Here is a 144,179-nt window from a genome sequence, read left to right on the forward strand (position 1 = left end):
ATGCAGCCTTGGATCTCTGTTTTTGCTTCTTTTAAATTTTGTTTTAACTGTTTTATTCTGTTTTTATTTTCATTTTATCTTGCACACCGCTCCGAAATGTTTCAATGGGGAGCGGTATATAAATATTCTAAATAATAATAATAATAATAATAATAATAATAATAATAATAATGTGACTAATACACACAGCTGTCTATAAGCCCGCGGGGAAAGACTATGAAGTCACCTAGCTGCATTGCTGACTGGAGCACTTAAAATGCCGGAACCTACTCAAGAAAAGCAGGGGGCTTTTGCGTCCTCTCCCTACTCTGACAGGGATCCGTCTCTTACAAGCTGCCACTCAAAAAGCAAAAGCCCCGGCTGGGGAAGCGCCACGCTTCTACCCGATAGGAAGAGGGAGGGGGGATTGTGATGTCACTGGCCACGCCCGACTCCCAGACTTGACTGCCTGCTTCCTTTTCCCGTCATGCCAAGCGTGACCTAGTGACCCGGAAGTTTTTCATCGCCGTCGCCGGTCACTTCTCCGAAAAGCTTGGGGGGTTCCGAGCACTTGAGGGGGCGGATAATGGGGGTTCCGGCCTTCTTTCGGTGGTTGAGCCGCAAATACCCGTCTATCATCGTGCACTGCACCGAAGAGAAGGTAAGAGCGAGGCCGCTGGGGCTGAGCCAGCTGGGCGTAGCGAAGGCCGTGGTTCTGCGTAGCGACCACGTTAATTAAGGCCGAGCTGAGGAAGGAGGCGGGCGGGCAGTCTCTTAGGGCGGGATACCGCTCTCGCGAGGTTTCGCATCGGTAAACCCCTGGAATGGCTCTCTTCTCTCTCTCCCCCCCCCCCCCCGGCCTTCTTTTCCTCCTCCACGTGCGGCTGTAAACAGACTCGCTGCTCGATCCCAAAGCCCGTCGTTTTCATGGTTTGCAACAGAGGCGCTGCAAAACTATTGGTTCTTTAATGCGCGGGGTATTGTACCCATGTACTAGTTGCCAACTATTTTCTTGAAGCAATAATGCTGCCATTTATATAGTGAGTCACATGTATGCTATCTTATTCTAGTTCTGGCCCCATCTTGCAATTCGGAGGTGATAGTGGTTCGTTTAAGGACACTTAACAAATTCATGGCAGAGATGAGATTTGAACCGGTTACTTCCACATTTCTAGCTAGTCTCTTTAGCTCCTAATTACAGGAAGTACTAAAACAAAGGACAGTACTTGCTCATAAGGAAACCATACTTGCCCATAGGGATCCATTGCAAAGCACTTGCCCATAGGGATCCATAGGACAGAAATCTCCATAGAGAAACCATACTTGCCCATAGGGATCCATTGCAAAGCACTTGACCACAGAGAAACCATACTTGCCCATTGGGATCCATTGCAAAGCACTTGCCCATAGGGAAACAGAGGACAGAATTTGACCATAGAGATACCATACTTGCCCATAGGGATCCATTGCAAAGCACTTGACCACAGAGAAACCATACTTGCCCATTGGGATCCATTGCAAAGCACTTGCCCATAGGGAAACAGAGGACAGAATTTGACCATAGAGATACCATACTTGCCCATAGGGATCCATTGCAAAGCGCTTGCCCATAGGGATCCATAGGAAAGAATTGTCCATAGAGAGACCATACTTGCCCATAGGGATCCATTGCAAAGCACTTGACCATAGAGAAACCATACTTGCCCATTGGGATCCATTCCAAAGCACTTGCCCATAGGGATCCGTAGGAAAGAATTGTCCATAGAGAGACCATACTTGCCCATAGGGATCCATTGCAAAGCGCTTGCCCATAGGGATCCATAGGAGAGAATTGTCCATAAACCATACTTACCCATAAGGATCCATTGCAAAGTGCTTTGCACTTTGGCAGAGTAAATGAACAGAAGTTTGCAAAGAGCCTTTAGTAATATATAACAGGGGTTTTAGATAGTGATTCTTGATGTGGAAAGAGTGGTGTTACACATATGCAAGAATGAGCCTATTTTCATTTGTGAAACCTTTGAGAGTGTGGTCCGGTGCATCCTTACTTAGAAGTATGGCATTGTTCTTGATAATAATAATAATAATAATAATAATAATAAAAAAAAATACTAATAATGAACTTGGTGGGCCTGCCAAACAATAATATTTTTTAAATTGAGAGAATGTCAATCCAGTGTGGCCTGAGAAACTCATCTTCCTTCAAGAGCCATGGAATTCACTACCCTCCAAACACATTATTATGAGGGTTATTATGTGTGTGTTACATGTGGCTGCTACAAGGATAAAGCTAGAGCTAAAAGGATAGCACTGGGGTTAGCAACACAATGCCCATGGTGACCAAAGTGCACCTGATGCCCACTGGGGTCCCTTGCTCCTTCCAATTGTTACAAAAATTATGTTAAAAAAAACCTTGGGCTGGAAAGCAGCAGACCTCCAGCTGTGCTCTATCCCCAGCATGCCTCTGAGTTCCCCAGAGCGTTCCTCAGAAAGGAAAGAAAGAGGTCTGAGCAGCTTGAGGCCCAAGCTCTGCTGCTTCCCAGTCACCTGCCCAAACTCTGTTGTAAGAGGGAAAAGAAAAAGCTGCTGCCTGATAAACTTGGGGAACTGTGGAGGGCAGTGAGGAACAAGGGTGGGGGAAAGCCAGGGAGGCCTTTGGGGTGGGGGTGAGTGAGTGTTGTTGTGATGAGGTGATCCAGAAAGAGAGAGAGAGAGAGAGTTAACATGTTTTGCAGGTAGGGGAGTGATCCAGAGAGAGACTTTTTTTGTGCACAGGTGTTCCACAGAGAAAGAGAATGTGGGTTTTGGGGAGTGGTGATCAAGAGAGAATGTGTTTGTTTGTGGGGAGGTTCTTCAGAGAGAAAGCACTGGGACAATTCAGAGGGAAAGGAAGAATGTGTGCATGTTTGGGGGATGTGATCCAGAGTGAAATGAATTACTGGGGCGAGTAGTTTGTATGTGCTACGAAGTGTGAGTGTGAGAGAACTGTAGGTTCAAAGAAGAGGGGTTTGTGTTTTGGAGCTCAGATCCCACCTGTTACATTTATTTATTTATTTATTTATTTATTACATTTTTATACCGCCCAATAGCCGAAGCTCTCTGGGCAGTTCACAAAAATTAAAACCGTAGTAAAGCAACCAACAGGTTAAAAGCACAAATACAAAATACAGTATAAAAAGCACAACCAGGATAAAAACCACGCAACAAAATTGATATAAAATTAAAATACAAAGTTAAAACAGCAAAGTTCAAATTCAAGTTAAAATTAAGTGTTAAAATACCGAGAGAATAAAAAGGTCTTCAGCTGGCGACGAAAGCAGTACAGTGTAGGCGCCAGGCGGACCTCTCTGGGGAGCTCATTCCACAGCCAGGGTGCCACAGCGGAGAAAGCCCTCCTCCTAGTAGCCACCTGCCTCACTTCCTTTGGCAGGGTCTCACGGAGAAGGGCCCCTGTAGATGATCTTAAGGTCCGGGCAGGTACATATGGGAGGAGGCGTTGCTTCGGGCCCAGACCTGGACTGGCAGCCAATGAAGTTGTAAAAGGACTGGCGTAATGTGATCTCGCCGGCCAGTCCCTGTTAGTAAACGGGCTGCCCTGTTTTGTACCAGCTGAAGCTTCCGGACCGTTTTCAAAGGCAGCCCCACGTATCGCAGTAATCCAAACGAGAGGTTATCAGAGCATGGATAACTGTAGCTAGGCTATCTCTGTCCAGATAAGGGCGTAGTTGGTATATCAACCTAAGCCGATAAAAGGTGCTCTTTGCCACTGAGTTCACCTGTGCCTCAAGTGACAGTTCTGGATCCAAGAGCACCCCCAAACTACGGACCCGATCCTTTAGGGAGAATGCAAACCCGTCCAAGACAGGGCAAACATTACCTCGCCGGACAGATGAACCACCCGCTAACAGTACCTCCTTCTTGTCTGGATTGAGTCTCAGTTTGTTAGCCCTCATCCATCCATTACCGTGCCCAGGCACTGGTTCAGAACAGCCACTGCCTCACCTGGGTTTGATGAAAAGGAAAGGTAGAGCTGGGTATCATCCGCATATTGATGACACCTCAGTCCACATCTCCGGATAACCTCCCCCAGCGGCTTCATGTATATGTTAAACAGCATAGGGGATAAGATAGAGCCCTGTGGAACCCCATGGCTTAGGAGCCACGGCACAGAGCAATAATCCCCCAGCACCACCTTCTGGAATCGGCCATCCAAGTAGGAGCAGAACCACTGCAACGCAGTACCTCCAACTCCCAGCTCAGACAACCTATCCAGAAGGATACCATGGTCGATGGTATCGAAGGCCGCTGAGAGGTCTAGGAGAACCAACAGGGTCGCACTCCCCCTGTCTCTCTCCCGACAGAGGTCATCCCACAGGGCGACCAAGGCAGTTTCCGTTCCAAAACCAGGCCTGAAACCCGATTGAAATGGATCTAGATAATCCGTTTCATTCAAGAGTGCCTGGAGTTGTCCTACAACCACCCGCTCAAGCACCTTGCCCAGGAAAGGGATATTAGCCACCGGCCTGTAGTTGTTTACATCCTCTGGGTCCAGATTAGGCTTCTTCAGGAGTGGTCTAATTGCCGCCTCTTTTAAAGAGGCCGGCACCACTCCCTCTCTCAAGGAGGCATTTACAACCTCCTGGACCCAGCCGGCGATCCCCTCCTTATTTGATGTAATGAGCCACGAGGGTCAAGGGTCAAGCACACAGGTGGTTGACCGGACTTGGCCAAGCACCTTGTCCACATCCTCAGACCTCAATAACTGAAACTCATCCAATAAAACTGAACCGGACGGCGCTCTGAATGCCTCTGCTAGTGGAGCTGCATTAAGTGTGTCCAATTCATGACGAATCTGAGCGACTTTATCTTTAGTGCTGTGCAAACTCGTCACAGCGTGCTACCGAGGGTTCAACTATCTCACGCCCTGGCCCAGAGTGTAACAGGCCGCGAACCACTTGGAAAAGCTCTGCCGGACGACACTGAGAAGATGCAATGCTGGTGGAAAAGAACTGTCTCTTTGCCACCCTCACCGCCGCAGAATAGGCTCGATAGTGAGCTCTAACCCGTGCTTGATCAGACCCAGCACGAGTTTTCCTCCACCTGCGTTCTAGCCGTCTCCCCTCTTGCTTCATTGCCCTCAGCTCAGGTGTATACCAAGGAACTGACCGGGCTCTGCTCAGAGGGAGAGGACGCTTGGGCGCGATCGTGTCAGCCGCCCGAGTCATCTCTGCATTCCACAGAGCGACCTGGGCTTCGACAGGAGCACCGGCCATATCAGCAGGAAAATCCCCCAGAGCCCTCTGGAATCCATCGGAGTCCATTAGCCTCCGGGGGCGGACCATTTTAATAGGCCCCCCACCCTTGCAGAGGGGAAAGGCTGCCGAGAGTCTAAACCTCAATAGGAAGTGATCCGACCATGACAAGGGGGTAGATGTTAGTTCCCCCACTTTCAGATCACCATCCTCCTGTCCAGTCGAGAAAACCAGATCAAGCGTGTGGCCTTGTGTTCAGGTTCTTGAGCAAGTTACTTGTCTTTTATCATTATCAGTTTGCTTGTCTGGTAACTGACCACACCCACCCTGGCAGCTATTTTGTAAATGGACACCGCTCCAGGTCATCCATTTTCTGACGGTGCCCTCATATGACACTTTCTCAAAATTCCAAATGTGCCCAAAGTAGAGATGTGAAGGCCCAGAAAAAGCCTGGGAAATTTGGCAGATGGGGGTTCCAAGGACTTTTTTGTATTTCTGAAAAATTGGAACAATCTCAGATTTTGTTATTTTATTTTATTGAAATGATTAATAAAATGTTTATGACAAGGTATTTATGTGTTGCTCTTGGTTTTTAATAATCATTTTTGAGTGATTTCTAGGAAGACCATTATGTAAGTCTAGAGTTGTAAACTTTCTGGAAGTTTTGAAGTCATGGGGTTAACTATATTTTTAATCCTCTCTGTAAGATTTCTGTCAGAGTTATTTCTTCTATTCCTTATTAAAATTATTAATCTAATGTATCTTTTACTTATAGACCTTTATTTACAAATGCTCCAAGTCATGCTCAGTTTCTCAATATATAGCTAGAGTTACAATATAATAACTGAAGAAAATATGTATTGACTTTTGTTCTGTAGAGGTCTGCATTTCTGGGCTTGTTCTGGTTAGTTGCTGTATTTTGGGGGGGGATCAATTTCCTTAGAAGGAAAAAAACTGTTCAGCCAACATTCAAATATGCTGTTGTCTTTAAATTTATTTATTTTTATTTTATTTTATTTATTACACTTCTATACCGCCCAATAGCTGGAACTCTTTGGGCGGTTCACAAAAATTAAAAAAAAAACCACAAATAGGGTTAGACAGGGTTCAGATGTCATGATAACCCATGATGGGTTAAATATTTAGCCCATCATGGGTTATCGTAGGAAGTGCCATGCTGGATCAGACCAAGGGTCCATCTAGTCCAGCACTCTGTTGACATAGTGGCCAACCAGCTGTCAACCAAGGATCAAAAAAGCAGGACATGGTGCAAGAGCACCCTCCCACCCATGTTCCCCAGCAACTGCTGCACACAGGCGTACTTCCTCAGATACTGGAGGTAGCACATAAGCATCAGGGCTAGTAGCTCTTATCTATTAGGAGTTGTTTTTAACCCACAATAGCTTATTTGGCCAAAATAACCCCTTATGATAACCCACAGTCTGCAGAGTGGGTTATTTAAGCCATCATGGATTATCATGTTGTGTGGCCATTACAATGGGTTATTTTGGTTGTCTACAGAGTTGTTTGGCAAGAGTGGTCAAAACCATTGCAGCAGCTCTCCTCCAGCCAGCAGGTATCTGTTTCCATCAGCTGCCTGGCAACTGATTGCACTCCCAGCCTGACCCCACCCTAATCCTTCCCCTTTGCAATACATTCTGCAACCTCCCCAAGTGGTAAACACCATTTCTTTTGGGTGATGGCAGCTGCATAGGGATGACATTTTGCCTTGTGTGCATCATGCCAGAGGATGCTATATATGAAGTTCTGCCCCACTCCTGCAAACCTCCATGGAGTTTGAACCCACTTTTGGCAAAAAGGTGCTTTCACTTGTGGCTTTGTCAATGCCTTGGGGTTTCAATGGGACTTGTGTGCATCCCTGCTAGAGGAGGCTGTGTATGAACTTCTGATCCTGATCCTGCAAACTTCCAAGGGTTTATTTGTGCTACACCCTTTTTGGTGCACCCAGGGGTTTTGCTCCTTTGTAGCCGCTCAGGGTTTTGATGGTGCATTGGGTGCCTCTTGACAAGGGGAGGCTGTGTATGACGTTTGGTTCTGATCTGCAGACTTCCAAGGGTTTATCTGCACTACCCGCTTTTTGGTGCACCTGGGTTTTTTGCTCCTTTGTGTATAATTGTGCAGCGTTGGAAGGGACCTATAAGGCCATTGAGTCCAACCCCCTTCGTAATGCAGGAATCCACCTCAAAGCATACCCGACAGATGGTTGTCCAGCTGCTTCTTGGATCTAGTGTGGGAGAGCCCACAACCTCCTTAGGTAACTGGTTCCATTGTCGTACTGCTCTAACGATCAGGAAGGTTTACCTGATGTCCAGCCGGAATCTGGCTTCCTGTAACTTGAGCCCATTATTCCGTGTCAAGCCTGCATGGTTCCAGCACTTTAGAGCCACCATCCCCTTGTTGGGGTGATGCTGGAAATACTGAATTAAGCCCTTGTATTTATTTATTTATTTATTTATTTATTACATTTTTATACCGCCCAATAGCCGAAGCTCTCTGGGCGGTTCACAAAAATTAAAGCCGTAATAAAACAACCAACAGGTTACTTTACCTCACACGTCTCCCCTCTCACTGGGATATTGTGGAAGGTTAAAACAGGTTGCTGCGATGTTGCCAGTGGGTAAAACAGCGCCACTGCTGGGGTGGGAGGACTGCAGCAGGACAGGGGGGCAAGGGGATGATTCAGATTACGCGCAGAAGTTTAATAAGCTGCGCACATAGCTTATTCGCATGATGGTGTGTGTGTGTGGGGGATAACAGTAGCTTATTTTCAAAATAAGCTAGTGTGAACAGTTTATTAATCCATCATGGCCTAAAAGTGTCATCCAAACGTGGCCTTAATGTGGCTCCGACGTTACGTTCAAACAAATTAAAATCATTACATGGAAATTATTTTAATAGATATAATTGAAAATGTTTTGTAGACATGAAAACCAACATCGTTTAAATCTTAAGGAAAACAATTAAGGCACTGAAACTTCTTAACATACTAATTTAAGCATGCACAAAGGACTGTGCCTTTATATTTATTGGATTGAATCCAAAGATTCTGTTCAATTTACAGAATGACCGTTTCCACGTATTATATATGCATGTAAGCTTCATAGGTATAGTTGCCCTAAGAAATTTCCCAAATTGCTAATTTGAAGCTGTCCCATTTTACCGGTATTGCGTTCATGTTACTAATTACTTTTATGAAATGATGTGTGAAGGTACAAGATCATCTTCTTGTACCTTTACTTAGAGTGAATCAGGAATGGGGGAGGACTTCTACTTTTCTAAAACAAGCATTTAAAATAACAATCTTAATTAAAGAAATTAAAAGAGTGTTTAATATATAGTTAAAATCAGATAATGCTTTTGAAGGATATATCATGGCTTTAATTGTGGCGCTTCCATGCATTGTTGGAAGTAATATAGTGGTTCAAAGGAGGAACAATGAGCCTTGACATTTTCAGTTAAAATCTCTTCTCAGCTATGAATTTACCAAAGCTGTTATTTCCCAGACTTAGGGATCAATCCTATGCATGTTTAGACAGTAAAACGTCATATGATTCTTAGCATTACTCAACCAACCATTCTGGTTGGAAAATACAGGACGTTTTTACTTTCTAAACATGCATAGGATTGCACCCATAATTACTGATATCCACACTTAAAATGCTATGAAGACAACAATACTTGTATACCTTACGATATTGAGAACGTATGTGAGGTATGCTGAGGCCTTAAGAAAAGTGCTGCTGTTGTTTTAGTGTATTCCAAGATAAGAATTCTTTTGTGAGTGATACATCAATGGAGCATTATTGGTTGCAGCACCACACCTACTTATTTGGGAGTAGGTCCCAATGCTTTCTGTTGTACTTACTCCAACAAATGCATATAGGATTGCAGTCCTTAAGAGATTAAAGGCTTCCTATCTGTTTAAAAGTTTCAGGCCTTGTTTCAAAACTCAGTTATAGTGTTGTGGCTTTTTGTCGTCACCTTAGCTCTATATCTTTGTTTCTGCATATTTTAAAGTATTTATTTTCAGGAACAATTTTTCATGCTTTTGGAAGTCTTCCAGTTTTCTGAATTGATGGAGTGCTCTCCACAGGGACAGATACCCCTCTTGTTTCTTAGTGGTCCTGTTTTGGCTCCAGTCTTAATTGGAAGTCAGCCCCCTGAGTTCACTGTTGGAGGGAACAATTGGGATCAATAACAGCATATTATGACTCTCTTCTATGGAACCTGGTACCATTCCCTCTCTAAGAGGCACTTATCCCTCCTGGACCCACTGGACATACCATTCCTGCTAAATGTAATAAGCCATTATTTGATCTGCATTAACTGCAGAATACAGATTGTCATGAAACTGGCAGATCAGCATGGCAGATTTTTGTCCTCAAAGTGCCTCGCAAGGATGTCACAGCAGCCTACCAAGGTTCCCCTCCATACCTCTCCCTGGGCCACATTGCAAAGGCCTCAAACCACTCAGAAAAGCTCTGCTGAATAACACTAAGAGGATGTAATAGTCAAGGAGAAAAATTGTTTCTTTGCTACCATCACATCCACAGAGTAGGCTGAATGATGAACTCTTACTTGTGTTCACTCAATCTCATCACAAATCTTTGTCCATCTGTATCCTATCTGTCTCTCAGAGATGTTGTCCTTGGCAGGAGCAATCCGAGGTGCTTGCTTGTCCAGACAGTAAGAAACATGATTAGGATTTTAGAAATACTTGTTCATGCCTCTGCAGGGCAGACTCTTTTATGCATTTAGGAATGTGAACTATTTCCCCCAATTGTGTTGTATTATTTCTGTGCTTTGTTTAAAATCTGTCACGCTATGGGTATTAAATATATATTTCTAAATTAGAATGTAGATATATTGCATTGTATGTTGTTGACCATCTTGCATAAATAGTCATAGAAAGAAAAGGCAAGTTTCTAGCTTTTACGGGTGCAGTGGAAAATCTGTTGTAGTTTTGCTAAAGGTACTGGAGCCAGAATAAGGGAGAAACTATTCCAGTGGACAAGTGGTGAGATGTCTTATTCCTTTGCATAAATCATAGTCTTCCTTTTCCATTTCCTTTCCATTTCTGACTGATTTCCTTTAAAGTTGTTAGTTTTTCTTTTAGATTGGAATATGATTTTTATTTTATTTGTGGCATTGGTATATATAATTGAATATAATAAAATTTCTCAGCAGTTCACAATAGTAAAATACAATATTAAAAAGGAAAAACGAAAAGGAACCTCTCGTGCAAGCTCTTGAGTCATTGCTGTCTCCTAGAGGGACGCCTGCTTTCGCTGACGTTTTCTTGGCAGACTTTGTAGCGGGGTGGTTTGCCATGGCCTTCCCCAGTCGCAGTTACCTTTCCCCCAGCTAGCTGGGTACTCATTTTACCGACCTCGGAAGGCTGGAAGGCTGAGTCTACCTGAGCCAGCTGCCTGAGAACCAGCTTCCACTGGGATCAAACTCAGGCCATGGGGAGAGTTTCGGCTGCAGTAACTGCCACTTACCACTCTGCACCACACGAGGCTCTTACAATATTAAAAACACAGCATAAAAACACTGTAGTAAGATACAGCATTAAAAGAGGCCCATCATCTGGATACTTCGTGGTGACATTCTGTTCATTTTGAAATGACCAGCAAGGCCTCCTCTGCTGATCTTAGAGGGAAGGCGGTTTGCTGTGATGCCAACATCTAAGAGTCATATGTTTGTCATTCATTGTTTGCAGCCTAAAGAATGTAATGGTATAAAAATTCCAGTTGACACCAGCAAGCCGAATCCCAATGAAGTTGAATTTGATAACCTGTATTTGGATATGAATGGCATCATCCATCCTTGTACACATCCTGAGGACAAGTGAGTGGCTGTTGTAATAAAATAGGTAGAATGTCTTAGGCCTTGTTTGGAATATTAACACAATGCCTTACATTTGCAGGCCAGCTCCCAAAAATGAAGATGAAATGATGGTAGCCATTTTTGAGTATATTGACAGGCTGTTCAACATTGTCAGGCCTAGACGGCTTCTCTACATGGCAATAGATGGAGTGGTGAGTCTGAAATGTTCACTACCAATGTGATAGGCAGGTCAGTGTCACTCCATTCAGAGTCAAGCAATTTAGAGATAGCAACTTTCAACAACCATTTTTGGAGGACCATTAGGGGCTTCCAAGGAAAAGGAAGTCATCGATCTCACCCAAGAAATGGAGTGTACATTCAGGTCAAGTTCAGAAATATTTGAGAAAACTATACTAACACTTCATTTTGGGTGTGTTATCTGGCTGGTGCCACTGGTCTAGCACATGTGGCAAAAAAATTATGCACAGCTGCACTATCATGAAAGCATATTGAATTGTCATACGGTTTCTCATGGTGTAGGAGGGGAAACGAATAGCAACTCCAGTGTTACTTCCTTGCAGTCACAACAACAATACGTTTATTGCTCAATCTACAGATCATTGCAACACATACAAACATGACATTTTGCTATTCTACATATGATAAAAATTACATATGGTTAAAAATTACAGAGCTATCAAATACGTAACATGCATTACTGAAAGGATAGTAAGATGGGAGCACAGCGGACATACAGAAACCTTTAATTGCTTCTCAATGACATTTCATTTACATCTCTGAATCTTTATAACAACACACACCAATAGTATTCTAAAACTTTGCTCTACATCTATTAGCTTTCACTGCAAATATTGCAACTCTTTGTACCCTTTGCAGTCATCAGCAGAAAAAAACTTTCTCAGTAGCATACATTTAGTAAATAAATTTCCAAGTTAAGTTTTAATACAAATATGAAAACTACATTTATGAAAACTAAGTTTACAGAAAACAAACATTAGTCCTATTTTTGACACGTGTAGGCTCCCCGTGCAAAAATGAACCAGCAAAGATCCAGAAGATTCAGAGCATCAAAGGAAGGAGTGGAGACCGTAGAAGAGAAGCAGAGAATAAGACAAGAGATCTTGGGAAAAGGTATATAAATTCTCTAAATATCCAATATTCTTCAATAAGCGGCGAACTGAAGAAGGGTTGTATCTTGTGAAATACAGGTTGTCCTTGACAGAAGAGAAATGAAAATGGTGATAGCAAATGTCTAGCCCTGGAGAGAAGGCTAATGTGCACTTATTTAATTTTGTATGAGTGATACAATGCTTTATCAGGATTGTGTGTATTCTGTGACTCTTTGGGAGTGTAGAAAAGCTGCACAATGTGGTATTGAATACAGAATTTTTTGACAAAGGAAATTTCTAGTGTGTGAAATTATAAAAATATGCTTAGAAGTACATGATCAATGAATGCATTGTAAAAGCGGAAGAGTTGCTGAATAATTTTTTTAGTGGTGAAGTGCGCTGTAAAGCATCTTGCCTCTGTGAGTGACTACCAGAACATAATAAAAGGTCATGCAAATTTGAATGACTTTGTTACTAATCACTCATCATTTATACTTAAAATATTATAGCTGCAATCCTTTGCCATTCTACCTGGGAGTGAGTTCCAGTTAATAGTAGCCTCCCGTACAATCCGCCCCGCACACTCAGGTCCTCTGGGAAGAATTTACTCCAGCCAACAAAAACAAGGCTGACAACTGTTACCCAGAGGACCTTTTCTTCTGCCGCTCCCAGTTTGTGGAATGGCTTGCTGGGAGAGATTCGTCAACTTAACAGTCTTCCAGAATTTAAGAAAGCCGTAAAGACTGATCTCTTCCGGCAGGCCTACCCAGCTGAATTTTAAGATGCCTTTTTTAATGGTGTGCTGCTTTTAATGATGCACTGGTTTTAATGTTTGAATTAGTTTTATGTATTTTATGTTGTTTTTAATTGTGTTGTACCCCGCCCCGATCCAGAGGGAGAGGCGGGTAACAAATTATGATGATGATGATGATGATGATGATGATGATGATGATGTGGGACTTACCTCCGTATAAACATGCATATGATTGTGCTGGTAGTTACTTTCTTTAGTTAAAACTAGCTGTGATTCCCATAATAGAGCTCTTGAAAAATAAAATGTTATGAGTTTAAAATAACTGTGGTTGACAATGTCTATTTCTCCTCCCACCCTGCAATTATCTTTGTAAAATTAGTTTTCAATTCCATTCTGTATCTTTTTAAAGGTGGCTTTCTTCCTCCAGAAGAAATAAAAGAAAGATTTGACAGCAATTGTATTACTCCAGTAAGTACTCTTACACTTAACCTCAGAGGCCATAGCTAGACCTAAGGTTTATCCCTGGATCATCCAGGGGTCAAACCTGTTCATCTAGGTGACACACAGGGGATCCAGTGCTCAGGCAGGGGCAAACCCGGGATGATCCCAGGATAAACCTTAGGTCTAGCTGTGGCCTTAGTTAACACAATTCTTGACTAATTCCTGACTGGCCACAGGTTTCTTCCCTCCTCCTGGTTTCAGAACAGCTGTGTGGGCAGATAGGATCCAGCAGCACTTCTCTGTACAAAGACTATTTGCTGGTACTCACAGGTGGAGAAGGTGCCTTCTCTTCTGCAAGTGCTGCTGCCAAACAGTGCTCCGCTGTGGTAAGGGCTAGGAGAAACTGAAAGGAGCATCTCATAGTGCAGCATGGTGGCAGCTGCTGCTGTGCAGCACAACAATGACCCAAGTGAGAGCTGGTAGCAAGGCAGAACAGAAACAGTAAGAAAAGAAAGACACAGGGTGCTTCCTCCAGCCTTCTGTGATCATAGAATCATAGAATAGCAGAGTTGGAAGGGGCCTACAAAGCCATCGAGTCCAACCCCCTGCTCAATGCAGGAATCCACCCTAAAGCATCCCTGACAGATGGTTGTCCAGCTGCCTCTTGAATGCCTCTAGTGTGGGAGAGCCCACAACCTCCCTAGGTAGCTGATTCCACTGTCGCACTGCTCTAACAGTCAGGAAGTTTTTCCTGATGTCCAGCCGGAATCTGGCTTCCTTTAACTTGAGCCCGTTATTCCGTGTCCTGCACTCTGGGAGGATCGAGAAGAGATCCTGGCCCTCCTCTGTGTGACATCATCACGAGAGCTCTTCTCATGTGTACTCTTTCTGCCTTACTGGGCATTGCATAAGAACAGCAGGAAAAGGAAAAGGCATGCACAGGACAACAGTGCTGTGAGCCAAAGGGTTCCCAACCAGAACAATCAGGATTTGGGGCCAGGAGGTTGGAGAAAAGACAACGCTTATTTCCAAAACAAGACGTGCTGGATCTCAAGCTTATCTTGGAATCTAGCTGTTTGCCCTCAAAACCCATTTCCTCAGATATGTAAGGCTCTTGAGGTTACTTGGTGGTAAGGAAGTAAACATTATTGTCATCTTTTCTTCTAATAGTAAACTCAGGTGGTCATCTGTTTAGAAGCAAAATGCCCACCTCCCCAATAAGGTGATAGTTTCTACATGCTTGGGGGAAGGGTGACTCCCTAAAAGCCTAAAGAGCTCTGTGGATTTCCAGGACATTTGAATGATTGGGAGCATATATAGAGAAAAAAAATCTGGAGTAGCCTACTCCAACCTGGTGCCCTCTGAACATTTTGGACAGCAGCTCCTGTAATTGGCCATGCTAGCTGGGAATTATGGGAGTTGTAGTCCAACACATTTGGAGGGCATCAGGTTGGAGAAGGCTGTTCTAGAGTAACTCATCTCACTGTCTGAAGAATGACCTTCCCTGATACCATTTTTTGGGGTCGGGGGATGTGCTGCTGCATGGAATGTTGAATATGTGTCTTGGGAAGGAGAAAAAGTATTATCCTGCTTTAGCCTGTAACAGCTTATAGGACTATAGAGCTAAGCAGGGGGGTGGGGGGAGGAGAGATGTGTGTCATCCACTTTAAAAATCATGTCATTTCTAGGGGGAGATGTTTCTCACCATCACTATGTAGCTGAAAAATGTTCAGGTCCAGGGACCAAATCAGCCTTTCTGGGGTCCCAATCCAGCCCTCCAGAGTTCCCCAGATGGTTACACCTCTTTTCCCAAACCACCAGTCGTTGGGTGGTGTCCCAGCTTTTGTTCAGTTTCCCCCTCATTCTAAAACATTGAAAAACCTCTCCTAAGGCTTAGTTACTGCAGTAAGAATTTTAAGCTACAATATACTGGTTTTTTCTCTGCGTGAGTTGCGCCCTTTTGCCCACCCCCTTTGCCCCACTCACTGTTGGAATGCTGTCCCCAAGAGTTCTAAAACTGAATTCGGCCCTTGGGCTTGAAAGAGGTTCCTCACTACTGCCATAAACAGAAGGTCTCAGTGAAGATGGGAGTTTATGCTTTTTCTAATTCAGGTTTCATTTCATGTTTTTATTTATTTTGTTGAGTTTTTAAACATTCTCTCTCAGCCTTAGTTTTCCTCACTACCTGAAAAATGGTAGCGTTGGTGGCCTGCTCATGACTAGGATTTAAGATGCTTCTCTGAATGCATTTTGGGGTTTCATCTGTATTAATTCATCCTTGTATTTGTACCTATATAGACAGACCATCCAGTATATGGTTCATGGGGTGCATTAGTTAATTATAATTGGCTCTGTCCCCCACAATGTCATTTTGTGATAGGTTCCATCCCTTTCACCCACTCAACTGTGGTTTTCATGACTGGCTTCAACTGCTGAGTCTTTGTACTTAGCTTTAAAAAAACACGATTCAAATCTATAATCTGACCACTTCAATCTAAATTATTTGTTTGTTCTTTAGGGAACGGAGTTTATGGACAATCTTGCTAAATGTCTTCGCTATTATGTTGCTGATCGTTTAAACAATGATCCAGGATGGAAAAATTTGACGGTAAGTATCCTTCTCATTATCTCCGTATAAATTCTTGTCCATACCTCCATCATGTACTTTTTAATGTAGAAGATAGGTTTTAATTGAAGATGGAGTAACTACGTATTAGGAACTTCAAAAGTGTTCACCTGAATTACCTCATTTGTGGCAATTTGGCTAACCTGTGAAGAAAATGAATGTTTAGGTCAGGGTTAGGCAATCTTTTGGGGAAAGATGTTGAGAAACTGTCCTGGGCACCGCGACAAAATGGCTGCTTTGGGAGATGTGGCTAGTCACGCAAGGAAAGAAACCTGCCTAAAACACCAAGTACAAGGCAGAGGTGGGAGCTGAGCCTCAACACAAGATAGAACTCCCTTGAAACCAGTTTTCAGCACCATCAGAAAACTATTTCACAGGAGGGAAACTCTTGTTCTCTCCCCGTCTCCCAACCAACTCCTCCTCCATCCCCCGTTCTTTTTCTTTCTCACTCTGGATCACCATTCATATACTCTCTCTTACCCCAGCTCATCACCCATAGACACACTCACAGAAGCATCCCATGTATCCGTCATGCATTTAAGTCAGCTAAATGATCTCATAATTTTCAATTGATCCCTAATTTAACAAATATGGACTGGGATCTTAGGCATCCGTACATACTTTAAGCTTGCACGAAGCCGGTGGAATTTTTATCCCCCTCCCCCGCCAAATGTCATTCACTTTGAAACACCCTCAATTTCTAAAGCAGTTTTCCATATGGTGTGGTGTGGCAAGAGGAGCTGAAACTGTGTGCCAGGACACATCAGTGTGCCCTAATATTTAAAAATTAAGCAATCCTGTTGGATGTTATCTACCATTTGCCTCCTTAGAGCAGGGAGACCCAGTGTGCTGTTGCCCCTCCCCCAAATATATGACATCATCTCAAAGAAGGATTCAGTCGTGCAGCCTGCTCTATGGGTGACAAGTATAGGGAAATCCCAGAAGCATCACCTAAGAAAGGTCTCATTCCTGACTGGATGAACAAAGGAGAAGGCAGGAGGCATTAATTACTGCGCTGTGTCACAGTGGCAAGGATGATTCAGTGGAAGAGGGGATGATGTATATCTTTGTGAGCATAAGAGCAAAGTGTACATGCAGTTTTAAGCCAGAAAAAAATGTTGCCCTGGGTAGTGCAATATTTCCTAAATTTTTGATAAGTAAATATTAATTAGTAGTAACTTTCATGGTGTGAGTGTTTCAGCCTATGTTGCATATTGCCTCATTTTGTTGTTAGGTTATTTTATCTGATGCGAGTGCTCCTGGTGAAGGTGAACACAAAATCATGGATTACATACGAAGGCAAAGAGGTAAAAAAAAATACGATTTCTAAGGTAGAAGATGTATCTTGTTGTTTATTCGTTCAGTCGCTTCCGACTCTTCGTGACTTCATGGACCAGCCCACGCCAGAGCTTTCTGTCGGCCGTCGCCACCCCCAGCTCCCCCAAGGTCGAGTCCGTCACCTCCAGAATATCATCCATCCATCTTGCCCTTGGTCAGCCCCTCTTCCTTTTGCCTTCCACTTTCCCTAGCATCAGCCTCTTTTCCAGGGTATCCTGTCTTCTCATTATGTGAGAAGATGTATCTGCTACTGTTAATTGCTTGGGGCAGTTTAATACAAATAAATATTCTTTGGGGTATATTTATTTTTCTACAGAAGTACATAATCGAAACAGGCATAAAAACGTTAACAGAGCAGTAAATTTAAGATAAACACTCTAACGGTTTTAGTACATATATAGTTTAAACAAAGATGTGTAATCAAACCTAAACCTTTATAAAATTAAAACTAGAGCAGTTCAGCTAGGTCTATGAACCAACTTGCAATGACAGTTACCTGTAAAGCCAAATAATAAACTTAATTTAAGAACATTCATTTCCCCAATTCTTCCTTTTGGTGGAGGACTGCATATGAAATCCTAGAGCATTTTACCTCATTTATGAAATTCCTCAACTCCCATTGCTATAGCTGTATGTATTAGGATTAAAAAGAAGCAAAGTAAGAAAAGAATTCTGGGGAGCCTGACAAATCTTAAGTGCAGTTCAAGCTGACTGAGGAAGATTATTATTATTATTATTATTATTATTATTATTATTATTATTATTATTATTATTATTTATATAGCACCATCAATGTACATGGTGCTGTACAGAGTATGAAGTTGCTTCTACTTCTGAATGTTGGAGGGTTGGGTCCAGGTATTCCTTCCACAAAGGGCTTCTAGAGGAGCTTCCTCCATTTACAGAAGGGATGGAGATCCAGTGAAGGCTTCTAATAGAGGAACTGGGGAAGCAACTTTCACCAATTTCCCCCCTGCAGCCACCTCCCAATTGTTGTGGAGGGTCCCCCATCTCTCTAAAGCAGCTTTTCGGGGAGTGGCATTTGGACTGGGGAATTAGTGAAAATTACCTCTCTTCCCCACCCACTTCCTCCAGGGGGAATATCCTGTGAATGGACTTCCACTCATGGGAACTCTGGAATCAAGCCAATATCTATTTTCCCGATTACTAGAGTATAATTAGTATCAAATAAAGCACTTGCATTAGCTAAAAGTTTTTAACTACATAACTTGTTCTTTTCCAAGGACTTATACACTATAAATATTGTTCTTTAATACTGAGACCTTTCCATATGATTTGAAACACCTTCATTAACGAGTTAACAACAATGGTAATAATTATGTTTGTTTGGGTCGCCAATATAACTTGGTAATTTCATATTGCCAAATCCTGCATCGGTTGATATACTTGCAGGAACATACATACAGAAGTTAAGTACCAGAAAGAGGGGACCAACTTCAACAATACATAATTCCTTCTGACTGCTGATTATTAATTTAAAAAAACCTTTGTAGCTGGGTTGCTGTAAATAAAAGATCCACTGCTTCAGGGGTAAAACCTAATGAAACATTGTGTTTGTCTCCCCGAAAAGAGCCATTGTTCTCTTGCTTTTTGTGTCTTAAGGAATTAAAATATTCTTTCTTCTGAATTATTATTCTGAGCTTTAATGATGATCCAGTTGTTTAGCTTCCTACTGTTATCAGAACACTTCCTGTGATGATTAAATTCAACCTAAATTCTGCTACTGTAAGTGGTGATCAATCTGTTCTGGAGAGGTTCAGTCCCCAAAAAACAAGAGAGCCTCTTTCAGCCTGAGGGCCAAATTCAGTTTTGGAGAAGCTCTTGAGACATTCTGGCAAAAATGGTGGTACCAAAAAAAGAAAAAATGGCAGTGTATTTTAGCTTAAATTTCTTACTGCCAGAAACTAATCCTTAGTAGAGGCATTTCAACCTTGTTGGGTCTTGTTATTTATTGTTTTACTCTGTACAGCACCATGTACATTGATGGTGCTATATAAATAAATAATAATAATAATAAGGGAAAAACTGCACAAAAGCTGGGAAAACACCAAAAAATCGGTGGCTGGGGGAAAGGGGGGTGGGAACAGGGGAAGGGGCTTGGCCACCAGGGAAGCTCCAGAGGACCAGATTGGGACCCCAGGAGGGTAAAATCAATCCCCAGGCCTGAAGTTCCCCACCCCTGCCTTAAAGGATCAGGTTCACAGTGTCGAGATGCTTTTTGATCCAGCAGTGTCATTAGAGGCCCAGACGACCTCTGGCTCAGAGCACCTTTTACCAGCTTTGGCTATTCTGCAAATTGAAGCCTTATCTGCATGTTTATACCTGTCAACAATTACCCATGGCCTGTTGACTTCCTCTTTATATTATTGTAAATATGATGTTCATGGAGCTGCATTTGAAAATGGTTCAGAAATTCCAGTTCGTCTAAAAAAAGAATAGCAAAACTACTAATTGGGCAGTTTGGTCATATTACACCAGTGCTTTCTTTATCACCTTTCTTACTACCTGACAACCTATATAAATATCTTGTGCCATCTTATTCAATATTAGGGATCCATAATAAATCTAATATAGTTAATACATTTATTTTCTTCTGATTTAGCTCAACCGAACCATGATCCAAACACTCACCACTGTTTATGTGGCGCTGATGGTAAGTTCCTCTCTTTAGTTTTCCTACATTAATAATAGTACTGTCTGTTAAGTAAGGAATGATGTGTTTGGCCCAAGAGCATAATGTGTGTACTATTATGCTTTGAGTACATCACATTTATAAAAATGGTCATGCCATCTGGGGCCTAGCAATATATTTAGAAAGTTACTAAAGGTTACTGGAAAGCATACTGTGTTTGGTTTTGCTTTTTTCTATACTGCTAGTTGGCATCCTATACCTAGTTTGTTCAAGTCAGAATCCTAAGAATGGATAACTATGACCTGGTGGCTGACTAAATCTGTTCAGACTGTGTTTCAGGGGTTGTTAGCCATTTTTCGTTCGATCATCCTCTCATTGATAGAATTGTGTTTGGTTTTTTTACTAGAATTTTGTTTTACTTGTGCTAATTCACATTTGCACTAATGTGCAAATGTGCTAATCCTCATTAGTTAATGGGAATTAGTGCTAATGTGCATTAACCAATTCAGATTTTTTTTGTTCATTCAAATGTTATTTAGAGCCATTTATAGCCAGTCCATTAGTTAATTAGTAGTTAACTAATTAAGTTAACTATTTCAGTAAGTATATCTTCTGTTGTTGTTGTTCTATGTAATCAATGATAGAGTTCCTTTTTGCTACTTTCTGTGACAGGGACTGTTCTGAAGCTTTTTCCCCCTGAGAATCGGTACTGTGGAGAGACCTTGAAGAGAGTTTAATCTCACAGTATGTTCAGATAAATGCTGGACGCCTAGTTCATTTATTCACTTTCCCCAACAGGGTTGGCTGAACCCAAGGCACATTCCTGCTCTCTGGGTACAATCTTATTGTGAGAGCAATTAACAACTGTTCACATCCTATTCTTATCTTTTATTCTATAATTTGCAGTGTTACCATTTATAATTAAGTTTATAATTTTAATCCTATTTTCAATCTTCACTGGTATCTAAACTTAATTAACTGCAATTGGACTGAATTGTGGTAATGGCAACTGGTCTCAGATAGGCTTTTATACTTCTAAAAAAAGAGATCCTTTCTTAATGGTTTGGAATGACACTAATTTCGTTGAATTTAGGTCCCATTGAAATCAGTGGGACAAATTAGTCATGCTTTAAATCCCATTGAAATTAAGTGCATTTAATTTAGATGCAACTTAAGTGCATCTAATTTAGTCCGGATATAAACCGATTTATTCAGTCATTATAAAAGCAACATTATTTATCTAGGCTTTGTATTAAATCCTCATACATATTGACTTAAGTCAGATGACCTGCCAAATCACAGTGTGGGGGTTTGTGAACGAGACATATTCCTTCCCCCACCCTTTCTTTGCACATGTTTCCCTCCATTTTCTATTTAGCACTAACCATATTTTACCAATTTTGATTTCCTGGAAAACTGTGCACACGATGGTGGTGAAGTCCATGATGAACAAGTCCATAGCTTCTTCCCAGTCCTCTAGAGATTTGGAGGATCATCTGGAGTGAGCCATTGTTCAAAAGAAATATTAATATTTCAGTTTTGCTTCATTTCTTTTATAGCTGATCTCATTATGCTTGGATTAGCTACACATGAACCAAATTTTACTATAATCAGAGAAGAATTTAAGCCTAATAAACCTAAGCCGTGTGGTCTTTGCAACCAGTTTGGACATGAAGTTAAAGATTGTCAAGGTCTGCCAAAAGAAAAGCAGGGGGAGGTAGGTTGACAGTTTACTTGCATCAGAGCTAGTGTGGCACACAAAGAATAAAGTAACATGTTAGGTTGTCGGGGAGCCCTTTTCAGATCTTTCCTTAGCCGTTAAGCTTATTATGCAACCTTAGGTAAATCATTCTCTCTCTCAGCCTAACCTACTTCATAAGGGTGGCAGCAAGGAGTTATTGAAACCCCATTATGAACTATTTAAAAGGGAAGGAACACAAACAGTATTCATCAGGCTGGTTCACACACAACACTTAAGCCAGGGTTTGTTTAGCTTAAATGTGGTTTTGAATGTCTGAAACTACACAAGGGAACAAATCACGGTTTATTTTTTGACAACAGCCTCCAATTTGAAGCCATGGTTTGATGTTCGTTTACAAATCCTGGCTTGCTATAACTGCATTGTTATGTCTAAACCCAGAATCCCGGCTTATTCCTGGTTTGTTTCTGTGCCTGACCCAACCAAGCCTCTTGTTAATCGATAGAGGTACAAGGCAAAAACAGCTTAAAAAAAAGATCTGATCTCAGGCTAAACTGCTCTCACTTGTTTTCCCCTGCAAACTCCTCGTCTCATTCTCCGTGGCAACAGTCTCCTTTCCATGCTGAACTCCTCCCCACGAGTTCCACCCATGCCAGAATGCCTATGCTTTTTGCTGCTTCTTTGTGTGGCCAGAAAAACTTGAAGGACCTATGTATACTTGAGTAATTTCTTCCAAGGATTAAGCAGAATTTAATTTAAGCAGAATATCCCGACTATTCTGCCCACATAGTATAAAATGATAAAATCTCAAAGGGAACAAACCCCTGATAGAAATGATTGAGTTCTGACTTTTTTTTTTACTAGTTAAATGTTTTCCTAACTGTATTGCTGGGTAAGTCTCCATCACTTGGCTAGTATCAATTTATTACAGCCTTGAGCAGACAATGACCTGAGGGGAGCTATTATGCCTGACAGTGATGTCAGTGGGCAAGGCTTCATCAGGCCAGGAAAGCCCACATACACTAAAGCCACCCCAGCCAATGTGCCAGCTGGAGGAGCTTGTTGCCTTGGTCAGGATCCAGCGTTTACAGCTTTGCCCACTTGCATCAAAGCCACGTGTCTGGCCAAAACACTAACTGGAGGAGCGCCAGCTAGTGATGGAGTAATGTCAGAGGGTGTGGCTCCATCCATTGACATCACTCAGCCCGTGAAGGGTTTAGGTGGGAATTCATCCAGCATGGATTCCCAAGGCCTAGCAAATTACGAGACTTTAGTTTGGGGGAGCTGAATTATTTCAGCATAATATCAAATGCATATAAACTCGGTGGAGTCAACAATGGAAAGGATATGACCAATCAGAGTTAACACTGCCAAATTGGATATGTACCTTGATTAAAGCTACAAGCCTAAATATATTTACCTGGTAGTAAGCCCCATTGAACACATTGGGACTTACTTCCGGGTAAACATGCATAGGATTGCGCTGTAAAATTCATACACTTAAATTTCTAATTGAAACTGTAATCCTAAACACATGTACTAGAGAGTAAGCCCTGGTGAATTTAGGGGGATTTACTTCTGTGCTGTGGGAGAAGCTACTTTAAAGTTAATAGAAGTTTGCATTATACTTGCATTAATAGAAGTATAGCTTCCAAATCACGTGAGGTACTGGTTCCTCTCTATTCGGCCCTGGTTAGGCCTCATCTAGAGAATTGCGTCCAGTTCTGGGCTCCACAATTCAAGAAGGACGCAGACAAGCTGGAGCGTGTTCAGAGGAGGGCAACCAGGATGATCAGGGGTCTGGAAACAAAGCCCTATGAAGAGAGACTTAAAGAACTGGGCATGTTTAGTGTAGAGAAGAGAAGATTGAGGGGAGACATGAGAGCACTCTTCAAATACTTAAAAGGTTGTCACACAGAGGAGGGCCAGGATCTCTTCTCGATCCTCCCAGAGTGCAGGACACGGAATAATGGGCTCAAGATAAAGGAAGCCAGATTCCAGCTGGACATCAGGAAAAACTTCCTGACTGTTAGAGCAGTACGACAGTGGAATCAGTTACCTAGGGAGATTGTGGGCTCTCCCACACTAGAGGCCTTCAAGAGGCAGCTGGACAAAGCATCTGTCAGGGATGCTTTAGGGTGGATTCCTGCATTGAGCAGGGGGTTGGACTCGATGGCCTTGTAGGCCCCTTCCAACTCTGCTATTCTATGATTCTATGAAAGTCATTCATTCATTTGATTTCATTTATTAGATGTGTGTGTCAACTTGCCACTACCAAGGAAGTTTTGAAGTGATTTACACAAAAGAAAAATACAGGGGGGTGGGGGACACTCACACCCTGTAAAGCGTATGTGTAAATACTCTGTCATTTTTTCGTCTTGACAGCACGATCAATTTGCAGATTGTCCTCCTGGGATGGAACAAGAATTTATCTTTATTCGCTTATGTGTTTTGAGAGAAGTAAGTGATACTGATTGAATTTAGGCTACAATACTGTGCAATGGATCCCAAGACCTGTTACACCAGGGGGGCAGAAACGTCTGGCCCTCCAGGGGCCTTAATCCTACCCTCCAGGGTTCCCAAGAAGCCCTGGTCTCTTCCCCCCCACCCAACTATTGTTTGGTGGTTTCCCAGCTTTTGTGTAGTTCCCCCCTCCCCATTCTAAAAGGCAGTGAAAGCTTTAAACTAAAATATTCTGGCAGTTTGGGTATTTTCTGGCCCTGTCCTTTTCACCTCAGCTCTGTCTCCTTTTGCCTTGATCCCTCCCAAGACTGGAACGTGTCCCCCGAGAGTTTCTCTGAAATGGAATTTGGCCCCTGGGCTGAAAGAAATTCTGCCCAGCTGCATTACATGCAGTAGGACTCTCCCCCCCCCCCACCAAAGAAATATGCACAAAGATCAGGCTGTGCATTATAGAGCACCCAACAAACATAGTTGGCATGGCAACCAAGAATATTTTGTTTTTGTTGATAACCAGCATTTAAGCAGGTAGCATTGGCTGTAAGACAGACTGCTGCCACATCCGCTTATATTTAATCCTACACTCTCCACTCCCTCCTCATTCCTCTGACTGAGCAGCATTTTCAAATATCCATTTTACTTCTCTTAGTTTAGTTCCTGGTACCATTTATGCATTTGCCCCCTGTTTCTCCAGAGAGTCCTTGTCTGCGGAATTCCAAAATGTATATTAATGTAACACCTTTGTTAGGCTAACCAAATGATCATTTTAAAAAGTGCAGGCTTTTGAGATCTCCGGATCTCTTCACTGGGCAAGATGTTACAAAAAGCAGGTGCCGTGCAGAAGAAAACTGCCTTGATTGTGAAATCACAGTTTTTCAGTATGTTCAGAGTCCCAAGATTGTGGGACGGGTCTGCAGACATTCCACTTTGGCTCTGGCAGGTCATGTGATGGTTACTGGCCTGCAGCGTCCTCCACCTCCAGCCCCCATTGGAGGGGAAAGTTAAAACCACAGAAATTTGATGAATTTACTTGTGAGCGGAGGTGCTGCAGGGAAGGAAGAAAAATCTGGAGTGGACTTCTTTTGAGGGAAGGAAAATCATGTTCATAGCCATTTTAGCCCTTGTGTTGAAAATGCATGCTTTCTGAGCAAATGTGTTCTAGTGCAAATGAAGCCCTTTGTCAGGTAGGGTGCAAAGGACAGTTTGCTCAAGGCAAGTGAATTACAGAGTTGGGGAAGAGAAATATTTTAATTGTGCAGAGCTACTGAATAGGAATTTAGAAAACAAGCACTTAATTTTGAGATAAGGGAGTCTGTGTATAGTATACTTTCGAGAGATGGGGACACTATTTAATTTCCAGAAAAAGACTTGCAGGGATGTTTATAGGGACCAGTGCCATCTCTACTCTTAGCTTTCCTCCTTAATTTGGGGGAGGAGATAGACTGCACTTGCTTGGTGGAAAGGAAAGGCATTCTCCACAAGCTTTGACTATATTCCCATTAGCTAGTAGAAATATTTTTGGCTACCAAGCCCTAATTTAACATCTCTCTCTTTAAAATATTTCTAGTATTTGGAAAAAGAACTAACGATGGCCAGTTTGCCTTTCCCTTTCGATGTCGAAAGAAGTGTTGATGACTGGGTTTTCATGTGTTTCTTTGTGGGAAATGACTTTCTGCCTCATTTACCCTCGTTAGAGATCAGGTAAGAAAAGAGCATTACGGACAGAAATACTTAAGTGTTGTGGTGAACGCAAAAATAGCTGTACTGTAAGTGTTACTTATTGAAGTTTACAAACTAAAAGTTGGCCAAATCTGAAGAGCATTTTTAGAAGTGCCAAAGAGGTTAGGTGTGCGTAGTGCAATTTTACATTGTTTTGAAATTTCCTTCTGCTTTAAACGAAGTTTGCTATTGGCATAGAAGGGGCTGCTTGGGTATATAAAGTATTCATTATTCAGTAATTTGCATCCTGACCATAATGGTGTTATTGTTGTTTTTGGCTGTTCAAATCAGTGAACTGTATAATTGATTACTCAGGAGTCAGGTGTAAGATTTTATAAATGCATGAGTTCATATGTCTAATTATTTTGTGTTGCTTATATTTATGCTGCGCATAACCACCTGTCTTCTTGAGCTCTGATTGCTGCCTGCCACAGATCACCCCTAATTTAGGATTTTTCTAGTTGCCAGTATCTAATTGCTCAACTATTTTTGTGGTTGGAGGGTGGTGTGGCAGTTGGCAAGGTCAGCACCAGTTCACAGATTAGTAGTTAAATGCTGGTTCAGTCTTTTGAGTAGCTAATATTCCTAGAAATGGACTAAATTATTTTATTTATTCTCCTACTGCAGAGAGGGAGCAATTGACCGTCTAGTGAACATTTATAAAAACGTCGTGCACAAAACTGGAGTAAGTGATATCACACCCACCCCTTAAATAACATCTTGTGGAAGTTTAAGAGGAAGAAAGATTATTACTGTTTTACTTTACAATTTCCAGGGGTACCTTACAGAAAATGGCTACGTCAACTTGCAAAGAGTGCAGATGATCATGTTAGCTGTTGGAGAAGTTGAAGATAGCATTTTTAAGAAGCGAAAAGATGATGAGGTAAAAAAATCTTCCAATATCTTCAATAATAACTTAATAACAAATGAAAACAGAGGGTGTGGTTTAATATTGTTTTTGGTATAACGGGCTCAAGTTAAAGGAAGCCAGATTCCAGCTGGACATCAGGAAAAACTTCCTGACTGTTAGAGCAGTGCGACAATGGAATCAGTTACCTAGGGAGGTTGTGGGCTCTCCCACACTAGAGGCCTTCAAGAGGCAGCTGGACAACCATCTGCCAGGGATGTTTTAGGGTGGATTCCTGCATTGAGCAGGGGGTTGGACTCGATGGCCTTGTAGGCCCCTTCCAACTCTGCTATTCTATGATTCTGTTTGTTACTCCAGTGTGCAATAAATAAAATGCATTTTAAATCGGAGTCCTTAGAAGTGGTTTGCCTCTATAAGCTGCCAATGAATGTGCATTGTGTTTGACTTTGTGTTTGTTCTTTATTTGTGTTGCTGCTGGTTTAATGTTTTTAAGTGAATTGTGAATTGTTCTGTTTTTTGGCAGAAGAAAATGTTCATGTAGCAATGTTGATATTTTTTATTTATTTATTTATTTATTTATTACATTTTTATACCGCCCAATAGCCGAAGCTCTCTGGGCGGTTCACAAAAATTGCTATTTTTTCCTTTTGGGGGGTGGGGGGATGCTGTATCAGGATAGCAAACCAGGACCTTTATTTATCAAGTAAAGGTACTGTTTTGCAACCCCTGTGTAGGGATTAGCACCAACAAAAATCAAAGTGTGCAAATCTTTGAGTTGACCAGAACACATCTTTAGGATCAATGTTAAGCCAAAAAAAATACAAGGTGTTGAAAGCTTGTACACTACTTTGTGGTGGTGGTGGTGGTGATGGTGATACAGTGTGTGTGTGTTTGTGTTTGTGTATGTTTAAGCTTCTCTTAGGACTGTGTTCTGGGAAAGAACCCAGAAATGTATAAATAAATGCTATTGAACATTATTGTTTGTGTATCATTTTAATAGGATTCCATTTAATTCAGAACAGCACTATTCTTTGAGCATTAAGTGGGTAGTTCTGCAAAATGTGTTATGGCAAATATGAGTGAAGTCTGTTTTGGCATTTTATTTTCTCAGTACAGGCCAGTAAATGTTTCTGTTCATATTTTCCATATATTTTATATGGCACACTGTTTTTCTAATATCTCCGTTCTTTATGGTAGGAAAATTTCAAAAGAAGACAGAAGGAAAAAAAGAAAAGAATGAAGGTAAATATAAAGCTTCCTGTTCTATTTTACTTGCAGCAACATCCCGATTTAAGACAAGTATGGTGTGTGGGCTAGAGACAGGCCTAATGTAAATTATGTAAGCTGCCTTGGGGATTCTTCTGGATCAAAAGGAAGGATAGAAATAAAATAAAAATGTTGTAACTGTTTTTCTAGACTGGGATGCAAAGAGCTGCTGCAGTTACTCTGGTACTTGCTTAGTGGGATTTCTCTGTCTCCCTCCTGCCCAGAGCATATGAGTTTTGGAAGCCTCTGAGCTTGAAGGCGTCTGTCTAATGGGCAGCAGTCTCACAGGGCTGCACCCTTAATATCATTAATAATAATCCCATTTTTTCATTATTTTAATTTAGATTATTCACAGCCACTTATATTAATGAATTGTTTCATAGCAGTTCTAGGTGGGGTTGGGGGTAGTAGAGCTCTCTAGCAGTTCGATTCAGTGCCTCCCCCCTTCATCGGTTACAGTGGAAGGTTAAATACCTACAGTAGCAGCATGCTGGTCTGGATATGGAGCATAATCTGGGGCCATGTCAGGGAAGCAAGGAGGATTTGGATCCAGCAGATCCAAGGCCATGCCTGACATCCTCTGCCCAGAATTCCCCAATTCATCCTCTACCACTAGTCAGAAGTTCGGAACACTGCCAGTGATTCTGCTGTGCCTGTGGAGATTTCTGTAGGTCACCATGGACCTCTGACAGGGCCGTCGCCCCATCCTGCATTCACTCAGACAGCCAAGCGTTCAAGATTCTTCTGTTAATAGGTCAGATGAAATATGCTAGTGTAAATACTGTATGTACTTTCAACAAACAGTACAATCTTACACGTGTTTGTTTGGAAATTAGTCCCACTTACTGCATGTAGGACTGAAGCCTGAACAGGGTAATTTACACATTACAGAAGTCCACTTTTTATATGGTGCTTGCTCTGGTAATTGGTGATGAACATTTCTGCTAATATATGTTTGCTCACTTTAGAGGGAACAACATTCTATGGCTGGAGGGCAGTTTACCCCACAACCTTTGGGGAGGGGAAATAGATCAAGCCATCAGCCAATCAGTAATCCAAGGCATACGGCCTTTGAAATGAGAATGCAGGACAGACAAAATACAGTAAGTAATTGTTCTAAACTTTGTTACTAGAGTAGAAAAAGTAATAAATGTGCAGGTTTGTGGACTTGTTTTGGCTTACTAACGGCTCAATTTTGTTCCTGCAAGTCTGTCACTTTAGGTACAACTTGACTGAAGTTCTTTTAAACAGCTACTTAAGTTTTAAGTGGTCACATGACTGAGCAGTTGACTGTCTACTTACAGTTCACCAGTTTTCACAACTGAGATCCCCAGGGAACCAAATATGAGCACCATGATTTTGGTTTCTGTTTTTCAGTTTTCCTTTGTGAATATGTGTGGTTTTAAAGTGCCAAAAACATAATTTATTTTCGTTCTTATCCCATCCTTCCTCAGGGAACCCGAAGTGGTGTATATGGTCTTCTCTTCCTTGCCCAACTCTAATTTTATCCTTACTTCCTTAGCCCGAAGAGTTGAACTCTGGAATCAGCTTGGCTTCGCATGTTCCCACCCCTGATCTCTCCATGGGGAAAAGTAATTGATTAAGTTAATGAGGGAGGGGGTGGAGATCGAAACACTCTTCACCATTTCACCTGAGGGTTCAGTCCCCAGGGTCAGAAGTAATGAAATTCAATTTTTACAACTATCTGAAGCAAAATCAGCTGTGGTATGGGGAAGGCTTTTATTTTTGAATTTGTTGTGTATTGTGTCTGTCTTGAACTTGCCACCCTGACTAGATTTCTTATTTTTGAGTATGTTCAAGAAAAATGTGCAGTACAATATTGTCAGTTTCAAATAGCTACTGCAGAACCTATGATGAACTCTGTCTGGAAAAGACTCACTTCTCAAAGGACTTTTTTTAATTCCCAGGGCTTCCTCCCCATTTTCTAAATCTGTCATGAGTGGGGTCTGATAAAGGGTTGTTTTTGTTTTGGGTTAGGGTTAGGGTTTCGGTTTCTCTTCCCTCCGAGATGTTTCTGGTAGGGCTATGCAAGCCTCTGGATTCGAATTTGGAAATCTTAATCCTGGTGGCCATTTTAGGATGGATCCACCATTTTAAAGCATAGCCCAAGGGACCCCAGTATGTCAGAAAGATCCTACAACTCTCAGGATGCACTCCCTGGGAGGGAGGGAGGGAGGGAGGGAGGGAGGGAGGGAGGATCCTACTGGAGGCCCTTGACGGGATGTCCTCGCTGCTGCTGACATTGCCCAGCTGCGCAGTGATTGCTGGCGGCCCACATACTTCCAGGGACGTGCACATCCCTGGATGGGGTGTGGTGATTGCGGGCCACCCATGTGCTTCCAGGGATGTGCACACCTCTGGATGGGGTGCACATGGTGATTGCCATTCAGCTGGGCAATGGCAACGGCGAGGACATGATTGCAGGGAGTGCATCCTGGGAGTTGTAGGATCTTTCCGACATATTGGAGCCCCTTTAAAATGGTAGATCTGTCCTAAAATGGCCACCGGGATTCAGATTTCCATTCTGAATCCTGAGGCTCTCACAGCCCTAGTTTCTGGCAGCTTAAATGTATGAGTAAGAAGCGAGAGACGGGCTCTGGTGCTACTGAAACAGTTAAAATTCTTTAATAATTCTTGTTTGTATATAAAATGCTTAACGTTTCGGATTTGATCATCCTTCCTCAGGAGCTACAATAAATGAGATTTGTACAGTTAAAAGAATTAGAATTAAAAATACAAACAGACATGGAGAACAACACCCTTAGCTTAAATGTATGCATTTTGTTGGCAAGTTAAGTTGTACGTCTTTACCAGGCCTTGGAAGTGGATGAAGGATATGAGATCATGTTATTTCCCCCCTGAAATTAAATTAGTGTTTTGAATTACAGTGTGCATTCAGTCTTTGATGGTGGCTTTAACTTGTTTTATGTTGTTTTATTAATATGTATGTACCCTTCAGACCATAAGATGAAGGGTGTGCTACTCATTTAACTAATAAATAAAAGTCATTTTATTATAGCAGTTGGAGGGTTGGAACTTTCTTTGTTTTTTTGCTTTCTTGAAAATAAAACTTTATTACTTAGAAAATATTTTCACCTTTAGTATGTTTGTGAAAATCAGTATTTATTAGTAAAAAGTCATGTTAATTGGTAGACTATATAGCATGTGTTTCTTCCATTAGAATTGTGGATGATTTAGAAAGTAGACTTTGCAAAGCCCAAAATAGTATGCCATAATATATAGGTCATCAAGAAAAAGTTGTTTTCAAATAATGATCTCTGAAATTATGTCTATATTTGACAATTTTGAATAATGCAGCTTAACCACTTTGGGGCTACACGTTAACCCAGGTTTTGCCTCTGTGATTGACCACGTTACTCTGTGATGTGTGAACCTGTTCACCATGGGTTAAATATAGGTTAAACGTCCCTCAGTTAGCCTAAGAACTAATTGTAAATTAACAATTAGTTTAACCCACAATAAACCCATTGTGTCTGGGTTTGTACATCATGGAATAACCTCTGATCAGAGGTTGCAAATTGAAAATGGCAGCAACATGCATTGGGCATGCACTGAGGCAAATCTGGGTTAATTAACCCACGATTTTGCCACCATTACATGCGAACCAGGTCAGTGTGTGTTCCTTCTTCATGATCTCTGTATCACACACGTGGGTTCTGTACCTCTGCAGATCTACATTCGGGAACATCCTAGAGCTGAGAAAAGTTTTGGTGTGAAGTCACCCCAGTGCACATGTGCACGTCAAACTTTATGCTTTTCATAGGTCCACAACATCAATATGTACTGAATAAGATGGTAACATATAAAGCAATGCTTAGATATATTTATTTTGGCAGGGGGTAGGATTTCTAGCAAGATATCTTCCCCCTTTGCTTGAACATCAGAACCCTTACCGTAACACAACCTGCTTTTAAAAGTCCCCTTCAGTTTCAAAAGTGCTTTATTACATGACTTGAAAGGCTAGTTAGTGTTTGAGAAACACTAACCCAAAGCTAGTTTGCACATAGTTGTTTTTTTAAAAAAAATCCCAGCCTCGGTCGGTACCTAAGTAAAATAGATGGATATGTTTCTCAGTTTTTTATGACAAATCCATTAATTTTAATTGTATAAGTGTAATGAGACCTTTCCCCTAACTCTCTGTACAACAACTACATCCCTAGACTCCTTCAGCTTCTCCTAATACCAGCTTCACATCTGATGGTACGCCATCCCCAACAGGAGGAATTAAACGAAAAGCAGAGGACAGTGACAGTGAACCTGAGCCTGAAGATAATATCAGGTGACATGTTTGGTACTTTGTTAGCACATTGTCAAAAGGGATGTCGCCTCATTAATACTATTTACCCCATATCTGCAGTACTTTCTAATGCTTTTCCATGATCTTTTTATCCACCAATAATTAATGTGGAGGGTTGGGATACTCAGTAAATTCCAGTGAGATATGTAGGCTATAGCTGTTAAATTTAAGTGCCTCCATTAGTATGCATGCAGGTTTTCGTCCTGAAAGCTGCTACTCCCTTTGAGACTCAGCACCAGATTGGCTAGAGGTTCAATATTCAGCTCAGCTTCTGTGAGCAGAATGTCGTTGTTCTACAACATAAATGAAACTGTTTAACTCTTAAAGCTCTGTAACCAAATCCCTTTACTTCAGCTCATTTTGGTGAGGGCCCTTTGGTTACTGGTGAGGAATGTGCTTTGCATGACAAGTTCCCTGTCTCAATTCCCAGCATCTCTAGTGGAAAGACCTACGGTTGTTGCCAATCAGGGGAGACAATATTGGGCTAAGTTGACTAGTGGTCTGACTGTACATAAATTCACTTCATAAGTTCATATATGTTGTTGTTTAAAATGGATACTGTTTTATACTGTTGTTTTTATATTTTTGTTGGTTTAAAATTTTTGTATACTTTTAATTTTTAACTTTCTGTTTTTAACTTTCTGTAAACTGCCCAGAGAGCTTTGGCTATGGGGCGGTATATAAATTTAATAAATAATAAATAATGTAAATAATGAATAATAATATATTCTTTCTTGCACTATAAATATGTTTGGCATAATGGCTTGGATCCAAATTGGCATGAGGTTTTTTCTGTTCATTCCAGGGTGCTTTTCTGCTCCCCATGTCCAGCAGCTGCCCCCCTGAACATTCGTTCCCATAGATTGCAGGATGCGTCAGACTAGCTTTCTCCATGGAGTGGGGGGAGCTGTAATTTGTTGGAGGAACATGGGGAAGGGGGGGGGTTGGTCCAAGCCAGGGTGTATTTTGTTATACATACAATAAAGAAATACAATATCAGTGCCACATGCAAAACTTGGCCTTTCACTGCTTCTTCCAGAAAGCGTACCATTGCACTACATCAGTGATTCCCAAAGGGCGGTGGGATTGCATAGGGGGGCGTTAAGAGGCAAAGGGGCGGCAGGGGGGTGCTCGAGGTGGTATTTTCCGAGAAGCGCCTCTCCAGAAGGTCTTAAGCCTATGCGGCAGAGTCTTGCTATTTACTGTTTTACTCTGTACAGCACCATGTACATTGATGGTGCTATATAAATAAATAAATAAATAAATAAATAATAATAATAATAATAATAATAATAACCCGGGTATATTTTTATGGGAGTAGGTAGTTTGGTCCCAAGCCATATAGGGGAAGAATCCACACGTGTATTCATACCGTTTAAGAAGAGTCCTTTTAACGGTGAATTGAAATGTTTCAAAAGTACCAAAATGCTAATGAAGAGACATACCCTGCTTGGTGTGCCCCGCCACGCCGTCTGCAAAACAGAGGCGCTCGCTCTCTTTTCCCTCCCTCCCTTGGCAAGCCTGTGGCAGGTGCTTCCCATTTAAAGGGGCTACGCGCAGGGGGCACTGGGCATGAGTTTGTGGAACAAAGGGGGCGGTTACCTGAAAAAGTTTGGGAACCACTGCACTACATACAATAAATCTGTGAGCTCATCTACACCAAGCAGGGTATTCCACTCTGAAAGTGGTGTGGAAGCAGTATATACTGTAAAAGGCAGGAGCCACACTACTGCTTTATGGTGATATTGAATTGCACAGACAACTGTTGGGGCCCATGACACATACCATATACCACTTTCATACCATTTTCATGGCGTTATATCCTGCTTGGTGTAGATGTGTCCTGGGCCCCAACAGTTGTCAGTGCACTTCAGTACCACTATAAAGCAGTAGTGCAGATCCTGCAGTGCACTTCAATACCGTTATAAAGCAGTGGGGCGGCTCCTGCCTTTTATATACTGCTTTCATAGTGGAATATCCTGCTTGGTGTAGATGAGCCCTGTGAGTTAGCTTAGGCTGGGAGATAATGAGTCCCCCCCTCTCTCATACATACACACACACACAAGCTTCACAGCTGAGCAAGGATCCAAAAAAACACTTCAGTGCATGCCTCAGGGGAGGACCGATTTCTCTTCTGGCTGAAAGGGGAATTTGCTTCCGCATCGAATGTTGCCCTAGAAAGGTCCTCAGTCCTACCGAACCTCTAGGAGAGGCTTGTTAGATAGGGGGTAACGTGTCACAGTAGGAAGAAAAGGTCTGAAAGGTCTCTGTATATGCAGAGAACACTGTTTGAAGCTTCTTGGAGTCCAGCCAATGTCATTATCCACAACTATCATTTGCTAATAGAGATATGGGGGAAAAGATGAGAAAGGGGCTCATGCCTACTCACCATTTATTGTCTTTTGGGGTCAACAAAGGAACATTATTTTAGCTGCTGTTATTGTTAAAGTGATGTGTACAATATTTATTCTTGTATTAAAACCATTTTAAATTTGAATTGCACATTATGTAAATTCGTGCTATGCAGAAATTAATGCAAATTGAATTGTTGTATAGGTTATGGGAAGCAGGCTGGAAGCAGCGGTACTACAAAAACAAATTTGATGTTGATGTCTCCGATAAAAAATTCCGCCGTAAAGTTGTACAGTCTTACGTGGAAGGGCTTTGCTGGGTTCTCAGATATTATTATCAGGTACTTATTCAGTTACTTGGAATATATTTTTACTCAAAATGAACCATTTGTTTTTCCAATAACATGTAATCCCCGTAAACAGGGCTTGCTTGCTTACCCTAGGGATTTTAGAGTGGGATAATCAGGAATGGATCAACCCCAAGTATACAATAGCCAATTGCGCCTAAAACATGGGGCCTGGCAGCTAGTACCTGGGCTGGTATAATGGGCTCTGCAAAACTGGTTTTCTTGACAGAAAGGAGTTCTTGAACAGAATATAAAAATAGATTCAGATAATGGTCAAGCCAAGGACAAATTATCCAAATTGGGGTAGAAAGATTTATTGTCTCAATATGAAAAATGGAAGGAAAAAATAATTAGGCAAGAGATGCAGGACGACAAAATTAGGCAAGAGATGTAGGAGAACAAAGCATTCGAATAATGATGATTTTATTCTTAAATTAACGGACAAAATAATTAGAAAAACTTGTAAGAACCATCTTATTTTGTCTGACAGTTTGATCTACAAATCTTTGTACTCCAAACCTCATCTTTGTGGAAGACAGGATTGTATCATTGCTAGAGAAAGAGAAACATGCAATGATTGAAACAGGTTTTCTTTCCAAGTCTGGATACCTAGTCTTAGACCTAGTTTGCTTGTAATGGCAACCTAAGAGTTGTTGGGGCTCATTGCCTTCCTCCTCCTCATTTCTGCTTTGCATCCAGTTTATCAATCAAACCTGAGTTCTGGGCTTTCATGTCACGGAGAACAACCGAGGGACAGGGTGTTACTGAATTATTTCATGCAGCAAAAGTGGGCATGTGCTTGGGAAACAGCACACTCACCCATTTCTTCACACTCCCAAACAACCCATGGTTAACAAACCATGGGTTCGTGGTTGCATGTGAACTGGGACATGGCTATTTTAGAGTGTCTTCAGCTCTTATTGAATTTAATTTGACCTTGTTTTATCAATAATCTTGTTCTTTTTAGTATTGTGTGTATTGTGTAACTTCTGAGTTGTTCTGAATACATTGTAGTAGAAGAACAAAGGCTAAGATACCAAATAAGTAAAAAGACTAAGAAACTAACTTTCTAATTTAAGCATAGGAGCCGAGCTCTGTATGTGGAGAGAGAGAGAGAGAGAGAGAGTTTTGCACAGGCATATGCTTTCTAGAAAAGTCACCTGAAAAAGATAATTGGAATTTTGAAACTGCCCAGTTTGATATTTTATACATTAATAACACATTTTAAGAAATTATGCTTTTTTCTTTTTTTCTTTTTTTTAGAAATTTAAAATGTTCTGTTCCATATCATTGACTGTGCTTTAATTGTTTATGGATAGTATGATTTGTTGATTTTCAATGACTAAGTTTCCTATGCCGCTTGTGAAGTATAGTCCAATACTACACAGGGCCCGTTCGAAAGACACCTCAAACCATGGCTTTAACCACAGTGGCTAAGACAAAAAGCCAGGCCATGTTCAGAAGACATCTTAAACCCTGGCTTTAACCACGGTGAATAAGACTTTTTGCTTTATTCACCGTGGTTAAAGCTGTGGTTTAAGGTGTCTTCTGAACACAGCTGGCTTTCTGGCTTAACCACCATAGTTAAAGCCATAGTTTAAGTTGTCTTGTGAATGGGGCCTCAGTATGTAAAGAAATGGCAAATTAGTTAATGGTAATATAAAATTATTTCGCCATTTGCAAAGGTTTGTAAACACTGTTTTATTTATTTTTTGAATTTTAATACCACTGATCCATTTCCAAGTGGTTTATAAAAATAAATAGATTTGGCTGGTACTCCATTTTAGTAATTCATCTAGATTTGTCACAGCCATGTCTTGAAGAGCTGCTATTCTGCAGCAATGACCAAATGATTTCCGGTATCCCCTAAGCTCTCTAAAGAGGTAAATGAAGAGTTATTCAATCTTTTGTGTGATTTGAATTCTTCTTATGTTTTACAAATTAGGGCTGTGCCTCCTGGAAATGGTATTATCCTTTCCATTATGCACCGTTTGCTTCAGATTTTGAAGGGATCACAGACATGCCCTCAGACTTTGAAAAGGGAACCAAACCGGTAAGATTGACTGCTCACCTTCATAATAATCCATTGTAAGTCACTAATGCTCATTACTATTAGGGCTTTATATTATTTATTGCTCTTGACTTTTTTTTTGGCAGTTCAAACCCCTTGAACAACTTATGGGAGTCTTTCCAGCAGCCAGTGGTAACTTTCTCCCAACAACTTGGCGAAAACTTATGAGTGATCCGGTAAGAAAGTGCTCCCAGTCACCAACCTTTTTATTTGTGCAAAATCTAAGTGTTTGTTTTAGTGTTCTCTTAACAGCTTCAATATCTGCCTAAAGAATATGGCGATTTTTACTGTTTTCACTGGGGGTAAGAGGCTTGGCAAACTATAGGCAGAGTATCCAAGTCGACATGAGTGCTCATGAAAATTACAGTAGCGTTAGCTGGCTTGATGGGGTTCCCCGGAAACCCATAACATCAAGCTAGCGCTGTTGGCATTGTGTTAGAGATCCCTTACACTAGTGCAGCATAATTTGCTGTAGTGTGCATATCAGCTTGGATCGTGCCCTATGTCCATACAGACCAAGGCTGTATGGACATAGGGCACGACTTCCAGGTGGAACTAGTCGATGTGAACTGTGGAACAAGAAGCGTTTGGGTGGCTTCAAATAGCCCTTCTGGCCTCCTCCAAAACTGGTCAAGCCACACCATGAAGCAGGTACCTAAAACAAGCAGTAACAACTATTACTGGCAAGAGAGGTTATGGCTGGAGAAAGAGATTCATTGAGTCACCTAATCTGCTTAAATTGTTTTAAGATTCAAGAAACTTCCACCTCCTACAAATTTTAGAAGTGGCTGTTGCGTTAGAATTTGAACACTGTGAGCTAAGTACTGTTCATTTCAATATGCTCTTAATAATGGGTTTGAGAGGAAGAAAGTAAGTAGCTTCATCTAGTGCTGCACAAATTTCTGAATCATAATTAATAATATTTTATTAAAAACAGGAATCAAGTATAATTGACTTCTACCCTGAAGATTTTGCTATTGATTTGAATGGGAAGAAATTTGCTTGGCAAGGTAAAATATTTATGGTCACGAAATTAATATTTGTTCAGTAGAACTTTGGACTCATTTGAATGAAACAGGAAGGAGTTTATTCTATTACCACGCTTACTAACATTTGCCAAAGTGATTTCTGTGGTGTTGGGTTTTTTAAATTGAAAAAAAACAACAACCCAAGAACAAACAAATGATCTAGGGATAACTCTGGCAAATAGTAATTTCAGCTGTGATTCAAGTCTTTGTGATCCATTATTGACTAAAATGCAGTTCATTATCTGTGTAGCATAACTTTTGTCTTTGGGTATTTAATCGTTTTGCCACTTTGAATAACTTTTATACTAGAAAGAGCAGGATAAAAATACTGTAGGTTCCAGCCTGCATGTGAGCAGATGTCTGCTCACACAATGGGACTTCTCCTTCCTCTTAACCCTTGTGCACTCCCCCGCCCCTTGCAAATGTGCTCTAGGGCAGCGGTCCCCAACCTTTTTGGCACCAGGGACCGGTTTCATGGAAGACAATTTTTCCATGGACCGGGGAGGGGGGAGTTTGAGGGGATGGTTTTGGGAAGCCCCCCCCCCCACTCCAGCGTCCTGGCTTTGCTTCGGCTGGGCAGGTGAGATGGCGCCCCGCGCCCAGGTACGCTGGGGGTGGGGGGGGGAGGTGAAAGCAGCTCACCTGCGCAGCCCGGTTCCTAACAGGCCACGGACCAGTAGCAGTCTGTGGCCCAGGGGTTGGGGAACCCTGCTCTAGGGAGTTCCCCAACACTCTGAATCTGATTTGTGTGGAAGGAGAATCAGTTTCACCAAAATAAAAAATAGGATCTTACATTTTTCAGTCATTGTATTATGACTACGAGATGTCCTATAACTGTGATGATAGGACTTCAGTGTTTTCTAATGGTTAAAATTGAACTAACAACTTTTCTTCAGTTCATTACATTGTGTATTTTCATTCACCTTAACACAAATCATGGGTGCAGTAAACCAAAGTTAAGAAACTTTAAAATCTCACTGATATAATTTGCGTGAGTGCATTTACTGGAAACGTTTTACCTTGCCTCTGTTGTTTGAGATGGCTTACAAACAATATTAGGCATGTATTATCTTTGCCAGCGTTGTGCCTAATGTTCTATTTAGCTTCACATGGCTGCAATTATAAGACATATATACTTTCAAGGAGAAATAGCTAGAGCGCTTGCACTGAAACTCAGAAATAATATTGTGATCCTATCATGAAATAAGATTACTTAAAAATAGTTGTTGGCTTCTAGATCAAGAATGAATTCTGCTGGTGTATAGCTTATATCAGTGTACAGTACCTCAGGAAAAGCCTAGTTATACAGATATGTGCTTCTTTAGTCATACTGAAAGAGTATCCACCTAGTAGAAAGTTGATATTCTAGTACATGTGTGGGGAAAGAATAGAGGATTTAATAACTGCAAAACTTTCTTAAAATGGCATAAATTTTATTTACAAGGCGACTTACAAAAATATTTTTTAAGACAGTCCCTGTCCACAGGCTTACAATCTGAAAAAAATGACACAAAAGGAAAGGGGATTGGGAGGGAGGGGGAGGAAGACGCAAATTACACTCCCACCTGTGAAGGAAAGTCAGTGGGCGAAAGTTAAACACTTTATTTCAGTAGAAGAGCTAAACATGTGCTTGCTTGCTTATTTATTTATTTATTTATTTAAAATATTTATATCCCATCCTATATCACTAAGATCTCAGGGCGGCGTACAGATAAAAACATACAGTATAAAACAATAAATATACACAGTTAAAAACAAATTAAACCATAATCCAAGTGAAAACAATATATAATTTAAAAGCAATAGATGCAGTTAAAACAGTTAAAACAATGTGCCAGTGAGTTTAACCATCAAAGGCTTTGTCAAAAAGCCATGTTTTTACTTGGCGTCGAAATGCAACCAATGTTGGCGCCAATCGGGCCTCCAAGGGGAGGGCATTCCACAGTCAGGGTGCCACCACAGAGAAGGCCCTCTCCCTTGTCCCATCATAACGTATATGTTGCATTGGTGGGATGCGGAGAAGTTGTTCTCCCTCCTATTGAAATAAATGGCTTAATCTTGCCAAATTCTCTCTTAAACCTCCACGGTGCTAATGAAAAGAAAATGTGGGATCTGATTACTTGTTTTCTGTAGGTGTTGCTCTGTTGCCATTTGTTGATGAACGTCGTCTGAGAGCTGCTCTTGCAGAGGTGTATCCTGACCTCACTTCTGAAGAAAGTAAGAATTACAGGATTATATAATTCTTCTGATGACTGAGGCTTTTGGCCATAGTACTTTTATGCAGTACCAAAAAATTCCTAATCCTAAACCCAAATATGCCTTTCTATACCATAAAACAATTTGCTTTTGTTTTGATCTCAAGAGACAGTGAGCAGAACTGTTACCAACCTGTGTGCTCAAATTTAAATATTATTCTAATTCTTGTTCTCTTATTCATCTGTAGAATGAAAATGCTTTCCCGTCATTAAACCTAATGTCTTGCATTTTAAGCTAAACATCGTTTTTGTTGCATGATTGTGTGGAAGATCTGTATAAAATACTCCACTCAAAAGCTGAGAGGGACTATTGCTTCTTCAGTCTTTGATAAGATACTTCTGTTAATTCAGCTGTAAAATGGCATTGGGTCATTTGGCATCTTCGGGTGACACTTGAACCACTTAACATTTCCTTTCAGTAGTAATTTCATGAGAGAACTTGAGCCCAGAAGTTTGCAAAATTGTACTAGCCTGAAGCTCCTGTTATGGCTCTCATGTCAAGTACTCGGGCAGTGCTAGGTAGAGTATCAGACAAAAATGAAGTAAGCCAGTCACTGATACCAAGCTGAGTAGAACAGGTGTATGCAGACCTTGAAGCACATCCAGGTTCCTTTGCTAAATGTTGTTGTTCAGAATGACTAACAGCCCAAGCTCTGGGGGTTGTATCAGTGGAGGTGGAAGATGGTTAGTTTCACTCATTTGACTCCCTTGGTAGGAGGGTGATTGTTGACATAAAAGGGCTGCAGCTCCTCTGTGATCAGGTGTCCTGGTGGCATAGTGAGCAGCAATCTGGTGGCTGAACTCCCAGGATTCCTGGCCTGAGTCCCACAATGACTGACACCTTGGAAGCAGAGCATTAAGCATATACTAAATAGATAGCTACTACATTGTGGTCAGAAATTCTATCTCTGATAAAGCAGTTTAAGATTGTTCACTTACGTTTAGCAGTAGTAAAAGATAAATTGACACTTCCCACTACATTATTGAAAAATAAACTGGACATGCATCAAAGCAGCATCTGGGTACAGTAGATGATAAACTGAGAGAGAGACAGAGAACGTTTTTGTTTGTGGTCCTGTAAGCTATAAACTATAACGAAGTATTATTTCATTTCCTTTTCTAGCCAGAAGAAATAGTCTTGGTGGTGATGTTCTCTTTATTGGAAAGCATCATCAACTTCATGACTTCATTCTTGAACAGTATAAGTCGGGTGAAAAAGAGGTATGCCAGATTTGTTCTGATGGGTACTGCATTTGTCATTAGTGTCTGTCTGGCTCAGCTTATCAGGATTTTCTTATTTTCCCGATAGCCAGTAGACATGCCCCCTGAACTGTGTCATGGTATTCAAGGAAAACTTACAATGAATGAAAATCCAGTTCTGCCAGATGAGTAAGTATAGTTTACAGTATGGTTCATTTGTGTATGAAGAATAGCCCTTGTTAAAAGTCCTCCAAACAAAAGAAAATCAGACCAAATTAATTTTTTTTTCAAGAAGCATATGTTTGCTCCCACCACAGTGCAGATCAAAAACTGCTTAATCTATACCATTGGTTTTATGTAGCAAGTAGAGGTCCATGGGGGATAGGAGGGGTCACGTCCCAGTGGGTTGTACCAGGGGCATCACCACAATGTTTGTTATTTAGGATTTAAAGAGAAGGACAAAGGTGTGGCAGAAGAAATTGGATAGGGTGGGAAATGGGAAACAGAAGAGAGACAGATACATCATGGGGCTGTTGCCATGACACAATACCCCACTCTGGGTTATTTAACTCATGGAGAGGCTGTGATATGTGTAGCCGCCATTTTGAATATGCAGTTCCCTCAGGAGTTGTGTTGTGCAAACCTGGCAAGCGTGGGTTATGTGAAAGTTAAACAACCCTCACATAACCCACACTCTTTGGGTTCACATGACATGTCTACCCACAAACAGGGGTTGCATATGTGACACATGCTGTGAATTGTAGAATTTTTTCCTAAATGTCCTTTTGTACCAAGGCACAGATGTTCTATGTGGTCACCAGTGCCACTTTATCTCAGATACGTTTTCTACTTTTCTCTTCAAACAAGAGATTTTTTTCCTTCTAACTGGACACTTCTTCCATTTTTCCATATTTATCAGGACAGTGCACTCTCCTGTGCCAGTGCTGCGTGATCTGACACAGAATTCTGCAATAAGGTAAACTGGGTTGGGGTGAAGTATACACGGTCATGGTATAAAATCCCCAATAATTGTGGCAGCCACCAGTTCCTAACTTGCTTATCATCTTGAGACAAATGGGGAATATAGAAGATTGGGAAGGGCATTAAACTAATGAGGCTGGATGTTCCCCCTTATTTCCCAGGCCCTTCCTTCTATCGCATGGGTTCTCAACAAGGGGGGAACTCCCCCCCGGGGGGGGAATTTTGGGGTTTGGGGGGGGGAATGGGACCACTATTCAGCAAAGTATGATGTTCTGTAGATTATGTCTTCCTACACATGTTACTAAAAACGTCCCAGAAAAGTGTCATGTCATATGCAAAAGCCAGGCCTTTGCTCTCTTTTCCGTCCCTCCCTCGCAATCCTAGAAGTTTCAAGCTTCCCATTTAAAGGGGCAATGCAAAGCATGGGAGCTGAGAATGTAAAAGGGGCCATACTTTGCATTGCCCCTTTAAATGAGACTAATATAGAAAAAAATAAAAGATTTTCAATATTATATGCATATTATTTGGAATGCACCTTTTGAGTTAGCCTATCTTGGGAAGGGGGGAATTGTATTCTGAACAATGGTGAAAGGAAGGAATGGAGCAAAAAAGGTTGAGAACCACTGTTCTGTCGGCTTGCAGGCAAGTGGACTGCTAAATCTCAGAAAATATGTGCCCCTTCCTAGAAGCATATACTCTCTTAGAACTGTGTTCAGGTGATGTTTGAAATGACACATTTCCATTTTCTGGCAGTAAAGGGAATCGCTGACTAGTTAGCACGTTAGTAGTGATGGTCTCAGTACTTCAATTAACTCTACTAGTCTTGTGTGCATTCCTCAAGTGTCCTTTTTCTGTCTGTCTTCTTGTCACATGGAATCTGCAAAATCACTCTAGTGCTGTAATTCCCATATGGTGTGTCAGTTAGTGAGCCACAAGAAATAATGTGAAAGGCCCAAAGCACCTTTGGGTTGTTTATCACTCACTGCTTTGGCTTGGCTTACTTCCAGTTAGGAAGTTTCCTTCGGTCTGTGACTCAGATTGGCTCCTGAGTAGAGATCTGAAAGTCTAGGAGAAAAACTAGAATAAATGGGTTGGTGGTGGACAGAAAAAAATGGAGGTGTCCAATTTCCCCCACATGAATGTTTTTGGAAAATTTGAGAAAACAGTTTCCCCCCAAAAATTCTGGCTCTCCCACCCCACCCCCCAAGCTTTCCCATCTCTACTCCTGAGTTGATGGGTAATTTTTACTCTTACACTCCATAAAAGGAAACCCTTTCAGCTGTAAGTATAAGGTGTGCCTCCAATTTTAATTCAGAAAGTAGTGTGCTTCAACTATCAGATGTTTGGAAAACACTGCTCCGTTTCTGAACTGCCTCCAATATAAAATTAAGGTTATGTTACTAGCCAGACTAGTAGAAGTTTTGGGCCACTTCACGAATGCATATACATAACCTGACTACTTACCATTTGATGGCTTGCAGAATGTACAAACATTGAATATATTGAAAAGCCATGTGGATGAAATAAGATAATAAGGAAGTGGAGTTTGATCTGAAATAGCTCATTTGCACATGCAAGTCAGCACTTGTAGTTGCAGTTCTCAGCTGATGAATAGATGTTCAGGAGTCAAACTACTATGCAAAAAGAAAGACAGCAGGCTTAGTCTGTCCAAAAACAAGTGCATCCTAAATCCATACATCTATTTGGATCCTCAAACGAGCTCACCGAGAACTTCCGCAGCGCTACCACTGTCATGATTAAGGAAACATGTATGCTGTAAAGCTCATTTGCATGCAGCTTGAGGAAAAGTCGAGGAATATATTTGCCTGGAATTCTGTATTTATTCAAAGCAGACCTGCAGAATTTGTGACTCGCTGGGCCAAATGTGGTCCATTGAGGGGAGTTGGCTTGCAAAAAAGGATGAGGGCTAAGCAGACTGCAGAATGTGACTAGTGGGGGCTACATTTGTCTTGGCGGGTCACAAGTTGTGCAGACCTGACCAATTCTAAGTCATCTGGGTAAAGCATGAATCGATATATCTGGCAAAGGGCTGGAAGAGAGTGCATTGTATCTACACCTTCCTTTATTTTAAGCAATAATTTGTTTTTAGCATTGATGTCACATGACAGGCCATGTGTTGATCCTTTGTAATTGTTCCAAATATTTTCATTCTTAGTATCAACTTTAAAGACCCGCAGTTCCAAGAAGACTTTATTTTTAAGGCAGTGGTCTTATCTGGAGCGAAGTAAGTAACCCTTACGGACTACTTTTACTGACCAGCTCTTCTCAATCAACTGCTGTGTTGTAGAGCTGATTCTTTGGGTGATACTGCCTTGTGTCAAAAGGGCTGGACATAATGGTCTTTGGGTCTGTTCCAACTGTATGGCTGTGATGCCTACTAAATTAAACTTTGTTGTCTTAATATTCAGAAAGCCTCCACCAGTTCTGAAACCTGGTGACTGGGAGAAAACTAATAATGATGGTAGACCTTGGAGGCCGCAGCTTGGCTTTAACCGTGACAGGAGACAGGTTCACTTGGACCAGTCATCATTCAGAACATTAGGGTAAGTAGTAATGACTGCAACTACTTCTGGCCTTAATGATCTCTGCTCATATGCATACATTTGCAGCTTCTTTTTTTTAGTTAACTGAAACTGGTCCATGAATATTTTAAATGTTGCAATGTCTTAGTGTTCTGAGTTACATTAAGAAAAGTAAAATTGCACAAGATCAGTGGCTTCTAATCATGATGGCTATATATTCAGGCCAGAATAAGAGGCAATATACCTCTATGTACCAGTTGTCTGCCTCCTGAGGAATCGGTATAACGAACAAGTAGCAACGGTAAGAACAGACCACGGAACAACGGACTGGTTTAAGATTGGGAAAGGAGTACGGCAGGGTTGTACACTCTCACCTTACCTATTCAACTTGTATGCAGAACACATCATGCGACGTGCTGGGCTTGATGAATCCAAGGCTGGAGTTAAAATCGCAGGAAGAAACATTAACAATCTCAGATATGCAGATGACACCACTTTGATGGCTGAAAGCAAGGAGGAGCTGAGGAGCCTTATGACGAAGGTGAAAGAAGAAAGTGCAAAAGCTGGGTTGCAGTTAAACCTCAAAAAAACCAAGATTATGGCAACCAGTTTGATTGATAACTGACAAATAGAGGGAGAAAACATGGAGGCAGTGACAGACTTTGTATTTCTGGGCGCAAAGATTACTGCAGATGCTGACGGCAGCCAGGAAATCAGAAGACGTTGACTTCTTGGGAGGAGAGCAATGACAAATCTTGATAAAATAGTTAAGAGCAGAGACACCACACTGACAACAAAGGTCTGCATAGTTAAAGCAATGGTATTCCCCGTAATAACCTATGGCTGCGAAAGTTGGACCATAAGCGAAGGAAGATAGATGCTTTTGAACTGTGGTGTTGGAGGAAAATTCTGAGAGTGCCTTGGACTGCAAGAAGATCAAACCAGTCCATAATCCAGGAAATAAAGCCAGACTGCTCACTTGAGGGAATGATACTAAAGGCAAAACTGAAGTACTTTGGCCACATAATGAGAAGACAGGACACCCTGGAGAAGAGGCTGATGCTAGGGAAAGTGGAAGGCAAAAGGAAGAGGGGCCGACCAAGGGCAAGATGGATGGATGATATTCTGGAGGTGACGGACTCGACCTTGGGGGAGCTGGGGGTGGCGACGGCCGACAGAAAGCTCTGGCATGGGCTGGTCCATGAAGTCACGAAGAGTCGGAAGCAACTGAACAAATAAACAACAAACACCAGTTGTTGGGGAACTGGTACATAGAGGGTGCTATTGTCTTCATGTCCTGCTTGTGGACTTCCCCTAAGTTCCTGGCAACTGTGGATACAGAATGCTGTATAAGATAGGCCTTTAGTCTGATCTAGCACTGCTCTTCTTATGTTTTTATGTAACTTTCTAACAAATAAAGGCCCTTAATTGTCATTCTTGCCAATAAGCAAATTCCGTGAATCCCAAAAGGCTGCTCAATCTCGCATTATTTTGGATTGAGCTCTTGCCTTGTTCCTTACCAAGTGACCTGAGACCTTCTTGGGCCTGCTAAGCTTTAGAAGCATTCAGACGGCACAATAGTCAACCCTGTGTGAATAGTCCACTCCACAGATGATTATTAGCATGTCGCGTTGCTAATAGTAATCCGTCAAGTAGACGATTAACACAGGGTTGACTATTGCTCCCGCCCCTCCCTCCCCCCAATGAATGGAGGCGCTGGTGCCCGCTTTCAATATTGGGACGCTGCAGAGAAAGGCCTCTTTCTTCGCAGCATCCCGGGGTGGAAAGCAGCAACCAGGGCTGCCATTCCATGGGGAGAGGGGAAGAGAGACGCAGTGTGCGGAGAAGGATGCTGTCAGAAAACTTCTGACAGTGTCTTTCTCCTCCCTCTGCCTAGCCCCAAATGGCCAAGGAGCTATGGTGGAGCGATACCCTCCCCTGACTGTCAGGGGAGGGTATCACTCGCCACGGCTCCATTCAGCATTTTGGGCAAGGGGGCAGAGAGGGAGATGCTATAAGAAGAGCTCTTCTGACAGTGTCCTTTTCTCTGCCTGCGAGCCCCAAATAGAATCATAGAATAGCAGAGTTGGAAGGAGACTACAAGGCCATCAAGCCCAACCCCCTGCTCAATGCAGGAATCCACCCTAAAGCATCCCTGACGGATGGTTGTCCAGCTGCCTCTTGAAGGCCTCTAGTGTGGGAGAGCCCACAACCTCCCTAGGTACCTGATTCCATTGTCATACTGCTCTAACAGTCAGGAAGTTTTTCCTGATGTTCAGCTAGAATCTGGCTTCCTTTAACTTGAGCCCATTATTCCGTGTCCTGCACTCTGGGAGGATCGAGAAGAGATCCTGGCCCTCCTCTGTGTGACAACTTTTTAAGTATTTGAAGAGTGCAATCATGTCTCCCCTCACTCTTCTCTTCTCCTGGCTAAACATGCCCAGTTCTTTCAGTGTCTCTTCATAGGGCTTTGTTTCCAGACGCCTGATCATCCTGGTTGCCCTCCTCTGAACATGATCCAGCTTGTCTGCATCCTTCTTGAATTGTGGAGCCCAGAACTGAATGCAGTACTCTAGTACAGAATAGAGGGTGCAACGCAGGAGGATGCACTCCTCCTGCACCCTGCTCGCCATTTGTGCATCTCAGGACAGCGTGAAGGAGAAGGGCTTCTCTTTCCTTTGCACCATCCCAAGATGCACAAATGGTGAACGGAGAGCAGGACGCAGGCAGACACACTCCTCCTGCGCCCGGTCTTCATTTGCTGCAAAGTGCTAGGGATGAGGGAAGCTAGGAATTCCTGCCACTGCTTGAGAATAGCAGGAGAGCCTAGCATCCCCAGTCGCCAGCACTTTGTGGCAAATGAAGGCGGGGTGCAGGAGAACGCACAAAACCAGCACAAAAGTGGTGTTGCATGTGCAAAATTTCTAGCCCCTATTAGCAACTGGGTGGCCACATCTCGCATCAGTTGAAGTTTCTGAGCCGTCTTCTGAAGCAGCCCCACATAAAATACAATGCAGTATTCCAGGCTGGAACTGGAACATGGGTAACAGGCCAGGTTCTGCTGTTCCAGATACAACTGCAGCTCATGGTAAAAGGCACTCCTGGCCACTGCTGCTACCTGTGCTTCTCTAGACAGTCACAAGACCAAGAGCACCCCCCAAAGTAAGTCTACCTGAAGGACACCACTCTTTAATATAGCTGCTGTTTTGTTTTCCCATAAGTTTCTTATACAACATAATAAGGCATGTATTACCTTAAGATGTGATGTATGATCTCGGCCATCTGTATGTATAGATGTATGTGCACTTAGCTAATTTCCATTTTTCTTTTTCTCCATTTGGGAGGAGGAGAACTGAGGAAATCAGGCAGTATGTGCAAACTTTTTTTATATACAGATGCCTGTCATGGGCTGGGCCCATGGTCCCTTTAAGAAAACATATTTGCATTATCCTGGAGAGAAGGAGATGGGTTTCTCTGTGTCCAGAAGGGAGTAGCAAACTAAATGCCAAGGCCGCGTTTTCGCAAGAAGTGCCTGGCATCTGATAGCGCCTCCCCAGGCTGGTACCGGGGGAGAGTAACAAGTTGCAGCTGTGCAATGTCTGGGAGCATTCCCCCCTCCCTTCAGGTGAGGTGTGGGTTGTTAGGGGGTTTCAATTGGTCAGGGTGGGTCTGGTGATAAGGGGGTCCCAGAAAGAGATAAAAGCTTGGGCACCCAAGGGTCCAGTCTCTTTCCTGTGGGTGTCAGGAGTCCAGTGTGTGTGTGGTGAGCAAGAGCATCCAGGCCGGGCCGGCTGGATGGCGGAAGCCCCATGTGGCCGCTGAGGGAAGGAGTCTAGTTCGAGTGGTGTGGAGCCGAGTCGAAGTGAGCAACAGAGGTTGAGTCACAGTGTTAAGTGTTGTTTTGTTTTAGAATAGGTTTGAGTACCTTGCGGGACCTTGCCGGAGTTACAGCTGGTGGGTGGTTAGTGGGGAGTGAGTGCAAATTCAATTGGTCTGAGTGTGCAAAAGGGGGAAGGGGAGGTATTAGCCCCTGCTGTCCGGAGTGTGTCATTCCTTTGTGTTTTTCCCCCAAACCTCTTACATGTTTACCTTAATGTGTGGACCCTTAAGGAAGTGTGTTTGTGTGAAGAATAAAAGTGTTTGGTCCCTATCTCCTGTGTGGTGTCGTTCCTTGAGAACCCAGACTCCGAAAGGGTTAAAACGCAGCAGTGAAGGGGCGTCTGTCTGGGCTGGCTGAGCCAGACCACCACCCCCTTCTCCGGCCAGGGAATCGCTGAGTCAAGCCTGGCGGTTCCATCACAATGCCCTGCTCACACAAGACTTGCTTTCCACAGTAATGGAGATGTGTATTGCCTGTTCCATACCCAACCATTTGTAGAAGATTCCCAGGCCCAGTAATGTCTAGCTTGACCCAGTGTTGTAGAAATTTACTACTGTGCAGGTCTGAAATGCGAAATTGACTCTTGTTGCTATGTGTGGAAGTAAGCTGTAGCATTTTCTGTGGATATATTTATTCATTTTTTATTTGTTTTCTTCCCCCATATTATAGCCATGCAATGTCAAGGGATAGAGGACAGTCAGGAAGTGGAGTTTACAGCAATATTGCTCCCCCTGGAGCTTACAATCAAGGAAACACATATAGACCACTGCTGGGTAGACCGCAACAACAGATTCCAAAATTGTTATCAAGTAAGTGTTGTTGTTTTTTTTAAAAAAAATCCTTTCTGCTTCACCAGTTGAGAACAGAGGTGTATGACTAGAGAACAAAAGCAATCTTGCTGTTGCTGGAACTTCACAACCATGCATGATTGGTGCTGAAGCTTATAAGCAGTTTTATCTGTTTAAAGCTGTTTGTACATTTCCTCACAGCGCAGGTAAGAACAGTGCAGGGTTACGTAGTGGATAAAGAGGATGGTCTGGGAATTAATTGAGCTACAAACGCGTGTGCCCTTAAATGAGCCACTCTGTCCCAGTCTCTGCTCTCCATCTTTGAAATGGAGTTGATGATAATAATACTAGCCTACTTTAGAGGACTGTTGGAAGGATTACCAATGTATATCTAAACCAGGGGTCCCCTAGCTTTTTTGGCCCATGAGCGCATTAAAAATTTTTAGAAAGTGACCTGGGTTCTGTCACAAAATGGCTGCCATGATGGGTGTGGCCAGTCACCAAACATCCATTTCACAGAAGGCGGATTGGTGAGGGTGAGCGACAAGTAACTTGCCCAAGGAATTAAGTACAAGGAAAAGCTAGGATCTGAGGTCCAAAACTACTTCTTTGAATTCACAGTTTCCTCTTTCAACAGAACACCCATTTCACAGAAGGTAAACAAGTTTATTTCTCCAAATCGCCACTAAATAAATTCCTCTAAACTTAATTGGTTCCCCCAAATTAATAGAAATATCCATGCCTTAGTGGACAGTTATTCCCTTATTTTAGTTCTAGTTCAAGTCTCAGCAACTTTCTTAATACTTCAGTTTCCCTTGTCCTTTAACCTGCATGTCAAGGAATAAAGTTCAGAAGACAATGCAGTTCTCAGCTCCTCTTCCTGCCTTAAATCATGATGAGTTAGAAAGCGCTCCGGCTATTGGGCGGTATAGAAATGTAATAAATAAATAAATAAATAATAAACAGAAGAAAATCCTTGCCTGTGCGGTCAATATAAGGCACCTGATATCTTCCAAAAAAGTATACAGTTCATGGGATGGTAACATGTAGGGCTAGTGCAGACATATCGCTATTCATGTGACTTGGGCACCTGCACATTCACCTGATTCCCTCATTACCTCCATGCTGTTTTAGAGGAGAAAGAATTGAAGACATTATGTGCATACATTTGTATGTGTCAGTGGTGCAGCTAGGGTTTGGTCCAGAGCCCAAAGTCCAGAGCCCCAGAGCTCCCCAAAATGATCACCCAGAGAGCAGCAGGTAATCAAGGCAGCAGATGTGCATTCTATTTTTTTCCACGTACTCATGATGGTGCTATGATTTAAGTGAACTTAAAATGCACAACTGCTCATCCCCAAAGTGTTTCTTTTATCAGGGATTGCAAACATTCTAACATATCAGGAACGTAGAAGTAGTTGTAAAGCATGGAATAACAGTTGAGGTGGAAGAAAAATGTTAGTTGTGTACTTCTCAGCACAAGTAACAAACAAACAAGCACACACATACCCCACCCATAAGGCCATTATGTCCAGTGTTTAAAATTATCTAGCTGCACCACTGGTGTTTGCAAATGCCTTGCACACCTGAGACCTGCTTTCCACAGTGGTGGACATGCATAATGTCTGCTTTCTGCCCCACCATATGTAGGAGATTCCCAGATCTGCTTAGCCCAGCATTGTGGGATTTTCCCCATTGTACAGGTCTGAAAGTTGAGCTTTGTTCATTGGCTGTGCTGGCTGGGGACATCTGCAATGTCTTGTTTCTGTGTTGTGAGGGAAAATTGGTAAGAATGAACAACCTGACTCCCAATAACAGCTACTCTGTCATGACTGATCTTATTGAGGAACTTCAGGGTTTCCAACAACTCAGTTGAAAATCACTGGTATAACTCCACCTATGTTCATGTATCTTTTGAGTTTGGGAGGGGTGTGTCTTTGAGAAATCATGTTCCAGATATTTGTCAAGATTCAATTCAAAATCTGCCTGGTAAAATTATTCACCTGCCACTTCACTTCTGTTTCCTTCAATCTCATCACATTCCAAGAACATTAACTCGTGAACTTCGTATACCACTGTGTTTTATTTTCCTGGGCATCTTTTTAGGAGTGAATCAAAATTAGAGTATGGCAGGGTAATACAGTCAATCCAATCTAAGCTCTCTCGGAGCTAGCTGTAGGGGTTAGTGTTGTTCCCTGATTTGACATTGATGTGCCAATTTTCAGCTGATGAATAATTGTATGCTGATAGCTTGCAGGAGTCAAGTGGAGTCTGGTAGTACTATATGAATACAGGCTTGGTTTTTGCCGTCCTGAGTGTCTGATCTTATTACTTTCATTCCAGTCAGTAAACTTGTCAATTAGCTGACTTCCCACTAATCAGAAAAAAAGAAAAGCATTTTAAAATCAGTAAACATGAAGTCTTAGCTTTGATTGCCAGGCTGATTACATAAGTTGTCACTTGAATTGCTACTGGAGAGGACAGCTTAAATCACTGCATCGTTCTAGGAATTGCTTATATTTTCAAGACTGATGAATTATTAACTGTCATTTTGCCTCTCATGGTCTGTACCTTTTCTTTTGAAATGTCGGCTTCGTTTTTACAATCCCTCCCTTACTCATTTTCTTTCATAGCTATATTGAATGGTGAAAAGTTGGTGTTATACTCTTTCCATTGTTTCTTAGATGAGTGGTATGTATGTTCCTTGAGTATGGAAGACTATTTTCAATACTGTGTCTTCATGCAGGAGTATACACTTCATATAGACACTTGGATAACAGAGCATGAACCTCTAGAACGTGTCCAGATCAGTGTTTTTTTATTTATCTGCTCCCAATAACTATGTGAAAACTCATTCGTTCCATAGTGTATCCTTCAGCTTTTTGCTTATTCTCATTTAACATGTTATCCTCTTTGATATCCTGAGTTTGGTCCTTTTTGCGTGGGTAGGACAGGAGCAGTAGCGGATGGGATGGAGCAAGGGCTAGCACCCTTCCTCTCTCCCCCTCAGAAATATTTGGAACATAGGAAGCTGCCTTATACGGAGTCATACCCTTGGTCCATCTAGCCCAGTATTGTTGACACTGGCTGGCAGCAGCTCTCCAGGGTTTCAGGCAGGAGCTTTTCTAGTCCCACCTGTAGAAGCTGGGGATTGAACCTTCTGAATGCAAGGCAGGTGCTCCAAGCCACAGCCCTGACCATAGAAGTGAAAGCGGCAAAGGGCTGGAGCCCTATCCTGCCCATGAAATGTTCTGGACTGTTTGGTAGACTTCCGTAGGGACAACCAAAGATGTGAACTGCCTCTGTATAGAAATGGCTGCTACATCTCTTTTATGGTTTATAAGTCACTCATTTTTTTTTAGAATAGGCTGACTGGCCAGTATCAAGTTAATTTTAATAAAGCGTAAGCCTTGACATGAACTTGAATTTCATTTTTTTCCTTTCAAATGACGTTTTTGTGTGTTGTATGTGTGTAGAGGGACTGCATCTTTGAATGAATTCTAGAGATTAAATGACCAGTATAAAGGTGGTTGCTTCCTATAGTATCGTACACAAGCTTTGTACTGTCTGAATGTCGTTGTTTATAATGGTGCTCTCTTGCCTTAAACACTGGGTCCCTATTTATATTATTTATAGTTCAGATAGGGACATTCTCTGGTCTCTGATGGACGTATAGCAAGAAGCTTTGTTTGTTTGCCTGTTGACTGAATTACTCTGATCAAACACCAACCGAAGCAGGAATTGCCAGAGTTGAAAATTGGGCTGGATTTCTATCAGCAAAGTTATGTCAGTGTCAATCAGACCTGCCTGCACTGTACACAGTTCTCTCAAGGATCACCGTAAAAAGCTTCTGTTCATGTCAGACCATTAAAACATAAGTTATCCAGTCTGTCAGTACATGGAGAGGGGGCTCAGGTTCTCTTCCAGACATTGCCTTTGTAAATTGGAGCATTTAAAAAACAAAACAAAACAAAAACACAATATGGCATTCCGGTAAATTATTGCTAGGACCTGGTGTCCTTGAATATTAATAATTTAATAGGGGCATTGCTATCCTATCATATATATCCATTAGACAACGCCTGAAACCAGCTGTTATAATTAGGTTGCACTTCAACTCCATTGAAGATAATCAAAGATGCCAGTGAAACTGAAGCTTTTGATTGATACACGATACAAGTGTTTTGAACTAGCCAGGGAACTATTGATTATATGTTTCTTTCATTCTGTTTACAGGTCCATTTATTTAGAAGGACAGCAACCATTTAATTGCATGGCTTATTAAAGTGCTGTTGATCGTATACCTTTGTAGTACTAAGAAAAAACTTAAGTGGCTGGTGTTTAGTAGTATCAGATGGTTGCAGTGCCTTGTGTCCTTAGTCACATTTTGCCAAGTACATATCCTTATCCTGCAATTACATGGATTTCAGGTTACAATAAATGTATTTATTTAGATTGATACCCCACCCCATTCAGAAAACGCAAGGTAAATAATAACGCTGATGGAGACGGAGGGAGAATAATTTCCAAATAGGTCACATTTATTTAAACAATCATTGACTTCCTTCAGCTATGTGTATTATTAGTAGGGCTAAAAACCTAAGCACACTTACTAGGAAATAAGCCCCACTGTATATGGTGGGACTTACTCCTCAGTAGTGATGCGGGGCAGAAAATTTTCCTGACAAATTTCTGGTGCTTTATTTTTCTGTAAAAAAAAATTCTGTTACAGAAATTCATTAGTAACAATGAATGGTTGCCAAATGCAATATTTGATAAGCTTGGCCATTTCAAAGTTGTAATTAATGTTTTTTCAAGTGATTATCCCAGAAAATATATGAGAGAATACATATAAGACATTGAAAAACATTTAAGTTAGTCTGAAAAGGAACTAATAAGTCGTGACGGTGGAAGAGAAGTAGATGAGTGGTTGTTAATATATCAAGCACAGTTCTTTGGTTTGCTAGAATTAATAAGTGCAGCCTAAGGTGCTATGCTGACTAGGGGATCCTGGGAATTGTAGTCCAACACATCTGGAGGCCACCAGGTTGGTAAGGCTGAATTAGTGTGTCAACAGTTTTCAGTACATTTCTTTAAATACAAGAAAGAAACAACATAAGGAAAGTACATGTCATTGTCGTTAAATGTTTACAAGTATTCCAGTAAAATATCTATATAATATAACATTTAAAGCACCATAATTTCCCCCCATAAATATTTAAGGTTTATTGGGTCAAAAAAAAATATGGGCTACTTTTTTTAGCTTTGTTTATTTATATTTAATTAGCATGCTAAATTAAATCACTTTCTAGTGATTTTCCTATATTTTTCTGATGCAAATGACTTTATGCAAATTAGCAAAAAAATATTCCCTGAAAACCCACATTACTGCTTTTGAGTAAACATGAATTGAATTGTGCTATTAATCAATGAAGAATACTTTCGTTGATTATTTCATGTTGGCAATTTGTTAACCAGTGTTGCTGTAGTTAAGAATATCATTGATGGTTTGGGGACTTGTTTTTTGTGCTTTCTTCTGTTTCACTAATATAGAATGAAAAATAAAATATTAAAGGCATATTTCTAATAATGGGTGGCAGTTTTTGTTTTGTTAAGTGGAAAGTTCTTGCATTTTTTCGATGTCTGAAAAGGGGACCAGAGGTTTTGATGTCATTGCAATTGTATGTAATTGATCAGTTAAAAGCCATATGATCAATCAGATATAATGATAGCAATAACAAGATTGAGTCTGCTTTCTCAGAAGCCACTCCAAAGTCTCTCTCCACTAAACTTTGGAAATTAAGCTATTCTTACCCAGATATTTTCCAAATAGGCATGTTTAGCAGCACTACTTGAAACACATAGATTTATTTTCATTTAACTTTAATATGTTAATTTTTTCTTTCTGTTTTTTTCTTTTCTTTGTTTCTTTCTTTTCTTTTCTTTTCTTTTTTTTTTACTCCACAGACCTTAGGCCCCAAGACTCCTGGCAAGGTCCTACACCTCTGTTTCAACAACCACCACAAAGATTTGACAGGTATAGTGAATACATAACTTTATAAAATATATTTCTTGTATTTTGTTAAGTTTGTTTTTACTGATGACATAAGTGAGGTTCCCAGTTTAAACTAGTTCCCTATATAATTTCTATAGCATATATTTTTGTTATAAAGAGGCATCATGTAGCTCTCTCAAGTTGTGAGTCATTTTTCTTTGTGTGTGTGTGTGTTGTTTAAAGGAAAAACCTTTCCATTAATAATCAGAAACTACAAAATTAACTTTGGTATAGTTGCTTCAGATATGGCATTCTTGGTTCTTTGGCCTCTGTCTCATTGAAGCTTTGGAGGCACTATGAATTTCAACACAGACAGCTTAAAACTGCATTAGGTTTTGGACAGGCTAAACAAATTTCTTTTTAGGAGAGTCGTGGAGCTTAATGAGGCATAACTAATGGTGGTCCACTTTTATCATCACTGTGGTGAAACCACAGCATTAGTACAGACTAGCCATTGATTCTTGCTACAAACCTCTTGAAGTCCTAATCAGCTTCTTTGGTTCAGCTTTTTCAGGTCTGACAAGTCTATTGTAGGGCAGTGTCACTGTAGGTCAGTAGTTATTAGTTGCCACTGAAAACAGTTTCTTTAACTACTTAAGACTGAACTGAATTAAATGCAGGAGGGACTCTGGGGAGGATTAAGGAATCTGCAGTCCAATAAGTACCATGGAACAGAGAGAATGTGACATGGTTTGATAATAAGGGATGTTTTATATATGTTTCTTCATTGAGAACTGATTGTATGCCCTTAAGACCAGATATCCTGGAGTTTGCAAAGTCTGTCTGTGAATAATTCCTATTATATTTGTAGTGCACAATAAGACTATACATGTAAAATGGTTACTAAATAGAGCATATGTTTTCTTTGTATGTGTTGTTCCATGCTATAACAGCACAATTGATAACAAAATATTGGACTGTGTTTCTCAAGCAACAGATTCTGATTCTTACCACATTCAAGGAAACCTCTCTTTTTAATTTTTCTGCATGCGATCACGTTTCCAAGACGATATATTTTATTTTTGGAATTCTGATCAATGATTTAACATGAAGCACTACATGTTCTTGTATGTGAAAGTTCTTTTTCAAAGGAGCTCAAGAATAGTACCATGGCTTTGCCATAATCTTTCTGTCATAAGAGCTTTATGTTAGTCTCTAATATAGTGAAGTATATTAAAACTAGAAACGCTTTTGTATCAATTCTATCTGTTGTATGCAAACTCTTCATAGTCATAAGAATACTCATTAATGTGTTCTCACGGATTTTCATATTAATACTGAAATGAAATAAAATGGTAAGATGTTACAGGGGCTCTCATACTTTTCATTGTGAGCCTCCTATGTCGAGATTAAACCTTCCTGAGCCTCCCTCCATTTAACTAAGACAAAAGCAAGTAGTTTGCTTAGCTGAAGCCATTCTTTTCCTAAGCCAAAGGGGAAAGCAGGTCAAATAAAGACAGGGGACAGCGTGCTTAAGATTCCTACAATATTTTACCAGAAGATAGAAGGCTGTCCTCTCCCACCTCTGGCACTTGCCTAGTTGATCCTCACAGGCAGTTCATGTTTTCTCCCTGTGTTGGCATTATGTCTGCTGACATTCTCTCCACCAGAGTACGATGACCCTGTGTCTGTCCTGGTAACTGTATACAGTTTCTTTTGGAGAGCCTCACCTTAAGAACCAGAGAGAAAATAAATAAAAACAAATAAAAATGCCAAATATTATCCAAGGATGGCCAGCTGATAGGTTTGCTCCCTGAAGCAACTTTATCACGCTGTGGCAGGCCTACCAAATTTTAACCATTTGTGAGGAAAAGGAAATAATTCTCAAATGTTATGAGTGATGTAATATTTTAAATATTGAACTTCTTGATAGACATCCATCAGTAAGTAGGTCAAGAATATGTATTTTCATGATAGATTGTATCTGCAAGGAGGTCAAGGTGTATGGCAAAATATGTTTCAGGCCTCTAGCTCTTCTGCAGAACAGAGTGTTTCTTTTCCACAAGTGGGACTCACTGCTTGTGCAACAGAAATTTAAGGCTTCCTAGAGGAAGCCATGAAATGAACGGAAGTGCTCATTGCTGGATCGGGACAAGTGGACGGAGCTCCCTTATGTAGGCTCTGCTAACTTGCCCTATTCCAGAAACCGACATTTCTGCTTGTTTCCAGTTGCTCCCAGAAGTGCGAAATCTCCATTGCAGAAGCATTGGGTGGCACTCGCTGAATGGAATTGGCAGTGTGCAACAGAATTGGCAGTGCCTCATTGAATACTGCCCAGTGTTATATAGAAGCTTGGTTAATATTATCAGTTTCAGGATTAGTCTGTGTTATTGTAGTTATGGACAACACAACACTTTTGACAGCAGTGTGTTGATATGTTGAGTGGATCTGTAATCCCAGAGAATGGTCTGAATGAATACAGTACATGATGCAGCAACCTTGCTGAAGCTAACTAAGCAGGTCAGGATCTGGTCAATGCCTTGATGGAAGACTACCTGGGAATCGTTTGTCTTCCACCTTGAATTCCATGATGGAAGAATGGTGGTGTAGAAATACATACATGCATTTACATGATAATGCTATACTTGTCTACTAAGGTTTTATTTCTTTTATTGAGCCTTTAATACAGCTACTTGCTATATCACTTTTGCATGGTGAAGCTTTTTACGTCTTAATCATACATCTGTGAGCATTAGATGCTGAGGTCAAACATCATCACATTCATGCTTCGTTTTTGAGCACCCAAAGGTGTCTCCTGTTGGAAACACAGTTCTGGTCTTGATGGCTCTTTGGTCTGATCCAGCAAGGCAGTTGTTATAAGTTCTCATAGAAAATGTTCTCATAGAAATGAGGTTTCTTCATTTCATCTTTTGATAGCTCATGAGTGAGAAAGCTACCTACATGTAACACTGTTCATCACAGAGCACAAGGCATTTACGTTGTGGCTGTGGAAAGTAGTGCTTGGCTGTCACCACTGATCAGCAGCCAAGGGGAAGAAGGCACTGCTGAGAGGCTGGAACTATTGAAAGGCCACACATGGACTTCCTACTAAAGCAGCCAGTTCCATTTGACTTGGTGGGGGGAGGCAGCTGTTTCAAAAGAGGTTTGCTGCTGTTTGAAAGAAACAAGCCTAAAGCCCTCTTGGATTCAGAAAACAATGAAATGCAGAGGTGTTTTTTTGGCTTACTGTTTTTGGTAGAGTTCAGCTGGGAATTTCAAGAAACCTCATCTCTACCTTTATACCACATTGACTGCCATATTTTAAATTTAAATATAGGCCAAAGGGGCAAGCTGCTTACTTGATGCCTGTTCTCCAAAGTACACTCCACTACCTGTTGGTTTTTGCAATACTTTCCCCATAGGAGGATGATATTGATTATGCAGATACATACATACATATATATAAGTGGATTCTGAATTTTTAGTAAGATTAATGAAATCCTGTCCCAGGTCATAACTATACATTTTTCTGAATATATTTATATATATTTAGTACCTGTTGTTTTGTACTAGTACTATTAACCTAGACACTTGAAGGCAGTTAAAGCATTTCTTCTTGTTGGTAATCTAGGGTGGCATTCTTGGTGATAATAGACATTGCATTTGTGTTCCCATATAAACTGTAAAGCAAATGTTGGCTGGTCCATCCCAATTAGTGCTTATGTTGCTAGGTCACTGTGGTCAATTGAAAACGGCATCAATAGAATTTGAAAAGGTTTCTTCCTGATCAGACCTTCTGACATATTGAGTCGAATAATGGGTTGAGGGGCTGGGGGAGATAACAGCTAAAGCTCCTACCCTGGATTCAAACTATTCTGCCGTAAGAATTCATTTGCAACCTGCAATTAACTAGAAAGAATAGATTCCCAGATTTAGCCTGGATGTTCAGAAAATAAAGCCTAGCACTTGTTTACTCTTGAGATAAATTACACCAGCGAAACAGAATATTATCTTACATTTATATTTCAAATAACTGCAGAGAGGTATGTTGGAGAGTCAGCAATACCAAATGGACCAGATCCTTTCAGATTATTTTTAAAACCTGAATCTAATTTTGAAAAAGATGTTCAAATCCTTATGTTTGTTGCCAATTAACATGTGGGAATGAAAGGCTAACGCAGAGGGTTTTATTGTTAGGGTTGGGGTTTTTTTAAAAAAAAAATCCCATCATTAGGGAAGGAGCAACATTGTTGTAATATAACTATGGCCCTGATAAGAGGCACTAAAGCTTTGTGTAAATAAGCTATATGCTAAACAGAGCTGAAGTATGCCATAGCTCTCAGATAATGCTACATGCAAAACAGTAGCCTTCATATGGAAGGTAAGAAGTTATGGTGACACCTGTTCTTTTCTCAGAAATTCTGGGGCCACCCCTCTTCTTGCTTGGAACCGCATGCCCCACTCCCAGGGACCATCATATCAACAAAATCAGTACCAAGGTCCAGGTGGACCAATGAATTATCCACAAAGGCCCAATGACCGGAGGGATCGGGGAAGACAGGTAACAGAGTATTGTGTGATTTTTGTATGGTCCTCTAGCAAGCTGTGTTCAGAGGAAACTGAGGAAATGTACCCTGGAGGCTAAAAAAAATGTTCTTTGAAAAAAATAAAATGTACAGTCACAGTTGTAGCAGGGATGTTAAGCATTTGTCATCTTTTAGGAGCGAGTGCAGTTTTACAACAAGGTACTTGGGAACCCAGTGAATTTTTCAGTATATCTATTTCCAAGGATGTTAATTGTGGCTAGGGCCATTGTAAAGAATGTTATTACCCACTTGTTGTTGCCCACTTGTCCTGTTGATTTCAGTGGGACTTAAGGATGACTCAGTTTCTCCAAACTATGTGCTACCACAAAATGCCAAAGCTCTGGCACAAAAGGACCAGTATGGATCCATATACCCTCTTTTAGGAGAATAAATTCTTGCCTATAGCAATTAAGAATAATCTCATCCCCCTCTTGTAATCACTATCTTATAAATATAGAATTGCACACAATCAGAAAGACAAAAAATCATTCCTAATCTTGATTTCCCCCCCTGCTCCCTTGATCCATTGACATTTCATTGCTAGCACCAAAACAAAGTAATCCACTGATATCTCAGGCCTGCACTTGTGCATTACTAGGATGATTGCATGAGGGTGTAAGTGTTTCAGCAATTCCTATCTTGAACACCTGATACTAAAAGCTCTATTGAAATTGCATCAAGCTGTTGACAAGCTGTCCGGAGCATTTGGTGAAGGCTTCTTACCACAGTTGTATGGGGAGAGCTGTCCAAACACTCAAGCAAGCATCACTTGGACCTAGTTCCTGTTAAAAATGAGTTGTCTAGATCAGACAAGGCTGCTGATAATGAAAAGCTGAAGTTCTCCACACCTGGCAATGTCTTACAGTTGCAGACAGGAAGCGTATCATGCTAGCTGCTTCCACTAACCAGAATAGCTGAAGAAGTGCTGCCGGTTGTCACTTTCTGTTGCTGCATGCTTGGTGAGGGAGGCAGGTGGTGCAAAGTTAAGTGCAACACACTTCGTAGGGTAAAAATGTTTTCTAGGTGACACTGATTAATTAGTGTTATACTCCGGCAAAAGAAAAGGGGTTACGTCACCTTATTTACCAATGGTTCTGTGGTCACACCTTATGGTATCAGCCCAGCAATCTTCTCCCATGTTACCAAAGAAAGGGCTTCTGCAGCAGACACCACTCATTTGCCTATAAGACGGCAGTTGCTGAGTTAGCTGGCAGCACTCCGGAGATGAGATTTGGTTTACAGAGATGTTAATACTATTTAATAAATGTAGTGTGATTCTCACACACACACCCAGATTTCCTCCCCTTCAGAGTAAGTATAGGGTTATTTGTACAAAAAACAAACACTCCCCTATGGGGAAAGGTTATGTTTGGAGCTTCTTAGCTTAGAAAAAAGGGAAGTAAAGGGTAACATGACAGAAGTGTATACAATTCTGCATGGTGAAGACGAAGTGGATACTTTAACTTGTAACACTCATAGAACCCAGGGTCATCTAGTGAAGCTTATGGTGGAAGCAGAAGGGCAAAAGAAAATACTTCTTCATACAGCAGCATACAGTTAAACTGGAATTCACTATCACAAGATACAATGATGGCCACCAACTTGGATGGCTTTTAAAAGGGATTAAACCAATTAATGGAGGATAAGGTTATCCATCTACTGGTCATGATGGCTATATATTGCCTCCAGTATACCTTTGAACTCCAGTCACTGGGAAACAAGACCCAGAGAGTGTTACTGTCTTCGTAGCCTGCTTGTGGGCTTCCCATAGGCATTTGGTTAGTCACTGTGGCAGCAGAACGCTGGACTAGATAGGTCTTTGGTCTGATCCAGCACAACTCTTCTTATATTCTTAAGAGCTTGTTTTGAATCAACTCTTGGCATTCTATATTTCAAGTAATTGAACCACCTCTCCTAGGCTGCACAATTGTAATATAAATAAAAAATTGAGCAGAAATTTTCTATACCTGGTAAGAAACAGACCCCAAAATTCAGGCAGCAAATTATTGTGAATATTAAGCTTAAACTTGTACGCAAATACATTGCTAAACGAAACGCTGTGCAAAGTTTACATTTTAGGTTCCCCATATTAATGTGCATATACTTTGCAGCTCTTAAATCCCATTTTATAGGGGAAATGCCAACTGAAAATATATCTATTGATCAATAGATCTATTGTTCATAGAATCATAGAATAGCAGAGTTGGAAGAGGCCTACAAGGCCATCGAGTCCAACCCCCTGCTCAATGCAGGAATCCACCCTAAAGCATCCCTGACAGATGCTTGTCCAGCTGCCTCTTGAAGGCCTCTAGTGTGGGAGAGCCCACAACCTCCCTAGGTAACTGATTCCATTGTCGTACTACTCTAACAGTCAGGAAGTTTTTCCTGATGTCCAGCTGGAATCTGGCTTTCTTTAATTTGAGCCCGTTATTCCATGTCCTGCACTCTGGAAGGATCGAGAAGAGATCCTGGTCCTCCTCTGTGTGACAACCTTTTAAGTATTTGAAGAGTGCTCTCATGTCTCCCCTCAATCTTCTCTTCTCCAGGCTAAACATGCCCAGTTCTTTCAGTCTCTCTTCATGGCGCTTTGTTTCCAGACCCCTGATGAATGAGACAAAATTGCTTAAATTTAATCGGATGGTACTTTCATTTGTATTGTCCTTTTTTGCTTGAAACATTACTATTTCATAATTGTTCTCCCCACGCCCCCTTTCTGGTAATAGCCTATGATTAAGACAAATAAAATAATGTCTTTTGTTTCTTTTGCAGGGTTATGGAAGACCTTACCCATTGCCACCCTCTTCTGGAAGATACAATTGGAATTAGTCTTTTGGCATTTTCCACAATTTAAAATCTGTTTTTATGATCATTTATCATCTGAGTAGTTATCAGATGATAATCTTTCTTTTTAAACTGTACATTTTTACTGAGAAGATTTGATATGATGCGTATGTTGCTTTACAACTGTATTGCAGAATACAATTAATACTTATTTGCTTGTGTGAACATCTAATGAAGCAAGAGTACTGTTCTGTCTTTAGTGTGGGTTTTATAGCATTACATTTACATTGTTGATGACTTTCGATTTCACATCAGAATATTCCTTAGGTTCACAATTCCAAAAATGTTTAACATTAGAAAAATAGCATTGAAAAGATCAACAGAAATATGCACAATTGTGTGTAATTGTGGAAGTTGACTTAGAAAGCCATCTACAAGGACCGAATCTTAAAAGACTTTTTCAGTATTCCTTCTGATTGCTTCATTGATGTATTTGTCCCTTTGAAAACATGATTGCTGAACTCACAAGTAAAAGTCAACTTTTACAAAACCTGCGTGGTCTTTATTATGACATTTAACTCATATTATGGAATTAAACAAGAAGTTCTTAACTTTAGTTGAATCATGCCAATATTGGTGTTCAAACATCATATAAATGGATCTGAAACAATGAACTCTTGAGTTTCATCTGCAGGTCACTTATATTTTTGCCCACATAAAGCAAACTCTGTGTGTGTGTGTGTGTGTACGTACGTGCAGCTGTGAGAGAGGGAGAGAAGAAAAACCTTATTTCCTTAACTACTTAAATGTTGACTTGCTAGCATAAGGCTTTTCCCACATTGTTTAGATACTAAGGGGTGTCTAGCTGGTCCCTTCTCCACATCATTAGGTTGTGTACCACTATTCCACAAACTCCGCTTTTTGCTCTTAGGAGGACAACATGAAAATCCCACATGGTGGGGGGTGCAATTTTAGCAGGTGAGAAGTGACTGAATTGAGCCCAAATGGTAAATTTCAGAAAACTATAGTCTTTAATGTTCACTTGATGTCATCATCCTCAGATGCTATATATTTTAATATATGTGTTCAGATATTCACTCCACTAGTTATCAACTGATGAGAAATTGCAGCTGCAATACTTACTTGAGAGTAAATCTAATTGAACTTCATAGAGTATTTCTGAGTAGACATGCATAGGATTGCATTCTATATGAGGGCTATGGAGGCCACACTCTAGTTCATTGGTTCCCAAAGTGGGCGGTGGGATTGCATAGAGGGGCACTAAGAGGCAAAGGGGCGGCAGGGGGGCGCTCGAGGTGGTCTTTTCCGAGAAGCGCCTCTCCAGAAGGTCTTAAAACCCAGGGACATTTTTATGGGAGAAGGTAGTTTGGTCCCAAGCCATCTAGGGGAAGAATCCACACATGTATTCATACCGTTTAAGAAGAGTCCTTTTAACGGTGAATTGAAATGTTTCAAAAGCACCAAAACGCTAATGAAGAGACATACCCTGCTTGGTGTGCCCTGCCACACCGGCTGCAAAACAGGCATTCGCTCTCTTTTCCTTCCTTCCCTTGGCAAGCCTGTGGCAAGTGCTTCCCATTTAAAGGGGCCAATTGAGCTACAAAATGACATTGAGCTGAAGCCAAAATTTAAGAAATCATACCAGGAGTTTTGGTTACAGAAGGAAATTTCTGATCACTATCCTGCACTATGGAGAGTGGTTTAGAAGCTCCTGGTTGCATTTCCAACATCATATTTGGTGGAATGTGGTTTTAGTGTGGTCTGCCTAATTCTCTCTAAGAAAAGAAATTGACTCCAGATTACTAAATGTAGTGATTTAGGAATCATGTTAAGTGATTTTAAACCAGACATTGGGAAAGTGGTAACACTTCATCAAGCCCATTCATCACATAAAGAATTTACAGAATAGTGAGGTACTCTACCCTAGTTACTAAATGTGATGTCTAATATTCTTGCTAAATGACTATCAGACTTTGAAAAGATGATATCACTGGATCATGTTCATCAGTTATGTTTAATTGAATATACTAAAAAAATGTAATTGGATTTTGAATAAATATTCAATTGTTACTGTTTTGAATTTTATTGTTGTTATCTTCTTTAGTGGGTCGTTGAAAACCACTATTCTGAATAACGATTTTTATAGTGTAGGGTAGGGGGCGCTGGGCATGAGTTTGTGGAACCAAGGGGGCGGTGACCTGAAAAAGTTTGGGAACCACTGCTCTAGTTCCTTAACACCCAGTTATTGATTTCAAAAAATCAGATTTTTCACAATTTTTATGAGGGCTGGTAACTTGACACATTCTCAGTATTACTTCATACTTTCCCTGGGTTAAGTCCTGATTGATTTTAAATTCTATTCACGGCTTGATGCCAAACATACTTGCTTTGAATTATTTCAAGTTTGACTTCATCTGCCCATGAGGTAATAGAGTGGATTGTACCACTTCACACTGGAGGTTGCCATTGGGTGTGCCATTTCCTAATGGAATGAAAAAAAACCAATTGCTGTAAGTAGAAAACGAAAAAAATATGGAGCAGACTTTGATAGCACGTTTCTCCTTGACGTGTTTTTACTTGCAAAAAAAATTGTTTAAGGGGCAGTATCCCCATCTGCAGTCTGACCTGATAGAACGGACTGTATCACCTCAGGATTCTACCTCAGTCTCCGGCTTCTGTAGACCAGGCCTTCACTGGTTTATATTTTCTACCATCGTTGTTGTTGTTGTTGTTGTTGTTGTTTATAGGAATAACCTTATACTACTTGGAGGCACACACCCCGCCCCCAAATCCAGGGAACTATCCAAACAGTGCAAGTACCTGCCATTTAAACTAATGTTCAAAAAGCAAATGTCTGCTACCATGGGATGGAAGGGGCCAGTTTGTGAGGCACATAGGACTAGATGTGAGTGGAGGGATAGAAGAGAGCAGTTTTGGGAAGCTCTCTTATGCATGTTCTTACTGGGTAACACATCAAGTGACAATTTGGACATCCCATACGCATGGCAGGTTTTCCTCTAATGCAGTTATTTCTAATCAACTGCCTGTATGAACTCCATGTATATGTGAATCAGCCCTTCCTCCGTTCTTACAACATTCTAAGATCCCTTTTATTTTCTACATTTTCCCCATTTATGAGCCAATGACTTGAGAATTTGAAGTAAATAAAGCAAGTTGCTAGCTAAGGACCTGTGCAGTGTAAAGCAGAAATTGGTAGCAATGAAAGCTTAATGTAAAATCCATGGTCCCGTCACCAATCTCGTGCAAGCACTTGAGTAATTGCTGACTCCTAGAGGGATGCCTGCTTTCACTGATCTTTGTAGCGGGGTGGTTTGCCATTGCCTTCCCCAGTCGGTTACCTTTCCCCCAGCTAGCTGGGTACTCATTTTACCGTCCTCTGAGTCGACCTCTGGGATCGAACTCAGGCCGTGGGGAGAGTTTCGGCTGTAGCCGCTTACCACTCTGAGCCACACGAGAGTTACCAAACTTCATCGCTTCTCTGGAAGAGCAGGTTCATCCTAACCAGTGTTACCTGCGATTTGCTGCTAAAATTATATAGGACCTTCCTAGCCTGCTGCAAGACAACAAGAGGAACTCTGTTTTCCCACCCCCAAATTATAAAAGAAACACAAACACACACAGAGAGAGACTTTGACCATGAATTCTCATGATTGGGGACTCGCAGATTGAGGAAGTTGCAGACTGAGGAAGTGGAATGGAGTGCGAAATCCCCAAAGGTGTGTTTTGATCTGGTAGTCTGCTGGTCTTTGCACTGGGAGAAACCTGTGGTAGCTAGCTAGGATTGACCTCTAGCTACTTTTTCCAGGATCAGAGAAAGATTGCCAGGTTTCCTTTAATGTGAATCCTTACAACAAATGCCTACTTTTTAAACTGAAGTGCCTCTTTGTAGAACTTTAAGGGGAGAATTCAACCAACTTATAATAAAATTTCAATGGGCGTGTTAAGCAGGTGGTTCAAAGTGCCGTCTTATGCATATCTACTCCAGAGAGAACTGAATTTCGATTGGATTTACTTCCGAGTAAAGACGCATACAACCAGCTTCCACACAGCTCCTCAAAACCAAGGGGACTTCAAGTTCCTTAGAGTATTAACTTCTGAAATGTGTGATCACTTAAAAGTTCCAGATCGGGGGTGTTAGGGTCTAAATCCTTTCTTCATTGCACCATAGGAGGTAAACAGATACTAGTGATGATGGGTGGTTTCACACAATAATAAAACTGGGTTTCCTATGAGTGCACACTTGACGGGAAGCAGCAGCCAATCCTGATTCCCTGAGGAACATCTCTTTTTGCAAATGCGTTTGTTGCATTCACACCTACCCTTTACAAATTGTAAGCCTATGCGGCAGGGTCTTGCTATTTACTGTTTTACTCTGTACAGCACCATGTACATTGATGGTGCTATATAAATAAATAAATAAATAATATAATAATAATAATAATAATAATAATAATAATAATAATAATAATAATAATAATAATAATAATAATAAATCCCATAGGAAATAGACGCGGCTTTCCCTGCTTGGGTGCGGTGAGACATTCCTTGCCAGCCATTCAGTTGCCGCTACAGCAGGACTCCCACCACCGTTTCTTTCTCTGGCTGCCCTGCCAAGCTCGGAGGAGCTCATTGGGCCAGGGCCGGGCAAAGATGCGGGCGTGGTTAGCCAGGGACCAAGACCCCAACTGCAGAGACGGCGCCGGCAGGGAAGAAATCGAAGCAGTGGAGGCTGGTGGCTCCAATTTCGTTGGGCTGTGGTTCGATTCTGGGTTTTAGCCAGAACCAGCTAGACAGCAAAAGGAGCTCTCCAAGGTGCTGAATCGTAGCCCCGGCCTCGTTTCAGCACCTTGGAGAACTCCTTTCACTGGTTCTGACTGAGACCCAGAATAGATTCCCAGCTCCCCTGAAATCGGAGCACCGGATCCAAGAGAGGAACGTTGGATTCCAGGGGTCCTCAACTCGGCGCCCGCCCGGTGTGTGTGTGTGTGTGTGTGTGTGTGTGTGAAGTATTATTATTATTATTATTTTTCGCCCTGCTTTACAGCCAAAAAAGGCTCTTCGGGCAGCTGGTCCAAAAGGAAAAGCGCCTGGGAGGGAGAAGGGGTGGAAGCGCCCCCTCAGGCGCTAGAGCCCGCGTGGGGCCCTTCGGACAGCGCCTGCCGCGGGGAGAGCGGGGCCAGGGCCAGGGCCGGCCCTCCCCCGTGGGGATCCCGGGCCAGAACGGCCAGCCCCGCAGACGGCGGGTCTTGGAGAGAGGCCCCCAGGGGCCGCGGCGCACGCTCTCGCTCTCGCTCTCGCTCTCGCTGGCCCGGAGCCCTCTCGGCCTCCGCTCAAAGGCCGCAGCCCGTGGGAGCCTCCGGGGGCCGGAGCCCGGGGAGAGAGCGCGCCAGCGAGCGCCGAAGTTTGGGCGGCGCTTTGTTCGCTCTGCCTCGCCCTGCCTCGCCGGGCCGCTCCAGAGCCACTTCGGCGCCTCTTCAGCTAATGAGTCCCAGCCGAGTCGGCCCGGGCTGGGGCCGCATCAGAGCTCTGCGCGGCGCTAATTGCCGGCGGGGGCCTTTCTTTCAAGCCCTCCGAAAAATGCTGCGGCTGAATGGGGCGAAAGCTTTCCCTGGGCTGCGTGAGAAGAAGGAGAAGAAGAGGGAGAAGGAGAAGAAGAGGGAGAAGCTCTCCGCGAGGTGCCGGCGGGGGCGGAGGGGGGGGGCTGCCTTTCAGGAAAGGGGGGGTCAAGGTGGAAGGGCAAGGAACGCTGAAGGGAGGGGGACACACGGACACACACAGGCACAGGCGCGCACTTTAGCAGTTGCCACACACCATGGGGACGGGTGGCAGGGCAGCGGATGACAGTGGTGGTAAATAAACAAACACACAAATAAAAAGAATATACTGCTAGGCGCTGTACAGGGTACTTGACTTAAGTTTGCTGTATGTGTGTGTGAGAGAGAGAGAGAGGAGGGGAGGGAGGGAGGGAGGGAGATTGTTCCTTTTATTCAATCATCCTACTTTCTGAGACCAAACCTTGCCAACCTAAGCCTCCTATTATTTTAGAGGTGCGGATAAAAGGCTTTAGGTGTGTCCTGTTTTCCATGGGGAACTTTCTCTGCTTTCCTGGAAACCGGCGTTGCCCACGGGCCAGGGCGCCATTCCGAAAGCAGCTCCTTCGCCCGCCGGCCCGCCCCAGCTTCTGCAGCCGCAGCACCAGAAGACTCAGTAGCTGGTAAGAGAGACAGTTTGGACCAGAGCCCATTCATATACAAAAGTGCTAGGTATAAAATTAAACTTCCAACCCTTCGCACAGCTTCCGAAACTTTGGCTGGACTATTGTAACTCGTCTCTCCATAACTGTTTTTGAGCATGGACTAATCTGAATTTAGATTATTTTAAAAAACAACAACATTCCCAGATAAAAGTAGAGCACCAACATCCGTTATTTATCGTCACTTTCTTATATTCCTCCGTCGCCCTGTTTCTTCATGTTAAAACGTTTAATACCTTATGAACATAAAAACAGAAGATCGGCTGAAATGGACACTGGTCTACGAAAGGTTATGCCACAATATCTGTAGTTAGTCCTTTAAAATGCCCCGAGACTTTGTTTTTGTTAATATTTCTTGGCATCTTCTCCTTTCCAGTTTATTATGTGGAAAACGGCTTGCAAAAGGGGTCCAGTCAAATTTTTATTCCATACAAAAATGAAGACATTAATAAGAAACAAGGAAACCACGGAGAAATTCTCCTACGCGAGACCCACGCTGAAATGTACAAGACCACTACAACAGAGCCATGTTCCCGCGAAGCTCCTGTTCCTTTTTATGGGGCTCACCCAAAAGAGAACTTCCCATCGATTTTGCACATTTTAAATCTGCATTAGTGCCAGCCGGTTCAGACGAGGTCGGGAAAGCTACTGGGTGCATGGAAAAGGCTCTGCAATTTTGGAAAAGTGCCTTCGTATATGTTGAAATCTTCCCAATACTGAATTGTTCTGAACACTTAAGTCCAAAAAAGAAAAGAAAAGAAAATCCTTGGCAATTCCAAAATTTGCTTCCAGTATGGTCCAATAATAACAAAACACATCATTTTCTCGGTCATTCTTAATTTTGGGGCTCATCGCAGCTATTACTCCCAAATGACAAGACCCAGAACAGTTTACATTTCAGCGTGTGTGTGTGTGTGTGTGTGTGTGTGTGTGTGTGTGTGTGTGTGTGTGTTGTAGGCCTCTTTTTGCCGAAACAACCACTTTTCCTAGTCACTGTGCATTTGGCCTGATTCACAACCACCTATTTATCTCAGCATGGTTGCAGTATTAAAGTGATTGCCCTGCATGTCAGAATGAGGTGTCTCAGATTCAAGCATGGAGACAAAAGTTTAGCCTCCCTTCGGACATACACCACGCTTCTCAGTGGCGTCAGCTTCGGTTCCGAGTTATATGCAGCCCAATCCGACGCAGGTTTACTTAGAAGTAAGTTCTACCAAGTTTAGTAGGGCTGTCGGCCAAGTGATGAACAAGAGAGTGTTGTTAACGACCCTTTTACTCTCAGATCATAGCCAAGTTTACTTGGAAGTAACTACTAGAAATTATCTAAGATTTGCAGTGTAATCTTACGCTTGTTCATTGAAAAGGAAGGACTTCTGTGTTCGATGGAGCTTGCTCCTCAGAAAATGCGTTAAGGGTCACAGCCCTACTCTTAAATGAACTTGCGCTTACCCTAACCCAATGTACCAATAATTCTAAAATTAATTTTCAGTCTTTTAACTAATCCGACCAAATGTTAACACCACCACCACCACCCGACATTTAATTAACATTTTACACTCTTTCTCCTTTCAAAAGTTCTTTATAGTTGGTATTTTTTTCCGCTTCTTATTCGCTCTTCCTGTAAGCCTTATAGTTAAGGCAACTAGATGTAACAGTTTTTTCAGCCCCCAAAGACGGCAAGGTTAAGAAAAGGAAAGTGAAAAAAAAAACTCTTTTTAAACGTAAAAAAAATGATGCAGGTAGCTGTCTTGGTCCAAATAAAGTTAGCCGGTCGTCATAAAGGCATTATAATACAAGAAAAATAAAATTGCTTTCCTCAGCAAGTGGCTAAACTACCTTTTGTCCAAACGTTTATTTAAGATTGTAAATACAATAAAGCGGGAAGGGAGGTGGGAGAGAAGGACTGTATGACTTTCCTGCAACCCGCTCCTTTGCGCAGTTAAATCGAAATACTTGGATTACAACGCAACCCAACTCAGAAGTAAATCCCATTAAGTTCAATAGGGCGAAGTCCCAGGTAAATGGGTATAGGATTTCGGCCTTATATGGAAGTCAACCAGGAAGTAAGTCTCACCGAGGGTCAATGGGGCTGACTCCCAGGAAAGTATTAAAGTACTTACAGCCCGATCCCTGTGCAGGCTTGCTCGGAAGTAAGTCCCAGGAGTCTGATTCCCAGGTAATGGTGAGGTCTCATACAGCCAAAGCCCTAAAGTGTCTAGTCGGAAGGTGGAGTGCCATCTGTGATAGGCGACATTCAGGGCCTGGAACTGGAATTTCGAAGAAAAGCCTCCGCCTGCCCCCCTCTCTCCCCACCCCCCTTGATTGTGTTCGCTGCTTCTCTCTCTCTCTCTCTCTCTCTCTTCCCTTCGCCTTTCCTAACTGGTGTCCCTGCACCCAAGTATTCCTAGTAAGGATATTTAGGATTGCAGCTTTAAAGCATTGATTTATACAAATAATTTTATGCATTTTACTTTAAATTTGGACCCTAAACACGACCCAGTCACGGTTCAAATAATAATAGTGCGCTTAGGCTAACCTGGACTCCTGCAAAACCAGAACGTCTCTACGAACTAATTCCGATTGATTACAGTACTACTCAAATCCCACGTGCGCAACGGTCCTGGCCGTGCTTACTCGAAACTACGTCCCAGGAAGTCCAGTGAGTTTGAGTTCTTCATAGGATTGCAACCTAACTTTCTTTGAATGGCCACGATCCAGCCAAAGCAAGGCAGTTTAAAGTCCCGATGGTTTTAAATGAGAGAGCTTAAGGCTCTTACCTGGAAGTAAGTCCTATTGAATTTAACGAGATTTGCTTCTGGGTAGAGACTATAGCTTTGCACTGTCCAGGGCCTGCTTTCTTATTTAAATCAACTGAACTGAAAAAGCGACTAACTTCGGCAGGATCGTGCCCTTTTAGTTCAATGTTTAACTGTCCTTCACATGCTTATAAAGATTCAGTTTGACCTTCGAAGAGACCTATTTCGAAGTAAATGGCTGAGTTCGGACGACACGCTAATCAACGGTTGTTTCCCATTCTCTTCCTATTAAAACACATCCACCCACCTCCACCCTCGGTTGATGAGCGTATCCTCCGAACTCAGCCAGTGTCTCTATTCCGAATTCGGAGAAAATTAAGATAAATTAGAAGTATTAATGTATCTTGATTATGGGTGCTTCGGAACCAGTTATTCCCAAGAACATGTTTACTTTAAATTCATTACCTTAAAAAATGCACTAAGGTTGCTGTCCTGTACATACTTACCTGCATGAGTTGGGGAATGAACCATTAGGTAGACATTATAGGATTGAGCAGTAAGCCTGCAGTCCTATACCCATTTACCTGGGAATATACCCCATTGAACTCAATGGGATTTACTTCTGAGTAGGCATGGATAGGATTGTGCTAGAAAGGCACATTCCAAGGGGAAATCCTTCTGTGTACACGCCATTGAAGTGAGTAGGAGCTGGGCTTGGTTTATGCTCTCCTACACAGAAAACTCCAGTATCTTGGGGTGGATGGGGTGGGGTGTTTGAGACTGTTGTAATGCTCCCATTAAGAGTTGCAAACAGGGATCTTAAAAAATAGGGGCACAGCCCACGTGGAAATTCTTCTCAGCAAGCCCCATGACCTCAATGGGGGAGTCCCGGGAGAACTTCCAAGTGTACTGTGCTCTGTTTAATTAAATAAATTATACAAATTAATACCTATGTCCTCCATTTAAAAACACCCTCAACTTCCTACCAATTCACTTATACTGCTTTTAGATATCTCTGTTCCCACCAGCTGTAACCCAGATTAAGACCAGATTCTGATTGCTGTGTATTTCTAATTTATCATGCTCCTCTCATTTCTGGCATTCCCCTTATTTTATTTGCATTAATTAAACAATTGGTTACTGACATGGTTCCTACCAGATTTCGATCCAGGCTTTGGTTTAGTCAATTCATTTTCAATCTGAGGTTTTCAGACTGGTCATCAAAACCCTACCAACTCATTAAAAAGCCCCCCACCCCAAAGAAATGAAACCAAATACAACTTAATGGAAAAGTATCACCTGCCTTTTTCTGACCAAATGAGAAAAATAATTATCACTGACACCCCACGTAATAATGGTGCGTTAAGAATGAATTGTTCCATTTTTTTAGAAACAAGCAAGCAAATAATAATAATAATAATAATAATAATAATAATAATAATAATAATAATAATAATAAACAACTCCAAGCCCATAATATGACTTGCAACATTTTGTAAGAGCAATTTTCTGGGCTTTGTCAGAAGCCGCAGTTGGTTTTGGCCGTAATCCTGCACCAGGCAGAGACTGTTTAAACCTCACTGAGCTCCAAACTGTTCTCAGGATTTCAGCCTCCTGCGGTTTAGAAGTTAGTTCATATTTATACAAATTCTTGGAATACAAACCTGAGCAAGAAATAATGTAACCCCTCCCCCTTCATCTCTCTTTCCCTCCTCCCCCCCTTTTTTGGCGTGTATTCTTTTCTATATTTATTTTTTAGTCCATTAATTGTTTTTTCCCCCATTAAATGGATAAAAGAATTCTACTAATTTTTTTTTTATCATCCAGCCAATTTTTACTACTTCTTTTGGTTTTTTAAAGAGTTCACCCCAGTATTGCAGCATTTTATTTATTTATTTATTCATTTACAAACGTGGACATTCAAATGAAATTAGGGCACACTCTCCAAGGAAGTTTATCCGTGTTGTTACTCAGCTCCTATTCATTTCATGGGGCGGCCGCAGTAAAGCTTCTTGCTGATGGGGACCATCTGCCCATGGTTTCATCAGTCCATCTCATTGGAACCGGTCATAGTTTGTTTGTTTTCTGTTTTTACAATTGGTAGATTTAGCATTACTGGGTTTTTTTTTGCCAGCAATACATCCAAATAATACCTAACAATCAAAAGTTGTTTTTTTAAATCTCAGCGTGCAAGTTTAAAAAGTTCTTAAAAATATCCCGACTGGGATAAGTAAGTGCTCCGGCCCTCCTTCCCTCCTTTCCGTGTGAGTGTTGCTCCTTCTCTTTTGTGAAAACGGCGGATTATGTTGCCCGACGACCTTGAGCATCAGTAATAATGAGATTGCACTTAAGGAGTTCCCTTAAAAATTATTAGTATTATTATTAGTTGCATCCCCCCCTTCCCCCCAAGGAGAAGTCGCACTTCAGAAGACTCTGGTTGATCTGGTTCACTTGGCTTTGTCAGTTATGTACAACCACCGCTCCAACCGAGTTCTGGAACTACCCTAAGCCACGCCCGGGGCGGCCTCCATCCTTCCTCCGAGAAAGCCTGGCTGGTGTGTTTCTCGTTCTTTCTATGCTTTTCCCTCGCGCTGGAGCGGATGGCAAACCACGTTAGCGAAGAACCCGCGAGCCCGCTCAGGAACCCCCCAACTCCGCTTCAACACCTGTAATCCCGCTGTGGCGGCGGAGCGGAGCGGATCTACCTGGGCTTGGGGCCTGAAGGAGCGCGTGCAGCAGCCGAGGAGGCTTCCCAGGGTGCGAAGCAGGCCAGTTCCTCAGCGCTGTCCCGCTAGCCCAGCCGGATCCTCTCGGGGACCGCCGGAGGTTTCCAGCAGCTAAGGGGGGGCGCGGCTGGTCCCAGGGGCCGGCGGGCGCAGGCACAGCCAGGGCGAGAGAAAAGGGGCGCTTCGGGGGTACTGGGCGGGGAGGGGACGGGGAGGGAGCGGGGGAGGGAGGGACGGAGGGGATCACCATGTCCGGCCATAGAGCAAGCTGGCGTTGACCATGCCGCCGTTGTAGTCGACGGCGACCGCGTCCATCTGCGCCAGGGAGCCCACCTGGCTGTGGAGCGACGGGGGGCTGGGGGACAGCTCTTCCAGCTCCGGCGCGGGGCCCACCTGCTGCTGCTGCTGCGGGTGCGGGTGCTGCCCGGCGCTGCCGCCCGCCCCGCCGCCCCCCAGGGCTTGTCCGGCGGGCTGGCCCACGCCGGCTGCGCTGTGCGGGCAGGGCTTGCCGTCCTTGACCAGGACGGGCACGGCCACGCGCCGCGGAGAAGCGGCTTGGGGCGCCGGCTGCTGCTGCTGCTGGCACAGGCTGGAGCCCTCGGGCGGCGGCGGGGGCGGGGGCGGCGGCGGGAGCTGCTGCGCCGCCGCCGCCTTGTCCTTGGCTTGGCGCTTCATCTTGTAGCGGTGGTTCTGGAACCAGATCTTCACCTGGGTGGGCGTGAGGTGGATCAGGCTGGCCAGGTGCTCCCGCTCGGGCGCCGAGAGGTACTTCTGCTGCTTGAAGCGCCGCTCCAGCTCGTAGACCTGCGCCTGCGAGAACAGCACCCTCCGCTTCCTCCGCGGCGGGGCGTGCAGCCCGGGGGCCATGGACTTGGCGGCCTCCGCGATCCCGGACAGGGCCCCCATGCCGGCCATGTTCATGCCCCCCGACGGGCCCATCAGCCTGGAAACTGAACACATATGGCGCGGGTCAAGAGGTGGCCTGGCCAGGGGTCAGGGGCGAGGGGGCGCCACCTCGGAGGCAGGGAACAGGGGCGGCGGGGACGGTCAGCATCGCGATGATCACACGAAGGAGAGCGTTTATGAAACGGCTCATGTCGCCCTGTCCCGAAGAGCGGATGTCTCTCCCTCCCTCGGCCCTGGGGTGTCAAGAGTGCCCCCTTCCCCTGGCCAAGTAGGCTCGATCCCCGAACTTCGGCGGGAATGGCGACCAGGGGAAGGAAGGGGCCGCTCGGCTCCGGACAGGAACCCAGATGGGAGACCCCGCTGCCTCCCCCCTCCCTCCCGCCCGTCCGCCCGCCCACGCCCCCTCCAGCCCGCTCCCTGCGAGCCTCCCCTCGCTTACTCGTGGGGTAGCGGGGATCCGCGTTGGTTCCGTACCACCCGGAGGCAGCCGCGCTGCTGCGCACGCTGTCGGGGTAGGGCGCGAGGTCGCCCACGTTGCCCAGCCCGCCGTTGCAGTAGCCCGCCACCGAGCCGTGGGCGAACTGCGAGACCCCGGCGTGCGCCATGGAGTGGTAGGCGGCGGAGTTGTGGCCGCCGGCCATGGGGTGCTGCTGCTGCGGCGGGAGGGCCGCGGTCGGGGGCTGCCGGTAGGCGGCGGCGCCCACGCCCAGAGGGGCGCCCAGGCTGCCCTCCATGGCGCCGAACTTCTTGTAGGTCTCCTCCATGGGGCTCAGGATGTCGGAGACGGAGAAGGGCGTCGTGTGCTTGGGGCTGAGCGACATGGCGCGCCGGGCCGCCCCTGGGCTCCCTTCTCGCTCGCGCGCCCGGCGGACGCAGCAGCGGAGTCCGGAGAAAATGGGGCGCTAAGCGCCGCCGCCGCCGCTGCGCCGGGACCCGGCCAGGACGGCAGCAGCAGGAGGCGGAGGCGGAGGCGGAGGCGCAGGGGGCGGCGGAGGGGGCGGCGGCGCGCCAGCCCTCCCTCCGCTCGCTTCTTGGCTGGGGCTTATTTCAGCCCGGCGGCACCAGGTTTACGACAGACACCGGCGGGGGCGGAGCCACGACCAAGGCCCCCCTCGGCAGCCACTCGCTCGCTCGCTCCCTCAGCCCTCTCCAGCGTGGGAGGGTTCTCCCCCCCCACCTCAGCCAATGAGACGCGCATCTCCACCTGCTCCGCACCCTGGCGACCCCCTGGCCCGCAGCTCCCTGCGACGGGACCCCTCAGCCGCCGCCTCCTCAAGCCCCGCGGCGGGAGGCCGTGGCAGCACGCGCGCCAGGAACAGACCTCCCCCCCCCCCCCCGCGTGTTCGCCAAAGGCCTTCTTAGAGGCAGAGTTCCTCACTGGAAGGGTTCCCTCAGCTGCTCCCTCGGCCTCCCCTTCCTTCAGAGCTGGCCCCAACAGGGAATACCCAAAGCCCGCCAAAATGGGCGCCAAAGAGCCCGCCAAAGTCCAGCCCTCGGAGTCCCCGGAGGTCCCCAGTGCAGCCCTCCGTTCTCCTTTTGGCACCAGCCAAAGGCGGTGGGTGGGTGGGCAGGCGCCTTCCCTGCCCGGCTCTCCATCCAGGCCCCTGGGGCGCAGGCCTGGCCAGGTTGGTGCGAGCCTCCGGGCCGCCGCCCCCCCCCCCCGCCTCCTTGCACCTGCGAGTACCCGTCGCGCTCGGACTGCTGAAGGGGAGACAGGAGGACCTCCGGTCTGGACGGTCCGGAAACACCGTCACAGAAATACTGGGGAGAAGGGGAACGAGGCAAGTCAGAGGACACAGCCTTGCGCGCCACCGAGGACCCCGCTGCCCTACCCGACAGGGGGAGAGAATGGCACCTGAAGCGCTTTGGAAAGCGTAGCAGAAGTCCCAAGGGGGCGGGGAGGCGGAAGTGCTTGAGCCAGTGAGCTGGCAGCAACTTTTGGAGCCATCTAGACCTCTTGCCCAAATGTGGGAAGTGGGAAAAGAAAGCGAGAGCGAGCGAGCGAGCGAGAGAGGGCGGGGGGGGGGAGAGCCAAGTGCTCTGAAGGTGTCCAAGAACCGTGCCCAAGGAAACGGGCTATCCACCAAGAGGGGGAACTGCCTCCGCGAAGGGGACCCCCTGAAAGGGGACCACAAAAGAGTGTGGAAATGGGGCAACCGCAGGTTTGGCCAGGCTAAGAAACCCGCGGGGGCAGGGCTCTTCCCAGTGAAGGATGGGTTTGCGTGCGACCGCGTCGATCTTTGCCGGTCGAGCCTGCTAGCTCGAGGGGAAGTGAGCGTGCAAGCGCAGCGCTGGCTGCAGTGACAGCCTTTGGCGAGCAACAAGTCCCGTGGAAACGAACAGGACGTGATTCGGCCTGTGCTGCGGGTCGACAACAGCTTTCCCGATTCGCAGCCTTTCTGGGCATCCGACCTGTTAAACGCGCGACTAATACGGAGAGCGCGCCGCGGACTTCAGCGGGACTTTTGCTCCACGGCCTGAGTTTAGCTGGAGCCGGAGAAAGAACAGGCAAACCAGCAGCTTTGCTTTTGCATGGAAGAACCTCCGCTAGAGGGGACGTCGCAGTTCTCTGAGAAAACGAATCGATCTCCGCTGCCAAGCGGGGCTTCAGGAAGCAGCTGTGTGTATGTGAATGGGAACACAGGGACGAGAGTTCAGGTTGACTGATGGCCGTTACCCGTGTGCCAGATCACAACTGGTTGGGTCCCCTTCCGCCCTAGAGGGCTTAGGCCCTTCTTACCGCTCTGTCCCCCCCGCCCCCATCTCCCCAGTACCAGATCTGGGTTGAACCTAGTTCTGCGTCTCCTCAAAGCGTTTGGGCTTTTGTCTCTGGTAGACCCGAAGAGCTGAGCGGGCCGCTCTCCATTTTCAGCTCAACTACAACTAGGGACCCTCATCCACCACCAGCAGCGCGGGCGTTCGGTTCCCCCTTTGGACTTGGGGCCTGGCAGTTGAAGTTCTTGGGAAGTTGCTTGTTCGTTTGTTTCACGACTTGGACTCGCCCGCTCCATCCTTCTGGTCACCCAGGACTTCCACAACGTCGCATCTATCAGATTCTGGCCCGAGTCTCTCGTAATTCCTGAACAGACAGCAAAAGTAGGACTGAAGACTGGAGGGGCGGTCGGGGGATGGCGGGGAGTTGCGGGGGCGAGGTTAGCGACACCCCTGATCAAGATGGAAATCATGTCCACGTGGAGAAGAAGACCCGTTTGCTTCCAACCTGCTCTAAAGTCGCGTGGGACGGTGGGATCCTGGTCGCTCTGCGTGAGCAACAGAGCGGGCTAGCGGTGGTTCGGGAGAACCACCCTACATTACAAGCGCGGGGGTGGTGGAATAGAATACATAAATAAGTAACTATATACAATGAAACATCCCTAGAATACTGTTAAGGAAGATGTGGACACAGTCAGTGCTTAATTTGCAAATGCGAGGTGCGGGAATGAGTGCCTCCATGAAAATTCTGCTGTCTGATCCGAAATGAAGTCCCAGGCCTTAATTCTGAACATGTGGGGACTGTAATTCCTATAAAGGTGAAGAAATAGCACTGTCTACACAATCAGAGTACATGCCTTTATTACCATCTTTCCCCGATGAAGGGTTCTGGAGAACTCGAAAGCTTGCAGTGTTGTGTGACTTTTGAGTTGTTCTAATAAACGTATTACGATGACATGGCTCTTGGAAATTTTATTTTCGTATATCTATTATATAACAGTCCCATTAAAGAGGGAGCAGGGCCAAAAGATGGAAAGGAGTGAGTTAAATGGACGTAGTCAAAAGTGGGGTAGCCGTGGGCTTACAATACCAAGAATATGTATGTATATACGTATGTATGTATGTATGTACGTGTATATGCCACTACTGAAAGTCGCTTTCAAAGGGGCTAAGCAGTGGGCAAGTGGACCAGTCTGGAGCAGACAGACACCCATTGCCCAGTTATGCTCAGAGGCACTCAGTTGGACTTCTGAGTGGACATACTTCCCATCTCGGCCGAATGGTATCTGTTTTCAGAAAGAGACGGTGGCCAGATCTACACCAAGCAAGATAAAACACTTTGAAAACGTTTTGAAAACTGTATATGAAGCGTGGCCTGGGCCCCAACAGTTGTCACTACTGTTATAAACCATTTTAAAGCAGTAGTGTAGATCCTGCCGGTGTCAGCCTATGCTTGGCCTATACCAGTTGGGACTGCAGCTCTCGCGTGATTGAATGCTCCTTCATTATTCCTTCTCCTTCTCCCCCACCCGTCTTTTAAAAAATCCACGCAGATAGAAAGCTAGCATGTCGGAGAGAATCTTTGTAGCCGGGTCTTCTTCCTGATAGGCTTGTTTTCTCTGTGTTGGAATCCTGCCTAGCGGGGACGCATTCCATCACATGTGTCCTTAGAGGTAATCTGAAGTGGAACCGCTCCCCCCCTCCGCCCCACCGCGGCTTTATCTGCTGTTTGAAAGTGCACCGCAACAAAAGAACTAGGACTATCTTCTCCTAGACTCCCATGAGGCAAAGGGCAGTGCGATCTAGTTAAAGGTAAGCACTTCTGAGGCAGGCTGGAGGGAGTTTAGAAGAGTTAAGTACTGTTAAGTCCCATAGATTTAAATAGGAGAGTTTAACTTATGCTTAAATCTTTCCCACTGAAACCGGTAGGACTTAAATGGTTAAGTCGTATTGGTTGGCTGAGTCCTACCCTATAGTGTGAAGTTATTGATGTAAGGGATTTTAGCTGCGCTGGTTTTAACTAAATGCAGGATTGTAGCCAGCTTGGATGTGCGTGTATATGGTGGCTATAATAATTTGGAAGAGGAGAGCAAGCGAATAGCATTTTGCTTCAGACATGAAATAGAAGCCCATCTCAAAAGCGTTTTGCGTGTGCCTGGAATATATCAAGAAACCCTCCCACAAGGAAAGCCGCTCTCAGATCAAGGGTGTTTGTTATACACACTCGCCTGTTCATGGCAGGACTCCGTTCGGGGAGCCTTAGAAGGACACCTCCATTACTTGTGCCTCGGACTTGAGTTCGACCACCCTTCTCCAGCCTGGTGCCCTCCAGATGTTTTGGAGCTCAAGCTCCATCAGCTCCAGCCAGCAGGGCCAATGGTCAGGAATGCGGGGAGTTCTCGATCAAAACATCTGGAGGGCACCAGGCTAGAGAAGGGCTATGGTAAGCGGTAGCCTTAAAATACGTTTTCTTGAAAGCAAGTCTCACCATTTTCAATGGAACTTCCGCCTCAGCAAGAGTGCAAATTGTTTTCTTTTCTTTTATGTATAACGCTGATCAGTTGCATTTCCAAAAAAAAAAAAAAAAAAAAATTGCTCCGTCCCTCTTACAAAAAACAGTTACAGGCGATTGAAACCCCTTTCCTAAAAGAAGGTCACCGAAATAATTGGGAGGCGTTAAGATAACTTCCTGGTGATTTGCGCCGGTTTTCTGTCCCTTTCCCAGGGCTCATGTATAATCTTTGATTGAAATTGTACTTTGAATCCAGTCCACTGATGTTCAAGGGCGTGTGTGTGTGTCATCCATCCCATCATCGCTTATTGCAAGCTGTCTCCTTTCCTAATCGAAACAACTTGAACTTGATCCAACCAGAACCGACCGTTTTCCCGTCCTTCTGATTTCACACTGAAGCCGAGGGGCCTTAAGAGGGCTTTAACGTTTGCTAGATCGTGAGCCTCGTGCGTGATCCTGATGAGAGCACTGTGGTCGCAGGGCTGGTTTTCTCGCAGCTGAACTGAGAACGTTTCGTGAGACCAATCCAGCACAGAGTAAGTAATCATGGAAACTGGCTTGTTAGTTTTTCAAAATCCGGGGTCACTTCCTTTGCATTTGCAATCCAAAACACAATAAGGTGGAAGTGACTTTAACTGAAAAATTAACTTGAACTAACCTTTAAAATGTTACCGTAGGGGTGTGGGATGATGAATCCATGGAAAAGCTGTAGTAACATTGCTCCTGAGAAAATGCTAAGTGCATGCATTCCCCCTCAGAGCAGCGTGATTAATCGATTTAATAAACATTTTTGACTATGCAGAGATTCCAGATTAAAAGTTCCACTTTAGGGAAAATTTATTAATTTATTTATTTATTTATTGCATTTCCATACCGCCCAATAGCCAGAGCTCTCTGGGCGGTTCACAAAAATTAAAAACATTCGAAGTATAAAACAGCAGTATAAAAACATACTATAAAATACAATATAAAAGCTCAACCAGATAAAAACAGCAGCAATGCAAAATTACAAATTTAAAACACCAAGTTAAAATTTATTTATAGACTGTTAAAATGCTGGGAGAATAAAAAAGTCTTCACCTGGCGTCTAAAAGCATATAATGTAGGTGCCAAGCGAACCTCCTTAGGGAGCTCATTCCACAGCCGGGGTGCCACAGCAGAGAAGGCCCTCTTCCTGGTAGCCACCTGCCTCACTTCCTTTGGCAGGGGCTCATGGAGAAGGACCCCTGAGGATGACCTTAGGGTCTGGGCAGGTACGTACTCAGAAAGAGGCTGCGGGGCTGGTCTGGAGAGAGAAACCTCCAGCAATTTATGCTAGAGGATGGTTGTTTTCCTGCTTCTTCCCTCCATTAAATATAGCCAGACCCTTTTTAGCACAGATGAGCAATTGCCAAGGGGTGGGTGTGGGTGTTAGGGTGGGGGTGGCAGATCAACATTGACAGGTAGGCATCTCAGCATTGTTGCCAGCTACCCCCTCCCATCCTTATAACTTGAATGCTGTAAACCTAACGAACTCCACTATTGGATGGCAATATCCTTTCACCGAACTCCACTATTGGATGGCAATATCCTTTTGCCATTAATTAACGAAATTAAACACACTTCAGAAACATACATTGCAGTTAGTGACTGGTGCATCACCAATGAGTGTGTAGTTAGCAGAGTAAGGAGGCGCCACTGTGCAGGCGCAGATTGAGAGACTAGCTCTGATGCAGTTAAAAATGATTAAAATCTTTAATAGTTCTTGTCAGATTTTAATTATTTTTAAGGGCACCAGAGCTAGTCTCTCAATCTGCTCCTGCACAGTGGCGCCTCCTTACTCTGCTAACTACAGATAATCCAGGGACGAAACCTGGATTATCCCAGGATAAACCTTAGGTCTAGCTGTGGCCATACACATAGTTTATGTCTGCTAAATGGTGGGACACTTGTCTCGTTCTCCACTCTGATCTGTGCTACCTGCTGCCCTCACATGGCTCCCTGATGGCCCCTCCCTTGACCATCCAGAGCTGTTCTAACTGGCCTGTGTCACCTTACCACCCCCTCCATCCCTTGTCCAACTTCATTGGGATTGGCTAAGGGTTGCTGGGCCATGCAAATTCTCTATCCCTCCACCCAACTTCCTGCCATATTGAGTAGCAGCATTGACACAGGTGAAAGGAATCCACTAGTGTTGCATGGAGAAGGGAGATGCATGGGCTGGTTGGCCTTTCAACCTTTTTCTTCCTCTTCACAGGGGCCCCTATAACTCTTGATCCTCACCACCATGGGTTTGCAGTGCCTCTTCCCATTTACAGAGACACTTCTCTTCTAAGTGAGCTGGGCCTCTTTATGTCCTTTCTGTTAATGGAGATGCTTCTCCTTGAGGCAACGCTGTATCACTGTTAGCAGAACTTGGGCTGCAGGTCACTGAACCTGAAGCTAAAGGGTTAACGTACACCTACAAGGTAGGAGGGGATTGTTACAATGCTTGTTTTGCTACTTCCTGTCTCCTCCCTCCTACTTCCTAGTCTTCTTCTTGCTTTTTTCTTCCCACCTGCATGGTGTGCTGACTACGGCCATCCCATCGTAGGATATAAGTTAAATGTTGCTGAGTAAAGTTTTCTTTCAAACCACCAGTGGAGCGTTTCTATTGTCTGTATGCGTGGCTACTCACAGACAGCTGATTCGGTCGACAACCATCACCTGCTGTTCCTTCTTGTTGATGGAGACATTACGATTCCTGTCTTGCATTCTGTCATAGCTTCAAGTCTTTCAATTCCAGCTGTTTTAACTTTAGCCAAATATAGGCTGGCCTTAATTAACCAGTGGTTAATCTATGCTAGTATTCCCTTCCATCGTTGCAATGCTTGGTACATTTACACAGGAAACAAACCAACCAACACCAATTCCCCCACTCTTCTCCCCTGAGAAAAGTTTACCACTGAATGCCTTGTCCCACTACTTTCAAGATCCAGGCCACAGCTAGACCTCAGGTTTCTCCTGGGATCCTCCAGGGTTCGCCCCTGCCTGAACACTGGATCCCCTGTGTGTCACCTGGATGAAGAGGTTTGACCCCTGGATGATCCCAGGATAAACCTTAGGTCTAGCTGTGGCCCCAGTCTCTGGCACCACAGTCTTTAACATCTCATAAAACTCTGTTATTTTTGCTGCAATGAACATGGAAGTTTTTGTAGACTAAGAGTTGGATCCAGATTGAGTTATAGCTGTGCTTTGAGGTTGTGGTGTATCTTCAAGCAAGCAAGCAAGTAGCAGTGTCCAGCATCAGAAGGCTTTAGGTAGATGGCTGACCAGAAGCAACTACAGCAAGTTGTTCATGAAAGGAGGCTTGTCCTACAAGCTGGAAGCAACAGGAAGAATTGGAGGTAGAGCAAGAGTGCTCTCCAGCAACTGTTCCTGTTTATGAAAAACTATTTTGAGTCATGTTTAGGGAAATGTGCTAGTTTGAGGGGAAAGCTACTGAGAGCTTATTTAGCTGGGGAAGGCTCTCTTCCCTTATGTAAGGAAGGAAAGGAACCTCTCGTGCAAGCTCTGAGTCATTACTTTTGCTGACGTTTTCTTGGCAGGCCTTATAGTGGGGTGGTTTGCTGTTGCCTTCCCCAGCCGTTATTGCCTTTCCCCTAGGTAACTGGGTACTCATTTTACCGACCTCGGGAAGATGGAAGGCTGAGTTGAACTGAGCCGGCTGCCTGAAACCAGCTTCCGCTGGGATTGAACCCAGGCTGTGGGGAGAGTTTCAGCTGCAGAAACTGCTGCTTTACCACTCTGCACCACACGAGGCTCACCCTTATGTAAACAATTCACTTAATAAACATCTTTATTTTGTTCATGTTGTCTCTAGTGGTGTCAATCCCGTGCCTCTGGTATAGGTGCAAGCCACACACCTTCATCTGATCTTATTTAACTGCTGGCTCTGTCTTGATTACTACTAGGGGTGTGCACGGACCCCCCGCTCCACTTCTCTTCCAGATCCGCGATTTGCGGAGCGGGCCGCTTCGCCCCGCCCCCGCTCCGCTGCGGAGCTCCGGATCCGGATCGGAGCTCCGTTTTCCCCCCATAGGGTTGCATTGAAAACTAAAAAAGTATACAACTTTTTTTCTGTGAAAATTAGAAACCTCAAGTTTGGCACCATGACACCTCATGGACGTATACACATGCACGCCAAGTTTCAAGGGAATCCCCCTGATTTTTGGGGAATTTATGAAAATCGGGCACCCCATTCACACCCCTTTCGATAGCTCCGTCAATTTGCACGTTAAAAAACCTCAAACTCGCCACCATGACAGCTTATCCATGTGTCCACATGGACGCCCAGACTCAATGCAATCCCATCATCCCCTGATTTTTGGCGGGGCTCTAACCTCTAATGCACCACCCATAACCCTAATTCACACCCCTTTTGATAGCTCCGTCAATTTGCACGTTAGAAACCTCAAACTCAGCACCATGATAGCTTATCCATGTGTCCACATGGACGCCCAGACTCAAGGCAATCCCATCATCCCCTGATTTTTGGCGGGGCTTAACTCACCCCAAATTGTCCCATTCTACAACTATGTCAATTTGCACGTTAGAAACCTCAAACTCAGCACCATGATAGCTTATCCACGTGTCCACATGGATGCTAAGTTTCAAGGGAATCCCATTATCCCCTGATTTTTGGGGAATTTATGAAAATCGGGCACCCCATTCACACCCCTTTCGATAGCTCCGTCAATTTGCACGTTAGAAACCTCAAACTCACCAACATGATAGCTAATCCATGTGTCCACATGGACGACCAGACTCAAGGCAATCCCACCATCCCCTGATTTTTGGCAGGGCTTAAACCTTTTAACTCATCCCAAATCAAGTCCCAGTCTACAACTACATCAATTTGCATGTCAGAAACCTATCCTTTGGTCCCATGACAGCTTACCCATATGTCCACATGGACGCCAAGTTTCAAGCCAATCCCATCATCCCCTGATGTTAGGGGAAGTTTTGAAAATCGGACACTCCAGTATGTCAGGGATTTAAAGTTGCAATGCAGACAGCTCAATGGGGCCAGTTGAAAGGAAATCCCAACATGCCATGAGATAACCCTAAATCTTCTTGCACACTTGAAAAATGGATTTTTGAACTTGATAAAGTCTAAGTGAGCGCAGGAAGGACTTCTCCCCTGAGTCAAAGCAAGACACCATCCCTGCGAGGCGGGAAGGGGAGAAGGGAGGGAAGGCAGGCAGGCAGGCAGGCAGCATGCATTGTAGTGCCGCAAGGATGGCTTGAGCACTAACGCATAGCAAACCAACCCGTAAGCGGGCGCAAGGAGGAAGTGAGGCAAAGATGGCTGGTTGTTTCTTTCTAAGCCAGCAGTTACACATTGAGGGGCACAGAGGAGGACAACTGGGAGCAAGCGTGCCGGAGGGTGCTGGGCACGAACTGCAAAGCCCATCTCCCAGGCACCAGGCGGGCAGAGAGGCAGGCAGAGCAGGCGAGGAGTCAGTCCTGGCAGATGCCCCACCACAGCAGCACCCTGGGGGAGGCGGGCAGACAGACAGGCAGGCAGGCAGGCAGGCTGCGGGCATTTCTGGGGGCACAAGGAAGTGAGGCCAGGATGGCTGGTTTCTAAGCCAGCACTGCAGTTAGTCATGCATTGCAAATGCAAACCATCCCAGCGAGTCGGTCACCGAGGAGGAGGACAGGCTCCCAACTCAACGTGGTCCCACACTATACTTGTCTTTCGCTTCCATGGTGACACCACCAATTGCCCGCCTGAGCTCTCTGGTGTTGCCACAGAAACAGGGGTTGAAGAAACAGGGGTTGCCACAGAAGAGGTGTGGGATGAGACTGGGGAGAGAGCCTCGGCCTGCTGCTGCTCCTCCTCAGCACCCATCGCCTCCTCCTCCTCCTCCTGCCCCTCCACTGTGCTGAGAAGAACCTTGTCTAGGAGGTCTGGAGACAGGTCCATCAGCGGGCTCGTGGGCTCAAATGATAATGAAGGAGTTGGGGATACTCCTCCTCCTCCTCTAATGGCACTGCTGCCACGTGCCTCTTACAAAGGGGCACTTTTCCCATTCCCACCCTCAAAAAGAGAACGCCGGGCACAAGTTGCAGAAAAGAGTGGCTCTGCCTGCTGCTTCTCCTGCTTCTGTTGCGGAGCAGCCAGCCAAGGAGTTGCCCGTTTGATTTTCACAGCAGGAGAGGCAGCCTGCTTACTGCTGGTAGCCTGACCCTTGCCTTGACCACTGCTTTCAGCACGCCCCGCCACAGACATGTGCCTGCTCCCTCTTCTCATGATGATATTATACTAATACTACTAATGATATCTATAAGAATATACTAATACTACTATGTATAAGAATAAAATATTAATACTAATAATAATATGTATAAGAATAATATGTATAAGAATATAATAATATGTATAAGAATATACTATATGTAGGGAAATGGGACAAGAAGTGTGTGTATGGTTTGCCCAAACAGGATTTGAAATGCTCAATCTGTGGCTGTTGCACTTCACAAACAGTCACACAATAACACAGTCACACACAGAGTCCAAGTAACAGAGAGAAGAAATAGAGAATAATTTTTTTTGGTATTTTTTTGTATATAGAAGGAAGAAGGAAGATGAAACACAGTCAGGCTTTAAGAGAGGGGAGGGGGGGGACAACCAACCAACCAACCAAACACACACTCCAAAATTTTAAAATAAAGTTTATATTAAATCAAAGTAAGGAAAAAACACAGAGCAAACTAAGCTAAAAGTCAGAAAGAAGCAAATACACACACACACATGCGCGCCAAGCTAAATCCTAATCTATCTCCAAACACAGCAGCAGCAATTAACTAAAAGGAGCTCCTCTCTCCATGAACGCCACAACCCACAAGACGCTGAGAGCTCACCGCTCTGAGGGTGACTCTGGCTTAGTCCCCCCCTCGAACGCTGGGATTGGAGGATGCTTCATTAGGTGATCAATTCTCATCAGGATTGGGAGTTGAATGTGCCTGTCATCGCTTCAAAAAACAACAACAAACAAACAAAAACAACAACAACACCAAACCGCCGGTTGTATTCCTTTATTTACAGTCAACAGACCAATATAAAACAAGAAGATACACCATTATATAAAACAATACAGAGTAGGGATAAAAAGAAGGAGTGTTACAAAATCACTAAAGATACTAGATGGTTATTTGTTGGTTTCTGAAAAGGGAACAGAATTGGGTTATTGGGGCCTAGCATAGTGAAAAAGGGAGGGATATATAGATAATAAAATTGCTAATCTGTGGATTTAAACGCAATCAACATCCATAAGCGATCTGGTGCGGATGGCCAAATTCAGGAATTTGGCCACCTGCTCAGTGGTAGATTTACTGGAGCCCTGAAGTAGACTAATCAGGAGTGACTCAGGGGATCGTCCAGGGAGATGTTGCATAATAGGACATAATAGGTCTTTTCTTGCCTGTTGGTAAAAATTGCAATGGAAGAGCACATGCAAAATGGATTCCACCTCGATGTTATTACATGGGCAGTATCTGTTTTTGGATGGAATTTTCTTATATCTGCCCTCCAGCAACTTGGAGGGGAGGACGTTAAATCTTGCTAGGGTGAATGCTTTCCTGTATTTGGGAATGGTTAACCAACCCAGGTATGGCATTCCGTCTTTGCAAGAAGGGACTGGGAGACCCAATGATTGGGGGGAACATGGTCCCCAGGCAGTTCCCCGGAGCTCTTGGTGGTCTATATCCAGTAGTCTCTGTTTGGTGATCTGTTTAGCGCTGTCCAAGTCCAGAGATAGCAGGAAAAAAGGGGATAGCCCTATTGAGGTTACTTTTTGCACCACTGCCCTAGACCAGTGAGATTCGGAGGGTTCTAACAGGACTTTGGTAACCAAGGAGTTGGGGGTGAGCATTAGGTGACAGCGGAGCCAGTAGTGTATGGTGAGTATCCAAGCTTGGCATTTAAGTGTACTTAGTCCAGCCTCCAAGTTGAGGGCAGCACCAGAAACACATCTAGGGACTTCAAATATAAGCCTGAGGTAGAGATGTTGCACTCCTTCAAGAGAACTTTTGAAGTGTGGGAACCATATTGGAGCTCCAAATAGAGTCTGAGACACTATTTTAGCTTTGTAAACCTGGATGGCTGCCGGTAGATATTTCCCACCTTTCGCATAGAAGAATCGGGATAACGCACCAATAGTTTGTTCAGCTTTACTCTTGGTGTGTTTGCCATGTGCCCTCCAGTTTTGAGCTTCATGAAACCATATGCCCAGGTATTTATATGCGTCAATTTGGTTGATTCTGTTTCCCCCCATGGACCAGGGGAATCTTACCTTCCTCCTGGCAAAAACTACCACTTTGGTTTTTGAATAGTTAATTGTCAGCAGGTTTTTCTCGCAGTATTTGGCAAAACCATTTAGTAGTCTCTTGAGGCCCAGTCGAGTCTGGGAGATCAAAACGGCATCGTCAGCATAGAGAAGAACAAAAACTTTTGTTGAACCAATCTTGGGTGCATGCGATGGTAATGAAGCCAACCAGACAGGGAGGTCTGCCAGATAAAGGTTGAACAAGATGGGGGCGAGAACACATCCTTGTCTGACACCAAGTGAAGTGACAATCTCATTTGTGAGATGTCCTTCTCTACTGCAACGAACCTGGGCAGATGTTTTATGATGCAGAGATTGAATCAGGAACAGAAGCCTGCTTTCGATAGAAAGCTGTTCCAGTTTGCTCCAAAGATGGGCTCGGCATATTGAATCGAAGGCAGATTTGAGATCAATAAAAGCGGTGAATAATTTGCCTCCACTGGGTGTAGAATATTTATGAACCAGGAGAGCCAGTACCAGGCAATGGTCAAGAGTAGAGCAGCCTGCTTTAAAGCCAATCTGTTCTTCTCCCAATATATTGTTATCAAGGATCCATGTTTTTAGTTTCAAGGCCAAGAAACTGGCATAGACCTTACCAACTACAGATAAGAGGCTAATGGGTCGATAGTTGGATGGGTCATTTTTGGGTCCTTTTTTATATATTGGAATGACAATGGCTTTTAGCCAGGTTGCGGGAATTAACCCAGTTTTATTTATTAAGGAGAAAAGAGGTGCTAGCAGGGCAGTCCACCAGCTGATGTTGCTTTTCAGCATCTCTGAAGGGATGCCATCTGGTCCAGGAGCCTTACCTGACTTTAACTGTAGTATTAAGTCCTCTACAGTGCTGATATTGACATTGGGCCAGTTAGGGGAGTCAGGTGGCAGTCTCGGATCAGAATTTGATATGTGGCTGTCATTAAAGGCGATATGGAGATGATTCTCCCAGATTTCAGCCGGTATATGGCATTCCATGCTGCCATTGCTGTTTCCTAGGGCACCTGATACTATCTGCCAAAAGGTTTTACAATTGTTGGAAATGGAAGCCCCTATCAGTAGTTGCCAGGTTTCCCTGTCTGCCTCTCTTTTTTTGTGTTGCAGGAGCTTCTTGTATTTTTTCTTTAACTCATAGTATGTGCGTGGTAGTTGGCGTTCATTGTTCTCACAGTAGGAGCGGTAGGTGAGCTGAATTTTTCTTTTAAGGTTTACACAGTCCCAATCAAACCATTTATTAGTACGAGCTCTCTTGCATTTGGGGTTGCTGAGGTTGTTTAGGAGGGAGGAGTACAAGTCCTGCATTAGCTCCTCGTAGGCTAAGATTCCCAACTCAGGGGGCGCGTCTACTAAAATCTGTGCGATAGTGTTCCTATAGCTGGGAGAGAGGACTAGCCGATCAAAAGCCTGTGCCGTTTTGTCTGTCCATTTGAGCTTTTTAGCACACACAGCAAAGGGTGGGCTGGAGAGTGGAAAATGTTTCGCTTCCATCCTAATAGGCCCTGGAATATGGAGAGAAAGCTCTAGGGGCAGATGGTCACTGTCAAAACGTTCCGCAACTCGGAGGTTACACCCCAGGGTTTTCAGGTCCTTATGGACTAAAATGTAGTCGACCACACTGGCCCCCCTGGAGGAGATGAATGTGAATTCACCCCAGTTATCATCTGTGCAGCAGCCGTTCAAGATAAGCAGGGCGTTTTTTGAGACAAATTGGAGCAAACATTGCCCAGCAGGGTTTACAAATGAGTCCTTAGAATGACGTACATTGGCTCTAAGTTGCTCCTTGCTTGCAATCAAGCTATCACCGCGGTTGGCAGGGTCCACTAGGTAAGTTCCTGTTCTTGCATTTAAATCTCCTGCAATGATGGGGTAGGCGTGCGGATATTTGGCTATCGTTTCCAGATAGAAGCAATCGGCTTTAAGCCAGGAAGCCATTGCCTCCTCCTTGCAAGTTGCTGGAGCAAAATAGACATTAAATAAAAGTAGGGTCAAATTAAAGGCCCTCAGTTCCAGGATCAGGGCCAGCACAGAGGAGTCACAGCTAGGCAGCTCTGTTGTTTTGGCATTGAGGGAGGATGAAATCAGGAGACTCAGCCCCTTGCTTGCTCTACCCTTGCCTTTATTGGGAAGTGCAGGAAGACAAAAGGATACAAATCCATTCACATGTATGTGCTCGCAACACCAAGTCTCTTGTAGCAGGACAATATCAAAGTCTGTCAGATAGTCGAGAAAACTTTGGTTCCCACTTTTAGAGTTCCACCCAGCGATATTCCAGGAGAGGAGTTTTAGGGGAGGAGTTATTTTCCCCTTTCCTTGTCAATCTTGCTCGGTGATTGTGTCCAGGATTCCTTCCAGGTTTTCCAGGATACAGCCGTTGGAAAAGTTTACTTGGGGGCTGGGTAGATCCCTGGTTAGCTTGCATGGTTTGATAGGATCTGAGGAAACACCTTCATGGGGTTCTGGCTGTTTCGAGTTAGACCAAGATAAGTGATTTGAACTTAAGATTTTACTTTTAGGGTCGTTTTTAGTACACCTGTGTGGATCAGCTAAGGGCTCCCTATTGCCCACACTGTCAAGTGCTGTGTTTTGGTGTAGATTGCAGGATTTTGATATCACAATCTTGGGGCTCAGAGCCACGCCTCCCTTGGAATATGGTTGCTGCAGATCGCATGTTCGATGCGCACCCTCATACGTATCACAGTGATCCTCTGCTGGAATTGCTTCCACGACAGAATAGCGGTCAGGGGATTTTGGGCTGATTGTCGTTAGGCACTTTGTATTGTGTTGGTTATTGTGCATAAGGAGCTTTCTAAGGTTGGAAAGTCTCAGTAAAATCTTATGTTGTTCTTGCACCGGTAGGGCGTCATAGCTGTCAATTAGCTGAATTTCTTCGGGTGAGAGGTCCTTGTTGACAGAGTTGGTACTGTCTGGTGTAATTTTCTTAAAGCAATCGATTTTGTTATTGTCATTTGAGAAGCCTACACTATGGTTAATTTCGAATGATTGGTAGAGAGTAGGGGGATAATCATCAGACATATTTAGATCAATCAGTTCCCCTACCGGTGGAGCATTGTTAGCAAGTCTGGGGAAGCAATGGGTTCTTAAAGAGAAAACTGGGGATACATCCTCAAAATGCCTGCTCACCCTCATGCCAATCCTTTGGAATGTTTCTTTAGCCTTGTAGATTCTGGAAGCTATATTGGGTGACACAAATGTTACAATGGCTCGAGCTGAGTGGTAGTTATAAAAGATATATTCTACTTTAAGGACCGAGTCTGAGTTAAGCTGTAGTGAGGTGCAAGCTGTTATAACCTGTATAAGGTGTATTATACGCTCCGATTGTGCTAAGCACCCCTTGGGCTTCGGGTAATTGGAAAAAACTAGATTCTGTTTCAGAAGCTGAAGCTGCCATGGTTTGTTAGCTAAGTTATAGTTCGAGTTTGGATTGAACTCCAATACCGCTGAGGTAATAGGTATTACCTTTTTTGGGAGATGTGAGATTGACCAGGGGTCCTGGGTCACATCTTTGATGGAAACAGGGGTTTGAAGGCAAAGAGCATTTGGTTTCTGTTCCAGGCAGGCCCTATTAGCAGAGTCCTTATTTGCTTTTTTAATTTTTTTGCATGATCTCGAGGGGCTTCCCTGTGGGTTCCTGTCCCTTCCATTCTCGTTTTCTTCCAATAGCTTAAATAATCTATCAAATTGCATTTTGGGTATGCTTCTCGAACTAGGAAGGGTTTTTATATTTTTTGATTTCTTTGTGTTACAAATTGGGACCTTTGAAGTTTTGAGTTTACGTTTGCCGCTGAGCTTGACTGTTTTGTTATTATCTTTACTTTCATCAACATCAGCTTCATCATCACTCTTCATATCGTGAGTGTTTTTATTAACCTCCCTATTTGGATGATCTTTGGCAGAGAGCCCGCTGACATATATGACGTTGGAGGTTGGTGTCGATTTTTTTCCAGAAGTCCTTATTTCAGTTTCACTTGACTTGCCCTGGATTCCTTCTTTAGATCTGCCAAGCGCAAAGACTGTTAAAGTAGTCAGAAGCTCCTTGCATTCTGATAGAAACTTCTTTATCAAAGATATATCGTCAGCCCAATTCAGAAACAGTTTCTTGGTCAGCTCATGTTGGCTGTTAAGCATATTGACTACTGCGTGGAGGTCTTTGTTTTCAGAAGAGATAGAGTGAGTGTTTCGATATGAAGATGAAGAATCGAATTTCTTGTCCGAGAATGCATCCCGGCCGATTGGTATGACAGGACTTGTAGAACTGCCTTGAGGAGTTTCAGATGCGTGAGACGTAGGTCTAGTCTCTGCAAGGGGAGCCCCCACAGATGCAAGTTCTGCGGCTAAACTGCATCTACGTTCCTCTGGGTTTTCCCACTCCATAACCCTCATTATACTCTGAGGACCCAGGGACCAGTCTAAGACCTCCAAATCAGGAGTCTTTGTCTCAGGCGTTGGATTGGGATTTTCCTCAGAGTTGGTGGCAAAGAAGTTAGTAATTTTTAATTGTTTATGGGCTTTAGTATAGGAGATCACATCATCAGTCACTGGGACCAGACCTAGTTGTTTATATCCATCCCTGGTGAGGACCATTGTGCTCCTTATCGTGTTGCACACAGTCAGGGAGCTGGAAAGAGCCCAGTGAGGCACAAGGAGTGATATCCAGTAACTGGTGGTCAATGTATTTTCGGCGATTCCTTTTTGTTACGTCTGAATGGCGGTAGCTCTAAGGGCAGCAGGAAGAAACAGTCCAAGTTGCAGATAAGCTGGTTTACTAACAGACAAAGCAGTCTCCCTGTAAGCAGGTGAGGGCAGTTCACTAACTTTAAGAGTTAGTGATTAGATGATGATTAACAACTTTAATGCTTCGGAACCTCCCAATACTTAGTTCCTAATTGGACTTGACGTCCTGCCATTAAACACACCTGGGGGAATCAGCATCTAGAGAGTGGGATCACTTACGACAAGGATTTATGTATAGCGTAGTTACTGGTAATCAAATATTTTGTTTTGTTTGTTTGTTTTGCTTCTGCCTTTTTATCCGTTTCCTTCCTTCTTCTTTGTTTCTTAATTTCTTAATTCTTTGGTTCTTTGATGACTTACTTCTTTTAATTCCAAGTTCCTGTCTCTCTTATTTCATGTTTAATTCTTTGATTCTTGTTTGGTTCTTCTACCTCCTCGATGCAGCCTGAGAGGTTTGGTATGCGGGGGAGCTTCTCTAGAGATATCCAAGGGAGTCAAAACAGCCAGGGAACCCTCTATTTGCCGCTCCTTACTTGTTAGAGAACAGCCCAGCTTCAGCCCAGCTTCAGGTACAGAAGATTAAAATTCCACGGCTCCACAGCAGCAAGTAAAACATTAAAAAAGTTAAAAAGTTAAAAACAACAACTCTGCTATATAGAAACAGAGGAGGTCAAAATACCGCACAGCCTTCCTCCTTCTGAGAGGCTGCCAGTTTTTGTTTTTTTTTGCTTTGGTTTTAAAATACAAGATAAAATGTTCAAGGCTTGTAAGAAAAAAGAGAGCTAAAATCGGTCGAGTTAAAAAAAAGAATACTAAAATAATTGTTGGTAGTTCCGAGAGCTCGGAGCAAGGTGTCCTCCCTCCTCAGACCGGAACAGGAAAATCCTCACACCAAACCGCCGGTTTACCCGCGCTGTCCCTGTTTGTTGACCCGATTTTTAAAAAAATATAGCATGCGAACCGCACCACGCAGAGAGCTCAGAGTAGGCTCAAAATGACCCCCATCCACGAGTCTCTAAGCACAAGAATTTTCAGAAAGATAGCATCAAAAACAACACAGTTATCCCCCTTTCTTTTCCGCAATGCAATCCTATGGGCGAAATGTTTCAAGATGGCGATAGAAGCGGACCGCGGAAACCGGAGCGCTCCGAAAATGGGCGCTTCTCTTCGCCTTGCTTCTAGGGGTCCGCGGTCTGCTTCTACTCCGCCTCTGGGCAAGGCGGAGCAGGCCAATTCGCTCCTGCTTCTGTGCTTCTAATCGGAGCGGAGCACATGCCTAATTACTACTGCAGGCTGAATTGTTCACTCTCAGCCTAGCATGCTAAACACAGGTCACTATTCCTAATGCTTTGGTACAGGTTTTCTTTTATTTACATTCCGAGATTCAGAAAGGATGCATGAATAGGACTTCTTCACTTATGGAAAGAACAATTCATCATACAAAAGCTGAGGGCAAGATTCTGAAGAACTTTGGAAGATAAAAAAAGGAAATCATGACCTCTAATATCTAGTATATATGTGTCAGTATGTAATTTGTTCATATTTAAATACATGAATTTGATTTCCCAACAAACGTCTTCTAGTATTTTTTATAAAATGTTACATGGGTTGCCTTTTCAATTGATCTTTGAGGAATTCTCTGAACTGACCTACCCTTAAAGGCAGACTATCTTGAGGTAGGCCACACTTGCTCACACAGGTCAGCTCTGCTTTCATCCTAATATTGTATCACAATACTTGGAATCACAACCAAACAAGACCTTGCTTGATTGCTTGAATTGATGTTGCAAGCTAAGAGCTCCATCAGGTGAGTGTTTTATTGCAAGCTCATTACTGGGCACTCACAGATTTTTGCAGGTCCCTCTATCAATGTCATTTGCCTCCTGCACACCTCTCGCCCCTTCTAGCCTTCTTCATGGAACAAAAAAACACCCCAGCAAGTCGGACTTATTTTTAAAGAGAGATATAGCTACTATCTCCTGCTGTGGACATGATCAAAACGGGCCACTCAATGGACTATGTGCATGTGGTTTACTTCCTCTTTCAAAAGAGGAAGTAATGAGGGACAATTGCCGGGCAGAGAGGCTATGGTAAGCAAATGTTATTTTCCCCATGTGATGATGCTCTGTCCACATTCTAAACCATCTCTTTTACAGAGTAGATTAGAGGCAGTTCATGGACAATCTTCTGATACTAGAGTCACTTAGGCCTTAGCTAGACCAGGATATATCCCAGGGCGAGCCCCGGGATCGTCCCTGTGCATCCACATGACACACAGGGGATCCCGGGATCAGGGAGAGATTATCCCTCCCTTGTCCTAGGATAGAGCCCTCCACTTTGGGCCTGCTTTTTCCACGGTTCAGGGCTAAGCCCGAAACCGCAGAACGTGTGGCCCATTTCCGCGGCTTGACCCCGCTTCGCGTGATTACTCGCGCGAAGGCGGGAGCTGCGCCCATTAGGGGTGGGATGGGGGGAGCGGGGAAATTAATTTAAATTTAAAAAAACCACTTACCTTTGTGCATGACCGTTCATGCGCTGTCATAGCTTTAAGAAAATTTTAAAAATGGGGCGCGTGATGCCTCTCTTCCTGAGGTTGTCACGCCTTACATGTAAACAGGGTAGAGATCTTGCATTAATCCCAATCTGAGATCTCCCCTCCTCTGTCTCAGAACAAAAGGTAGGTCTAGCTAAGGCCTGAATCTCATAGTGACTGTGACACTTGCATTTTCTAGTTACGTTTTATCCTAGCAGGAGAGGACTCCCTCATTCTAGTACAGCAAACCTATTGGACTATTTGAACATCCTAATGTAGAGCCCAAGGCTGAGACAGATGACAATGGCTAAAAGCCAGTAGGAAGTTCTGCACAAGCCTATTGAACAAACAATTTCAAGTGCCATTAATTCCACTGGGGCTTGCCCAATGGAGCCTCCGAAGTCATTGCTATGATCAGGACACATTTAAGGCATCTGTTCTTCTCTGGTCTAACCAACAGAAAATAACTCTAGTGGAATTACAAACCAAAAGAAAGGAAAGTGCTGAACTCTTTGGTCAATGCCATTGAATTAACAAGTCAAAGCTAGCAGTATGATTGTTGTTAATGAATTGAATAGCATATAATTCAACACATAAGTCACAAAGCTCTAAGGGAACTATGAAGGTTATTTTCCAGAAATGCTGCATGCCATTATTCAATCCAGTGTAGTAATTATACATTGGAAAATAAATTCAGGAGGGCTGATGTTTCAGCAAAACAGTACTGAAGACAGTAAAAGTGTCCTGGACTCCACTGGCTGGCCTTAATAGAAGCTTTCACAGAAAGTTAATATTTTATTAAAAAATCTTAAAGAACCCAGCTTCCATGGTACTCATTCCCCATATTCAAGGCTTCACTCTTGCAAAAGGAGTTTGATACCTATTGTCATGAAGTTATTGGATTCTTTCTTCTCTCCTATGTAGGCACATCAGAATACAACAAATAAAAGTCACTGGGTCCGTTGCTATAAGTCTACAAATGGCACTGATGTGGTCATCACCATGAATGTATTTTCTGCAGGATTATCTCAGTGTTGAAATAAATTGTGCCCTTTGACCGAACATAGCAAAGCAAAGTGCCACAACAATCCATCAAGGGATCCAGCGGACTAGGTATTAATGGGAGATGAAGGATTTGTCACTGTGAGCACTGGTTAGAAGCCAGTCAGGTCAGAACCGATCAAGGCTGATATAAACCTCATTACAAACGAGAAGAAGCTTGGAGAGGGGTAGCAGGTGAACCAGACTTGCCTTTCCACTTCTGCATCTTTAGATCTGCTGTAGTGTATATCACAGAGGCTTACTCTGCAAAGCACACAAGCAAGAATATGAATATGACTATTGGTTTCAACAGGACACCTCAGTTATAGCCTGAAAACAGGATTACAGGACGACGCTATTTCTGGAGCCAGGACGGGGGCTTACTCCCAGTCCCAGCACAGTGCTGAAGGTGGTGTGATAGAGAACTTCTAACGGCTGATATGACTTTAAAAGGGGATTAAGCACAGTAATAGATCTATCAATGGATGTGAACCATCATAGCTTAAATGGAACCTCCAGGTTGATGTATCTTTAAATATTAGGTGCTGATGTAAACAACAAAGAACACCTGATGCCCTCAGGTCCTGATGGAGTGTTTCCTGAAAGCATCTGACTGGCCACTGTGAGAAACAGGATGCTGGACTGGGTGGGTTTTCCATCTGATCCAGCAGGCTCTTTTAATGTTCTTGATCATTGTTGCCAATGGCATGCATACTGACCCTACTATTTTTGGCAAGCAGGATTTTGTAAGATTTCCAAAACAATATAGCTGCTTTATAAGTCCAGACACTCATTGGATGGATATCTTTAAGTCCCTTGGCAGAGCAGGAGACAAACTAGCTATGGCTACTCCCACCTGTTCTCTTCCCAGTCTTGCTGTCCTCCCCAAATGCTGTGGTGAGCAGAACTCCAAGCATGCTGCATAGTGGTTGCAGGAGAAGAGGTGGATGACAGGACGAAGGAGGGAATGGGTGGAAGGAACTGTGGCTGATATTTCCAGGCAGGTGTGCACCATGTTTGCAGGGCTGGGGCCAGACTATTTTGTGCCCTAGGCAAGGCGAGCTACTTGCACACCCACCCACCCACCCCAATTGTGCGAAAGTCCAAACATGTGCGCCGAGTGGAGAGCTGGGACTGGCTCACTTTGATTTGGGACTGAGCCATCTGGAATTCACCGGGACTTACTTCCGTGTGAACGCAACCTGCTATGCAGCCTGGCATCCCAATCCCCTCCGCACGTTTACTCGGGGGAATAAAGCTTTCGAGTAAGGAGGCATAGGTGGATCGGGCCGCACTGGTGCCTCCCGGTGCAACACTTTCTCAGATGCAAGTCCCGTTGATCCATGCGCACAGGATCGGGAAGCAGGAGCGTTTGCCTTGTGAGGAGTCCACAAGTCCCTAGCTTTCCTGGGGGAAGGGAGAGGGAGTCCCGCTTGCCCGCATGCCTGGACATCACGGCCTGTTTGAGGAGAGAGGCGAGGCGACCCGGTGCCCTTTCCTCGGGAGTAAGGCAGAGGCTGGCTTGTGCCAGGGTTGAACTTGCCACGTGCTTTTTCTTCTTCTTCTGGCGGCGGCCTCCCAGCTCTGGGAGGGCAGCTAGAGCGGCTCTGGGAGGGTGGCTTCCAGGCGGAAGTCCGAACATGGAGCCGCCCCACCCCACCCCAGCGTCCCTGGCTTTGCTTTGGCTGGGCGGGTGCGGGGCGCCATCTCACCCACCCAGGCCCAGCTGAACCCTTGGGCTGGGCCAGGCCAGCTCACAGCCAACAACGTGTGTGAGTGCTGTGCGGCGCCCGGCACCCCTCTTAGCTTGGCGCCCTAGGCAGCTGCCTGAGTGGCCTCTATGGTAGCACCGGCCCTGTGTGTTTGATTGCAAGGTATCATTCCTATTCAAAGGCCTTAGCTAGACCTAAGGTTAATGAAGACAAGTAGCTATTACACCTTTAAAGATTATATATTTGCATTTAGTTGGCTGCCTCTGCAGAAATTAATGTCTTATTTCTAACAAATCTGTCCTAGATCTAGCTGTTTTCCATAATTTAGCTTGATGTAGTTTAGTTAACTATACTTCCTTTCATTTCTTTTTCTTTTCACACAAAAAATTAAGGAAGGACAGATAAAATTCTTTACAATGTGTTTTGATTGGTGGAGCTTGGAACCTACCTTCTGGAATTACCCAAAACCTTGTTCTGGTCTTAAACTGCTGTTGACACAGTATAGTTTGCAACAGGCCATCAATAATACGGGAGCCTCCTCAAATTGACAAATAAGTTAACCAGTTAACATATTTAAGCTGAGTTTTATATTCCACCTGGTTTTTTTCCCCCCTGTCCTGGATTATATTATTATATTATTGCCTTGATTCATAATTTTATTACTCTAGGAAAAAATGATCAAAAGCCTCTGCTGCTTTTTAATTTGCTGGCCAATCAATCTGATAGTGAAAAACTGATAGGAAAATTGATAGTGAAAATAATAATTTTGGTATAGTCATTTTTGTCATGGTCATTCTACCAAAGAAGAAAAGATCCATCTTTTTCCATCGATCATTATGGAAGTACATTCTTTATAAAACAGCTCAATAATTGCTTTTGCAAAATCTATAGTACTATAACAGTGTATAGGCTTAGCTTTTAAATCGAAGTAGAGCTCTTGGCAGAGTGCTTACACACCCGCCAATTCTTTTGCGTCCCACTCATTGCGCAATGGCAATTTAGCACTTCCAGGAGCTACCTGAAATATAGAAATGTTCATTTCTGCAAGGAGACAGGTCAACAAAGCTTGCATAAGGACGCTCAGCTCAGCTGTCTCCTTCCAGAAACGAACATTTCCAGTCATTTTAGGGCTTCCTCTAGGATGTGCTAAATCTAAGTTGTGTTAGAGGTGTGTGTCTCACTTGCACAATGGAATTGGCAGGACCCATTGCTTACAGAATGGAATCAGCGGGGCAGAAAGAAATTGATGGGGTTTAAGTGCCCCTTTGGAAATCCCCCCTTGATTAACTTGTTCCTTTGTGATTTTCTATAAATGTAAGCCTATGATTTCAGACTTATATTTATTCAATTTGTAAGAAGCCAAATGCCCATAATCAATAACAATATTGTCCAGTTATCTCAGACATTGTTTGTTTGGGTTTGGGTTTATTAATAAATTAATTTTATTAATATATTTGGAGGTTTTTTTTTGTATTTTTTCTTTTATTTCATTTTTATCAGCAATGTTTCTCAGACTTTAACAAATAAATGAACTACCTCTGTATTTATATTGCCCCTGCATTTTTATTGTATTTTTTATTATATGGTTTTATATTTGATTGTGGTTTTAAATTGTGGTGAACCACTCTGAGTAGTACACAAGAACTAGAAAAGCAGGATATAAATTTCTAAATAAATAAAAATAAAGGGCAGCCATGTGTAGTGTCCCTGGCTAAATTAAAAACTGACAAGATTTGTTCATTAGTAATTACTTTCCTTCAGCATTTGAAAGCATGCTCTCTATTCAAAGACTTAACCAATCTTAAGGCCCTTGGGAGGGTGTCCCAGAGTTTATAGGATTCATTGGATTTCCCCCCCCCTCAAAGGCAGAGAGAGAGAGAGTCAAAGGGGGTGGGGAGATCTGATATTGGATCACCCCCTCACCCTGCTGCTACTGAAATGTCTGCAGTGGTCCTTTTCCAGTGTTGAAACTCTGACATCAGAATTTGGGCAAAGGAGATGTGTGGGTGAAGGGCTAGGTGGTATTTCAGGAGGGGCTTTGGATCCATAAGATCCAAAGTTCTCTTGGCCCCCAGACACACCCCTGACATAGCTACTGATCTATGCCAGGCTTAGAGCAAGTGTAGAGCAATTCCTTCCTACTGGTTTTAATGGAAGCAAATTAGCAAAATAATTTTAAATAAATGGTCCCGTGGAGGCAGAAGAAAGTGAAAATAAAACATGCTGCCTTATTTTCTTCTGCCCCTGCCAGACCATGCTAGCAAGGCTTTCAAACTGGACTCGATGGCCTTATGGGCCCCTTCCAACTCTACTATTCTATGATTATCAGAGTCTCTGACATTGAAGTTCCCACCATGGGAGTTTGGATTGTCCTGTAAATGGATTAAATAAACTAAAGGATTCCAGGATTTCAAATAGAGATGAACATTCAATATTATCAAATGCTTTCACTGCATCCAAAAAGGCTGAGTGTCTTTCTTTGACTGTTTCACAAAATCAAAGATGTATAAAATTTTCTAAACATTATCTCTCATTTTTTGATCCATAGAAATCCAATTTGTTCAGGATGTACATATTTAAAAAATGTATTCAATTGATTAGCTAATAATGTGCTTTTTCTAAGCTGATTATTTCCATCAATTGTTTATTTCTCTCCTTCTCTCTTTTCCTTTTATAATAAACAGAAGTACAAATTATTTGAACTCTGATAAAGGGATTGCTTCTATTTCATTGTGATCAAAACAAATTCTAGGTTCATTTTCACATTTTAAAATAAAACCAAAACATCCATTCAATCTCCATTGAGAATGAATGCTATATTCTTACTCCTGCCAATTCTGTCACTGTGGGGTTATGATTAACATAAACTGCTGGACTGAGCCTTATTCTTCCCCCCAATCAATCCTAGGTTTATCCAGATGATGTCAATTCTGGCATATGTATTATGAGGAATATGTGCCATCATGGTGATGTGTGACTGGTGTTGCCCTTAACAGATCCCACTCTAGGTGCTGGAGCTACAAAGCTATCTTGATGATTTGAAAGAGAGATGCTCTAGATCTTACTGACAAATTGAATGAATAAATTGCTGGGCCTAGATGGTATCTATCTTATGGTTCTTAAAGAACTGAAATGTGAAATTGCTGATATCTAACAAAAATAAGTAACTTGTCCCTAAAGTTGGTTCTTTACCAGAGGACTGGAGAGTGGCCAATGTAAAACCAATTTTGAAAAACAGATTCAGGAAATTACAGGCTGGTTAACAAAGCCCTAATCTATACCAAGCAGGATATTGCACTATGAAAGTGGTATATAAAAGGCAGGAGCCACACTACTGCTTTATAGCGGTAGTGAAGTGCACTGCAGTGTTGTGTTGTGTTTATACTCTTTCCTCACCCAAGAGGAAGGAGTCAGCAGATTCAAGCTTACTCCCTCACGCTGCTGTAAAGATAAGTTCTTACACCAAGTAGGTTAATAGGAGTATAGCTTCACTTTTTCACCATTGGCAATAGAACAACATACAATTCATTTCATTGCATATTCAGATTGCATAGTTCTTCTTCCTTTCTTCTGAGAACTTTTAAACAATCTTTCCTACCAGCAATTAGTCTCTGGGAGTTTCAGTTTTCAGACCTTTTCAGCTTTCATCCCGTGCCAGCCAAAATGATGCGGTATCAGCAACTTTGCTTCCAACTCCTTTCTGCAGCCATGTTCCTTTCATCAATTATTTCCCTCCTTCCGACCCCCTCCTTCCAACCGTTTAAGACACTCCCTTTTTAAACTGTTAGCAAACTATATTATTATTATTATTATTATTATTATTATTATTTATTTATATAGCACCATCAATGTACATGGTGCTGTACAGATAACACAGTAAATAGCAAGACCCTGCCGCATAGGCTTACAATCTAATAAGTTGTAGTAAACAATAAAGAGGGAAGGAGAATGCAAACAGGCACAGGGAAGTGTAAACAGGCACAGGGTAGGGCAAAACCAACAGTGTAAAGTCAGAACAAACTCAATATTTGAAGGCTATAGGGAAAAGAAAAGTTTTGAGCTGAGTCTTAAAAGCAGTGATTGAGTTTGTAGTTCTCAAGTGTTCTGGAAGAGCGTTCCAGGCGTAAGGGGCAGCAGAAGAAAAAGGACGAAGCCGAGTAAGGGAAGTGGAGGTCCTTGGGCAGGCGAGAAGCATGGCATCGGAGGAGCGGAGAGCCCGAGCGGGGTGATAGTGTGAGATGAGAGAGGAGAGATAGGCAGGAGCTAGGCAGTGAAGAGCTTTGAAGGTCAGTAGGAGAAGTTTATATTGGATTCTGGAGTGAATTGGAAGCCAATGAAGAGATTTCAGAAGTGGAGTGACATGGTCAGAGCGGCGGGCCAAGAAGATGATCTTAGCGGCAGAGTGGTGGACAGAGACCAGCGAACTGATGTGAGACGAAGGAAGGCCAGAGAGAAGAAGGTTGCAGTAGTCCAACCGAGAGATAACCAGTGCGTGAACGAGAGTCTTGGCAGAAGAGACAGACAAAAATGGTCGAATCCTGGCAATATTATACAGGAAGAAACGACAGGATTTAGCTACTGCCTCGATGTGAGGAGTAAAGGAGAGCGAGGAGTCAAATATAAAGCCAAGACTACGAGCTTCCTTGACCGGAGTAAGCGTGACATCGTTGACAGTAAGGGAGAATGAGAGGTGAGGAGAAGGTTTAGGAGGAAAAACTAGCAGTTCAGTCTTTGCCATGTTAAGTTTCAAACGACGATGAAGCAGCCAGGCTGAGATATCTGAAAGACATGCCGAGATACGATCGTGAACATCTGGAGAAAGTTCCGGAGATGAAAGATATAATTGTGTATCATCGGCATACAGGTGATATTGGAGGCCGTGAGATTGAATGAGCTTGCCCAAGGGCAGCATGTATAGAGAGAACAACAACGGGCCAAGCACCGAGCCTTGCGGAACCCCAACTGAAAGGGGAAAAGAGGAGGACGAGCTGCCGTTAGCCGACATGCTGAAAGAGCGACCCTCTAGATAGGAGGCAATCCAGTTATAGACAGAGCCACAGAGTCCAAGGTCGTGGAGGGAATCTAAGAGAAGATCGTGATCAACCGTGTCAAAGGCTGCGGTTAGATCAAGGAGAATAAGAACAGAATAATGGCCTTTAGACTTGGCAGTAAGAAGATCATTGGTGATCTTGGTAAGGGCTGTTTCAGTGGAATGCAAAGGACGGAAGCCAGATTGAAAGGGATCCAGAGCAGAGTTATTAGAGAGAAAGTCAAGACAACGAGAGTAGACCAGACGTTCCAGGATCTTTGAGACAAAGGGCAAGAGGGAGACAGGTCGGTAGTTAGACAGGGATAGTCGATCAAGAGTGGGTTTTTTGAGAATGGGAGAGACTGTAGCATGTTTAAAAGCAGAAGGAAATGAACCAGAGGACAGAGAAGAATTAATGATGTGAAGCAAGGACGGGAGGATAGCGGGGATAAGATTAATAAAGACGCGAGAGGGAATCGGATCACGGGAACAAGTGGAAGGCTTCGATGAGCGCAGTATTTTAGACAGTTCATCAGCTGAGACCGAAGGGAATGCCGAGAGAGTTGAAGGAGGAGCTGACAGGTGAGGGACAGGAGCTGGAAGCGGAGCAGAGTTGGCTAGATCGGAGCGTATAGTTTGGATTTTAGCATTGAAGAAAGAGGCAAAGTCGTTGGCAGACAGGGAGGCGGGGAGAGATGGCGGATTAGGCTTCAGAAGAGAATTGAAGGACGCGAAGAGCCGCTGAGGGTGCTTAGCATTTGACTGGATCAACGTTGAGTAGTGCTGCTGTTTGGCCAGTGAAATGGCAGAAGAGAAAGAGGAGAGAACAAATTTGTAGTGGACAAAGTCCGCCCAGTCCTTGGTCTTACGCCACAGGCGTTCGGCTGCCCGGGAACAAGAGCGAAGGTAGCGGAGGAAAGAGGTGAGCCACGGTTGGGGTTGAGAGGGGCGAACTATCCGAGTTGTAGATGGAGCAAGATTATCAAGAGTTGAAGATAAGGAGGAGTTAAAGGAGGAGACGGCTGAGTCCAAGGAGACGGCTGTGTAGACAGAAGGAAGAGAGGAGGCTAAGGACTGAGAAAAAGCCTCGTAGTTGATAGAATGCAGGTCACGACAAGGGCGAGAAGCGGGACGTGAAGGAGGGGGATTGTGAGTAATATTGAAAGAGACTAGATGATGATCTGACAGAGGAAAGTCAGCGATAGAAAAGTCCAGGACAGAGCAGTTCCGAGTGAGGACAAGATCCAGACAGTGTCCAAGGGAATGTGTGGGTGCTTCAGACCAGAGCTTAAGATCGTAAGAGGAAGATAAGGAGCGAAATCGTAGAGCTGCAGCATCGTGAGGGTCATCTACATGGATATTGAAGTCACCTAAAATCAGAGTAGGAGAGTTGTCAGAGAGGAGAAAGGACAGCCACGAGTCGAGATCAGAGAGAAATTTAGAGGATGAGCCAGGGGGGCGGTAGAGAACTGCAACCCGCAGTCGCAGCGGAGTGAAGAGTCTCACCACATGTGCCTCAAAGGAGGAGAAACAGTGTGAAGGTGGAATGGGAAGAGGCTGGAACTGGCACAAACTCGATAATAAAAGACCCACACCACCACCTCGACTCTCTGGGCGACACCTGACTAATTTGCTGCTGCGTTTCTCTACTTTCAATCTTTAACTACACCCATTCTTTGGAAAATATACATTTGATTATTTACACAATTTCAAAATATCAACATGCAGGATCTACACTACTGCTTTATAGTGGTACTGAAGTGCACTGACGACTGTTGGGGCCCAGGACACATCTACACCAAGCTATGAAAGCAGTATATGGTCTGTGTCAATGTGCCCCAACAGTCGTCAGTGCACTTCAATACCTCTATAAAGCAGTCGTGTGGCTCCTGCCTTTTATCTACCTCTTTCATACCACTTTCATAGTGCAATATACTGCTTGGTGTAGATTAGGCCTTAAAGTCTGTTCTGAGTAAATTGGTGGAAAGCATTATGAAAGATAAAATTATGAGACATATAGAATGACATACTGGGAAAGAATCAACACGGCATCTTCACAAATAAGTGTAATGATGAATGCTGGAATGAAGGACCTTTGGCAGAGATGTCCAGGTTCCTGTATATCAATTGCTGGGGGGCATGTCTACACTATGCCTTATCCCAGGGATCATCCCGGGATCATGCCTGTGCATCTGCATGATGCACAGGGCATCCCAGGGGCAGGGAGGGAAGATACCTCCTTTTCCCGGGGATAACCTGGACAGCTTTTAGCCCGATTTTTCCTGCAGTCTCAGGATTGTCCCGAGACCGCAGGAGGTGTGGGTGGCTGTCCCAATTTTGTCCTGGCTCCTTGCAATAAACATGAGGAGCTGGGAACTGGGCATGGGGCACAGAGCTCTTCAGGTGCTCCATGCCAATTGGTGGTTGGGGAGCAGGGTCAGTTCTTTTAAAAGCCCTTTTAAAAACTTTTTAATTTTTGCTGGAGCGTGAGTGCTCTCCAGCTCTACTTGTGTGTGAAAAAAAACCCCAGGTGCCGCAACGGGCGCGATGCCCGGGATGTTGCGCGGCCCATGTGGACTTAGGGGGAGGATCTCGTGATCAGCATATCGTGAGATCCTCCCACTCCCCTCCCCTGGTGTAGACATGCCCAGGGAATATTAGCACAGTTGGCCACTGTGAAAACAGTATGCTGGTCTAAATCCAGTACGGCTCTTCTTATGTTCTTCTGGGTTTGAGAACTCCTGGCTTCCTTTTCTTCTGGACTCACTCCGTCTCATCTCCTCCATCACCCTAGAAATGGAAGGAGGTTTTGGCAGCATGGGCAGTAATCTTGCCTCCTCCTGTAAACTTCCCTGCCTGTTTTGCTATGCCTCCTTTTGGAAACTGTGTTCTGTTCTGTTTGCTTTGACTTGCAGAGTGGTTTGGCTGTGTGGGTGGGAGGCTTGCTGCTGCCTTCATGGTGCCATGGGAAGTGCAGCCCTTGGCACCATGCCTAGGGAACCCACTCAACAAATAGAGGGCATGGTGGCTGTTGTTGACAGCAGTGAGGTGGAGCTAGCCAGCAGCTGGCTACAGGAGTTCTCATAGTAAACACTGAGGGCTCCATCACACCTACTTCTTTAATCCGGTTTTCATCCAAGGTTTTCCCCTCCATTTCCTTAGTGAGTCGAGTGTTGAGCACTTTCACGTCTGTGCATTGTTGCGCTCTTTCAGCTCATGCATCTTTTCACCTGGAGCACTGCTATGCCAGCGAAATCTCCCGCCCTGTTCTCTTTTCCCTGCAGTTAATTTTTTATTTTTTTAAAAAAATATTTCTTTATTTCTGCCAAATACAATAGCACAGCAGCCTGAAACGGCACAATTACAGTAAAACAGCACACTACACTTTCCCCTAAGATCATATTACACAAACTCCAAGGAAGGGAGGCTGTTTGTAGGAAGCAGGAGGGAGCGCATGGGCCAAGACTGTTGCTGCTCCTTGGATTGGGAAAGGTTTACAGGGGAGGAGGAGCGAAGGTTTGTTTTGCTCATTTCAAAGGGTGGGCAGATGAACAATCATTTTAACTAACCCTATTTTATTAAGTCTGGGGTTTGCTCAATCAAAAGCATACATGGGATTTTAGTATGACTTGGATGTAAATGCAGTTGAAAGTAATGGCATTTACTCTTGAGGAAGGGAACTAGCAGATTTGTATTTTAGAAACTTGGAGATGCACAGTTTTGCATGATCAAGGGAAAGTGAAAGTGATCCATCTCACTTGTGAACTTCCAGGGAAAGCACTTAAAGGGGAATTTTAAAAAAAAATCTTAAAAAATCAAAGGATGGAACAATCTCATTCAACCTTGGCATGCTGAAAGTTCTACTTAAAAGCGATCACTGTGCCAATTTTGATCTCTTTATCTTTACCTTGGAGCAAAAGAGGGGAGCTGACCACCTTTACAAAAGAAATTAGTTAAAATGATTGTTCATCTACTCACCCTTTGAAAGGAGAAAAACAAACCTTCGCTCCTCCCCCCCCCCCCCCCCCGTAAACCTTTCCCAAGGAGTTGGGGGAGATTTCACTGGCACAGCAGCACTCCAGGTGAAAAGATACATGAGCTGAAAGAGTGCAACAACACACAGAAGTGAAAGTGCCCAGCGCTCCACTTGCGAAGGAAATGGAGGGGGAAACCCAGATGAAAAGTGGATTAAAAAAACCTGGGCAAGCACGTTTTCCTAACATCTGTCCCTTTCTAAGGATATAAATAAATTAAATAGCACTTATTCCAGTACAGATCCTTGAGTAATTTCAATGTTTGCTGTGAAAACTGTCAGTTTACTACTATCCTCTGTTTCCTGTTGTTTTAGGCAGTTATCAACCCATAAGATCGTCTTATCCCAAGAGATTTTAGCGAGGGACATTGTCAAAAACGTTTGGAAGTACAAATGTACAATGACGGGACTTCAAAAGAACTCCATAAGATTAGTGATGCAAGTCATCATCTCTTTGCAGAAGCCTCATTGATTCTTTCGCAGCAAGGCTTTTATTTAGTACTAAATCTATGAGGGCTCTTAAATTCTATCTCCATGATCCTAGATGTGTTCTCATCAGAATTACATATTATGCTATCCTCATCTTTCAGTAGAAATTGCTTTTTGCTAGCCAATCATGACAAGTGCTCCTTATTTGTTTTAATAGTTCAACAGGTGCATGCCCTAGAGAAGGTTGTAGCTACTTAATTTTGTGCACATTGAGTTAGATTTAGACTGAGTTATGCTTTTGTCTTATTGATTTCAATGGGGCAAAGCATGATTAATTTAGGCCTTATCTAGACCAAAGGTTTATCCCGGGATCGTCCCGGGGTCATCCCTGTTCATGTAAATGACACACAGGCTATCCCGGGAGCAGGCAGGGACGACCCCGGGATGATCCCGGGATAAGCCTTAGGTCTAGCTAAGGCCAGAGTCAAGATCTAGCTCATTAGGTGTGTGTATGGGGAGAGGGTACTGTTACAGATGGTCAAAAACAAGTGAAATCCTAAATTACTGGGGAGCTTATACTGCTTTACTATAGTCTTGCTGAACAAAGTTTGGTAGCTTTAGTGTAGTAGCTTTTAATAATTCATTTTTTTAATCATGCATTTTGACCCATAGACCTTCCTCTCCAATTTTCTTTGATATAATTGGCATGATGTATATTTTGTAACAATTGCTGATAATTGTTCATCCTTCTTAAAAAATCTTTAAACAAATTAATAGGATTGACATCATCATCATCATCATCATCATCATCATCTCCTCTCTTTTCTTGCTCGTGGTGGTTTTTCTAGATGAACATGATGGACTTTGCCAAGTCGTGCTGTCTTTTACTGATTCAGAAATTTCCTGACTATTGAACATGTTTTAAGTATGACTGCTTTGTGGATGTATTTTCGTAGGCCTAGTTTCTGAAGGTTTTCTGTAAAAAATAATAAATGATGTGACTGGTGACCAATGGATAATGGAATAATAGTAACTTTTTCCTGCTGCCATAGTTCTTTACTTTCCTAGCCAGTGGTGTATATTTTCCTCTTTTCTTCTTCCTTTTCTGCAACATTTTTGTCATTAGCTATTGCTATGTCAATGAAGTAGATATGTTTTTTCTTTGTTTTTGTTTATGACTGTTATGTCTGGTCAATTGCTAAGTATTGTCTTGTCCCAGAATTGCTCTGTCCCAGTATAGTGCAGAGTGGCTTGAATTATTTGAGTGTGTCTGGATCTCCTAGGCTCTGAAACCATCTTTCTGGAGAGCACCTGCTGGTTGCATGATCCAGGAGGCCAGGAGCACCTGCTGGTTGCATGATCCAGGAGGCCAGGTTCTGTGAGTGCATAGTTGTCCTTGACAGGAGGGGTTTGCACTTGCTAGAGTAAGGTGAAAAGGTGTGAAGAGGATGCAATCCTATATTTATTTATCTGGAAGTAAGCTTTATTGAAATCAATGGGACTTGTTTCTGTCATTTCTTTGGGTCCCTGATTGGGACTTCTGTTCTCTGCTCACTGAGGCAGTGTAAATTCAGGAGATATTTGGATAAAAGGAGGGCAAGATCCTTGTCTAGCATCTGTTCTGGCCTTTCTTTGTATTGCTACTGACCATGGTCTTGTTTACATGGCTAATGAACCAGAGATATAATGACATTTTTAGATTAGTTTCTCACTGATAAATCAGAAGTTGAAACAAGCTAAGAGGTGCTGGTGAGAAGTGACAGCAACAAGCCTTTAGTCCATTTTGTTCCATGGCTAAGGTTTGCAGGACAATAGTATTTTATACTCTTTCTGAATGCTAGGTTGCTAGTTTGTTGTACTAGATTTTTCTGCACTTGTCAACTGCTTCATTTGTTCAGCGGTAGCAGTATGTGAATCTTTGAGTATGGATACAAGAAAGGTGATGGGGAAAGAGTGTTAAATGTTAGGAAAGGTTAGACCAGTGAAGGACTTGCAGTCAGAAAAGATATTTGAGGGAAGGGCAGACTGTATCACACAGAGTATAGCAAAAGATTCAAAGTACAGCAAAAGCTCCAAATGTAGGAATGAGTGAAGTTAATTTCAGATACATTGAATCTCTCACTGGTTCTTTATTTCAGTGATTTTTTAACATTAAGTTGTTATGTAGAACAGGTTTGTCTTAATTGTGTGCTGGGAAATCAGGTGTGTGACAAAGGCCATGTTCAGGTGGGCACGCCCCCTTGGGGGCTGAACAAGTTGGTGGGCACGCTCCCTTGGGAGGCAGCCATGTTGTCCTCCTTTTTGGTTTCCAAAATATGGTCACCCTAATTCAAAGCAAAATGTCCCAGCATTTGACCTCAAAGGGTGTATATTATATCGACATAAGGATTTATTTTCTTCACTTAAAGACAATATGACATCAGTTACTTTCACACACATCATCTGCATAAATTTTATTTACTATTAGCTAAAGATTTTACTTTGGGTGTATCTTTACTTTTTCTCCAATTGTTATTTTCTTCTTCTTTTATCCTGCTTTCCTGTTTGATTGATTATCTCTGTTAAGTCTGGTGATATGAATACATAAAACACTTATAAAAGTTCATGTTTTATTTTTATTTTTAGTTAGAAGAATTTAAATAGAAAATTTCAAATAATAATGGACTATGTTGAAGGGAAAGGGTAGGGGAGAGTGATGATGAAAAAGACATATATACATACATGTTTAAAAATGATTTTATTGCGTTACAAGTGTGCATACAACTCCCCTGTTAAAACAGCTCCACTGGCTTCTGAAAGTCCGTATTCTCCCTTATGAGCCTGCCCGTGCTTTGAGATCTTCTGGAGAAGCCCTTCTTTCAGTCCCATCATCTTCACAGGCACGTTTGGTGGGAACGTGGGAGAGGTCCTTCTTGGTGGCTGCTCCAGTGCTCTGGAAGTCTCTTCCCGGGGAAGCCAGGCTGGCTCCCTCCTTGATGGGCTTTCGGAAGCAGGCTAAAACTTTTTTGTTCCAGCAGGCCTTTGGAGAATAATCTGGCCCTCCATCTATGTTAATGTCTTATAATTTTGTTGTGTATTTTAAACGTTTAATGTTTTTAATATTGTATTTTTTATTGATTTATGTATTTATTTTAATTTTATTTTAATTTTTGTACATTTCTTTCCCTAGGTTTAAAATGTATATGTTTTAAATTTCGTAAGGCCACCTTGAGTCCCAATATTGTACAAAAGGCGGGATACAAATAAATATAATAATAATAATAATAATAATAATAATAATAATAATAATAATTTTAAAATATATATAAATAAATTTAAACATTTCCCTTATTTCTGACATTTTGACAGATATTAATTAACCTGTGTATATATTACTATTTGTAATGTTCTGGAGACAGAATGGTATCAGCTTTAAAATTCAGTTTGTTTAAAATATGATTTATAAGACCCTTGCAAGGTGGCATACAGCAAAATTTAAATACACAAGACACAATAAAACAATGACAAAAACAATAATAAAACAATGATAATTCAAAATTAACAATTAAAATCAGAAGAATATGTAAAAGCACCCAATAAAGTCCTAATTCAATTAGAACCGTAGGAAAACAGTTGTATTTTAGGGGCCGCTTGAAAACCTGTAATGGTGGGGTCTGGTGGACATCCACTGGAACAGAGTTCCACAAGTGGGGCCTTTTTTCCTCCCTGTAAACATACATGAGACTGCACCCTAAGTTTCAGAAATGCAGATCCATATTTACAGAGCATATCTGCAAATTGCACCAGTGGTGATCTTTATTTGATGAGGATCTTTGCCAACTCAAGCGCCGATTTTAAATTTTCTACCTCTTTACAGGTGTCTGAGTTGTGTTTCAATATTTCACACAGTGGCTTTAAATTATCTTCAGCCCCATACTGGAGCAAATGCTTGCAAACTGCCACTGTAACAGTAGAATCTATTTCCCAATTTATGAGTGCAATGGTCAATAACATTGCTATAAAGCCTTCCGAACGTTGGTTTGTTTTCACTCCTTCCTTCAGAATTAACCCTACCACCCCCATCAACAATACTGTCAGAAAAGTTTTCTGTAATTGCAATCATGGCCAGAAGATTCACATGCTTTCTTGGCTTCTTCTGCATTTCTTGGAACTGCTTCCCAAAACAGTTAAAAAGTTTCAGTGCTGACTCAATATCCAGATTCTTCTGCTGCAGGTATGATGTTACAGGTTTAAGATATCCCAGTACTTTTAGCATAATTTCAGCCAGAAAGGTTGAGCAACCCAATAGCTAGATGATGACATTTTTCACAAGAGGAAACTGCACTGATTCATTTGAGAATGGAAAGAAGGAATTCTTTTTCTGAATGCATAACCATAGCTGAATCTGAGCATGCAGTCCATGACTGAACCAACAGGGCATTGTAAAGGAGAACTCGATCAACACATCCCTTCTTTAAAAAACTGTATAACTTTGCATAAGTCATAATATTGCTTCAGTTGCAAGTACTTAGTGGAGTTGGTGATCAAAGCAATAAAGAAACAAAATGTTCTGGTCCAGTTCTTTTGAGATAAAAGCTTGAACAACACAACATCTGCCTTTCATGACAGATGCTCTGCCATACGATTGAACAATTAGTTAGTCAAAATTAAACTGTAAGCCAGTCAGTGTTGACAAACTTTCTGATGATATACTTTGAGCACTTTGTGAATGAAACTCTAAAATAGCAACACATTTTTCTGTACTTTCATCAATCTGCTCCATAATTATTTCTACAAATGTTTTAGCCATGATGTGGATCATTTCATTTTGGATTTTAGGGCCAGTGTATTTAGCATTTGCAGGAGTTGCTGCTGCTGCAATTTTTCATCTTTCCTCATAGAAAATGCAAATAACTCTAAAAAGACTCCACTTGCAGATACTCCAAATTGTTCGCACCCTGAATTGCCCCTGAAAGACAATGTGATCTTCTCATATGATCTCCCATATGATCTTCTGGGGATCCCTTTCTCTCAGGCCGTAGCTAGACCTAAGGTTTATCCCAGGATCATCCTGGGTTCATCCCTGCCTGAGAGCTGGATGCCCTGTGTGGCACTTAGATGGACAAGTTTGACCCCAGGACAATCCTGGGATAAACCTTAGGTCTAGCTATGGCCTCAGTCCCACCAACAGCACAAGCATGCATGATGGGTACACTGGAGGGCCTTCTCGGTGGCTGCTCCAAGGCTCTGGAACTCCCTTCCCAGGGAGGCTAGGCTGGCTCCCTCTGTGCTACACTTTTGGAGGCAGGCAAAAACTTTTTTGTTTCAGCAGGCTTTTGGAACTACTCTGGACCTGTGTTAATGTATTGGATTCTATTTTTTTACTGTTTTTTTTTTAATTTTTAAGTATGTTTTTAATTTTACTGCAGGTTTAATTCTATTTTAACTTTTGTAAATTTATGTTTTAATTGTACATGTTTTAATCTTGTAAACCACCTTGAGTCCCAGTACTGGGAAAAAGATGGGTAATAATAATAATAATAATAATAATAATAATAATAATAATAATGAGCTACCATGATGTCAAGTTTCATCTCTTTATTTTTTAAAATGAGGGAGCTATAAGCATTTTGGAGTAGTAAAAGTCCATTCAACTGACTCAGCACAATCCCATCGTTCAGCATGGCGTGCTGGAGAAGGAGAACCACCCCACCCTTCTCTTTCATCAGCAAGACCTCCCTTCAAAGTACACGCCCCCAACAAAGGACATAGTATGAGGACTGCTATTTACCGGGGTGGAAGGGCGCTTTATCCCACATGGAGGAACTAAACCAGACTTTCCCTGTTCTGGGAAAACACAAAAAATGGAGGGGAAGAGGCTGGGTGACTGCAGGACAGGCATGACGTCATGTGAGTACTGTGCTGCAAAACAGCAAACCAGGCATGTTGAGAGAGCAATAAAATGCTGGTGTGATGGAGATAAATATTTATTTATTTATTGCATTAGTAGCAGCAGCACAGGTCTTGCCCTGCCTCATGGGAGGGCTGACCATGCATCTAAGCCCCTAAAAGCTCTATCTGGATGGTTTCGGGGCCTTCCTGAGCAATGTGTGATGTGGTGAGGGGAAGGAGAGGGTGGGATTTTTTTTCTCCCATTAACTGTTTTAAATTAACATCTTCAGATCCAAGCTCAATATAGGGAAGATTCCCACCTCCCCATGCTGTCCCTGATGCCCCATCTCATACTGTTCAGGAATGCCCCCCCCAACTTTTCAGAGAGGCTTTTTGATGGGCACAGGTGGGAGAGGAAAACTTTTCTTCCATTAATTTCCTTAAGTGAACTTAGGTTAGGATCCAATTCACTGCCCCCTCCCACCAAAGGTATTCAAGACAAGTATGCTTGTTCAACACACACAGATCGTTTGTTGTCTGCCCTGAATTCATGTAACAGCTGCATTGTGTTCAATCTAGTGTGATACTTCTAATTAATTATGACATTTGTACTGTTCATATTTTGCTTTAAATCTGTGACTCTGACAGGCAGTTAATTAGTTTTCCCTATTCAAAGGATTCAAAAAAAGAAATAATCTTGAGAAATAATCAACTTGCCATTTTAAAAAGGTCTTATCTGCCCACTGGCTTAAGCCCCTTTAAATGTATTTTTGCTTATGTCAACCCTATGGGTAATAATAATAATAATAATAATAATAATAATAATAATAATAATAATAATTTATTACCCGCCTCTCCCTCTGGATCGAGGCGGGGAACAACACCAAATAAAATATAATACATAAAATTATGAGAAATATAAAGGCCTCTTTAAAGGGCTTTTTCAAATACTGTATTTGCACTGAAGAATTCACCATTTTTATCATTGAATTCATAAACCTCTGTGGCTGGAGAATATCTGTGCTGTCACGCTAGCTATGATGATGTTATCAAAATATATGTGTATAATTGATTGAATCTTGACCTTTTGGAAAAATAAGGAACCAAGCCACAGCAAATGTTCTGAATGTTACTTGGATAGCCGTTGTAATTAATCAATTTCACAGTAACTCAAGGAATGATGTTTGTGATCCATGTTTTTTTGGGTGGGTGGGGAGGTGGCTTTGTCTACAAAGCAAAAAACGAATGAACAAGCAAACCGTTCACTACTCCAAAGGACATGTTTTGTAACTTATGCAAATATATCCTTCCAATAAGAACTTACACAACTAACTTGATCTAATAATAAGTTATATTTATATGCAAGCTAATGAGTTTTGTTCATTTTTGATATAGTAGTAATCTATATCACTTCTATAAGCCACACATGAGAGATTGTCAACATGGCTATCCATTTAACTACAGAGACTTATGAACTGAATGAACTCACCTGTATATACTTAAAGTAAGATGGCTAATCAATCCTCAGGCAGAGGCTTTTCTCAGGCCAACTGTGGTACACTGTTTGGGGCACCTTTTCAAAGGGAGAAATATTTCATAAATAAATATGTTCATGGGATCAGCCCAAAAAGTAATGGTGAACAAAAGGCAGGATATAATGGTAATAAACGCACATTACTCAATAAGGACTACGGTAGTAAGAAGCACACAACAGAAGATCCAACTGTCATCATGCAGCAGCTCACCTCAGGCAGAGCTCCTGCACCTGGTTCCATCCAACCTGCCTTGGATGATCACGTTATTTACAATAGCTTGCTAGACAAAGGGCAAAAGCAGTGATTTGCCACCAAAGTTTGGGAAAATGCAACTTTCCCCCTAGAAAATGCGGATGATATTGCACTTGCATTGGCTTATACTAATGCAATGCCATCAGTGCTAGCATTGTGACAACGTTAGATACTGCCTAATGATGTTGTATTATTGCATGTAAGCCACTTTGGGAATTCTTTTAGATCAAAAGGTGGTATAAAAATCAATCAAACAAACAAACAAGTTAATAAATCTTGGAAGTCTTGCTTGTATGAACATTGTATGCTACTTTTGTCTTTCTAAATTCTTTTCTGTCACTAGCATAGCATAGTTTTTTGCATAGAAAACCCTCTTTTTATTCAGTGTATCAATGAATTTATTCTGTTCAGAGATTAGCTGTAGGGTTAACATGTTTTATTTTTTTTTACTTTTTATTAATTTCCCCAATTCAAAAACAAGCAAACAAATAACACATATGCACACACACATCAAATTTAAATCTAATTATTAACATAGGCAGTACATTTTCCTTCCTTTAACTTTACAGACACAACATAGGTGGACTCCATTGGCTGCTTGGAGGAGGGTTTTTTAATGGTTCTTCATAATAATGATTCTTCTGTGGGACATAGGGTACATCACATTCCTGGATCCGAGGCCAGAGACAGCGCATTGAACTCTGAGCCAGGAAACCAAGGGCCCCTCCCCCTCCCCCCTCGCAGAGAAAACCATGCTGGCTGTTTCAGTGGGCTTGCAAATGTGAGCTCCTTGTAGGGTGAAAGGGGACGAGGAGGAGACTGAGAATGCAGTGATCTAAGGTATCCACAGTTGCCCTCAGGCTCCTTCCCTCCCCAAAGCCTCTGCTAGATGGGCAAGAATGCCTGTGTAGTTAAAATGATTAGTGACTAATGATTAATTCGTAAGCAGCAGTTTTAAAAAAATATATTCTCTTTGAATCATTTCAGCTGTACTGATAATTGTACTGGTTAGAATGAAGTTCCTTCATTTTTGGATATACACCACACTCTTAGGGAGCATTTGCAAAGCTCTGTACCTTAAAGGGAGGGAAATCGAGCTCTTAATTGAGGCCATCCGAACTCAAGGTTTTCAGCTTTAAGAACCACTCTAATTCTTCCCCCCATTTCTTTTTCTTTAAACAAGAAATGTGTTATCTGTAGGGAGTTTTTGTAATGCCCCAAATGCCCATTATATACTATATGATTTGTCCTAAAAAGTGACCCAATAGAGGAATGCTGTATTTTTTATAACTAACATTACTCCCCTCATATGTAGTTTGAGAGCCATTGTTATTTTCCCCACTTAAAACATGTTGCATGGGCATTGGATGACATCAATCACACCATTGGGCTACTTCGAAGAATAAAACCTTTATTTTCCTACAGCCTGAGACTTGGCTCTCTTTTCCATTGGGTCATTTTAGATGTTCTCCAGTTTTGTCTGACCACAAGTCCATTTTTCTGACATGGCAAATTGCCACAGCCCCAGGTACCAAGATTTCAATGTTAGAAGTTCTGCAGTTTTCCATCTCTTCACTATTACCCTGTGGGCTGCCATCAGCACAAACATGATTAATTTCTTTAGTTGTCACTTTTGATTTGTGTTCTTCCCATATTATTAATAGAGCTAATGCTGATGTGACTTATAATCTTTGATGTGTAATATTTTCAATTTTTGAAAATCTCATGTTCCAAAACTGTAACACCACAAGGCATGACCATCACATCTGAATATATAAACATTACTGATTACAGTGACCTGGTTCTCATGTTAGCAACCATGGTTGGATTCAAACTCTGGATTGTTCATCTCCCAACAACCCAAAGTTCCAGGTTTGGATGCCTTGTAAACAACCCAGCAATAGAGTGTCCCTAGCTTATCTCAGTGGAAGCAGGTGTGCTTGCAAGACCCAGTACACATGCTCCCTCCTACTGTGTGTTCAACAACCCACAGTTAGTTGTTGCCAATGTGTGAATCAGGCCAGTTGGCATGATCAAAACAAGCCACCATGGTGTAAACAAGCCACAGTGGCTTGTTGTGTGCTATGGCCTATACTGGCATGTGCCAGACATAATTTGTATAATCACTGCCTGGCTATGAGTTATCATGTCATATGAACCTGGGTGGCATGGATTGGTGGAAGACTAAACAACTCTCAAATAACCGTACAACAGCTCATGGCTTGTTGGCATGCGTTGATTGTGCAAATCGGGTCTCTGTCTCCAACGTGGTTTTTTTTTTAGTATTTGTGTTTGCTATCCTTGCCTGATGCAGTGGTGTAATATACCATTGGTCTAACAATTTCTTTCCATCATGATTGTTCATACTGTTTTCCTTGATTGAGTTACGCATAATTTATTCCATATGTTTTGCTCTATTGTTATCCCAATATCATCTTCCCATATTATTTTCAATCCATCTGACATATTGGTACTATTTTATTCAGAACTGAATAAACTTTAAAGCTTATGCCAGAAAAAAATATGTTTGTCTTTAAGTTGCCACAAGACAAGTCATCTTCTAGGTTGCTATTGGAAATCTGCCTAGGCTGACCCAAGTGTATGAAGAACAGTGGCATTCATACAGCCCAACAAATCCCAGCACATATTTGCCTTTGCTTGCCCTGCATGCATTGAATTTTGATGTATTGAATTTGAATTTTGATGGCAAGATGTAAAAATTATCACTGCAGCTTAAACAAGCCACAATGGCTTGTTTTAGCCACAGTGTGTACAGGACACAATTTTGCTTAATTACTTGGCCAGGCATGGCTTGTTATGTCGACTGAACCTGGATAGCATGGCTATCCTCAAATAACCCACAGGTTGTTGTAGGGTTATTTGACGGCTATTTCCCCCCTAAAACAAGCCATGATGCACAGGTTCAGATGACATAAGCCATGCATTGCTGAGTAATTGCTGCAGGCACCAAGGATTAAACAAACCACAGTGGCTTGTTTAACTCTCAGTAGTCATGTGAACAGCCCAGTTTGTCATCGGCTGTATGTGTCAAAAAATTCAGCTTTCTGGGCAGTGTGAAAATGCCTTTTCTATTTTGTGTATACTGTACTTCATGTTCCTTTTTGAAGGAAAGAAGTGCATGTGTCCTATTTTCAGATTTCTTGGATAACTGGGGACTTTGGATTACAAAATGTTTCCCTTTTTGTTCATGTGAAGTGACTTAACAATTTTTGTACCCATGTGAGTCCCAAGTATGTTTGCACGTGTGTGTATGTGCGCTCTCACACGCAATTATGGCCAATTAAAGATTTTTAGTTGATTGATAAACTGATTATTGACCAAATGATTTAATATAAATGTATTTGCCTGTTATCAAAACTTCTAGAAGCTCTTTTAGAAGTTCAAGGAGGTATGAGATAAATTGTAATTTATTAAACAGAGTAAGGAAACATTATCACTCTTTTGAGAAAGAAAGGCTATCTCATTCTGGTTACCACTTAAAGTAACACAATGGGTTGAAAATAACCGGTATCGGATTGCTCTGTAAAGGACATAAGAAGAAATTTGCTAATAGAAACACACATACAGCGTATTGTCCTCTCTGGCTATTGCTTATTTCTTATAATGAACTGAAGTGAATGTTTTGTTTGTTGCATTGAAAAGGTTTATGATTATAGACATGATGTTGCAGTAATGGAGTTGACACACCAGTAATAGAGTTGACATTTTACTGAAAGAAAGAAAAAAACATCAAAGAGGTTTTTTCCTTAATATATCCCCGTCATCAATTACAGCATCTTTGAATTGTGTCTCATGTTGCCAACACAATAAACACTCATATGCTTCAGGAATGTTGATAGGAATAAAGAAATCAGCTGTATACTTGAACTTTATTCAGAAATCAAGGCAACAACTTCTTCACCATTAAATCAGAGCAAATCTAATCAATTTTCCTTGGTCCATATATGCTTAAAATGGATAACTACCAGCAGAAGGTAGGCACTGAATTTTGTCTGGATGCTGCTAAGTAATGGTTATTTATGGAGGCAGTCTTACCATGAGACAAGCTGAGGTAGTCACCTCAGGTGGTGGATTTTAGAAGTGTGTATTCATTTGGTAACTAATGAAAACTGGGGAAAACTGGGTCTTATTCAAGTCATCAAATGAATACCAGCGTCACAAATGATTTCTGATATATATATCTCCATTCAGTCATTTCATTCAGAACTCATTCATTTTCATTTTCCCCTTGCAATAGAAATAGGTCAGGTGAAGGCTACAGGGAGAGTGCAGGGATGGAGAGACAGGCATTGTAAACCATCCAGACTTTGATTCAAACATGTTTCAGCAGAAGTTCCAACATTCGGATGGGTTTTCTAGCCACACAGAACGATCCAGTCATAGCAGCAAGAAGAGAGAATTGTGGTGAAATATAAAAGATATGTTGAGGACCACCAGTTTGGATGGCTTTAAAAGTAGGTTGGATAATTCCTGGAGGAGAAGGCTATCAATGGCTACTAGTCATGATGGCTATGTGCTGCCTCCAGTATCAGAGGCAGTAAGCCTGTATACACCAATTGCTGGGGAACATAGGCGGGAGGGTGCTGTTGCTTCTTCATCCCTGGCTGATGGCTGGTTGGCCACTGTGTGAACAGAGTGCTGGACTAGATGGACCCTTGGTCTGATCCAGCATGGTTCTTCTTATGTTCTTAAGGTAGCAAAACTTATTTCTGGCTATTGTAAGTTATTTCTCCTTGGAGTAATAGTGACTGCAGGTTCCTCAGTTGTTCCGACCTTCAGCTTTGTGCACAAACAGTTCCCAGTCACTTCTGACTATTTCTTTAAACTTTTTCAATTCATACTAAACTGTGTTTCCCTATCATTACAGAGGAATATTAATTAATAGTCTGTCTAAGTGGCTATAACTTAAGGGGGCATCTACACCAGCCATTTATTGCAGGATTGTATCACAGTCATCACTAATGAGGCACAGGAAGTTTATCTGCTCCCATGGTGATCTTGGTTCCCTCTCTCAGTTGTACCAGAATATCCCTGACTGCTTTTGTTGCAGTTTTTCCGGCTCTCTCACTTCTATTCTAAAGTAGGTTTGTGGTGTTAGGTCATTGCTGTTCATGCGAGTTCCAGGCTCAGTGAACAGCCAGTCAGCTGGGAGGGGCATACCCATGGCTATCGGAGGTGTGTGGGAGTGGACCTATCCGCTATTTCAGCTGCATGTTTTGGATGGGTCTCAGCATGTTCTATTGCCAAGTGGCTTTGTTTTTTTTAAACAACAACAACAATAATCTGTGCAGGAGCACATATTTGTATCATTCCATATGTGGCTGCACATCTGCAAGTCATAAAATAACCCGTCTGCCCCATAGATGTGATGCAGCACTGCCCAATGCTGGCAACAGCACTTTTCAACGTCATCTACCTAGCCGTGACCACTTCTGCTGATACACATGTGGAACCGAAGTACAGAACAGCAGACCTGTAATTCTGGTACACAACATTCAGAACATCAACTCTTCCATAGTGAAAGGGCTGCAGGTGTAGATTAGCTCTGTAATGGGTGTGTTTGTGTGTGAGTGCCTGTGTGCATGTTACACACACACACACACACACACACACACACTGGGTATTTCACTGGATGCTTACCCACATGAGCATGCATTGTAAACCACCCAGAGAGCTTCGGCTATGGGGTGGTATATAAATGTAATAAATAAATAAATAAATAAATAAATAAATAAATAAATAAATCTCTTTTTTTAATTAAAAAAAAGAAAGAAAAAGATACAAGGCTATCTCTCCGCCCCGTAACAGTGCCCTGCCAGTCCAGAATTTTTTAAAATTTCCCTTCAGAGTCACATTGACAAGACCAGAAGCTGCTTATGACCCAGGCCTTAGCTAGATCTAAGGTTTATCCCGGGATCGTCCCGGGGTTATCCCTGCCTGCTCCCGGGATCCCCTGTGTGTCATTTACTTGAACAGGGATGACCCCGGGACGATCCCGGGATAAACCTTAGGTCTAGCTAAGGCCCCAGTCTAATCAATTATAATGTACCATTGAGTTGTATGGGGCAACAGAACAAACTGCTGGGTGTGGGGAAGAGAAAGTGATTATTAGGGGTGTGCACGGACCCCCCGCTCCGCTTCTCTTCCAGATCCGCGATTCGTGGATCGGGCCGCTTCGCTCCGCCCCCGCTCCGCCTATGTCCGCTCCGCTCTGCTGCGGAGCTCCGGATCTGAATCGGAGCTCAGTTTTTTCCCATCCAAGCTTGCATTGAAAGCTAAAAAAGTATACAACTCAAGTTTGGCACCATGACACCTCATGGAGGTATACACACGCACGCCAAGTTTCAAGCCAATCCCATCATCCCCTGATTTTGGGGGAATTTTTGAAAATCGGGCACCCCATTCACACCCCTTTCGATAGCTCCGTCAATTTGCACGTTAGAAACCTCAAACTCGGCACCATGATAGCTTATCCAGGGATACACATGCATGCCAAGACTCAAGGCAATCCCATCATCCCCTGATTTTTGGCGGGGCTTAAACCTTTTAACTCACCCCAAACCAAGTCCCATTTTACAACTACGTCAATTTGCATGTCAGAAACCTCACCTTTGGTCCCATGACAGCTTACCCATGTGTCCACATGGACACCAAGTTTCAAGCCAATCCCATCATCCCCTGATTTTTGGGGAATTTATGAAAGTCGGACACCCCAGTATCTCAGGGATTTAAAGCTGCAGACAGCTCAATGGGCCCATTTCAAAGGAAATCCCAACATGCCATGAATTGGGGAGTAGAGATAAACCTAAATATGAATCTTCTTCCACACTTGAAAAATTGATTTGGCACTTGAGCACAGGAAGGACTTCTCCCCTGAGTCAAAGCAAGACACACAAAAACCATCCCTGCGAGGTGGGCAGGGGAGGAGGGAGGGAAGGCAGGCAGGCAGCAGACATTTCTGGGGGCACAAGGAAGTGAGCCAAGGATAGTTTCAAAGCCAGTAATGCATATAAAATGGAATAAATAAATAAATAAATAAATAAATAAATAAATAAACAAAGGAGGGGTGGAATTAAAAGCAGCAGTGTTGCTGAATAAACAACAAGAAGAATTTTTTTTAAAAAGGCTATATCTGTCTTTTACCAGTAAGAGGGGAGTGGACGTGCCCAAGGGGAGGGGGAATCATCTGCCAATTTGACTGGTCCTGTCTAGGTACCAGTCTTTAAGAAGCAAACGATCACTTCAACTCATGATGGGCATTCTCTCCAGTGATTTACCTTTGGAGGGCTCTGATGGCCCTCCAAGGACAGGAGAGTGCACTGGGCACGTCCACATGCCCTAGGCGAGCTCATCCCCTTGCACCACATCTATTCAGTTGTTCCCCAAAGTTATGGTGTGTAGCAGTGCTGTGTTTTCTATCTCTTATTATTGGCTTAGTATATGATTTCAGGTTGTGTTTGTGCACTTGGTGGGGCTACTGTTTTAAAAAACACTGGGAAAAGTCCGTTCAGACTAAGAAAGAGAAGTTCCCAGAATCCCAAGTTACCCGTTTTGCCTATCCCCTCCTCCAACTTTGGGATCATGTGATCATGACCGGGAGTTGACTCTGCCCCTCAGCCCTTCGAAAAAGGTACATTTTCCCGCTGTTTTACCTGATTTTTCCAAAAATTCTAGCAAGTGAACCGCAGCACGCAGAGAGCTGAGAGTAGGCTCAAAATGACCCCCAGCCACGACTCTCTAAGCACAAGAAGTTTCAGAAAAATAGCTTAAAAAACAACACAGTTATCCCCTATTCTTTTCCGCAATGCAATCCTATGGGCGAAATTTTTCAAAATGGCGATCGGATCGGTCCGTGAAAAGAGAAGCGCTCCGCGTATGGGTGCTTCTCTTTGCCGTGCTTCTACGGGTCCCCGGTCCGCTTCTACTCCGCCTCTGGGCAAGGCGGAGCAGGCCAATTCGCTTCTGATTCTCCGCTTCTAATCGGAGCAGAGCACATCCCTAGTGATTATCACCTATTGATCTTACTCCTTGCAGTCCCCAGGGCCACCTCCTATGCTGTTCCCATGGGTCCTCCAGCCCTCTGGAGTAGATTTTCACAGACTTTGGGGGCTGTAGTCTGTGTGTGTGTGTGGGGTGGTGTAATTGTAATAGTGATGACATTGTATGCAACACCTGTCTTAAATTTTCCCATTGCTAGCATCTTCTTTAATTTAGATAACATATCTTCCATCTTATGATACATCAGCCCATTGACATTTATATTTCTAATATAATACTCAAATGCTAAAACATAGAGATTAACTTTGGATCAACACATTCAGTTCTTAAACCTTGAAAAAGTAATTATCTTTTCTGCACAATGAAATGAAAATATTATCACATTAACAGTTAGCAAACGTATCATCAGAAAAACCAGGTTGTGCCACAATCCCCAACTTCATCTACTTTTAAAAGATGTTTCTAATATGACTTTTCCAGAAACACAGAATATCTCCTACCTTCAGCTTGTGACACACATTATGATCATGAAGATATTACCTTAATTATGACCAGAAACAAATATTTGCAAATATTTGCAAATATTTTAAAAATGTACTAGTATGTCCCATTTCACCATTTTAATTTTGAATGAAATTTTTTGAATTTGCCATTCAAATTGGAATTCAAAAAGTGCCATTTCTTCCCCCAAATAGAATTTGAGTGCTTTGCAGCATAGGTGGGTAGAAAGTACATCTTAGATGTTCTGGATTTCAACACCCAGCACTTCACACAACTGGCATTCCTGGCAGGAACTTCTTGGAGTTGAAGTCCTAATTGTAATGGTGATGACATCTGAAGATCTACTTTCTGCCCCCCTGCTTTTCAGTGTAAATTCAATTGAGTTAAATGGGGTTTACTCCCAGATAAATGAACATAGGATTTTAGCCTTTTTAGAATCGCTTGGTTGTTTCAATATTGACAAATTTCAAATATGAAATACCACAAATAAATATGAACAGATATTTAAATTGCATGCTGGTTAGCACATACTGCCAGATATTACATAAGACTGCATGACAACTATCAAATCCTCTCAGGTGTCACCTGTTAAATATTAAGATCATGTAACAAGGAGAAATATTAAATATTGAAACGAAAGGTCATCAGATGTAAAATACAGGCAGCAAATATTTTCCAAAATATTCTTTGAATTGTCTGGTAATAATCAATATTTGAACGCCAAAATTTGCAGGGGAGAATTCATGGGAGAAAAATAATTTTAGCTCCAATAGTGATCCATAAAGGAGCTGAGCATCAATTCAACAGGTTTTAAGCATTACCTCATTTAGAATTCTGTGCAGAAAGAGCACAGCTATTACATGGAAAAACTATACACCTGATAGACAACCCTTTTACTAGGGATGTGCTCTGCTTCTCCTCGAACCGGAGAAGCAGGAGCGGAGCGGGGGGCTTCACCTACCCTTAAGGTGGAGGCGAAGAGGATTGGGGGGCCGGATCGAGGTGAAGGCGGATCCTTCGCCTCAATCCGGAGCTCCGCCAAAAAGGTAAGTGGGGTTTACTTGGCCCTGTGGCAACGGCGGCAGGGCCAGGTAAACCCCCCTCCCTCCTCTCCTTTACCTGTGTCCGTCTGCACTTGCAGCCCAGACTTCCTGGTTGAGCCACGAGCTCAATTGAAGAAGCCGAGGGACCGCAGACGGACGCAGGTAAGGCCCCCCTCCCCCTTGGTCTCTGCAGGTAAGGGAAAGGAGGGAGGGGGCCTTACCTGGCACCACTCCCCTCCACTGCGGAGCTCCGATTCGGAGCTGGAGCTCCACGGCGAAGAGGAGTGGACTATGGGCGGAGTGGCGCGGAGCAGAGTGGGTCGATCCGAAATTTTTGGATCGGCCCGCGGGGCGGATCGGGGGGTCCGTGCACACCCCTACCTTTTACCACTTTTATTGTGTCAGAACAATAGAGTGGTCAATAAATGTTAAATGGTGATTTATAGTAAATTTTCACCTACCAAAACAGCTTTTCCTAGAAAGAAAGAAAGAAAGAAAGAAAGAAAGAAAGAAAGAAAGAAAGGGAGGGAGGGAGGGAGGGAGGGAGGGGCTATTGCAGCCTTCCCAACCTGGCACCCTCCCAATGTTTTGGACTACAACTCCCAGAATTCCTGACCAAAACATCTGGAAGACACCAGGTCCAAAACACCTGGAAGGCACCAGGTTGTGGCAGGCTAGGCTATTTGAATTCAGTGACATATGCTTTTGTGTGCAATATGAAGTGAGGGACATCCTTCCCCAACCTGGTGCTCTCCAGATGTGTTAGACTTCAACTCCAGCCAGATATGATAAGTTGCAGTCCAACATGTCTGGAGTCCAACACATCAGTTTGGGGAAGGATGGACTGAGATGTATTAATGGCATGCACATTTGGAATGAGCCATTTCATGTTACTTTTCATCCACAGAATTGGTTCATAGTTCTTACTGTAAAAAACGCTCTAAAGAAGAGAACCAATCCCCATTTTTCACTTTGAGGATCTTGCTCAATTTTTATAGAAAGTCAAATCGTTTTGTTTTTTAACCTGGGTTGTCCTTTGACCCTAACTGAAGATGTCCACCACTTCTTTTGGGAACATGTAGAGAAGTATTTCATGAGATTAAGAATGCATTCATGCATGAAATAAGTCTCCTACAATATAGTGATAAGTGTAATGGCTAGGTCAAAGATGATGCACCACTTCAAAACAGTGGGGCTGGCAGTAACTAGAGGTCTTCTTAAAACTGAATGCAAAATTACCATGTACACTGGGGGCCTTGCTAGATCTACCTTTGAATCCGGCCTTCAGGCGCAGCGAGCCCGTGCTACAATTAGCACGGATCGTCACGCCTATCCAGACGTCAGACACAACAGGAAAGGAAAGCTCCGTCACGTCCTCCATTTTTTTTAGTAAGGTAAAGGGGCCATGTGTGCAGGAGCGCACCAACAAAAAGGTGGGACTTTTTTTTAAAAAAAGTGTTTCCCACTCCCCCCTGCCCACAATTCCCCCTCCATAATGTCTGATGCCCCCCGCTTGCCCCCCGCTCACCCCCCACTCACTCGCTCACCCCGCCCATCCGCTCGCTCGCCCCCCACTCGCCCGCCTGCTCGCCCCCTCGCTTGCCCGCTCGCTCGCCCCCCCCGCTCACCATGTCTGATGCCCCCTCCACCACCACTGTGGCCGCGATCTCTCCACCCTGGCTCCGCTCTTCCCCCCATCTCTCCTGCTGAGTCCTCTTTCCCCCCTGGCCCCCATCACTTCCCCCCTCGATTCCCTTACCCCCGGCCCGATGGGCACAGTGCTTCTATGGAGCACTGTGCCCAGTGCGCGGCTTCTCCTGGCTACTCGCGAGTAAGCGAGCAGTCAGGAAAAGCCATGGAACCAGCTAGACCTTCCGCAGCCCCAGGCTCAGCCCGGGGCTGCAGAAAAACCGGGCCATAAGCGAATCCGCTTATCCTGGGTCAAGGGAGGGTTTAGCCCGGCCTGACCCTGGGGTCCCCTGTTCGTTATCTGCACGCACAGCAGGGAGTCCGGGCCTTGCACCAGGCTAAACCCTTGTCTAGGAAGGCCCTGGGTAACAAGACATAACTATTTTGTTGGTGATTTTTGTGACCCAATAAATCCAAAACTGCAATGCAGAGAAGTTGTTAAGTATTTGAAGACATCCTTGTTCATATTGTATTTGTGTACCATGGTCACAGAAGTCAATTTCTCTTATTCAGGTTTCTCTGAGCTGCTTTCCCAGCCAAGTTTACATCAGATTATTAAAAAGAGCCCTGTATTGGCTTTAGGTTCATGCACAAGTGCTTCAGATCTTACTGGGGCCACAGAGTAGAATTCAAGTTGGGCTCTTTCATCTTTTCTTAAAGTCTTGAAGTCATATCAAATAACAGGTGATGTAGCCTTGCCAGGGCTGGCCCTACCATTAAGTGGAGTGAGGCAATTGTCTCAGGAGGCAGATGCTGAGGGGCAGGAGTTTTAGCTCTTTAGCTATTCCTCCAGAGTCTCCATGGAGGCATTCTCCTCTCTTAGAGGATATAACTGTGTGTGTGTGACACAGCCTGTCTTGCACACCTTAAACTTGCCTGCTGTGGTGGATGATGCCATCTCATTGCCTGTGTTGAGGTAGGGTTCAACTGCCAGTCCAGGCAGCATCTCTATGTGAAATGGAGCAGGGTGTCATCTTGTCCTTTGCCTCAGGCAGCAAAAACCTATGGCAGCACTGAGTTTTGTGGCAAGTTATGAATAAGAAATCTTGCCTCCACCATGAACACACTAAAAGCTCCAACACACCAGTGTTATAGTCTGCTGTTGCAGTGCATTGCATACAAAGGACTCAGATGATGCTGACCATGTCCTGCTATGATTGTGGTTCTCCCCCCCCCCCCCAGCAACATATTTTGGTGTGTGAAAAGTCCGGTTCTTCCAGTAATGCAAAAGCACACCGCTCAAACGTCAATATGTATTTTCATCCATCGTTTTCAATCCAATGTTCTGTGGGCGTGTTTTTAAGGGGCAGTATTGCTGATGAAAGAGAGGGGCGTGCCTTTTCTCCAGCGGGTATTTTTAAATTCCAATTCAAATCCTTTCCTCCTCCTGCTTCCTGGCTGCTGGGTTGAATGAAAGAAGGGTCTATCAGACATTCTTTTCTCCACCTTTACTTCATGACTAGCTTTGGGGGTGTGGGGGATGCCCTTGAAGAACACTGAGTTTTTAATGTCTTATTTCACGTTCAGCACTTATTGAGGCCATGGCTAGACAAGGGCTTATCCCGGAGATCGCCCCTGTGCATCCAGATGACGCGCAGGGAGGGATAATCCCTCCATTTCCCTAGGATTTTGCCCTACCTTTCTAGCCTGATTTTTCCACAGTCCTGGGCTGATCCTGAGACTGCAGAACATGTTGCTGGGTGTTGCGGTTTATCCTGGCTCCTCGCAAGTAACTGTGAGGAGCCAGGAGCTCTGTGCACATTGGGTGTGGGGTGGGTGGAGTGGGGAAAATTATTTTTTTTTGAAAAAAAAACACTTAAGGTTTGCGCACGAGCGCTTGTGTGCTCCTTCTTCTTTAAAAGAAAAAAATGGCGGCCGCAATGTCTCATGGCGCGTGTAAACCAGGGCGAAAATCTCGCAATCATAAAATCGTGAGATCGCCTCCCTCCGACCCCCTCATCTAGCTGAGGCCTGAGTCTTAATGTCTTGCTGGCAAAGCAATAGAAGGGCCAAGGGGTCACCATTATTGGGCTTGGCTTAGGGCATCAGCTGGCCTTAATCCAGCCCTACCCCTCCTGACTCCCTCTCCCTGCTGAGTTACTAGCTGACCAGCCTGTCAACTTTGTCCAGACTCCCCCATAATTGTAACCAAAATGCACTGCTTCTACCATCCACCGATCTATAATATGCTTGACTATGCAGATGGAGGGAAGAACATGGGGTGAAATAATACATTACCCTAGAACCAACCTAGATCAGGTAGTATTTGAACTAAATTGAGCAGGGGGTTGGACTCGATGGCCTTATAGGCCCCTTCCAACTCTACTATTCTATGATTCTATGAAATATTTTATTTCTTTAGGGATAACAACCAGGAACATGTAGTCATTCCATAAGGAATGTTTTTTAAAGAACCGACCAAACTTATCTGACTCTCCCTTTCTATCAGCTATCTTGACTACCAGCTGCTTTTACCAGGTTCTTCTTTTTTTATCTGATTTTTCAAAATGTCTGTCTCAACTGACGCTCCCCACCTGTCACTCACTCTGACTTTGCGTGCTGTTCTATCTCACGGTCGTGTTGCCTTCTCATTCTCACTGCTTCTTCTGTTATAGAGAGCCATCAGATGAGCATTTTATTGCACACTCATTACTGGGCACTCACAGATTTTCACAGGTCCCTCTTGTGACGTCATCTGCCTCCTGGGTGCCTCCCACCCCTTCTAGCCTTCTTCGCATGACAAAAAAACAACAACACTCAAGTAAGTCCAACTTATTTTTAAAGACGGAACTTGCTGCTATCCCCTGCTGTGTGCAGGAGAAGCAGCGGGATCAAAATGGCCCACTGAATGGGCCACGTGCACGTTGTTTACTTCCTCTTTCAAAAGAGGAGGTAAAGAGGGACAAACGTGCTGGCAGAGAAGCGACGTAAGGAAACAGGATTTCCCTCTGTGTGATGACACTCAGTTAGATTTTGAGCAAACGTATCTGGTCTGTACACTGCAATGACTCCTGGAAAGGTGCACACAGACTCACACTGCAACCCCCTGCAGTTTCCTCATCAGTGGACACTGGGGCACCTTCTGCATCACAGCTATAGTATGTTTTGGCTTTAACACAATGACTTCCCTGCCTGCAATGTTTTTCTTTACCCCATAGGAATGAATAGTAACCATTCTTTCATAAGGAACAAAGTAAATGGGTGCAGGTGCACCACTTGTGTGGAGTTACACCTGGTCCATTCCCCTGGTGATTCTCTGTGTTTGGAGTGAGAAGCAGCCCGACACCCAACACTGATTCCTAGATTGCAGCCTATTTACTTTGTCCTGTACAACTCAAAGGGAGTCATTAAGAACCAAACCTGCTCTTATCTGCACACCCCAAGCCCTTCTTGGCCCTGATTGGGACACAGCTTTAGGAAGTTTGCATTGGGTAGAACATCCAAAGACAGATCCAAGGAGCATTTTGGAATGGTGACACCTTAGAGGTTCATGACAATATACCATTTGTTTCATAAATCTGTCATAGGAAGCTAAGAAATGGAGAAGGAAGGAGATCTCTTTTTGGGAGAGTCAGTAAGGCAGGAACAGTTATGGGAGGCTGGACCCCATGCAGAATCAGTGAGTTTTGGTGTGCCTAAGTTTACCTAAGAACATAAGAAGAGTTGAATCAGACCAAAAGTCTATCTAGTTCTGTTTGTGTTCACACACTGGCTGGCCAGCTGCCTGTGAGAAGTCCAGAAGCAGGACATGAGTGCAGTAAACACTCCCACCAAGGTCCTCTAGCAACTGGTGCCTCTGATACTGGAGGTAGCATATAGCCATCATGATTAGTAAGCAATGGTAGCCTTCTCCTCCATGAATTTATCTAACCCCCTTTTAAACTCATCCAAATTGGTGGCCATCACTACATCTTCTTGGTAGTGAATTCCATTGTTTAACTATGCATGGTATGAAAGGGTACTTTGCTTTTTAACCTACCCCAAATCTCCCACCATTCAGCTTCATGGGATGACTCCGGATTATCGTATTATGAGAGAGGGAGAAAAATGTATTCCTATCCACTTTCTCCATACTATGCATAATTTTGTACACCTTGATCATATCTCTGCTTACTTGCCTCTTTTCTAATTTAAGGTCCTGCCCCTTGGTTATTTGGTTTGCCCCATATAGCATCGTGCTCCCCCAGGAGCTTTTCATGAATTTCACTGAAGAGACTGAAATGATAACTTGGAATATAATTCTCTGGGAGCTTTCCTGTGTAAACTGCATTGAAATGAATGGGCTTCCGAAGGTTGCTTTATTCAGTCCAATTCTGTTTTCTTTGGCTAGCAGAAACTCAAGACTTCACCCAGACCTGCTACATGAGAATCCTTCCTCAGATGCCTTAGCTAGACCTAAGGTTTATCCCGGGATTGTCCCGGGGTCATCCCTGCCTGCTCCAGGGATATCCTGTGTGTCATTTACATGAGCAGGGATGACCCCGGGATGATCCCAGGATAAACCTTAGGTCGAGCTAAGGCCAGAGATAACAGGTGTGAAGGGAGGGAGGGAGGGAGGGAGGGAGGGAGTTACCCTCTCTCCCAGCAGTGTAGGCAGGGACAAACAGTTACCAAAGTAGATGGTCTCCACTCCTTATGTCCACCTCAACCTGAGCCAGAGGACTCTCACACCTTACAAGACCGTTCTAGGGCTTAAGAAATAAGGGTCCAAGCAGGCACCCTCTATTTCAAAGCTCTAGGCCAGAACATTTAAACAGATCTCTCTGGATTTCATACCAGGGCTTACTTGGAAGGGAGCACACACACAACTCTTGAGGTAGGTGTTAAGTTTATTTATACAGCAGATCAGGAAAAGGAATTAAAAAGACATACCAAAACCAGAGTAATGTTTGGAAACAATACTTCAGACAGAAAACTAAGAAGTTACCTACATCTTTCTCTCCATACCTAGGCCCAGGTCTTCAACAGGGCAAGGGCCCAAAAGGTGATGCTCAAAGTCACAAGCCAAAAATAGGAAGCAAGACAAAGGTACAAAGGCCAACAGCAGGCGCCCTTGCTGTATACTCACTAGTCTTTGACAAATGTGAGATGAGCCTCCTTAGCCAATCACTAGCTGGCTGAATAGTTTCCCCAGGCTTTTGGGTTTGTGGGTGGTTATAAAATTCTTATGGACGTCCAGCTGAAATCATTCAGTCTAACTTGGAAGAGTTTTGCTCCGGCATTGAAAGACCTTGAAATCAGAACAGCATGAGATAACACACACGCAGGTGGTTTAATGAGTGTGTTCGGGCCCATCTTCACAAAATGGAGTTTTTACAGGCAGGTAGAACACAAATGGATTTCTTGGCATGGAATTGAATCTAGGACCCTGAACATGCAAAGCATGTCCGTCTCATCCCAGTAAAGATATTTATGCTATTTGTGTTGCATATTTTCTGGAGTAGAAGTGAAATCAGCATTTTGTTGCTTGAAAAAGGTTGCATCAATGCACAGTATATGCTCTAAATTTAAAAAAGAGACATAAAAGGGGGTAAATAGTGTTGCAATACAGAAGAAGCATTATCCATAAGGTGGTGAAGGTGAAGCAATTTCTGTGGGGTAGTGGTAGTTGTCACACAATAAAGACTTCAAAGCTAGGAATGAAATCCTGGGAGTATGGAATGCCAGCACCATGCCTCAGAGACAAAGCAAGCATCACATGCAAGTTAATACATCACATGCAATGCCTAATCATAAAGAAATGGTGGGTGTTGACTACTTACAGGGAGTTTCAGTCAGGGAAACCAGTTCAGCTCCAGGTTTTGAAGGGTGATTGAGCAACTTGGTCTAGAAGTCTCCTCCGCCCCCGCCCCCAGAAGCGGAAAGTGAAGGCATAATGGGAGACGGTGGAGAGAAAAAGGGGTACCAGTTGACAGAACGACCCACACGTCCCTGAGCCACCTCAGAGAAGTCTCTGGGACTTCTTCTCACAGATTAATCAGGTCCTAGGCATAGAGCCTCTTAAACTCCTCGTGGATCTAGGCCCCAACATCCAGCTGCTGTCTGGTACCAGCCAAGCAATGAAGCATTGGGATAGCTTTGCACTTTCAGACTGTAAGCCTGCAGGTGGCAATTATGCTGTGTTCTTAGGACTTAGAGAGGCAACAGCCTTTGTTTGTCCATCCTGCTCGCTATGGTCTCTACCTTGAAAAGCAGTTTTCCTCTGGAACCAAAGACTGAGGCCTTTCACATCATCTGGGTGCTGCCTGACCCTTATTAACTGGAGATGGAAGCGATTGAAACTGGGTTGTGTATATGTGTGTGTGTGTGTGTGTGTGTGTGTATGCATGCAAAGCTGTGCTCTACCATTAAACAATGATCCCTCTCCATATTCGCCCTCTCAAATGTTTAAGAAATACTACTACTACCACCACCACTACTATTATCAATGTAACAATTAAAATTGTGCTTTATATTATTAAGTGTAATTGTTAATTCTTAACTTTTATTAAATATTCATGATGTGCTGATCTTGGATCATAATAAATTCTCTCTCTCTCTCTCTCTCTCTCTCTCTCTCTCTCTCTCTCTCTCTCTCTCTCTCTCATCTATCTATCTATCTATCTATCTATCTATCTATCTATCTATCTATCTAAATCTATCTATGATGGGCAGCATCTGGGAAGCCATAGGATGGTGCAGCTCTCCCTCTCCATGGCTGTAGAAGGAGCTATGACCATGGAGGAAGAGATCCAGATATGAATCTTCACCCCCAGCCCCTCCCAGCTGCCGTGGAAATCTTCTCTTATGAGAAGCTGGAGAGGGAGGAATGGGGTGTGTGCTGGTGGGTGGAGATACGAGGAAAGAGAAGCTAGGATCTGTAAAATCTGCATGATTCTAAAGCCTCTCCATTGCCCTTCCACCCACCAAGAGGTAAGTCATCTGGATGAGCTGAGAGGTTCTTCTAGTTGGAAATAGAAAGAAAAGGGGGGCATAGGAGGTGTTTTGCCTCTGTCATCCTCCCTCACCTCTGTCTATTGATTGACAATCAACCCTCTCCCTATAACTATTAATGAATTAATTTCCAAAGCCTTATAATTAATATTTCACTTTTTCTTCTTCTTTGATTGTACCACACAGCTATTTTCAGCAACTTTTGTCGGCTTGCAGAACCAGGAGCACACTGATATATATTTTTTTTACTTTAAAAGGCAAAATGTGAGTTTAGCATTTGGGAAAACGCCTTGAAGGAATATGCGTTCCTAGCATAAAAATGTCATGGAAGTGACCCTTCCTGCGTCACAGTGTCCAGCTTTCCAGCACTTGGGCTGTGTGGCTTTCCACTTGAGTTATCTTGAAAGTGATGTGTGTCTATGGCCCACCAAGTGTACTTCAGGCAGTCCCCAATACAGAGAAATTGAAAGAGCTGATAAAGGCATTGAGGACATTTGAAGAGGAATGTTAACTGCTGAACAACTCTGAAAAGTGCTGTCAGAATTAAAGCACTTCATCAGGAAAGAGCTGCAATTTTCCATGGCTCAAAGCACTAAATCAAGATGTACAAATCCAGAGATATCGAGGTGAAAAATGTTTTAGGCAATTAGGAAAGGAAAGGAACCTCTCGTGCAAGCCCTGAGCCATTACTGACTCTTGGAGGGATGCCAGCTTTCGCTGACGTTTTCTTGGCAGGCCTTATAGCGGGGTGGTTTGCTGTTGCCTTCCCCAGCCATGATTATTTAGGCAATTAAGATCCATTCTATTCAGCAGCTAATTTGACTCCTTTGGTTTTGCTATTGAGATTTAGATTAACTAATATATAAAACCATAGCACCTAAAATAATGCAAGGACCTACTTCTTCCTGTGTACCAATTGATCAGGTAGAGAAATTTGCCACAGGAGGGAAACTGCTATTGGTGCCAATAACAACTTCCCACCTGGACCAAGTAGCAGCTTCAGGTGAGATTTTTTGTTGGGATTGTGGCACAATGGGAAAAGTTAGCATCCCTCCGCCTCCATACACTGTGGTCCCAAACTTGCTCATTCCCCTGAAGATTGCATTTAACTCCCCCAAACCATGCATTTCATTTTTACCTAGCTTGCCCCTAAGATGTGGCAATGGTGACTAACTTTGAGAGTTTAATGGAATATAGTTTCTGCATCTCTGCTCTGGTGCGATATACAGCACAGGAAAAGGCATGTGAACGATAGAGGCTTCAATTACATCAAAGACATGCTCGAAGTGTCGGTGCAATTGTGACATGAGTTACGTCACAGTTGGTGCAATTGTCAATGCCATGAGGTCTCAGGCCCCCACATTGGCACTCCTTCCCAGGATCTGCACTCCTGCCTCTGGCTGCTCCATTCCACCCCCCACTTCCCAAACTTTCACATCTACAGATTAAAAACAAAACAAAAAAATTGGGAGAGGGAGAGGAATGAGGCAGCCAGAGGGGGAGGTAGGAGAGCAGGTTTGGGCGCTATTCCTCTCTTCCTCTCCCCCCCCCCATTTTTTTAATCTAAATATGCGAAGGCTTGCATCTACAGATTAAAAAAACAAAAAACGGGGGGAGCAACTGGGCAGCTGGAGGTGGAGGAAGAGAGGGACGTGCAGTGCCTGACTAACCCTCCTCCAGCTGATGGCGACCAATCAGGGGGCGCCGTCAACTCTGGCACGCCTCCACTTAAAAAAAGAAGTCCAGATAAGTACCCAACTTTTTAAAAGAGGAGTTTCAGTTTTTTCCCCCCTGGATGGCTTCGGGATGGCGGCTGCATCATAGAGATGACCTGCTGCCACTCCGAATCCACTCCGGGGCAAACTCCCTTGTCAAGACAGGCTCTTACAGTGCTTTTTAACCTTTGTTTATTAGTTCCTCTCCATAGAATCATAGAATAGCAGAGTTGGAAGGGGCCTACAAGGCCATCGAGTCCAACCCCCTGCTCAATGCACCCTAAAGCATCCCTGACAGGTGGTTGTCCAGCTGCCTCTTGAAGGCCTCTAGTGTGGGAGAGCCCACCACCTCCCTAGGTAACTGATTCCATTGTCGCACTGCTCTAACAGTCAGGAAGTTTTTCCTGATGTCCAGCTGGAATCTGGCTTCCTTTAACTTGAGCCCGTTTTTCCGGGTCCTGAGGTTGACACACATTTTCTTTTCCTTCTGTCTGCATGCCTTAGTTAATGCTGAGGAAACTGGGATATTTCTAGGAGGGCTCAGGAGGAGTTGGATGGGAAGAAGCCTGTGCTATGAGTTTGTATTGCCTCCACCCCCAAAATGATGCCTGTGTCCTGGTAATGCACAGGAGAGGCCAAAGTAACCAGAGGAAAAGGAAGCCTAAGCCAGCTCTACACCAAGCAGGATATGACACTTTGAAAGCAGTTTGAAAACAGTATATGAGATGTGTCCTGGGCCCCAACCGTTGTCAATACCATTATAAATCATTCTAAAGCAGTAGTGTAGATCTTGCTTGCTTTGCCTGTAACATTTGTGTATAGAAGATACCATTTCAGCTTTTCTCACCCTTGTGTGGTGAGCTGCAAAAATGCTGTTCTTTGCCATAGCCGTGGATATCGATGGTGCTATAATGACCATATGACACAGAAGCCTGATTTGCATTTGGTCATCCTCTCTCTAAGCAGGCATTCCATCTTCAAAAAATAAGAAAGGATGTAGTGGCTGGAAGAGGGAAGAAGTGTGTGCAAAACGTTAGATGGAGAGCAGAACCCATTATTCAGAGAATGCTGCTCTTGCTGGCTCTCTGCAAAAAGGTAGAAGATAAGAATTTGTGCAGAAATATAAATCCCTAAATAGGTTATACAGTATATGTCCGAACTTAAGAGACATGGAACTTCGGTGGATGATTACTCTACATGGGGCAGCCTTTGAAGATGGTCTGGAAGCTGCAGCTTGTGCAAAATGCGGTGGCCAGATTGATAGCTGGAACAGGGAGATTTGAGCATATAACACCACTTCTGACCCACTTGCATTGGCTGCCTATATGTTTCCGAGCCCAATTCAAGGTGCTGGTTTTAACCTATAAAGCCCTACATGGCTTGGGACCGCAATACCTGATGGAACGCCTCTCCCGACATGAACCTACCCGTACACTGCGCTCAACATCTAAGGTCCTCCTCCAAGTGCCTAATCCGAGGGAAGCTCGGAGGATGGCAACAAGGGAGAGGGCCTTTTCAGTGGTGCCCCCCCCGACTGTGGAATGATCTCCCCGATGAGGCTCGCCTGGCGCCAACATTGATATCTTTTTGGCGCCAGGTCAAGACTTTTCTCTTCTCCTTGGCATTTTAACAGCATTTAACAATGTTAAGTTTGTTTTTAATGGACCCCAGAATTGTTGGTTTTAAATGGATACTGTTGTTTTTATACTTTTTTATGTTTTTTATGGTTTTTAAATTTTGTGTACTTTTAATGTTTACCATTTTTAATTGTTGTAAACTACCCAGAGAGCTTCGGCTGTGGGGTGGTATATAAATGTAATAAAATAAAATAAATAAATAAATACTCTTCTCTTACCATTCAGGTGAGTATTTTCCGATATATATGGAGAATGCAGCCTGCTCATAAGAAGCTACTAATACTTGCTAGCCTAGAAGCCTTTGGCCTCATCTACACCAAGCAGGATATTGCAGTATCAAAGCAGTATGAAGCAGTTTATAAGAGGCAGAAGCCACACTACTGCTTTATTGTGGTATTGAAGTGCATTGACAACTGTTGGGGCCCATTGACACATACCATATACCTCTTTCATACCACTATATCCTGCCTGGTGTGGCTCCTGCCTTTTATATACCACTTTCATAGTGCTATATCCTGCTTGGTGTAGATGAGGCCTTTGTTTATCAAACTGGTCAGGATGGAGTCCTGTACCCCCCACCCAATACAATACAGTGCAAATACATTTCAGTGTAAGCTACTGCTTGTCAGTCATTTTGGTCTTCTCAGTGAGGGAGTTTGTTCCAGAGATGGTATTTTATGATTGCCGTGTAATGATTCATTTACTAGAAATATGTGATACAAGCACATTATGCAACATTTCAAATAAACACCTCTCTCTGACTGATGAGTTTTCAGATGAGTGTCCTTAACCTTCAGTAGGAAACAATTCCTGCAGAGGAAAGGAGCAAGCCACATGAATTCGTACTCACTGTAAATATATTGCTTTGCTAAAAAATGGCATTCAATTTTTTACAATAATTTGTCTCAACTCTTGGGTTTTTGCATAAGGGGAACATGCAATGTTGCCAAGTATTTAGACAAAAGAAAACAAAGACCACATAAAGCTGCACAAATAAAGTGTGTGTTCTGTGATACTGCAGAGTAGATCAGTCAGATTGGGAAAGACTTTTGTTGGCATTCAAATCCTTGACACTATTGGAAGGGTAAGCTAGAGAATGCATTTATTGTATACATTGCATTGTACTCCATCCAAAACCTGGTGCATTGAAACAGAAATTTTCTCCTACCTTAAAGCTGGATTCAAAATATTTAAAAGTCATTTCACCTCAGTCAATTGTTCAATACATAATATCAGATTTAATGTTCAGATTCCAATTCAGAACGTGAAATTCTCCCTTTAGATTTCAAGATTTGAGTTATTGGCATCATTGGTTGGTTTTGGTGACCACAGGATATAGATTTTCAAAAATTGACAAATGTTGAACACTTTAAAATGTTAAATACCATTGCATATCATCTATCAAATACTATCACATACTGAATACCTTTAACAAAAAAGCAAGCTTCTATTTGCCAACTTCTGGGCATCAGAATTGTGTTTCCATACTTTCCTGGGCATGTACAAGCTCCCTCAGGCTTTTATACTACAGACATGCCTTCCCCAACCCCTGAGTTCTTCAGAGTGTGAGATAGAAGCTAGAGGAGATACATTATACTGCTTAAAATTGTGATTACATTGTGGGAAGCAGCCATTCTTTAAATTATAATCCTCACAAATGTTCCTGTTTGTAAGGTCTGACGGGTTCATGCTTTCTTGTGCCTATGGAAAGATACATCTTAAAGATATTCTTGTTGCATTCTTCAGAAGCGTGCAAAGGTTCTTGCTGGCTGGCTGCAGTTCCTGAGGCACAATCAGAGATTTTACCTTGAAGTTCTAAAGAAAATTATGTGCAGTATTTCCCAAGTTTGCGTATACAGAAAATAACTCTTCTGACCACTCTGATTTCTTTAGGAAGTATCTGGGGAATCTAAATGGTGTGGAACATTTTGATGGCTAGCTTTATATGATTTGTTGAAATGACCCAAACAGACCAACCTGCAATATTTATTTATTTATTTATTTATTTATTTATTTATTTATTACATTTCTATACCACCCAATAGCTGGAGCTCTCTGGGCGGTTCACAAAAACAATAAAGGTAATCGTACAATATGTTTATTTATTATTATTTATTTATTACGTTTTTATATCGCCCAATAGCCAAAGCTCTCAATAGTTTTCAGGGAATTAGAAAACACGTCTGGAGAAAACATGTCACAAGCATTTCTTGGCTTACTTTTAAAACAAGATACTCCCCTACTTATTCATGCCTTTTGATGGCAATAGACCATGTTGACCTTTTGAAGTTCAGTCAGACCATCTTGCCCTGTGCTGCCTCCTAGAGGTGGTGGTGGGCTTCCAGATGGAGGGGTCCTCATGCTATCAACCAGTAGTCATTGTGCAGCTATTCTAGCTCTCCCCTCATAACAGATTTTCTGTGGTAAGGAAGATAATGGAAGAACTGGTAGGAAAACCCAGGAGGATTAGAAATGGATGACCACAACATCTCAGTCTCCAGCCCCTCTAAAATTATATGAATCAGTCAGGGTGATAAAAGACTCATGTGGAAGCACCCCAGGTTTCCAAGGTCTGAAGCAAAGGTCTTTCCTAACCCTGAGATTTAACTGGACTTGCCAGATATACTATATTGAAAATGTGTGCTTTATCACAGAGCTATTGTATTTGTCCCCACCCCCCCATGTTCAGACAACGAATTCCTTTCATTTACACGTGGACAGACATATCTTTGGTCCATTTTTCTTTATTATTATTGGTATTTATTACATGTATATCTCACTTTTCCTCCAAAGAAATCAGAACGTTTTACATATGTTTCCCATCCTAGCCGGTTACAGAACCAGTGGCTAGACAGAGGTGATAAACATAGCATATCAGCAGCAGGTGCCTTCTGTCTCTCCTGGTGAAGGCCTCTGAAATAATCTGAAAGTTGTTACATGCTGTTAGATGGTTTTCAAAGGAGTAGCCATGTTTGTCTGTTGCAACAAAGCACCTGTTGAAATGAACTGTGGCCCACGAAAGTTTATGCTATAAAAAAAAATTGTTAGTCTTAAAAGGGCCACAAAACGCCTTGTTATTTTCGTTTAGGTGAAGCAGCTTCCTTTCACATAGGCTGTTCTTGGCCCTCAGAATTCAAATACAAAAATCTCTATTGCCTCTCTGTGATATCAGAGTGGCTAAGAGCATTACTACATGAGGCATTTATTGCACATTCGTGTTTGGCCCCTCATGGATGTCATCAACCTCCAGAATGTCTCCCACATTTGTCCCCCTTTATTCCACTATTAAAATATCAGAGAAAAGCTGTAATAAAAATTAATAGTGCTGTATTGCCAGTGTGAAATGCCAGCTATAATTCACCAACTAGATGGCGGTGATTCATTGAACATATAGAGCATTACCGAGAAGGGAAGTTTTCAATTCCAAGTTATGTATTCGTCGTCAAAAGGAGCCCATCGTAAACCCAAAAAGATTCCAGAAGAAGAAATCCCTGTATGAATGTGGGGCTTTTGCTTAATGTAGAGAAGCTCTGAGTCTTCTGTAGCCTCTGACAACATAGATGCAATGTGGTATTACCTCCTGGCATTCAGAGAGGCAAAACATAGAGGGGTCAGAAGTCCATAACTAAGGAGGTCAGAGGATGAGGAAGAAAGAGAAGCAGACTCAATAACCGTTACTGACCATCATTCTGATAGATCCTTTGCTAATTTCCTCAGTATCTAGCACAGATTGGCACAGCTCACATGAGAAGGTAACACTTTGGAATTCTGATCATAACTTTCTCTTCTAGTCCATGGGTAGGGTGATGATAAAGATTCTCATTTCCGCCTTGGGATGCTTCCAGATGAGGCTTTTATTGGGCTATTGCTCTGCCTCAAACATGGAATTGTATGGGGAATCCAGACAACATCATCTCCCATTTGTAACTCTTCTGTGTTTTCCCAGTGCTTCTTCTGTCTTTTCTTTCTACCAAAACAAAACAAAACGCCCCCCCTCCCCAATCCACTGAGGGAAAGATGCTACGCAGTGTCAGAACAGCTGCCTTTGGACTGGAAGTTCTTGAGCTGTGCGTGCGGAAACACCCTTGACCTTTAGGTGCATTTAAAATGGTGTAGCTGGCATGCCATGATTTAGCATTATTATTTTTATGACGGGTGAATCTGATGGTATGATAGCAGATGTCTCAAACTGGTAGCCAGATTTGAGCCCTACACATGCTTGCTATAGGTGGGAAATACTGCTTGCTGCACATGGTTGGCGGCTGTTACTGCTCTTACAAGCTCAACAAGGGTAGGACGCTAGGATTTTATAGACCTGATACACAATGTATACTCAGCCCTTTCACCCAGGATTTTCCCTGTGCCTTTGCAGATTTCACACATGACCACCGCCTCCATTTTTATTTTTTAAAACATATTCATAAACACAACACAAAAAATACCACAAGCCACAGCTTATCAATTACATTTGAAATGATTAATCCCAGCCTCTCATTTACATACCTTTAACTTTACCCCCTCCCCCAAAAACAACAAAGAGTCTTGTGGCATCTTAAACACTAACAAATTTATTCTGGCATAAGCATTCATGGATTATAGTCAACTTCATCTGATGTGTGGAATGTTATGTAGAGTTTCAGGTTTTTTTATACAGCACATATTGTGTGTGTGTGGGGGGGGGGGGGCAGAAATTGTAACCAATGAGGTCAGAAGGAAATTCAATGCAGAAAATACTGATGGTGACAATCACATTATTTGCTGATAACAAATGTCCTGTCACAAATTAAGCAAATTAACACATATAATACACTAAAACCTGTCATCTCAATTCAAGCGTTTGGCTTACTTTTGAGTAAACATGTTTAGAACTGCATAAATTTCTTTTCTTTTTTAAGAAAAGAAATGAAAGCAAGGACTTCAATGCTTATGGCATTTCTCTCTTCCCCATCTTCTTATTCAAGCAACCTCTTAGGCTGCCTATAATAAAAAATAAGAAAAGAAACTATGTGCTCTACTTGTACAGTTGTGTGTGAGTTAAATTTGAGAAGAGGAGACACTGGTCCACTCTAAATGAAGGACATTTTGGATGCACAGAGCTTTTTCTATGTAATGCTTGAATGTCATTTGCACAATGTTAAGTGAAATAGGAGTTACCTTGAGAAGGAAAATAGTTTCCTTGTAATAACTTTTGTCTGCTTTGTGAGAGCTAGAGTAGACATTTCACAGCAGACGCAAGTAAGTGTCACAACTTTTAAAAAATAAAAAGCAGGCGTGAAGGTTGCTATTTCAATTTGAAGAATGGCATCCGGGTGGTAGCGGTACTAAATCATGACCTCTCTGGCCATTTTCTCATTCAAAAAGTACCTTCTGCTTTCCTTTCCTCCCATGAGGAAAAAAGCTACAGATATCCACATTTTTGCCTCAAAAGCAGCTGGGGGAGATTTTGAGCAGCTCCTTCTCCTCCAGTCAAGGAGAGGAGAAGTATCAGAGGCAGTAAGCCTATATGCACCCAGTTGTCCAGTATTAGAGGCACTAAAGCCTATATGCACCAGTTGCTGGGAAATGTGTGCTGGTGGGTGCTGTTGCACTGTCCTGCTTGTGAGCTGGTTGGCCACTGTCTGAACAGAATGCTGGATTGGATGGACCCTTGGTATGATCCAGCACAGCTCTTCTTATGTTCTCAGGATGGAGCTTGGTAGCTGCTGCAAACCTGGTATCTTGTCCCCTTGCCAGATGGAGGCTAGGAGAAGTACAAATAGGATGTGAGGACATTCTCCTTCAATAAACTGAGAGAATGCCTTCACAAAAGCCACAGAACTCCTCCACTTTAAAATTGATGGAAAAACTTTAGCTCTGCAAAGTTGGTTAAACTAACAATCTATGTTTGTGCTAAGAAAAACTCATCAAGGAGAGACCTTTATGACTTAACGTGAAAGCTGTTTGTGAGATACTAGCTAGGAAAGCAGACTCTGAGTGAATGTGAGGCATATTGATTATGATTTGATGGTTTATTTGTTATTTATATT

At 43.1% G+C, this 144,179-nt stretch overlaps 2 protein-coding genes across 2 annotated transcripts; one reads left to right on the forward strand and one right to left on the reverse strand.

Annotated features, from left to right (window-relative positions):
• Window positions 1–500: 500 nt before the first annotated feature.
• Window positions 501–65,278, forward strand: XRN2 (5'-3' exoribonuclease 2). Its single transcript, XM_063130178.1, has 30 exons — window positions 501–640; window positions 10,975–11,102; window positions 11,182–11,293; window positions 12,122–12,233; window positions 13,375–13,433; window positions 15,925–16,014; window positions 17,267–17,339; window positions 19,994–20,044; window positions 21,583–21,740; window positions 24,108–24,182; window positions 25,750–25,883; window positions 26,529–26,586; window positions 26,677–26,784; window positions 27,967–28,011; window positions 29,004–29,138; window positions 32,238–32,356; window positions 34,931–35,066; window positions 37,018–37,125; window positions 37,230–37,319; window positions 38,081–38,153; window positions 40,305–40,388; window positions 41,550–41,647; window positions 41,736–41,815; window positions 42,546–42,602; window positions 44,784–44,852; window positions 45,037–45,171; window positions 49,700–49,839; window positions 55,783–55,852; window positions 60,227–60,371; window positions 63,166–65,278. The coding sequence occupies exons 1-30, from the start codon at window positions 566–568 to the stop codon at window positions 63,220–63,222; spliced, it is 2,874 nt and encodes a 957-aa protein (XP_062986248.1). The 5' UTR covers window positions 501–565; the 3' UTR covers window positions 63,223–65,278.
• A 9,919-nt stretch (window positions 65,279–75,197) lies between these two features.
• Window positions 75,198–76,699, reverse strand: NKX2-4 (NK2 homeobox 4). The gene is made up of 2 exons (XM_063129713.1): window positions 76,300–76,699; window positions 75,198–75,904 (listed from the first exon to the last, which is right to left on the reverse strand). The coding sequence occupies exons 1-2, from the start codon at window positions 76,679–76,681 to the stop codon at window positions 75,198–75,200; spliced, it is 1,089 nt and encodes a 362-aa protein (XP_062985783.1). The 5' UTR covers window positions 76,682–76,699.
• Window positions 76,700–144,179: the final 67,480 nt, after the last annotated feature.

This window comes from Elgaria multicarinata, chromosome 7 (genome assembly GCF_023053635.1).
Source record: "Elgaria multicarinata webbii isolate HBS135686 ecotype San Diego chromosome 7, rElgMul1.1.pri, whole genome shotgun sequence".
Lineage (NCBI taxonomy): Eukaryota > Metazoa > Chordata > Lepidosauria > Squamata > Anguidae > Elgaria > Elgaria multicarinata.

Excerpts from the sequence above, each read along its gene's own strand:
- XRN2 (XM_063130178.1), top strand. The coding sequence starts at position 566 with ATGGGGGTTCCGGCCTTCTTTCGGTGGTTGAGCCGCAAATACCCGTCT. Across the intron at positions 13,434-15,924 it reads ACAGCAATTGTATTACTCCA|GGAACGGAGTTTATGGACAA; the intron begins GTAAGTACTCTT and ends TTTGTTCTTTAG. Across the intron at positions 41,648-41,735 it reads ATAAGTCGGGTGAAAAAGAG|CCAGTAGACATGCCCCCTGA; the intron begins GTATGCCAGATT and ends TTTTCCCGATAG.
- NKX2-4 (XM_063129713.1), bottom strand. The coding sequence starts at position 76,681 with ATGTCGCTCAGCCCCAAGCACACGACGCCCTTCTCCGTCTCCGACATC. Across the intron at positions 75,905-76,299 it reads GGATCCCCGCTACCCCACGA|TTTCCAGGCTGATGGGCCCG; the intron begins GTAAGCGAGGGG and ends ATATGTGTTCAG.